This window comes from Diceros bicornis, unplaced genomic scaffold, assembly GCF_020826845.1.
Source record: "Diceros bicornis minor isolate mBicDic1 unplaced genomic scaffold, mDicBic1.mat.cur scaffold_55_ctg1, whole genome shotgun sequence".
NCBI lineage: Eukaryota > Metazoa > Chordata > Mammalia > Perissodactyla > Rhinocerotidae > Diceros > Diceros bicornis.
Window position 1 is genome coordinate 4,782,530 of NW_026691429.1, and position 144,179 is coordinate 4,926,708.

Consider the following 144,179-nt stretch of genomic DNA (forward strand, 5'->3'; position numbering starts at 1 on the left):
CATAAACCCTGCCATCAAGATTAGTAATTATATACAATAATTACACAAATGAGTAGGTAAGTTGGTTGATTTTTATTCTAAAGTCATATTATATTTTACATTATTTTTGCTCAATAGAAAATGCTATTACCATTGAAGAAATGAACTATAAATAAGTTATTCAGATAGCAGAAATTAGCCCTTTAAGTTTATAATAATTATTGATAAAAATTTCCACAAATTCATTCTATCTCAACTTAACCAAGATCAAGCATATAACAGTCTGCTTTTTAAATTTTATTGTATTTATTTTTTCCCCCAAAGCCCCAGTAGATAGTTGTATGTCATAGCTGCACATCCTTCTAGTTGCTGTATGTGGGACGCCGCCTCAGCATGGCCAGAGAAGTGGTGCGTCGGTGTGCACCCGGGATCCGAACCCGGGCCGCCAGCAGCAGAGCGCGCGCACTTAACCGCTAAGCCACGGGGCCAGCCCACAGTCTGCTTTTTAAACTCTGCAGGGCCACAACTATAACATAATTAAAACAACCTGTTATAATACAGTGACGCTGTGTGGGCCTCTGGGGTGTAGAGGTCTGTTTGCTCCTATATGGCAAACTATCCCTAGAAACTCCTACTTCCTACCTCCCACTTGCCTAATCCCAGAAGAACTGGAAGTTGTCAGGGGAAACCAGAAAGCTGAGAAACAAGCTTGTTAAATCAGTAACCTTAACAATACACATAATTTAAAGTCAAGAGGCTCTGCTCTGAGGTCTGCAATACAGGGACTCCCCAATCTCAAAGCACTGGTGCATTTCCTTGTGCTGCCATTTCCTTGTGAGTCAGAGGTCATCTTAAACTTATTTGCAAGCTCAGAGCTGTGTTTTGGGCGAATGTCACGTATTTTGGAAAAATGACCTGATTGCAGCATTCTGTGTCAGATCCCGTAACATGGGAACAGGAGAACACACTATTCTAAAGAGAAAGAAGAGAAGAATTATCTATTCGTAAATTGTAACCTTTTTGCTAAGTGGAAGTAAGATGTTGCTTTAGGAAAGAGAAATCATTAAAATGCACCAACAAAATATGATCATTTATATCTTTAAAAAAGGACCCCATCTTCCTTGTTTGTAAGCTCATTAACAGAGAACTATTATGGGCAAAGGGCTTATTACAAAATTTGTAAAGAATACCAACAAACCATGAGGAGGGGTTGGGGGAACAGACAAGTGAATAGAAAAAGAGAATAGGTACTTCATAAACGAGGAAAACCAAGCGGTTAATAAATATACCACATGGCATTCAATTTCATTAGGAATCAGAGAAACACAACTGTAAACCACAAGGTGCCAACAGGCATCCACTAGATTGACAAAAACTAAGGCAGTGACAATTTCAAGGGTTTGCAAGAATGTACAGCAACAAGATCTCTCACAAACAGTCACTGAAATTATAAAATAGTGTAATCACTTTGGAAAACCACCCGACATTATCCAGAAAAGATGAAGATACATCTTTCATTAGCAAAATTCTATTCCTCGATATATACCCTTGAGCAGCAGTTCTCAAACTCTGATCTCAGAACCCCCTTACACTCTTAAAAACTGAGGACCTCAAAGAGCTTTTGTTTATGTTGGTTATGTCAATCAGTATTTACCTATTAAAAATTAAGGTTAATTTTAATTGAAAATTAAGAAATTAATTAAGAAATCTGAAAATCTTTTAAAAATACTAATTTAAAGATAACAGTAATAGATTACACAACATACACAGATATTTAGTCAACATAACGTTTTTTTATGAAAAACTATTTTACAAAGTAAAACAAAAATAAATGAGAAGTGTCATTGTTTTACATTTTTTAAAATTTTTTTAATATCTGGCTTGATATCTATCTTAATAGATGGATTGTCTTATCTGCTTCTGATTCAGTCCCTTGAGATATCACATTACATTTAGCCTCTGGAAAACTCCACTGTACACTCAAGAAAGAAAGAGAGCAACAAAAGGAAATAAGATCATAACATCTTAGTATTATTATGGAAATAGTTTTGACCTTGTGGATCTCCCTAGGGACCTCCAGGGCTCCCCGCACTTGGCATCAAAGCCCAGCTCTTTAACATAGTAGCTCTGTCAGACATGTCACAGCTCAGACATGTCACAGCTCTGACAGAGCTACTATGCTGAAGAGCTGGGCTTTGACGCAAAGTCTTTTTTAGCCCAGCAGATTTCTGTTGTTGTTATTTTGTTTCCTCACTATTACCAGAAAATAAAACATTTAGGCAACAAGGAAAAAGATGCTAACTAAACTTCCTCCTAGTTGACCCAATTAGACACAAATGAATGCTTACTGATCTGGAAGAATGGCTTCTTCATCCAAAGAAAACTTTCCTTGAATCCCATGACATAGTTCAGGTGGTACACCCACTGGCTGTGGAAAAATGCATTCCTGATTCTATATCCAAAAGAATGGAAATCAGGGACTCAAACACATACTTGGACACCGATGTTTACAGTAGCATTATTCTTAATAGCCAGAAAGTGGAAGCAACCCAAGTTCTCATCAACAGATGAATGGATAAACAAAATGGCGTATGTACACAAAATGGAGTATTATTCAGCCATAAAAGGAATGAAATTCTGACACATGCTACAACATGGATGTACCCTGAATACATTATGCTAAGTGAAATAAGCCAGACACAAGAGGACAAATACTGCATGATTCTACTTATATGAGGTACCAAGAAGAGGCAAATTCATAGGGACAGCAAATAGAAGAGAGATTACTAGAGGCTGGGAGGAGCGGAGAAGGGAGAAGTATTGTTTAATATTGTTTAATGGGTATACAGTTTCTATCTGGGAAGATGAAAAAGTTCTGGAAATGGATAGCGGTGATGGTTGCACAACATGGTGAATGGACTTAATGCCACAGAATTTTATATACTTAAAAACAGTTAAAATGGTAAATTTTTTTTCTACTTTACCAAAAATTTTTAAATGCATTCTCAATTAATTAACCAAATAATTAACTAACTGAAAACACTTCATGATGGCAAAAAAGACCATATCTCTGTGGAACCTGTCTGATACAGCTCTAAAACGAAGTCGTGCAGTGGGTGATGTTTCCCCACAAATAAGACATCGCCTCCAAGACTATTTCTTCTAGCTGGGGGAAAGGAAGAAAAGAATAAAGATCTAACCATTATACCTACAAAAGCAACTTTTATGAGAGTAAAATAGGAAGCACCTAAATTTTAAAAACTTAATTATAAAGTTTACAAAAAATAATAGACCTAAATGTGTGATGCATCTCTGTAGAAGAAACAAAGCTTTGACAATAAAGTTTCGAAGATCAATGACTATCAGAAAAAATTATCCCTAAAAGATACCTGAATATAGTCTTGCAAGATAAGGGACAAAGTTTTCTTATTTATACAGAACTTAATTTCTTACTATAAGAAACATATAGACATTCTCTGAGGAAATACAAATAAATTGCATCATCTAATAACAAAGATTATTCTATGGATGGTTCATAATTATTTCTATAGGTTTATTATACTAGTATTAAATAAATTTTCCAACAAAGCCCAGCTTTACAATTTCCCAATACTTTTAACTGTCAGTCTTAACGACAAAATGCCACTTTTTGTGTAAAATAACATTTCAAGTTAGCAATATGAGGGCAAATGCTTTTGTTTCAACCTAACCTTTCAAGCAAAGTTATTGTTATTTGGTGGGGATGAAGGGAAGAAGGGAGATGGAGGAAATTAATAATACCCTCCCAACATGCAAAAATACTTTTGTGTATGCATATTATACAAGAATCAAAGTCTTGGGCCTGCCGGGTGCTGTAGTGGTTAAATTAGCACACTCCACTTTGGTGGCCCAGGGTTTCACAGTTTCGGATCCTGGGCGCAGACCACCACTTATCAAGCCATGCTGTGGCAGGTGTCCCACGTATAAAGTAGAGGAAGATGGGCACGAATGTTAGCTCAGGGCCAATCGTGCTCAGCAAAAAGAGGAGGACTGACGACAGATGTTAGCTCAGGGTTAATCTTCCTCACCAAAAAAAAAACAAAAGAATCAAAAAGTCAGAAGATATTCTTGAAGTATTGCTTTTTAATAAATTTAACAAACACTTGTAAGTTAAAAATTTTATTTAATTACTATGCAACTTATGGATAGTAAATTTTAAGAAGCAAAGTTAACTTTTGTCATAAAGAAGTAAAATCAATGATTTATGCTTCCTTTATGGGAAATTTGACAAATGAAAAAAAAGGTCTAATTTTACAAGGAAATGTAAAGTCTCTATTACACAGACTCAATGTCGACCAAGTGGAAGTATGATTCTTACTCTCTTCTGGAGTGAGGTCTGGGTATACCTCTTCTAGGGCAGCTCGCAGCCTTCGCTCATCCACGAACGGCAACAGAGCAACACCTTGGGGAGACAAATGCACACCAAGCAGCCCAGCTATTAGGATCACCTAAATTTCAACTACTGTTGGTCCATATAAACATTTCTAGTAGAATTTCCCTGCTGATATAAAAACATTTTGGAAATGAACTCTATTTAGCCAAATTTCAGATAGAAATACTTCCCCGTTGTGGTAGAAGAAAAAATTCTATTTGTTTTCCATCTTTAAAAGGGTTCATATGGAAAACCACGTTTGCTGAATCTTTACTCTGTGATGACAAAATTTTTAAATTAAATGAACAAGTGGCCACCTGGACACCGGTCTATGTTCTCACCTTACTTATTTACTAGGATGCCTTCGGGCAAGCCAGTAATCTCCTAAGGGCTTGAGCATATCCCTTTATCTTTCTAGGACTTGGTTTCTTCTTTTGTAAAAAGAGATCATTCAACCAAAATACTCAGAAGGTCTGTTCAACTGGAATATGTAGAATGTCTCTTTCAGCTCTAAAATTGCATAGTATTCTGTTTACATTTTAAAACCTAATAATTAGGGCCGGCCCCGTGGCTTACTGGTTAAGTGCACGCGCTCTACTGCTGGCGGCCCGGGTTCGGATCCCGGGCGCGCACCGACACACCGCTTCTCCGGCCATGCTGAGGCCGCATCCCACATACAGCAACTAAAAGGCTGTGCAACTATGACATACAACTATCTACTGGGGCTTTGGGGAAAAATAAATAAATAAATAAAATTATTTAAAAAAAAAAAACCTAGGGGCCGGCCCGGTGGCGCAAGCGGTTAAGTGCGCGCGCTCCGCTGCGGGGCCCGGGGTTCGCTGGTTCGGATCCTGGGCGCGCACCGACACACTGCTTGGCAAGCCATGCTGTGGCGGCGTCCCATATAAAGTGGAGGAAGATGGGTACAGATGTTAGCCCAGGGCCGTCTCCCTCAGCAAAAAAAGAGGAGGATTGGCGGATGTTAGCACAGGGCTGATCTCCTCACCAAAAAAAAAAAAAAAAAAGAGAGAGAAAAAAAAAAAACCTAATAATTTATATACAAAAAATTTTTAGACTTGTTTAAATAACTTTCTCCCCGGGAGGGCATGTAGAATAGTGGCTGTTCATTTTTAGGCTGAAAACTGTCCTCGGGAGTGTGCTGGAATTAAGGTCATTATTTGGACCTACACGCATAATTTTCAAAGAATCACACTGGAATACAATTATCTATTACTACAAAAACATGCAAAGTTATTGAAGCATATATATATTCTGCTGTATATTATTATATATATTATAAATAGTATTTTGGCTAAATAAAAATTTTAAGATAAATAACGAGGAATGCTGACTAGAGCTAAATAATTTTGAAACTACTGCCACTCAAAACTGCTGTATTTGTGACTGTTCCCCTTAAAATGATGAGAAATGAAAGGTTTCCAAAGTTGTCTTTAAATTATTTAGCTACCATATTTTCAAAATTAGGAAACATGTTCAATTTGACTACCTAGTAGGGGAATATATAGATTTTTTAAAGTTAAAAAGAAACTAGGTTCTAGTGTGAATTCTGAAGGTCCAAAAAGTGATTTCAAGGATTATTAACATCCATCATCTGAGTAAGGCTATTTATCCATTACCGGTAAACACTTATGTAGAAAAAACCTAGGCAGTGGTCAAGTTTTATTTAGTCATACACTTAACAAAATCTGTATCATGCAAAACTACATTATCTAGCTTTTGTTTTCTACCTACTAGATTTAGGATTTAAACAAATCATCAGAAAGACTTTCCTTCAATATCAACTCCAGAATCTTACTCCAAACAGTAAGCAACCTGCAGTGCTAATGACAGCAATAAGGTTATTAAGCTAAAATCAGTCTTCCTGGCCAGGGTAGGAAGGAGTGTCTTACACCCAGATGTGATGACGGTCGTGCCTGAGAGGGAGCTGACAGTAACAATGGCAACAGCAGCTACTCTTTCCTACTTTTTTCCCACTGATTTACCATGTTACACGCATTAGCTCATTCAATCCTCTCAACAACACAGAGGCAGCCCAAGCAGTGGTAATACTTAGGTAAACACAGTGGCCATGCTCTCCAGGTTCAGATCTCAGTGCTGCCACTGTGTGACTTTGATCAAATTACTTAAATTCTCTGTTTATGTAGAAAATACAGCATTTGAAATGACTATGCTATATTCCTTTAATACATACTAAGCAAATATTATGAAAACACAACATTGCAAAAACATATGTTCCATAAATGTTGAAAAAGTACCCAGATATATTTTATCTTCTATCATTTTAAGATGTACTCAACTTGGGCCGGCCCCGTGGCTTAGCGGTTAAGTGCGCGCGCTCCGCTACTGGCGGCCTGGGGTTCGGATCCCGGGCGCGCACCGACGCACTGCTTCTCCGGCCATGCTGAGGCCGCGTCCCACATACAGCCACTAGAAGGATGTGCAACTATGACATACAACTATCTACTGGGGCTTTGGGGGAAAAATAAAAAAATTAAAAAAAAAAATTAAAAAAAAAATAAGATGTACTCAACTTAGACAAGAACTCACTTAGACAAGAACTTACTTATTATCATGACTTCCGATAAGTTTTAAAGACATATGCAGAAATGACTATCTCCTAATAGTACTAAATTTTATCTCAAGAAAGATGTGTTCTTGCTACAGTCTAATAAATAAAAATATTTATATAACATATAAAAATATAGAAATATTAAAGGTCTGAGTTTAAACCCATCCTAAAATTCATCTGGAATCTCAAGAGACCCCAAATAGCCAAAACAATCTTAAAAAATAAAAATAAAGTTGGAGGACTCCCACCTCCTGATTTCAAAACTTACTACAAAGATACAGTAATTAAAACAGTTCGGTACTGACTGGCACAAGAACAGACATATTGACCAAGTGAATAGAGAGCCCAAAAATAAACCCTCACATACATGGTCAAATGACTTTCAACAAGGGTGCCAAGACCATTCAATGGGGTAAGGGCAGTCTTTTCAACAAATGGTGCTGGGAAAATGGACATCCACACACAAAAGAATGAAATTAGACCCTTACTTTATACCATATACAAAAATGAACTCAAGATGGATCAAAGACCTAAATGTAAGCTAAAACTAGAAAACTCTTAGAAGAAAACAGGGAGGAAGCTTCATGACATTGGATTTGGCAATGATTTCTTGGATATGACATCAAAAGCACAGGCAACCACCACCAAACAACACAACAAAAATTAGACTTCATCAAAATTAAAAACTTTTGTGCATCAAAGGACACTATCAACAAAGTGAAAAGACAACCCACACAATGGGAGAAAATACATGCAAATCATATATCTGATAAGAGATTAGTGTCCAGAATATATAAAGTATTCCTACAATACAACAAAAACCCAATTCAAAAATAGGCAAGGGACTTGAATAGATATTTCTCCAAAGAAGAGACAGAAATAGCCAATAAGCACATGAAAAAAAGGTTCAACATCACTAATCATTAGGAAAACAGAAAGCAAAAACACAGTGATCACCACTGCACACCCATTAGGATGGCTACTATCAAAAAACAGAAAATAACAAATCTTGGCAAGGATGTGGAGAAACTCTAACTGTCGTGCATTGCCTTCCTTTTCCTCTGGATGATTTATACTACATTGATATACTCAGCAAGTCATCTGCATGCTTATATATTTACTTATTTATTTAAAAAATCCAGGCAAGGATTTATTTAACAAACACTTACATAAATATATTTACTTATTTATGTATTTATATTATTACTTTACTGCCTCCCATTCTCCTATGTCTCTTCTCCTTCCAGTTTAATCAAAACATCCTCCACAAAACATGTTCAAAAACAACCTAAGGCCCCAATCCACTTACATATAACAAAATATGACCACAGACCACAACACTTACACAACCCCAATCAATAGGCTGCAATTCTCATTATCATTCCATTAAGGTAATATGAAATTTCTGTTACTACATAACCAAAACTCAACCCTAAAATCTCATAAAATAATGATTTTCAATTTATAAATTATTATTTATCCCCCTTTGTGCCACAATTCTCTTTGAGTCATTTTACTGGTCATCTGCATCACAGGGAATAATAAAGGAAAAAGAGTGAAAACATGATTTTACCAAACTGCTTATTATCCTACAAAAATATATGGTGGAAGAAAAGGTTAAAATAATTTGCTGAAAGGGGCTTAGGTGTGAAATAATCGTTGGCTCACTGTGTGAGAGACTTCTCCACTGTGTTTTACATTCAGTCATCATCACACATTTGGTGAGTGATAAACAGTACCTTAAATTTAGTACTAATTTTATATTGTCATTCTTACAAAATCTGTGAACAGAAGGAATGAGAAAATAGATATGTAAATAATAAATAAACTTTAAGTAATGATTCATGCCAAGTATTTAAACGAAATTTCTAATACTTTTTTCAAAAGTTTCCATGGAGTATAAGTGAATCTCCACGTGGACACTTCATGTTTCTACAACTCTCAGCAACCTCACAAGGTGTCAATGAGCTACTGATGGAAGGAGCATGTCCCACATCCCATTAATTAATCACAAAGGAGACAAAAGATATAATCATTAATCTATTTCAACTCAATTTACTGTTTATCAAAATGCTACTATTAAAATTACTGTTAATCATTGCTAATCCCAGGTTAGATGAAAAAATATCAAAATTTCACATATAATCTTTAAAATACTTATCTTTTACAGAAATTCTTTCATCCCATAAATCATGTCTGCTTACAGTTTACCAAAAGGAGAAAATTATTTTAACAAAAAGTAATAATGTCTAAATTTTACCTTGCCAGGCATATTTCTTCCCATTTAAATCAACAGCAAAATCTTCAGGGTAGAAGTCAATTATACTAGAATCCTGTATCAGGGAGAAAAGCAAAGATTCAAAACAAAAGTCACATATTTCTGTTATAAAGAATTTGATACAACTTTCATTCAAGTTATCAGGCCTGATAAGAAAATGAAGTTTCACTCCTTTTAAAAAATGTTATTAAGATATCAGGTCACTAATCCCGGGCCTAGTAAAAACAAAATTAACAATTTTATTTTAAAAGATGAAAATAAAAAGGCCTTATTATAAAAGAATTTTAGAACTGACGACTGTGGGCCCAAGACAGTGAAGAGTTTATTAACTCTAATAATTCCTACTTCTCAGCTGGGTGTCACTCTTTCTAGCTAGGACACAAAACACACGCAGCGGTGACTGCAGGTAAACCAGCCTTCATGCTCTGGTACCCACCACACATGGCTGGAACCAATAAAAATAATGACTCACAGGTATGCTGAGAACAAAATGACTGTTATAAGAATTTCTCCCAAACACACATCAATTTTATTTACTGGGTAGGGTACTGATGGCCAAGGAAAGCAGGGAAAAAAAAGTAGCAAAAAATATACAGAAGAATCCAAATACTTTTACTTTGTTTCTGGACTTCACTATTGTAACTATAAGATGCAAAAGCAATTGTGACTAGTGCTAGCAAAATGTACGACAAAAATCCAGTTATCAACACACTCAAAAACTAAGACACTCACAGGATCACTCATGAGCTTCCGCCACGATGGAGGCAGGAAGTTACCACTTGCAGCTGGAAAAACTCCCATAAGTTGTTCCAGTGGTTTAAACTGCAAGAAAGAAAAAACGTTTAAGATAAGACACAATTTTTATCTAAGCCAAAATTCTACAAATGTTATGGCTCTAAATACTCAAGCTTACCGGTTTAGTACCCTTCTCAAAATCAGAAGGCATGTCTGCAATACCTTCAAAGTCTGCAGCAAATGGTGCACAATGAAATGGATAATACCACTTCCAGGAAGCACAGCCCTAAAATCAGTAAAAACAAACAAAAAACAACAACAAAAACAAATCTATGTTAATGATGGACACGGTAAAAACAAAAAAATTAAACTATCAACATATAATATTTTACTGATAAAACATATGACTTCTGGTATACATTCCATATATTAATTTTTTTCCATGAGTCCTAAAAGATGTTTGGATTAAATCTAAACTTTTACTTCGTATCAACGGCTCCTTGATTTAAAAAATACTGCAAAGCCTCTTTAATAATCAGTAGTTAATACCAAACTTTATATTAACAAACACAATTTGGTGAAGGTTTTTATCCTTAAAATGTGTTTGGTGACATTTCTTTCCAACTCGAGAGCTGCTATCATCCCATAAAATGAAGAACAACTGCAGCTGACACTCACTGAGTGTACAGGTGGGTAAGGGACATCACTAGAAGAGTGACTGAGAGTAAAAGAGCCCAAAGTTTCATTTTACAATTCCCTATTATATTTTCATGTGACAACTTTCTCTTTACTTTAAAAATATTTAAGTAAACCAAGCAAAAAGAAAAAACAGTAAGTTATACTCAAAGAAAAGAGAAGCCTTCCTGAAATGAGTTTTGACTCTGCACCTAGTGAATTAAAATCCTGAGGGTCAGAGCCGGCCCAGTGGCACAGCAGTCAAGTTCACACGTTCCACTTCAGTGGCCCAGGGTTCGCCGGTTTGAATCCTGGGCTCGGACCTACTCATCGCTCATCAAGCCATGCTGAGGCGGTGTCCCACATACAAGAACCAGAAGGATTTACAACTAGGATATACAACTAGGTACTGGGAGCTTTGGGGAGAAAAATGTTGAGGGTCGGAGTAAAACACGAAATGAGAATATTTTACAATTGATACTTAGTGTATTAAATTACTTTCTACTTTCCAACAAACTTCACCTATTCCCAAGTCACATCAAATTTGCTTCACTCCCCAAGCACGAAACCAGGTATTATCAGTGCTACAATCCCCTATATGTCCGCCTAATCTCTCACCAATCTGACATCTCATTTTCAAAAGCTTTAAGTCAGATACAGATTACTCCAATGAGAATGCACTTCATGTAACATCACTACTCTATATGGAGGAAATGGTATCCTTCAAATTCCTTTCAAATTCTTACCAGTTATTTTCCAGGCTTTTGTCCTTTGTTCAGTCATTTAGCAACTGTGTATTAGTTACTCTGTTATTTTTTATTCCAATTAAACAAAACAATAAACTTTAATAATTTTAAAGACCAAGTACTGTCAACCACACTATTTAATGCTGAAATTCTTTAGCATAACAAAAATTAGCTTCGTTTATATATTAACACCTAAGGAGCTTCAAAGGCTTTACAAACAAATCTTATTTAAAGTAATGAATTTCTTTATAGGAAGCTTGAAAATATGAGTCTGGGTTCAATTTCAGAATATAGCTCAACAACACACACTATTATAGAAATAACTATTTTCTTAAAATGATTAACTAGAGATTTAGAGGAAAATATTCATTTTGTACCTGGTAATAATATCAAAGAACCCAGCAGAGCCCTTCAACGTAATACTGTACAACTTTACGACAGAATTTGTCATTAGCTGCATCAACGTCAAATTTGTTCTTGTAGTACCGCTGCTTCCAACCAGCTTCCCAAAGCCTAAAAATCAGGCAAAGCCAGTTCATGTTGAATTCATACACTTTCAGTAACTAGCTACCAATTTATCATCCAAATCAATTTATACTTAATATTCAGGTAAAATGTAAATAAGTTAAACAGTAATATTAACATAGCTTCATTTAATTATTTCTAAAAAGTCCACTTTCACAGGATTTATTATCAACTTAAAGATAGTTAAACGTTAAAAACTCAAACACTGATTCTAGAAAGATCATTACAAAACTACAGTAAAAAAAAAGAGAATAACCATTTATTAAAGTAGATACACAACACTTGTTTGCTCAGATTTTCATACTGTTTTACATGTTTTTTTGATTGTAGAACAATTCTACAACTACATTTGAAGATGCAAATACTGAAGATATTTTATATAGTTCAAGTTCCTCAGTTTGTTAAAGTATATCTAAATTACACAAAGAAAGTCAACTAAATTACTTTTTTGAAAAAGAATAATCTAGAAGCCAGGCAGAAATTATGTATATACCTACTCTCCCTATCCTTGGGCCTTCTCCCTCATTCAGCAAAGCGTTGTTGGCATAAGTGAAGGACACGGACACACACACACACACACACGTTCTGGTAAAACTTAGAAGGAGGTCATCAATTCACTAAATTTTCATTAATCACTGAAAATACAATGTGAAAAACCACATTTTCACTCAAAGTATATTTTTTTATTTTTTTAAGTACTCATTTCTCAATCTCTGAAAGATTTAAAGATGCCAAAGAATACTAAAAAAAAATCAAGAACGATCAAGAACGTCAGGATGATTCTCCATTAAGGGCTCTTTTCCACCATGTGCCAGATCTTACTAATTAATTGCAGTCATGTTTCAGAATACACTTTATCAATTTTTTTTATTTATTTTTTTTTTGAGGACGATCAGCCCTGAGCTAACATCCAATGCCAATCCTCCCCCTTTTTGCTGTGGAAGATTGGCCCTAGGCTAACATCCATGCCCATCTTCCTTTACTTTATAGGGGATGCCGCCACAGCATGGGTTGACAAGCGGTTGAACCTGTGAACCCCAGGCCGCCGAAGCGGAGTGTGCACACTTAACTGCTGTGCCACCGTGCCGGCCCCTACACCATACCAATTTTAACTTTGCCCTCACGCAAAAGATTTACAGAACATCAATTAGGAGAAATATCTCCTATCCATAATGTTGAATATCACTATTTTACAGAAACTATTAATGAAATAAATGCTAAGAACTCCAAGCATTTCTTGATAGAAGCAATTCTACTTTGATTATCTTCAGCACCAAAATTAAACAATAAAGTACTAAAAAAATCAAGTTAACTATTAAGCTGATATTGACCATGATGGCTACATGGTAAAACAAAAAATATACTCCAAGAGTTGCAGAAGCAGAGGATAAAAACTCAGATCAGGTAAATGCTCAATCACAAGTCACCACAGATCTCTGAATCTGACATCAAAAGATGTTGGGAAAATACAGAACCAGACATCACACTTCTGAAGTTTCTAATCATAAATACAAACACATCATCCACGTCCTATAAAAGAAGCATGAGCTGTGAACCACTACTGTTTAACTTTGAAATAAATCATTTTGCAAAATTCTAAATGAGTTACAATTATTGAGGTTGTTGGCCCTTTGCACTTGAGCCCAGGGTTCAAATCCAGATTTAATCACACAAGAAGCTGTTAAATCTTATTATATAATGATCTCAAACTTCTGTATAAATTAAAGAATCCAATTTTCCTATTATAAATTTTAAGTATATAGCTAATGGGAAACTTCTCTGTCATGAAATATAGTTGTGCATATGCAAGTTCGTGGTTTTTAAAAATACATTTATCTCTTAACCAAAAGCTTTTTGCATATTTCATTTTAAAGAAGAAACTTTTCAATTGAGATGATTAAAACAAACTATATCAAGTAACCAAATGTAACAACTTTCTGGGTTAAGCAGCTTGAAAATTTAATCTCATAACAGTAACATTCAGATCACATAGAGCTAAACACCTCATGTCTAGCCGATCTAGTGCCTGGTCTCAGAGGGAAAAGCGGCTTGGAGGACGAAAACCAGCATGCATACTAATCTAGATACTTAGGTTTAACAGCTATAGCTTACACATCTAACTGGAATTTACTGACTACCCTAACCCTCCACATTAATTACTGGTGGATAAAAAGATCACAGGCAAGCATCTGAAGGCACTGCTGCTCTAAGCTAAACAGCATTAATTAGACGGCGTCTATTTCAGCAATTTGCTAACAAAGTGCCACCAAAAAATGGCTTCACCTGACGTTATCCTCTGGTTCAGGTTCACTGTCACTGTCTTCTGCTTTTCGCTTAATTCCTCCTATCGGAGACGGGCCATCAGACGTGAAACTCGTATTACGAGATAGTGAAGGACTCTGTAGACAATTATGACATTATAGAGGAAAGATTTAATTATTCATTTCACATAAGAAGTTACATCCAACTACTGTTACCACCATGCTTCACAGTAATACATTTTTTTTAAAGCTATTAAATAGATATGGTAAATATATTTAGAAAGTATAAAGACTGATCTTGGCCTACTCCACCTCTCCAAAAAAGAATAATATAGTACCAAGCCTCCTATGCTTAAACTCAAAAGAATTTGAACATTAGGGTAAAAACTGCTTCAGAAGAAATAAGAAAAACTTAATTTCATAGATTTTTTTTTTTTAATTATAGGACTTGAACATTTTTTTTCTTTGGTGCTTCCCTCGTGTTATGAATTTGTGATCACTTTCCACCAATTAACTAACAAAGCTCTAAGGGGAAAAATATGTATATATGTATATAAATTAATACATAAAATAATGCTGGTGAGAATAAAGTTAGATGTAAGTGGTTCAACCTAGTACAACCATTCTAGAAAGCAACAGTTTAATGAGACTCCGCCAGATATCTGTTAAACTATTTTATACATGTTGTTTTAAAATTCATTGTACAAATAAAATCTATTAGTCATCTTAGAAAAATGCAGCTTTTATTATTATTTCAAAGACTTGGATACCACTTTAAATTTACCATTATCTTTCCTTTGTACCTAACTCAATGAACATAGTAGCACCCTAAAGTATTTTAATATTTAACTTAAAAATTAGGGGCATCTTGGTGGCACAGTGGTTAAGTTCACACACTCCGCTTCAGCGGCCCGGGGTTCACAGGTTCAGATCCCGCGCGCACACCTACACATCACTCAGCAAGTCATGCTGTGATGGCATCCTACATACAAAATAGAGGAGGATGGGCATGGATGTTAGCTTAGGGCCAAACTTCCTCAGCAAAAAGAGAAAGATTGACAACAGACGTTAGCTCAGAGCCAATCTTTCTCACACACACACACACACACACACACACACACACACACAGACAAAAATTAAAATGTTCTGCAACTTTAATGTTAAATGACCAAAAACCGAAGTGGCAGAAAATGTTTTCATGGTAAAGTTTTTCTTCTGTTATTCACAGTATATTAGATATTTCAAGTAAGTTATTTTTAAATCGAGAACTCAGGAGCCTATTTTAATGATACTGTAACTAAAACCTCAGCATGAAGGTAGTTCACACCAAAGGCCAAGAAAAGTTACAACAAAGCAAAACTATATTTCACATAGAGCTCACAACACTTTCCTTTAATAAATGTATAATATCAATTTTATTCATGATACTGTATGGCTAATACTATCAAAAAAAAAAAAAGAAAAGAAAAAAGAAAGCAGGGGCCAGCCCTGTGGCCTAGTGGTTAAGTTTGGGGCCCTCTGCTTCAGCGGCCCGGGTTCAGTTCCCAGACACAGACCTAAAACACTCGTTGGCAGCCACCTATATACAAAATAGAGGAAGATGGGCACAGATGTTAGCTTAGAGCAAATCTTCCTCAAGCAAAAAGAGGAAGATTAGCAACAGATGATAGCTTAGGGCCAATCTTCCTCACCAAAAAAACCCCCCCCAAAAAAAAAAAAACACAAACAATAAAAATAAATCCAGGAAGGCACTGTTGTACTTGGAGAATGAGATGGGTATTTTCAGGCAGACACATCTGAGTCTGAAATACCAAGTCCAACCTTTAATAGCTGTATGGCCTTGGGCAATTTATTTAACCTCTGTCAGCCTCAACTTCAAACAGGAATGATACTGTTCTATCTCTTTACAGGTTATAGCAAGGAGTAAATGCAACAATATATGTAAACCATCAAAGCTGCCTGCCTGGTGCATGGTGGTTAACCATTCAGGAAGTCATCCCTATTAGTTTTTAAACAACACTAATCCATTTGGATTAAATTAGGAGACTGATATTCCTATCAATCATCTAAGTACAGAGAAGTTGTAAACAAAGCAATCTTTCCCAAATTCACAAACAAGATATAAATTATCTTTAGACAACAAAAATAATATACCTTCAAGGGAAAAAAAAAAGAAAAGAAGTTGTTTGCTCTTTAATGCTAAATATCTGCTTCTCTTTTCTGCTCTATCTCTACTAACAAAAGTATTCAGAAATATTCTTTCCTAAACATACCAGAGTCATACCAATTCATTCAAATTTCTTTTTAAAAAGCTGTTTTTGCGATCAAAGTTTATTAAACTGAGAATGGTCGCAAATATAATGAAACTACACTTCAGAATGCAAAATTTAAAAACATATTTATGAGGAAACAGAAGCTATCTAATAAAACATTAACCATGTTGACCATCAGTAGATACCAGTCAAGCACTGGAGCCCAGCACACCCAAACAGCTCAGAAAAAATAACACAGCAAAAATGCATAACTGTAAAGGCTTCCTTTAAATAAACTGGTAATTTAGCTTCATGATTTCCTTAAATTCAACACATTCTAGATGAAAACTCCTCTATGCAAAGATTCCAGTAGAAATAACTGTGTCAAGGAGAATTAAGACAGGATCAAATAAGCAACCTAATCACCAATCTCCCCATTCCTATTCCCATGGCAGACATTATTAATCAATATAGTCTAATCCTGTGGAGCCTGAATATTGGAATCTTTCTCAAAGCAATCATAGCTGGCAAAGTTTAAACCTACCTGCCTCCCTGAGATTAAGAAAAAAGCATTTTATCATCAACGTGGTGTTAGCAATACTAGTCACTCTCAGTTCATTCTGTGAGGACGGTAGTCACTATAATCTTAAATGATGGACATCAGCTTTTTCCATTCTACACAAGCATCTCATTGCAAAACCTTTCACTGACTCTCCATATCCCACTCTGTTAATGGTGTAAGGAATAAGACAAGAAAGGAAAAACAGAACAAAAACACAACAGAAACCCCAGCCACTTCTCTCAGAAGACGCAAAATCTGTTTCCAAATTCCAAATCTAAGGTCCTAAAACGTCTAAGTGTGAATTTATGGGAATATAAATTCAACCAGTCTCATGATATGGCAAAAATTTCACATATAGGGTTGCCTTGTGATAAAGGATTTGAGCATCAATAGGATAACTATTAGAATAATGAAATTTAAATATCCCAACTTATGTAATCTCCTTGGATATATCATAGCAAAAGTTTACATAGGATACTGTACCTTATATAACATCTTTCCTCCCTCTACAACACTCTTTCTCTCGTGCCTACTAGCCTGAAATAAGCAATAGCTTTGATTACCTTTTGTCTGTGTACATTAGTTCACGGTCTGTTCCCTTACCCCTGCTGCTGCCCTGCCGGGTGCTCTGAGCTCATGGTCTGCTGCCATTACAGGAAGCTACTGAACAGAGCATAGCCTTGCTGGCTGAGATGATTTGCTTCTGCAGTCTGGATTACAACGTTCAAATAAGGAGGAATACCATGAGGCAAATCCATTCAGTTCCTGAGTTTATAAATAGGGAGCAACCAAGCCAGCCCTGATGGCCTAGTGGTTAAAGGTCGGCGTGCTCAGGGCTGGCCCTGTGGCTTAGCGGTTAAGTGCGTGCGCTCCGCTACTAGCGGCCCGGGTTCGGATCCCAGGCGTGCACTGACGCACTGCTTGTCCGGCCGTGCTGAGGCCGCGTCCCACATATAGCCACTAGAAGGATGTGCAACTATGACATACAACTATCTACCAGGGCTTTGGGGGAAAAAAAGAAAAGGAGGAGGATTGGCAATAGATGTTAGCTCAGAGCCGGTCTTCCTCAGCAAAAAGAGGAGGATTAGCACGGATGTTAGCTCAGGGCTGATCTCCCTCACAAAAAAGTTTGGCGCGCTCTGCTTTGGCAGCCCAGGTGTGGTTCCCGGACGCAGAACCACACCACTTGTCTGACAGTAGCCATGCTGAGGTGGCGGCTCACATAGAACTAGAAGGACTTATAACAAGAATATACAACTACGTACTAGGGCTTTGAGGAGGGGGAAAAAAAGAGGAAGACTGGCAACAGATGTTAGCTCAGGGCAAATCTTTCCCAGCAACAAAAAAAGAGCTCTAAAAAAAATGTGGATAATTAGAGCTACCTTAAAATATGTATTCAGATATATTCCACGTCTGAGTTGGAGAGTGAGAGTTTAGGCAGTGAGGAGTACCTGTATTTAACAAACTGAGGAATGCTATTCTGCAAAATGCCCATAACTGATCCCTGGGAGGAAAGGGGAAATACGGCAGCAAAACCACCCTCCTCTTGCTCTAGCTATGAGACATTTGGATGTCCTGTCATGCTTCTAGCACCATCACCACCCAGTATCTTTGGGGAAGCAGGAAGCACTGTGGCCCGACTGCATTAGAGAAACACTGCAGCCACTCAGCTATCCACATTTACATGTATGTTCTTTTCTTTCACATCATTTAGATATTTTCATATTAATAAGGATTTAACAGAGTTAAAAATATCTCAAGGCAAAAGAAATTGAGAAAAACTATAAAACAAAACAACTCCAGGCTAAGTGATAAAATTCACACACAACTGTAAGAGGCATCTGAAAGTCACCACTCTTCAATGCTACATAAAAATAAGTTACTTACAGAATTATTCTGCATCCTCATTTCATAGGCTGCTTGTCTCGGATTACTGGCTACTTGAGAACCTGGTGAATTTCTTGAACCCGAGGCATGAGGGGTTAATATTCCACCAGGAGTGAAAGCTGGTTGATCTCTCTAACATAAATGGAAATGAATGTAGAAATTAAAATTAAATCACAACACAGTTAGATGACAGGAAGAAATGAAGGCAATGGAAAAGAGTCCCTGCCGTAAGCTCTTTAAAGACGAAATGGATTTCCGTTAACATTACAGGGTTGTCTACAGTTTGATTTGATGGTAACTTACCCTGTAAACAATAGTCTGTAATATTTAATAACTCTGCTATAAAAGTACATATAATACACTTTTCTGATACATAGAAGCTATTCAAATCTCATTAGGTTATTCCCTTATGTTCACTTACAATTTCAAAACGCATTCAAGACACAATTTTAGGCAAATAAAGATAACTATTAAGGTAAAAAAATAAGCCAAGAGTTTGATTTATACTTAGGAAATACAACTTCTATTCATCCTTCACCTTGATGGAATTTAACTCTTTGTTTCCAATTAGTTAGAGCTATGATTATAGCTACAGTAGGTGACAGTCATGGCTGACTGATAAAAGATTTTTTAACAGACACTGACTGAAAGAAAATAATAATACATAAGGTAGAAATCAAACATGCCCTTCCCTATCTAAGTGGTTTTGAACCCACCTGCAACAATAAATAACTCTACTTTTCTCCCTTATAGGTTCCTGAAATTGCTCGATTCTAATAAAACATAATAATAAAAGGTAGTCCCCAAACTCTTGTTTAAAATCCAGTAAGGAAGACAAGAAAAACAAAAACTTAGGAAGTTAAGTGACTATAAAGTGTTATGCAATTAACTAAGCAAACAAATATCACAAGCGAGAAGCACTAGAGTTAAAAGGAAGGACTGCTCAACCTGGATTACAAGCGGAAGCAATAGGGAGGCCTCGTGGAAAATGTAAGATGGGAGGGAGCCGTGAACTCAGAAACCCATTGAGAGGGACCAAACAAAGGCAATGCTCTGAGTCAGGAGGGACCTGGTATATTTAGAAGACAACTGGGGAAAAGCAGGGTGAGAACTTGACCAGATCATAGTATGCTCTGCACGCCAGACTAAGATAGAACTGGATTCTGCGGGAACTAAGGAGTCACTGGTAATTTCTGAGCAGAGAAACAACCAAGTTTCGAGTGTTGTGTTCTAGGAAGAGTAACCTGACAAGGATATAGACAGAGTGTAGTAACTTTCAAGAAGATACAAAGACCTAACTATTTTTATTACAAAAACAATACCCAATTACCGGAAAAAATTCAAATAGCTAAGTGCTACCCGGCCCCTCTGGCCCATCAAGTGTATCCCCTCAGACTCTAGAGCTTAGAAAGGACTTCTTTAAAACTGACACCAGCATTCTTTCTCCAGGTAAGAGGCAGCTGGGTAGACATTATGTCCCTAACAAACTACTGGATAAGGAATAAAAAGCTATCTTCCTCCCAAATTGTAAATGTATGTTATTGCCAATCTGATGAAATTAATTAAAACTCACCTTCATTCTTTCTCTTTTCTTTCTGTCGTCTTCTAAAACTGTCCTAAAAGTATAAAATCCACATATTCTGTCAAATAATTACACAAAAATGTAAGAGTTAAACATTACCAGGAATGATTTGGGAGACAAAGTTTTAAAGGAAGACCCCAGAAACGTAACTAATTAAACTAGGCAATGGACTATATGTTCAAAGTGTTGCTTATCAGAACTTTAGATAGACAGAGATCATTCTAAATTGAGTTTAGATACAATTTAATTATGCCTCTTAATTTTTTTCAGATATTTTTTGATATCATTTCAGGAAAGAATGCAAGAGTCATAACAAAGACCCTCTGTTTTACCCTGGAGCAAGTAGCCCACCAATACAGAGAAGATACAAATAAGTAACTCCCCACTTACTTTGGGCCACTCAAAGGCCTCCTTTACCCCAGAAAGCATTCCTCCCACGCCCAAGTTTCTGTGAGCATCAAGGCACTGAGACGACAGCTACGGTGGCCAGGGCTGCTGCTGTGGACTGAAACAGGGGCCAGCAGGTCCTGTACTGACTGTCATTCTACCAGCAGCTGCACTTCCATCACTTCCAAGTCAGTACTGCCACCTGCAATATAACACCCTATTGAGATCTGAACTTTGTGCTTTCTGCCAGGAGAGGGGCTGAATGCTGGACACATGGTGACTGACGACCTTAAAACCTCCTAAGACAGCAAAACCACCAATTTCTTTAATCAAGCTTTTGCCCCATCTTTAAACTTATCTAGGTCACCAATGACCCACAGACTGTGAAATCCATTACTCAGTTTTCAGTCCGTATCTGACCGTGACTCTTTCTTCTTGATCCGTGCTCTTCACTTGGCTTCCAGGACACTACACTCACCTGGTTCTCCTCTTTCACTCTTGCTGAATGCCTTCACTCCTCAACTTCCCAACACCTTAATATTGGCGTTCCTCTTCACCCAGTACTTGGACTCTCACTCTCATGGGAGTGATCATCCAGTCTCACGGCTTTAAACACCATCTACGTGCTGATGACTCCCCAGTGAGGACCTCTCCCCACTCAACATCTCCACTTGGGTGTACAAACTTCACATGCCCCAAATGGCATCCCCACCCCTAGCTTTGTACCTCCCAGTCTTCTTTATCACAGTAGCTCAGACCATTTTTCAATTGCTCAGACAAAATGCTTTGGAGTCATTCTTAATAGCTTTCCTTCTCTCACCCCTAGCATTTAATTCACCAGCCAAATCCACTAGTTTTACCTTCAAAACATGTTCAGAATCCAATTACCTCTTATCAATCTCCACTGCCACCATGTTGGCTCCCTTGGATTATCGCAAAAGAGTCTAATTGGGCTCACTGTTTCTATCTTTGCCTCCATACAGTTAGTCTCAACAGGGCAGCTAGAGTGATCCTTTTATAATATGTGTCAGATCTTGTCACTTTTATACTCAAAGCCCTCCACTGATGCAGAGTGAAAGCTAAAGTTCTTATAATGACCTATAGGGTCCTACCAGATCTGGCCCTCCACCATCTTTCTGACCTCCTCTCCTACCCCTACTACTTTCCCTCTGCTTCCTCTGTGCCTGCCACACTGGCTCCTTGCTGTTCCCTGAACATCCTGGGTAAGCTCCTGCCCTAGAGCCTTTGCACTGGCTATTCCTTCTGTCTGAAATGCTCTTCCTGCAAACACCTGCATGATTACTCCCTCATATCCGTCAAAGTCATCTGTCAGTGAGGCCTTCTCTAGTCATCTTTTCTAGAACTGCAATGTCCTCATGTCCACCTTCCCAGATATTTCCTCATCTGCTTTTTTCTTCACAGCACTTATCACTCTCTAACACATTACACACTTTACTTAGTTTTTGTGTTTACTGTCCATCTCCCGCGGAAGAATATCAGCTCTATGAGGTCAGGAATTTTTGTCTGCTTTTTTCTTTTGTTTTTTGTTGTATCAGTAACACTCAGAATACTATTTGGCACACGGGAAACACTTAATAAATATATGCTGAATAAATGAAGAAGATTTGCAAGACTAAAGGCAAACATCAAAGCTCATAACATAAAAAGCATCATATTTCTGACCTAACTGCTCAACTTTAATAATAAATATTGATGTATTCTTCTTTTATCATGTATTCTGCTGGTCAGTTAAATACCTATTTCTAAGGGTGGTAGTTACACATAAGCAAAATAGGCACACCTGGTTGGACTTTACTGATCTTTAATTTTTGTGTGCTATGAACTTCTTTGGAAGTCTGTCAAAAGCCGGAGACACACTTCCTGGGAAAATACACACACCTAGATACTATTATATTGAATTTCTGAGGGTTCATAAATTTCCCCGACGTCCAACTATGCTGACAAACATCATATGATGTCAGGGATACCAAAAACGATCCAAAGCTTTAATGCCCTCTCTGCCAGGCCAGCTTGAAACTTTATTACTCAAATCTGAAGCACTCTGGTATCTATCAAATCCCATACATCCCAGTCTAATGGCAAATATCACCAATACTTAATAGTACAGAGTAACCTAAAACCACATAAAAGGACTGTTCTAACGTGAGGCTTTTACACCAAGTACTACACCGTCTGTGTAGCTTTTTCTTAAGCATAAATGGCAGCAGGTCAGGTGGAGCCACCATAATTGTTGAAGGCTTAGTTAAAAATGGCTGTCCTGATAGACATTTGATATCCTAGACAAAGTCAGTTACGCTATTTAAATTTTACATGTGAAAAATTCTTGCCATCTCAGAACATTACCAAGTACCAAAGGCTTTAAAAAGAACACTTACAGTCTACTCACACTGGTATATAAAATGGTACCCAAGGTTCTAAAAAAGAGATCACTAGCTATAGCATACAAAGCTGAAGAAAATATAAAATCTTGTCAGATGCAATGACATGTTTTAATCTGTTAGGAGATAATGAAGCAATGTAGCAATATTATTATGTTGCTATTTGCTCAAAATAGCCATATGACTTTTTATAAAATCAGTTTCTAAAAGGATTTCCTTCACTCTCTTTCTAAAAAGCTACTATCTGCTCATTTTACCCACTGCTTGCCTCCCTTGCCACTCTTGCACAATCACCCTGCAACCTACTCTGCCTCCAGGCTACTGCCCCTCCACCCCACTAACTCTTCAGGACCTCTGAACCCCTGGCCATGGACTAGGGGCCTATCTCACTCTGACGCCTCCGGCAGCACCAGTGGCTTCTCATCTCTTCAGGGATTTCCTCCCACCTCTCTAGAACTGACTCCCCTTTCTCCTTAACATCCATGCTTCTTAAGGTTTCTGTTGGAGGCACTTGAACTCCATAAAAAGCTCCAGGGATTTCAACTTCACACTCATGACGTGAAGTATTCTGCTAATGTTCTCAAATCTCCTTCCAAAAGACTTCTGCCCTGAGCTTTACACATATCCATCTAACTGCTTCACGGACTTTCCTCCTCTCAGGTGTCCTGTGACCCCTCCAACTCAGTATCTCCAAAATGAACCTCAATTTCTACCTTGTCCTCACCCCAACCTTCTCTACCCCCACTGCTTGCTGTCTCATGAACGGCCCAACCACACTCCCAACTGCCTAAGCCAGACCGGACTTCTCACCTAAGCACTCACTCCATCATATGTCATCAATTTCCAAGTGCTTTATTATTTTATTTCTTTCTTTTATGTTTAATTGCTTATTCAGAGCTGCAACCCTCTGCCTAGACTGATGCTATCTAACCCAGAGGCCCCTACACTCCACTACCAGAGTACAGAGTTCCTAGGTCTTCACCTGACTTCCACAGCATCAACATTTCCTCTAAAACATGGCATCCACTAGCTCATTCCAAGCATCCTTCCAGTCTTGGAACCCTCATTTCACATCCCGTTGATCAGACACGTGTTTGGATTTTTATCTTAATCAGGATTATGAAGAGAGAAAAAAATTACAGTGCAATTCACACAGTGTGCAATACACAGTTCCACACAGCAAGCATCACAGCCTTTATAAAATAATCAAAGCACTGGCCACTCATGATTACATTGGCGTTTGATACACTATAACAACGCACTCAAAGAGGTTAAAAGTACAATCACAGGATCATCACAGCATATTAGAGACAGGAGCAATTTAGCTACTGCAATAGAAACATTTTACCTCATCATCCTTTCTCTTTTTAAAAATGCTATCCTCAACTTCACCAACTGCTAACATGATCATCTGTACTCTTTGCAGACTGACATAACCACTTTCTGTAAGGTAACCCTGTAAGTGATGAAATACATGTAAAATGATCTTCTTATAAAAGCAAATACTTCTGTTTTGAAATTATTCAAGAATGAACTCACCCCAGTTTTGTGAACCACATTTTTGTATATGTTAACCAAACGGTCAATTGCACCTTCCCTGCCACCAGGAAACAAACATTATGTATTAGGACCAGTACGCACTGTAAGCAAGAAGGCTACAACAGTAGTTTAAAAACCCACACAAACACACATACCGAATCTCTAACGACGGCAGGTGAGGAAGGAAGTCATTTCCCACAAAGAAGCACATGAAGACCCAGTCATCAGTGCTCCTCTCGACATCAAATGTGAACGGTAGGCTGGCCATGGTGAGCTCTCTTTCCAAATACTACAACCAAAAAGGAATGCTGCCATTAAAGCTATGAAATGGCACTCTGCTTTAGAGGGCTGATTCAAGTGATTATTGCCACATACCTCACGAAGAACATTAAGACGAAGGAAGATAAACTCTCCTTCTGCACAAGGAAGACTATCTGCAAGTTCATCGTGCTGCAACAAAAGGAGTAAAGATTAAACAAGTCTACTCTAAACCCTGTAATTTTTTTCCAGCCAAACGAACATTATAGCTTTTTTTAAAGCAAGATCCATTTTAATATTACAAGTACTAAATAAAAAAAGAACACACCAAACCATTTTAAAAATAAAAATTACCCATAATCCCAATCATACCTAGACCAGGGATCGGCAAATGTTTTTTGCAAAGGGCCAGATAGTAAATATAGATATTTTAGCCTGTGCGGGACACACAGGGTCTCAGTTGCATATTCTTTCATGTTTTATTTTGTTTTTACAACCTTTTAAAAATATAAAAACCAGGGCCGGCCCCCTGCATAGTGCTTAAGTTTGGCATGCTCTGCTTTAGCGGCCAGGGTTCGCAGGTTCGGATCCTAGGCGTAGACCTACACCACTAGTCAGCCGTGCTGTGGCGGCAACCCACATATAACATAGAGGAAGACTGGCACAGATGTTAGCTCACGGCTAATCTTCCTTTAAAAATAAAAAATAAAAAATAAAGTAAAAACCATTCTTAGCTCATAGGCCAAATCTAGAGGGCTGGAGTTTGCCAATCTCTGATGGATAGCCAACCAGTATTTTGATGTGTATGCCTCTAGACCCTTCTCTGTGAGCGTACAGTATATTTCTTACCTGCTTTTTTCACTCACTATGTCTTTTAAAGAGGTACTATATTCTTAAAACAGATAGAAACCTCTTTAGAGACTGGATATAATCAAGTGAACCCAAAATATGCAGAAACTAGGAGTAACTTAAAAGTATCAACAAGTTTAAAGTATCAACAAGTTTAATATATTTGATTTGTAGTTCCTTTTAAGAATAACCATTTGAAACATTACTTGTACAAACAAATCATGTGCCATGGACATTATTACCTATGAGACTTAAGCCTCGTATACTTACAAGCTATGTTAGAAAAAGTGGAGAGTAGAAAGAATGAGTACACGCATGCTTTTGAATGTGTCTTTAAAGAGTTTTCAAAGACACATTTCTATGAGAGGGAACAGAGTAAGTAGGTAAAAAATCTAATCAAAAATAGTCTTCTCTTTATTTTAAAAATGAAGCAACCTGAATATATTTAATGCTGTTCAATTATACACTTAAAAATAGTTAAAATGGTATATTTTGTATTATATATATTTTATCACAAAAAAAATAAAATAAAATTTTTAAAAATGAGGCAACTACCATCTCAAATTTCTTACCTTTCCCTTCTTTTCTCTTGGCAAACCTTCACAGTCCTTAACTTCATGTCCAAACTGATTACAAAGAGCACATGGCTTGGGTTTGTTTGGTTTGAATTCTTCTCTAATAATGGTAAAGTTGGGTTCATATGTAGCAAGGCCGAGCATAATGAGATCAGCTATCAATCAACAATGACAAAACACTGAACAGTGAGCACTTTCAGAAGATCCTTACCATAACCAAAGACATAAGACATTACCATAACACAAGACACCAACACAAAGAAAAGCCCAAAGGAGCACACAAACAGAGGCAGCAAAGTCAAAATGCCTAAAACTTCCTAGTAGTTCTCAGCCAACAAGATGTCCCCCAGATACATGGGCCTAGAGTGTAGACTACCACTCAGGAGTCAACACTCGTCCATTTTAAAGGTATGTGCAGCCATATTAAAAGGTAGAAAAATGTAAGAAAAAAATTAAAGATAGGTAAACATTAATCACAGATTAAATAACTCAGTACTAATTTCCTCTCAAACATAAAATCAGCAAGGCACTTTAGAATTTCCAGGCAATCATGAATAATTCATTACTATACACCAACTCATCAACTTGCTACGGTTTAATCCAAGAGACTCAAATTCCAAAGAAGAAACTTACCATCTGCTCCACATAAGCAATGATGAGTGTTTGGGTCATGGTTAGGCTGAGCTAAAGGAGGAGAAAACATATATTTATTATATTTATACCAGAGGAATATCACATTTTACCATTTTCTATATAATGGCTTGTCAATCAGATATTCATAAGTGATTTTTTCCTCTTTGTCTTCTAATGTAATCTATAATTTTATGTTCTCCTTCACCAGGAGCACTAGCATCAGATAAAATAACCTATAAAAGACAGTTTTTAACACTTTCAGCTCATCTCCAATTTTCTAGGACAAAAATCAACAGAACTGAGTATCTTAAAATAAACTGGGATAATTCTATTAAGATGTTATTAATTGGAAATTTTTCTTAATAAGGTGTGTGTGTATTAAACACCAAAACTATTTACTTACCACATGGAATAGAAAATCAAATGTCTGGGTTAAACTTAGCCATTAGCAAAACCGACCAGTCACAAGTCTCCACCATTCTCACTGCCACCTAAGGACACAGCACTGAAGCACACAAACCCTGGGAGCAATCAATAAAAGACACCCAGTAAACACAATTTCCCACACCTAATAACAGGGAAATAGGCTTATGCCCTAAAATCACACAACAGTTTGTTTAAATTTTACGTAAATACTTAGGAGAACACAGTGATTCTTTAAAGGCAGACCCACGACTTTAATTTTGCTATATTTTGATTTCAAATAGAAATTTTCATTTAAAAATTACTTTCATACATAAATAGATATTTTTTAAACCATGAGTACCATTTTATGGCTTCATAGTGACGGTACGAGGACAAAAAATTGGCATTGAGAGAAAATTCGACTGTCTAAAACTGGATCATGCAAGACATCCCATTTCTAATAACCCTGGCAGCCTCTCCTTTCCTCTGACAGTCAACTAGGATTTCACAGGGGGGAAAAAAGAAAAAAATACTATCAGTCATATCAAAGTATAGACTCAAATATCACCTTCATCTTTTTGAAGTACCAAAATGTGAAACTTACTGTCAAAATTTTCCACCCAGGATCATTATTTAAACGATCAGCTATGTAATAGCGAAGGCATTTAGCAAGATGGTCCATGAACTCGGTTCCCTAAAATGATAGAAGGAAATAAATTAAGCTATCATTTAAGAGTTAGCAATAGCCAGCAAAGTCTGAGACTACTTACTGGTGTAATACAGTTGCTGTCAAATCTTTCTTTTATTTCTTCTGGAGGAAGAAAGCCACCTAGAGAAAAAGGCAATGTTTTGTTATCGCCATAAAAAGTGAGGTAAACTACACAATATTAAGCCCAAACAACAAAAACAGTAACTTCAAATACAAAAAAATGAGAAGTATTGTCACTTGAGGAACAATGTTCCCCTTTCTGGGAAGAAAATAAGATTCCTCTCCTCAAATTTAAATAAAGCTTTAACAGAAGTGTCAAACAATATATAGTACACAAAAGATACTATATTGTTATATAAAAATATAAAAATTATGATGTTCTTCCTAAGGCCCTCTGCAGCAGAATACACACACGGGTTAGGGGTTCTAATTTGATACCAGTTCTTAAAATAAAGGTGCCTTAGAAAAACAAAATTAGGGCCAGCCTCGTGGCTTAGCCGTTACGTGCGCGCGCTCCGCTACTGGCGGCCTGGGTTCGGATCCCGGGCGCGCACCGAGGCACCGCTTCTCCGGCCATGCTGAGGCTGCGTCCCATGTACAGCAACTAGAAGGATGTGCATCTATGACGTACAACTATACACTGGGGCTTTGGGGGGAAAAATAAATAAATAAAAATTATAAAAAAAAAAAGAAAAACAAATTAAAATGCTGAATTTATCACAGCTTATGATAAGAAATAAATGATAAGAAATAAAAATATCAGCTAGAGGGATACAAAAATCCTATTTTTCCCTCTGTATCACTGATTAGCTTTTTCTCAAGACACAAACATATTTCATAACATGTTCAAGAAAGAAGACATCTTTAAAATCAAAGACAATCTGTTATAGATACAAACAGGTTTTAGAGTATTAGTATAAGCTACAGCTAAAAGTAACTATATACTCGCATACTTCTAGCAAATTAAAATAACATAGAATGTATCATAATTGCAGGCTTGACCTGACTACACTATGGTATCCTTTTTCAACTTCCAAGTGTAATATCCTGAGCCAATAAACTGTGGCTTTCCTGGTCTATCATATTGCCCTATGTAACAAAACACCAAACAAACCACTCTGCTACAACCACACCCCATCTCACACACAGGTGTCTTGGGAAAGAACCAGTCAGAGTGGGCATGAAGACCTCTTGACCTTTCTCCTCTCTGAGCTTTAGCCAACTCCTACCTATGTACCCATCAGGAATTTCAAGGCTTTGAAGAATTGCAAAAATGGCCACATCCCACCCCTCCCCTCCTCAAAATTGAGAGAACCCTGGGTACCTCACTGCCTCGGTTCCTGCTACATCAATCTAGACTGACAGTGTGTGTGACTTGGTGAAAGCCTGGAATATGGATCACATCATCCCAGGCCTCCTCATGTAGACCTCTGAGTTCTAAGAGGAAGCAATAGGCACGCTACCAAGACTGATTTGAGGAAAATGTTTACAGAATGCTAGCTTTCTAATAGCCCCCATTAGAAAAAAAGAAGTAAGAAGCACTTAAAATATTTGTTTTACAGATATAGAAAAGTTAGCAGAAGAGCTGCACTTGTCCTGAGAGGGACTGACAATCTGCTCTCCCTACCAGAATTCCCTCCTTGTATTCCCAAGTTTCTCTTTTACTACAGAGTTTGGAAACAAATAGTGAAGAATTCCATTAACAACTTTTCCTCAACAGTGAACATAAATTTTCCTTGCATATTCTGGGATTCTAAGTAAATTAAAACCTTATCTATTTGAAAGAAAAAGTTGCCGCCCCTCCCCCTTCTGCATACATCTTATAAAAAGTCCACCTTCAAGACTCATTTTCTTTACCTTTTGCCAGTATTTCTTCCCTGACTCGCTGCTTCTCTACTGCTGCTTCCATTCCTTCCTTTGATGCTCTGAACCTCCTCGAACGCTGCTGGTTCATTTTAGCACGTGGTTCCTGAAAAACATGTATTTCACATTCACATAATATTATTCAAAATATTTGCAACTAAATCTGCACATTATTTTGAATCAGTTGTTTTTATAAAACTAGTACACTAAAATGGAAAAGGTAAGTAATATGTCTAATAATCCTTTCACGACAGACAGGAGATCCTGAGGACTTAAATTTGGACCAAGAACCTAAAAGCTGAGCTCAGTGAGTGACATATCAAATGGACAAACATCCTATGAAGCCACAGCACTTAACAGTGCAGGCCCCATGACCTAATGCCAATTTCACTGGGTTATGGTGCTTCAAAGCACCCAAGAAGAAAGCTCACTTGACTCAAAGACTCAGCCAGCAGACAATGACTACAGAACCAGAATCAGGAAGAGCTTCCTTCTGTCCTTGCCTAAGAGGAAGGACGGTCTCCAAATGAGATCCACAATGCCCTATAAAAGCAAAAGAAAACTACTTGATCTGTAGGACCCCAAGGCACTTCCATTTTGTACTTCCCACAATAAGCTTCATAATCACCACTCTGTCTCTACAAGCACAGCAGGAGACAGGGAACAAGGTTTTTACCAAAAGTACTTTTAAATCATTCTAACCAAGTGAAATTTAAATCACTGGATAAACCTAAATGAAGTGAACTGGACTGTAAGGTTCTGAAGTTACTGAACTGAGTTTTGGGGTTGGAAGGGACTCTAAAGTATCCTGTCTACAAAAAATAAGTTCTTTTATATTCTCTTTTAAACAGTTCCCTTTTCTGTAAAATGAGACCACCTAATCTAATTCTTTCAAGCACCAAGTTCTATGATCTACATTTATATTTTAAGAAAAAAACATGTTACAGACATGAGCACGTACACAACGCACACAAATATGTACATATTTTATACTTGATCTAGCAGTAAGGGCATACTGCAGTAAAGTTAAAAATTTTCTTCAAGAAACTTAGCTAATGTGAATTGGAATATGCTCCAAATAAGACATATTCCTGTTCCCTTTATTCTTTACTCCACTTTAACTACAACTTAACAAGTTATCAGGTAGCTAAGATTTTTCTTTGAGTAAAGAGAACCTCACAGAAAAGTTAATCTTCTTGGACCCAAAGTTTTCTGGATTTTCAAAATCATTCCATTAGCTACTACAATTGCTAAATCTAAAACATAAAGAGAATCTATTTGCATATGGATAAATAAATTTAGGCTTATGATTTACCTTAATTTTCCTTGAACCCTGGTATATAGTTTGCTAACCAATTATAACCTAAACTACTTGACATTATTATCATAGGTCAGTAAGTTATTCCCCTCTTAAGGTCCTGTGATGACTAATCACAGCCTATAGGATAAAATCCAAACTCCTGAGTGTGGCAGGTAAGGCCTTCTTCAAGTCATCACTCTACTTTCCTTTCCAATCTAAAACTCCTACAGTTGCCCAAATATGTTAGTGTGATCATAGGCATGGAGAGTGTGTTTACCTGCCACATTTGAGAAGTCCATAAGGTCCTCCCTCCCCATATCTGTCCCATCCATCCCCTTCCACTGCCCACCAATCTCCAATTATTCTTTATCCTTCAAGAAATGGGACAAAAGTCACCTCCTCTCTATCTTCCAACTCTCTTAGTAGCACTGATACCTTCTTCCCTCAACATCCTGCATGTGTTATCTAGTGCCTATAAAGCCCATAAATAACTAACTTCACTCATTTATCTAAGTCTCTGTCCCTTTACTGGTAAGCCCTTCAAAAGCAAGGGCAGTCACCAACATCCCCAGCATTTCACAGTACTTGGTACAAAACAGGCATAAAAAGTGTTTGAATGCATGACTGAAGGATGAGGTTTGCTTTCTCAAATTTACCACACTCAATATTTTTCTTTATTTAGCTGACTTTCATTCTAGACACTGGGAACACAGCAAAAACAAAAACGGAAGACTCTAAGTTAATTATTTTAGCACTTACCACTCCATCTATTGCCATGTAGAGAAGTCATCTTGGTCTTACTATATTGAAAAGTCTGTCAATGTATTCAAAAATTGCAACCATCATTTCATCTTCGTTTTTTGGTGCCGGTCTATAATGATAAGCAAACAATGTAATATAATATAGTACTCCTCTGTAACTGGTGATGTCAGTCACAAAAACAGGTTACGTACTTGTCTTCAGGATGAGTACAGGGATGGATGATTCCATTCATATCCAAATACAGATTACCAAACTCCACGTCATTTGGATTAGGTTTACTGGCATCAACAGGAATCTTTACACCATTGCATTATTTTGGCTATGAGGAAATGATAATTAATAGTAGTTTGATTGTTCAAGTCTGAAATTGATATAACCTAGGCTCAGTAAATACCTGTGTTTCATTTCTGAATTGGAAATAAAACACTTTAAGCAATCTTTAAATTATAAGTTATCTTATTCCTTAAAGCAAACTGAAGTAGATATTTCATTTGTAGAAAGGAGACAGCTTCCAACACAAGTTAATCTTCTCTATGTGGGGGATAGTTATCAAATTTCCAAATCATTCAGTTGTCCAAGCGAGAGACCAGGGGAGTCACCTTAGAATTCTTTTCCCTTACCACCCATTCCAATAAGTCCTGTCAATTTAACATGAAAAACGCTAACAGCATCAGGGCATCATCTCTCACCTACAAGACTGGAACAGTCTTCGTATGGACTGCCCGCCTCTAGACTCTCCTGTCTCCAGCCTGCCCTCTATGCTGCCAGAGTTTTTTTTTCTAAAATACAAATGTGGCTGCATCTTAATCTTGCCTGATTCTCCCAGTGATTCCCATAGCGGGTGTAAACCAATGAGCCTGGACCCACCCTAGTCTCCTGTCCCACCACGATATTGTTCAGGTCCAGCCCATCTCGTCTAAGTTCCTGGAAAACGCTCTCATCTCTCAATGTCTTTGCACACTGCTTCCTCTCTCTCAACACCCACTTCCTGAAATCTCAGTAATTTTCCAGGGTCAGACTCAGATCAAATGTCGTTCATTTTATAACGCTTTGTACACATCTCCTAAGAAATGAACTGCTCTTCCTTCTGCATTTCCACAGAATTTTGCTTATTCACTTGTAGCACTTCCATGGTTTTATAATTAATTTGTCATTCTAACCCAGCTACACTGTGCATTCTTCAAGAGGTAAGGACTGTGCCTTACTCACTTCTGGAGGCACTCAATTATACTTTTGTGATAAACATTACCTTTCTTTGTCTTTTTCTCCCAGAGCTTCAGCAGATAATAAGAATATGAGATAGGCTTTTACTGTTACTAATAGTAAAAGTCACTTAAAAAATAATAGTTCCCCAACACATGCAAAGCATCATTTGTAACAGCAAAAAACTGTGAACAATTTAAAAGCCCACTATGTACATGCTATATCATGGATGAACCTCAAAAACATTCTAAGTGAAAGCCAGTCATGAAAGACCACAAAAGATTCCATTTATATGATCCAGAATAGACAAACCTATAGAGACAGAAATAGATTAGCTTTAATCTGAGGGTAGAGGAAAGGGAAGGGAGATAGGAAGTAACCACAAGTGGGTACAACATTTCTCTTGGGAGTGATGTAAATGTCCTAAAATTAGATAATAGTGATTGTTGTACAACTCTGTATATATACTAAAAACCACTGAATTGTTCACTTTAAATGGGTGAACTTTACGGTATATAAATTATATCTCAATAAAGCTATTAAAAATAGATAAATAAACGGTCAACTTAATTAGGGAAAAAAAAGAGCCCAAAGAATGGATTAATAAACTGTGATATGTCCATATAGTAGAATATCAAATAGAAGTGAGATTCAAAAAATAGAGCTGGATGGTCACAAATATATTGCTAAGACAAAAAAGCAAGCTGCAGAAGAACACATACAGGACACCACTTATCCAAAGTCATCACACAGACAAAACAATATTAGGTATTGTTCAGGGATGAATACATACGCAATGAAAGCAAAATTAGAAAAGCAAAGGAATGATAAACACCAATTTCAGGACAGTGGTTATCTTTGAGAGAGAGGGAAAGGAATGAGATTGAGCTTCAGTTTGGATTTATAATTGGGAGAAAAGGATATCAAAGAGATTTAAGGGAAGAATAGGGAAGAAGCTATCAGACAGTGTTCCATACCTCCGTGCTATGAATCAGGAAAGAGGGGTTCAATCAGAAGCAGTGAATGGGATAACTGGTAAGGAAAGCAGGAGGTCAATTTTTGGGGGGTCTATTGAAAAAGATAACCTGATGACCCCCAAACATAACAAAACAAATTCTATGAAGGCAGGAGGCTCTCTGCCTATCCAACTAACCTCTACACTCCAAAGTCCACATTTTCCTCTCTCCTGCACCAAATAGACACCAGACTCAGGAGAATCCACACCCACTTTATTTATGCTCCCCAGGAAGCCAGATAGTTAGTATTTTAGACTTGTTGGCCATATGACCTTAGTTGCAACAACTCATATCTGCCTTTGTAGAGTGAAAGCAACCATAAAGAATACAGACATGAATGGGTATGGCTGTGTTTCAGTAAAACTTTATTTACAAAAACTGTACACTGGCTTGCTAACCTCGGCCCTAGCGCCTAGCACACCACTAGGCATATTGTAGCTCTTCACGGATGTTGCGTATAGCTACATGAGAATTTCTACTTCCACTACCTAGAAAGTATAGCACGGGGAAGGGTGCATGGGGAGGTCCTAACTTTGAGAAAAGAGCTCCAGGCATTCCCAATAAGAAAACTGAACATACTTTCCTCTCAGGAGTTACTGTAGATATAGTCAACACATTAATTACGTAAACTTAGAGTTTCTTTCTTCAAGAGAAGATTTTGATGCTCACCAAAGGAACTCACTCCTCAAGAGCCTTGCCAAACACAAGCCAACGTGTCTCCTGCTGCATTAAAGAGATCCTCAATCAAAGGGCAGCTAAAAGGAGAGCCACTCTGAACCCTAAAAACAATTCATTTCAAAGAACTTTTCACTATCTCTTGGATTTACCAGATGATAAACTGAGCACACACTGCAGCCTTCCCTTTTTACTCCAAGACCACATGAAAGACTAAAAACAAACAAATAATCACAACTGCATAACTGTACTGGAATACCAGAAGAACCCTCTGCGGCTGAGAAACCATGAGGGATGCCTGAAATGTGGAAAACTAGATCTGACAAGATGGAGCACACAGCCTAAAACAGGCAGAGAGGAGTTCGGCAGCCGAGAAGTGGGAGAACACAAGAAGGCTCCAGGCCCAGAGAGGGGGCTCAAGGGATAGTCTCTGGATGATCCATCACCACCAGCAGCAGGAAGAGCCAGGTGGGTCAACCCCTGCACTCTCCTCTCACCCCCTCAGGTCCCACGTGCAGCAGGCAACTGGAGACAGGATTCCCAGAAAACACGGGCGCTTGAGTAGGAAAAGCAGCGCAGTACGCTGGCTCTCTAGCAGTTCCCCAGAGCAACAGGGTGCACATCTACCCAGAGGGCTGGCCGTCCAGCAGTTCCGCCAAGCAGCAATCCCACTTCTCCTCCACTTCACGAAAAAGAAAGGGATCTATTTATCCCTAATAGGCAGTTGGGAAATTATCCTATTTGTACACAAAGATGCCAAGGAATCAAGATAAAGAAGATATTTAAGGGCTGGCCCCATGGCTCAGCGGTTAAGTGCGCGCGCTCCACTACCGGCGGCCGGGGTTCGGATCCCGGGCGAGCACCGACGCACCGCTTCTCCGGCCATGCTGAGGCCACGTCCCACATACAGCAACTAGAAGGATGTACAACTATGACATACAACCATCTACTGGGGCTTTGGGGGAGAAAAAAAAAAAAGGAGGATTGACAATAGATGTTAGCTCAGAGCCGGTCTTCCTCAGCAAAAAGAGGAGGATTAGCACGGATGTTAGCTCAGGGCTGATCTTCCTCACAAAAAAATAAGTAAATAAAACTGTTTAAAAAAAAAAAGAAGATATTTAAAGAATTAAAGATGGTACAAACATGCAAATAGTGAGTCTGTATAAAAACACACTCCACAGGTTTTGAAATAAACCCCCAAAATGAGTTTCCCACCACCTTCCTCTTCCAATCTTATAATAAGGCTTCCGGCTCCTCAAACGTAAAGCTGAAGCCACTCCTGTCAGTGACAGCTAAGCGTATGCATTTTTGTGTGAGCCTGCACAGTATTTAACAGCAGCATTAGAAAACCATGAATCACGCCTGAGGTTCCACTGTAACACTGAGTTCTCACTACTGGAAGTCAGATGCCAAACTACAGCATTTGGTTTTAGATTTCCCTTAAAGCAGCTTGGAACTCAAGAACTGCAAAACATGGGTGATATTTTGGGGAGAAATGGTCAAAAGGCTAAGGAAAATTTCAAATTGCAGCATTTTGGTTAAAAATTCAGGCCATAAATACCGATACAGTTGCCAAATAGAAAATTTTAACATCTTTAGTGATTAGTATTTTTTCAAGTAGTATGTATCTTAGGTCCTCATTTTTATACCGTGTTAGTCAACAAAGACTATTAATTATCACTAACATTTACAAAGCACTTAAAATGTGATAGGCACTGTTCTAAGGGATTCTACTCATGGATTATTCCCCTCTCGCCTCACAAGAACCCTGTGAGGTACAGAGTAGCCCACTTATAAATGAGAACACAAATGCTGAGAGGGATTAAGTGGCTTCTCCAAAGTCACACTACTGCCAAGAGACCCAGCAGTTTGAATCAGAGCTGGGATCTTAACCAGTATGTTAGACTGACTGATTATAATTTCACTAGATTCAACATGAATTTATTGAACATTTATAATGTGCATCAAAGACTACAGCCAGTGCTACAGAGGACACAAAACATGTAAAACGTGTGAAATTGATCCTCGCTCTCTAAGACACAAGATAACACTGGAGAGATCGACTTCCAGCATGACAGCGTGAGTAGCTCTGCTCACCTGCTTCTCGGGGAAACTAGTGAATTTTTTTTTAAAATAACACCATTTACAGCCCTTGGAAACGGTCCTAGGGCAAGACAGCAATCTAGTCACAAAAACCTAAGAAAATTCAGCATTGACAATACAACAGAGCATGGAAAAGTTTCAACCTAAAGACACTCTCAAGAACAGTGCAAGTTGTGGTGAAAAGCAAGTGGGAAGAGAATCCTGGATCTAATGAAGATACAGCCCAGACTATAGGCCAGCTAGTTTGTAGGAGAGAACCAGGGAATGAGACAGCTGGGAAGAGCCCTCTTGGGGTTCGTACAAGTACCAAACATTAACCTCAGAAACTAATCCCCGGCAGGAGCCACAATTTGACTGGATTAGTCTGTAGAGGAATTTATGCCCCAGGGCACTGCTGAAAACAACACAGCAATGGGCCACAATTGTGGAGGTTAACTGCTGGGTGTAATGAGGGCAAGAGTGGGAGAGAGTCCTACCTGTACCTGTCATCCTAGGGTGGCTCTGGGCATGCCCCAAACTGCACCACCCAGAGAGCAATATCAGAGGTCTAACACAGTGAGGAAGAAATACATCTCACTAAAATAATCCAGCTGGTATATAAACAAATAACAGTACCAAGCCCTGAAAGAGTCTGGGGGTGGGGGGCCAATACCCAGAGTTGCTACAATATGTTATCTAAAACGTCCTATTTATAGCAAAAAACTACCAGGCATGTAGAAAAACAGAAAAGTATGACCTATACACTGGGTAAAAGGCAGGCAACAGAAACTGCCTGTGAGAGCATCCAGATGTTAGATTTAACAGAACAGAGTTTAAAGTAGCTATTATAAGTATGTTCATAGAACTAAAGAGATGTACATAAAAGAAGTTATGATGACAATTTATATCAAATAGAGAATATCAACAAAGATAAAAATTACAAAAAAGAAACAAGTGGAAATTCTGGAGTTGAAAACTACAGTAACTGAAATAAAAAATTCAACTAGAGGGGCTTGACAGTACATTTGAATTGGCGAAAGAATTAGCAAACTTAGATACATTAATAGAATTTATGCAAGCTGAAGAGCAGAGAGAAATAAGAATGAAGAAAAATAAACAGAGCCTGATAGAAATACGGGACCAATTAAATGCACGAACATACACAGAACTGGAGTACTGAAAAGAGAGGAGAGAAAGGAGCAGAAAAAATATTCAAGGAAATAATAACCCCAAACTTCCCAAATTTATTAAAAAACAATAACTTATACATGCAGGAAGCTCTAAGAACTCCAAGTAAGATAAACACAAAGAGACCCACAAACAGACACATCAGAGTAAAAAATGCTGGAGGTAAAAGACAAGGAGAAAAATGTTTAAAAGAATCAAGAGGAAAAATGATGAGTCACTTACAAGGAAACCCAATAAGACTGACAGCTGGCTTCCAGCAGAAACAGGGGAGGCCAGAAGGCAGTGGGATAGCACATAGAAAGTGCTGAAGGAAAAAACTGTTAACTAAGAATTCTATATTCAGGAAAGGTACTGTTCAAAAATGAAGAAAAAATAAAGCCTTTGCTAGATAAAAATTGAGAGAATTCATTGCTAGTAGACCTGATTTACAAGAAATACTAAAGAAAGTTCTTCAGGCTGAAAACAAGTGACCCCAGGAAAGGTAATTATACATATTGTTTATCCTTTCTATTCTTAACTGATTTAAAAACCAATTGTATAAAATAATATCACACAATGTATCATGGCTTAAAACGCACAATTTAATGTAAGTGTAATGTATTTCCTATAACAGCCCAAAAGGAGGTGGATGGAAGCAAAGTTGCAATGAGCTAAGGAAATGACTGCAGATGGTAAAATGATAATTATAACAATGCAATGTTGAGTTTGTAACATTAACAGATATAATACATATAACAACAATACCAAAAAAAAAGGGAAAATGGGAATCAAGCTGCATAGCAGTAAAGGTTCTGCATATTACCCAAATTCAGCTAGTACAAATCTAAAGCTGATGAGACGTGTATAGTAAACCCCAGAGCAATGACTTAAAAAAATTCAAAAAAAAAAACTAAAAAAAAGATCACTAATGAAATTAAAATGCTACATTAGAAAATACATATAGAAAACAAAAACTAAAATGGCAGATGTAAATCCAACTCTATCAGTAACATTAAACGTGAATAGATTGAACAATCAAAAGGGAAAGATTGTTAGATGGGATTTAAAAAAACACGATCCAACTATATGTTGTCTACAGGAGACACACGAGAGTCACAGAGACAAAAACACTGAAAGTAAATGGATGGGGAAGAATATCATGCAAACAGCAACCACAAGAAATCTGGAGTGGCTGCACTAACATCAGACAACACAGACTTTAAAACAAGAATACTAGAGACAGTGACATTTTATAATGATGAAATAGTCAACATTTCAAGACAACAATTAAAAACATACATGCATCTATTAATGGAGCATTGAAATACATGAAACTTTTAACAGAAATGAAAACAGACAGTTCAACAATAGTTGGAGACTTCAATACCCTCATACACAGCTGGTGGGAATGCAAACTGGTGCAGCCTCTATGGAAAACGGTATGGAGATTCCTCAAAGAATTAAAAATAGAGATGCCCTATGATCCAGCTATCCCACTACTGGGAATCTATCCAACGAACCTGAACTCAACAATCCCAAGGGCCTTATGCACTCCTATGTTCATTGCAGCATTATTCACCATAGCCAAGAAGTGGAAGCAACCTAAGTGTCCCTCGACTGATGACTGGATCAAGAAAATGTGGTATATATATACAATGGAATACTACTCAGCCATAAAAAAAGACAAAATCGTCCCATTTGCAACAACATGGATGGGCCTGGAGGGTATTATGTTAAATGAAGGAAGCCAGAAAGAGAAAGACAAACACTGTATGATCTCACTCATATGTGGAATATAAACCAACACATGGACAGAGAAAACTGTATGTGGTTACCAGGGGCAATGGGGGTGGGGGGTGGGGGGTGGGCACAAGGGGTGAAGGGAGACATATATATGGTGATGGACAAACAAACATGTACAACCCAAAATTTCACAATGTTAAAAACTATTAAAACATCAATAAAAAAAAAAGACAAAACTGAAGGGAAAAAAAAAAAAGACAGGACAAGATTACCAACTTTACAGAATCAAAAAGGATTATAAACAAATACTATGAATAATAGTACACAAATTAGATAACTTAGATGAAATACACAAATTACTAGAAAAACACAAACTACAAAAATGACTCAAGATAATCTGAATAAACCTATAATAAGTGAAGAGATTGAATCAGTAATCCACAAACTATGCACAAAGAAAAGCCCAGGCCTAAATGGTTTCACCGCTGAAATCTACCAAACACTCAAGGAAGAATTAACAGCAATTCTTACAAAAAAAAAAAAAAAAAAAGAAGAGGAAGAAACACTTTCCACCACATTTTATGGGGGTAATATTACCCCTATACCAAAATCAGACAAAGATGTCACAAGAAAGCAAAACTACAGGGGCCAGCCTGGTGGCGTAGAGATTAAGTTTGCACGCTCCACTGTGGCGGCCCAGGGTTCACAGGTTTGGATCCCGGGTATGGACTGATGGACCGCTTGTCAAGCCATGCTATGGCGGTGTCCCATATAAAAAAAATAAATAGAGGAAGACGGGCACGGATGTTACCCCAGGGCCAATCTTCCTCCGCAAGAAGAGGAAGACTGGCAACGGATGTTAGCTCAGGGCTAATCTTCCTCACCAAAAAAAAAAAAAGAAAACAAAACTACAGACTAATATCTCTTACGAACATGGATGTAAAAGTCCTCAACAAAATACTAGCAAACTGAATCTAGCAATATATAAAAAGAATTATACACCATGACCAAGTGGGATTTATCCTAGGGATGCAAAGTTGGTTTAACATCCAAAAATAATTAATGTAATACATCATACAAATAGAATGAAAAACAAAAAATCACAAGACCATCTCAGCATATGTAGGAAAAAGCATTTGACAAAATTCAACACGCTTTCACGATTTAAAAAAAAACTCAAACTAGGAACAGAAGGGAAGTTCCTCAATATAAAGGGCATCTACAAAAAATCTCCAGTTAACATCATACTTAATGGTGACATACTGGATGGTTTCCCTTTAAGATTAGGAACAAGACAATGATTTCCACTCTTGCCATTTCTATTCTAAATTGTAGCGGAGGTTCTAACCAGGGCAATTAGGCAAGAAAAAGAAATAAAAGGCATCTATATCGGAAAGGAGGAGGTAAAACTATCTCTATTCGCATGAAGTGATCCTGTATATAGAAAACCCTAAAGAGTCTACCAAAAAACTATTAGAAGTAATAAATGAGTTCAGCAAGCTTGCAGGATACAAGATCAATATACAAAACCCAATTGAATTTCTATACATTTGCATTGAAAAGCCCAAAAGTAAAATTAAGAAAACAATTCCATTCACAATAGTATCCAAAACCAGGAATAAATTAACCAAAGAAATGCAAAACTCATACTCTGAAGTTGATTCTAAATTCATACGGAATTCTAAGGCAACAAGCTACAACTAACAAAACAATTCTGAAAAAGAAGAATAAATAGTGTAAGACTCATACTTCCCAATTGCAAAAGTTACTACAAAGCAACAGTTGTCAAGACAGTGTGGTACTGGTACAAGGACAAACATACAGATCAATGGAACAGAACTGAAAGACCAGAAATAAACCTATACACCTGTGGTCAACTGATTTTTCACAAGGGTGCCAATGGTGCTGTGACAATTGAATAGCTATATGCAAAAGAATGAAGTTAGACCCTAACCTTATCCCATAAGCAAAAGTTTACTCAAAATGGATCATACACTTCAATTGAAGAGCTAAAACTATAAAACACTTAGAAGAACACACAGGCATAAATCTTCATGACCTTGTATTTGGCAATGGACTCTTAGATCTGACACCAAAAGCAGAAACAACTAAATAAATGAATAAATAAGTTAAACGTCATCATCAAAATTAAGAACTTTTATGCTTCAAAAGACACTATCAAGAAAGTGGAAAGACAATCTAGAATGGGAAAAAATATCTGCAAATCATATATGTAATGAGGAACTTGTATTCGGAACATATATTAAAAAGCTCTTGGGGCCAGCCCGGTGGTGTAGCAGTTAGGTTCGCGCGCTCCACTTTGGCGGCCCAGGGTTCATGGGTTCTGATCCCAGGCACAGACCAACGTACTGCCTATCAAGTCATGCTGGGGCTGCGTCCATATAAAGTAGAGGAAGACGGGCACGGATGTGAGCCCAGGGCCAATCTTCCTCAGCAAGAAGAGAAGGATTGGCAACAGAAGTTAGCTCAGGGCTGATCTTCCCCACCTCCTCCCCCAAAAAAACTTCTTACAATTCAGTAATAAAAAGACAACCCAATATAAAATAGGCAAAGAATCTGAACAGATATTTCTCCAAAGAAGATATACAAATGGCCAATAAGCACATGAAAAGATGCTCAGTATCATTAGTCATAAGGGAAACGCAAATCAAAACCACAATAAGATACCACTTCATACCCACTAGAATGGCTAAAATTAAAAAAGTTAGATAACAAGTGTTAGTGAGAATGTGGAGAAACTGGAACCCTCAAACACTGCCACAGGAATGTAAAATGTTGCAGCCACTTTGGAAAATAGTCTGGCAGTTTCTCAAATAATTAAACATAGAGCTACCATGTAACCCAGCAATTCTACTCCTAGGTATATATCCAACAAATGGAAACATGTCCACACAGAAACTTGTACATGAATGTAACAGCATCACTCATAATAGTCAAAAGGTGGAAACAACCCAAATGTCCAAAGACACACAAACAGATAAACAAAATGTGGTATATCCACACAATGAAACATTATTTGGTCATAAAAAAGAATGAGATACTGACATATGCTACAACATAAATGTACCTTGAAAATATAATGCTAAGTGAAAGAAACCAGCCAAAAAAAAACCCATATACTATATGATTCTATTCCTAGGAAAGTCAGAATAGGGAAATCTATAGAGACAAAAAAGTAGCTTAGTGGTTGCTTAGGGATGGGGTAAACAGGGTCAGGGGATAAAGGGATGGTAGCTGAAGGGTTCAGGCTTCTTTTTGAGGTGATGAAAATATTCTAAAATTTACTGTGGTGATGGTTACACACATCTGTGAATATATTTTAAAAAACCACTGAATTATAAACTTTAAATGGGTGAATTGTATGGTATGTGAATCATATCTCAATAAAGCTGCCTAAAAAATGTAGTAGCCAGCTCCAAAAAAAAACATCATAGTGAAGAAAGCAGAATGTAGGGTCAGAGAGCAACATCGCTTTTGTTCATCATTAATCCTTCCTGCCCTTAAAGCCATGCCTGCATGTTTGCAAAAAAAAAAAAAAAAAAAAAAAAGGACTAAATGAAGTAGACGAGTGACAGGAAAAAAGCAGGGTAGGAAACCTGGATTTCACCACATGAAAAGAGCACAATTCTACATTATGCAATGTCACCAAAAATTAGACATAAAAATATCCTCACTTATACCTGGACATACAAACTACTAAAAACTCACTTACCAAATAAATTTCTGAAACATCAAATGAGTCTGTGTAAGGCTTTGTTTGAAGAACTTAACTTGTATTAATTGATTTAATCCACACAACCACCCTATGTGGTACATATATAGCTGATCTTCATTATTTACAAGTTCCATATTTGTGAATTCACCTACTCACTAAAAGTTTTTTGGAATCCCAAATCAGTATTTGCAGCATTCTCATGGTCATTCGCAAACATGAGCAGAGCAGTGAAAAATTTCAGTCTATCAACACACACGTTCCAGTTGAGGTCAAACAAGGTGACACTCTGCCTTACTTCAGCTCTCATACAGAAATGACCAGAGGATAGAGATGGTAGGGAGCAGTGTGGTGTAATGCAAGAAGCTCCAGTTCTTTCGAGTTTAGGAGAGTTTAAGTCATTTTCCCAAGATCAGAAAGCTAACGAATGGAGGACTGTATGAGCCAAGGACACAAAGTGAAGAAATTGATGGTTGAATGAATTAATAGTTAAAAGGCTAAAAAAAGAGATAAAACGAGATCATAAAAAATACTTACACCAAAAGAAGAAAAAATGGAGAAGGGAAACAAAAAACAGATGAGACAGAAAACAAACAGTAAGATGATAGATTTAAATCTAACCATATCAATAATCACATTCAACGTAAATGTTCTAAATGCCCCAATTACAAGGCAGAGATTGTGAAAACAGTGTGGCAGTTCCTCAAAAAGATAAACACGGAATTACCATATGATGTTGCAATTCCACTCATAGGTATATACCCAAAGAAATGAAAGCAGGAATCACTCACAGGTATACACCCAAAGCACTGATGTGGCATACAGATACTTGTCCACCAATGATCATAGCAGCATTATTCACAACAGTCAAAAGGTAAAAATAACCCAAGTGTCCAAACAAAATGTGATAAACACATACAATGGGATATTATTCAACCTTAAAGAGGAATGAAACTCTGATATATGCTAAACATGGATGAAACTAGAAAACATGCTAAGTGAAATAAGCCAGACACAAAATGCCAAATACTATATGACTCCACTCATCTTAGGTACCTAGAATAGGCAAATTCATAAGACAGAAGGTAGGGGAGAAGGGAGAACGGGGAATTATTGTGTAATGGGTATAGAGTTTCTGTTTAGGATGATGAAAAAGTTACAGAAATGAAGAGTCACAATGGTTTCACAATATTGTAAATGTACTTAATGTCACTGAATTCTAAACCTTATAATGGTTAAAATGGCAATTTTTATGTTACATATATTTTGCCACAATAAAAAAAAAAAGGGCAGAGATCATCAAACTATAAAAAAGCAAGACCCAAGTGTATGTTGTCTACAAAAACAAACACTTTAAATATAAAGACACAAACAGGCTAAAAGTAAAAGGATGGAAATAGACCATGCTAGCACTAGTCAAAAGATCTGGCTACATTAATATTGAACAAAGTAGACTTCAGAGCAAAGAATATTACCAGGGATAAAGAGGGCCACTTTATAACGATAAAGGAGTACATTCATCAAGAAGACATAACAATCCTAAGCATTTATGTACCTAATAAAAGAGCTTCAAAATGCAAGGAGCAAAAAACAATGGAACTAAAAGAAGAAACAAACAAATCCAAAAAATTATAATAGGAGATTTCCACACCCCTACCAATAATTGACAGAACAAGGAGACAGAAAATCAGTAAATGTTGTTCAAGTCTTTCATATCCTATCAACAAACGTGATAACATTTATAGAACACTCCACCCAATAACAGCAGCACATATATCTTTTTAAAGTCAAAATGAAACATTTACCAAGACCATATCCTGGGACATACAACAAATCAGATAAGCTTTTAAAAGATTCAAATTATGCAAAGCATGTTCTCTGACAGGGGAACTAAATTAGAAATCAATAACAGAAAAAAAGTCTGGAAAATCTCCCAAATATTTGAAAATTAAATAATACTCTTCTAAATAAGCAATGGGCCAAAGAAGAAGTCAAAGAGGATATCAGGAAATATTTGTTACTGAATGAAAATGAAAACACAACATGTCATTATTTGTGGCATAGAGTTGAAACAGTATCTAGAAGGCTGTTTATGGCACTCAACACCTTTATTAGAGAAAATGCAATGTACCAAAGCAATGACCTAAGTTCCCACCTTAAGAAATAAGGACAAGAAACGCAAGCTAAACACAAAGTGAGCATAAGAAACAAATAAGAGCAGAAGTTGATGAAAAAGAAAACAGAGAAACAACAGAGAAAAATCAATGAAACCAAAAGCTAGTTCTCTGAGATCAGTCTAACCAGACTATTAATGGAACAAAAGAGAAAAGACAAAATTAGTATCAGAAATAAGAGAGGTGACATCACCACATTTTCTATCAATAGTAAAAGGATAATAAGGAATACTATGAACAACTTTTGTCAACACATTTGACTACTCAGATGAAATGGACAAAACCTGTGAAAGTTAAAAATTACAACAGCTCATTCAAAAAGAAATAGATAATCTGAATAGCTCTATATCTACTAAAGAAATTGAATTTGTAGACAAAAACCTTCCCCCAAAACTTCAGGCCCAGAAAGCTTCACTGGTGAATTCTACCAAATATTTAAGCAAGAAATAACACCAATTCTAGACACACCCTTCCAGAAAACTGGGGAGGGTATATACCGCGCAGCTCAATCTGAGGCCAAGGTTACTCAAAAACTAAAACTAGACAAAGACATTTCAAGAACACTACAGACAAATATCCTTTTTGAACATAAATGTAAAAATATAAATGAAGAAATCTTTAGCAAATTGAATCCAACAGTATATAAAAATAATATACCATGACCAAGTGGGATTTACCCAAGGAATGCAAGGCGAGTTTAACATTTCAAAATCAATGTAATTCATCATATTAAAAAACTTAAAACAGAAACCATGGGATGAATTAAAACTATAAAACATCTCTAAGAAAACACAAGAGAGAATTGTAGTGACCTTGGCTTTGGCAAAGATCGTTAAATACAATACAAAGAGCGGAAATATAAAAAAATATATATAAAACAGACTTCATTAAAATTAAAAACTTCTGTTCTGTGCACTGGTAAGAAGTAAAAAGGTAAGCCAGAGTAGGAGAAAATACCTGCAAAAGATATATCAACACGTAAGAAACTCTACAATTCAATAAGACAAACTACCCAACTTAAAAATGAGCAAAAGATTTGAATAGACACCTTGCTCGAGAAGATATACAGCACGCAAATGAGCACCTGAAAAGATGGTCAACATCATCTGTCATCAGGCAAATGAAAATTAAAACGACAACGAGATAACACTAGACTAGAACGGCTAAAACTCAAAAAGACTAACCAGACTAAGTGCTGGAGAGGGAGTGGAGCAACTACAGCCTGCACACATGCTGGCGGCAATGTAAAATCGTACAACCACTTTGGAAAACAGCTTGGCAAGTTTTTAACTAATCACACACCTACCACACAATTCAACCATTTCACTCCTGAGTATTTTCTCTAAAGAAATGAAAGCACATGTCCACACAAAGACTTGTACACCAATGTTCACAGAAGTGTTTTGTTTAATAGCCCAAAACTGGAAACAATCCAAATGTTCCTCAATCAGGTGAAGGAACAAACAAAATGTGATACATGCACAACACAGACTACTACTCAAAAATAACAAGAAATGAACTATTGATATATGTAAGAACATGGGCGAATTTCAAAATAATTATTCTGAATGAAAGTAACTGAGCCAGGTAAAACAAAGAGTACATATTATATAATTTCATGTATATAAAATTGTAGAAAATGAAAACTTATCTACAGAGTCAGAAATCAGTGGTTGACTAACGACAGGCAGCACACAGTTGTAGGGAGGAATAACAAAGGGCCAGAAGGAATGTTTTAGAGGTGACGCTCATTATCTTGATTATGGTGACGGTTTCATGGATGTACACATATCTCAAAATGTATTAAACTGTACACTTTAAATATGTGCAGTTTGTTGTAGGTCAATAATACCTCAATAAAGCTGCGAGAGGAGGGGGAGAACAGAGAGACGAAAGAAAAATAAATCAGCCTAGGAGGACCAGGATCCAGAGTTCAGAGAGGGCAGTGAAAAAGGAGGTCAAGAAACAATCAAGGAGCATTCCCTAGAACTGAATAACACAAGTCCTCAGCCTCAGAGTCAGCCAAGCACCGATCAAAATAAACTGAAATTTTAAAAGAATCTATACCTAAGTACACAATCATGAACACTTACACTACCGAGGATAAAGATCTTGAAAACATTCAGAAAGAAAAATAGATCAACTACAAAAGAACGAAAGCAGAACATAGAAATTAAGCGCATGGCCTTCCTGATTTTGACAATGGCTCTGCCATGTATTAGCCAAGTGACCCTGAGTACGTTACTTAACCCCTCTGTGCTTCAGTTTTCTCATCTGTAATAGTAATAATAGTAAGGAGTAGTAGTCATGTGGTTGTTATGAGAATTTAATAAATTAATCTATAAAGTGCCTAGAACAGTGCCTGGTATGTGTTAAATACTACATAAGTATCAGTTAAATAAATAAATCACATTAACATTCAACTTCTCATCACAGGGCCGGCCCGGTGGTGCAACCAGTTAAGTGCTAGCACTCCGCTGCGGCGGCCCGGGGTTCGCCGGTTTGGACCCCGGGCGGGCACCGACGCACCGCTTGGCAAGCCATGCTGTGGCAGTGTCCCATATAAAGTGGAGGAAGATGGGCAACGATGTTAGCCCAGGGCCAGTCTTCCTTAGCAAAAAGGGGAGGATTGGCAGATGTTAGCTCAGGGCCGGTCTTCCTCACCAAAAAAAAAAAAAACTCATCAAAAATACTGGATGACATAAGTCAAAAGAACAGCACTTTCAAAGATTTGAGGGAAACTAACTTGCAAACTCGAACTTGATGCCTAGCTAATGACCACTCATGTGTACAAGGGTAGAACAGATTCAGAAAACTCACACCCTGCACGGCATTTCTTAAGAATTCAATTGAGAATAAAAACCAAGGAAGGATTTAGGCCAAGAAAGATGATCAGAAAATAGTACCCTCAACTGAAGAAAGGAATTTTTAAAAATCTCAGGAAGCAGCTTTCCAACAAGCCTAAAGAACCAGGTGTGACAGCAACAGAAATAAAGACCTCAAGAAGGAGTCTCCAAGAAGAAAGAGGACTTGATAGAATACCTAATAAAACAGCGAGTTTGGATGTGGAACCGTATAAAGAGGAAAACAGAAAAAGAACACCAAGAAAAAGACAAAAGTAGCACAAGAAAAGAAACAGTATCACAGCATAACTTGAATCTGGAAAGTGACAAGAATTTACAATACTATTTGATTTTTCAGCTTTTAAAACAATCCCATATATAGCCAAAGCCCTGACAATTTAATTTGGGATGCCAACAAGGCAAAAGGACAGCTGGCAAGCTTGGGGTGAAGAGTAAGAGCAGCAGAGGTAGAAAAGCTAATACCTAACCTTAGAAAGTGAGAAGTCAAGGGATACTTTAAATAGAAGACGTAATAAAAAAGACACATTACTCAAAGTTATAAAGCTTACCAAGAGAAGAAATAAAGACAGTGATTTACTATTAGGAATGGGGCAGGGGATGCCGCATAAGTGACGCAATCCTCTTCTATCATAGCTAGAATTCAATAGATAGATCCAAAACCAATAAATCAGGCATAATCATGATATCTAGAGACAGAACCAAAACAGTTAAAAATGGTTATCTCTACAGAGTAGAAATGGGATGAGATGCAAGTCAAGTTTGATGGAAGTTTTAAAAACAAAGGAAACCAGCATTCAGTTTAACACTTTCTCTTTGGGAAAAACACAAGGAATACTGAAACTGCCGTCAAAACCAGGCTTTCGGTTCCTCCTGGATAGGAGCTAAGTAAAAATCAAGATCTCACCAACCTCAGCAAAAGAATGCAGTTCACTGTGACTGATGGGCACTTCCTTCAAAAACGAAGGGGCGAGGGGCATGAAGCGCCGCTGAACCTTCCCAATCCAGAAATTCCAAGCACAAAATCGAACTCGGACGGGATCACGGAACGATAAAGAGAAAACTCAATAACGGCCAGAAGTCGACACATACATTAACAAACAACCAACCAAGTATTTAAGTGCATCCAGGAATTCTGAAAATTTCAACAAGCCTTCTGTCCAGCAGTCGGGGCACCTAGAGAAGGGGGCACTTATGAGACTTCTGTCTCGTCCTAGACGTTTCTAAGATGCTGCTTTCACCGTAGGATCTAAAACAGCAACAACAGTCCTTTCACACCAGGAGAAAACCTTTCGAGCACGGGCAGTAAACAACAGAAAGCTCGCCGCGGGGGGGTTACTTTACAAGGTTGTGAGAGGCTGGGATCAACACGTGCGCCTCGCTCCCCAGCTAACTCAGCGGGCCAGGCGTGTGCAGCCCAACACCTTCGAGCCTGTTCTGAAACCCGAAACGCGCTGCGCCGAGAGGAAACACAGCCGTGGGCGGGGCCTTCCGGGCCGGAAAAAGCGGGCAGGGAGGAGCAGCCCTCCAGCGAGCACAGACCCTGCTCGGCCCTCGCCCCGCCGAGGCTGCTCTCCCAGGGCCCCGAAAACGAGTGTCGGCGACCAACCGCGTGTCGGGCCGCGGCCGCCCGCGGGGCCCACAGAGCAGCGCGGGCCCCGGCGCGGCACCCCGGGGACAGGCGGCGGGTCCCGAGGGCCGCGGCCCAGACGCGCTGGGGCTCCGAGCTTGCCGCCACGCACCTCCTCACCTTCTCTTCCACGCAGTCGACAATGATGGACGGGGACTTGCGGCTGAGCCAGCGAGAGAAAGCCGGGCCTCCCATAGCAGCGGCGCGGCCCTCGACGAACGTAACCAGACAGACAGGCGGGAGCGGCAGCCGCGGCACCGGGACTTCCTCCCACGTGCGCGCCGTCGACGGGAAGTGATGTCATGGCGCCGCCGCCGCAGGGGAAGCCGGGAAGGAGGCTCGCGGCCGGGCTGGTTGTCGGATTCGGGGTTCTACGGCTGACCGGGTGGTGGGGGCTGCGGCTGGCCTCGCTTGCGGCGTTAGCTTTCAGTGGTGCCAGCCCTGAAGCCCGAGGTCGACCTCATGTGAGTCGCGGGGAATCCCGGGCTGCACCGGCGTCTTGCTTCCCCAGCCCTCGGGTTCCACTGGGGCGGGATCCCCGTGCTCCGCAGGCGCCCGGGGAGGTAGGTCTTCCTTGCCGGTTTGATCACCTCCTTTTTCTCACCCATCTCAATTCAGAGTAAAATCAAAGCATCTAAACACACTCATTATTTCTATGTCCTGGTTTCTCCCGGTTTTGTGCCACAGTACGTACTTGGACTATGAAAAGGAATATTTTTAGGTATTTTACACGAATGATGGCTGGTTTGCGTAACTCCCTTTAGTTATAAAATGGGATCTAGCCGGCATTTAGCATCTAATTGAACCTTCCAGCTACATTTATGAGTATAAAATAATTGCTGATATCACTCTCCAGCATTTATTTGAGCACTTACCACGTACTAAAGCTTTGGCTAAGTGATTATCTCATTTAATTGTCACGTGAACCTTCTGAGAGTGTTACATATTATCATCTTCATGGAACAGATGAGAAAGCCAAGCTGTAAAGGGGTTAAGTTACTTGCTTATTCATACTGCTGTGTTTCAGTCCAAGTAAAGATCATTTAATGCTCTGTCCTTACACTAACAGGATGCTTTTATCCTTTATTTTCTGATGGCTTCAAATCCTTTTTTTAAGCATATACAAAGAGATCTGGAAGAAGAGAGATTTATGTCCATTTGTTCAAGCCTGGAAGTGTTTCTCCATGGAATCCCCTCTTGGCTTGACAAATCACGCTCAGTCCTAAAGGCTCACCTCAAGAGGCCTTTATGAAAGTATTTCTCCTTGCTACCTGGTGTGCAAATATTTACTGCCCCTTCCTCTGTGGTCTGATGCCACTTTAAACTTCTTTAAACTGTTTAAACTGCTGGTGTGGAAATTAAGAGAAATGGTTAGCCCATGTTTCACTTAAGGACAGCCAGAACTATTCCGGAGTATTATGTCTATTGTGAAGTCCCTCATTTCTTCTGGAAACAGGCCCTCCTCGTCAAGTATTTGGTTCCCCTAGGAGGTGTTGTGTTCTTGTAAGACCACACACAAGGTAGGTGATTGAACAGCTGGGCAAATTGGGCCATTGAGAGTCCTTGCCCAGCATTTTTGAACTGAGAACCACAGGAAGGTGGTAAGGCAGTCCCTCCCAGATAGCTGAAAGCTGAAAGAGAATGGGACTTGCTGCCAGTCCGCAATGAGAGAAGCAGATTTAAGTCCCTGGTTCCAGTGGTTTTTGAGTACAGCTAAATCCCTCTTCCTGCAGTTTGGTTGGTAAACCTATTCTTTAATTCTATGAGCCAGTAAATTCTCCTTTTGTCCCACGCTAGTTTGGGACAAAACAATGGAGGCCAGAAGGCAGTGGGATAGCACATATAAAGTGCTGAAGGAAAAAACTGTTAACTAAGAATTCTATATTCAGGAAAGGTACTGTTCAAAAATGAAGAAAAAATAAAGACTTTGCCAGATAAACAAAAATTGAGAGAATTCATTGCTAGTAGACCTGATTTACAAGAAATACTAAAGAAAGTTCTTCAGGCTGAAAACAAGTGACCCCAGTAAAGGTAATTATACATATTTTTTATCCTTTCTATTCTTAACTGATTTAAAAACCAATTGTATAAAATAATATCACACAACGTATCATGGCTTAAAACGCACAATTTAATATAAGTGTAATATATTTCCTAGTAACAGCCCAAAAGGAGGTGGATGGAAGCAAAGTTGCAATGAGCTAAGGAAATGACTGCAGATGGTAAAATGATAATTATAACAATGCAATGTTGAGTTTGTAACATTAACAGATATAATACATATAACAACAATACCAAAAAAAAAAGGGAAAATGGGAATCAAGCTGCATAGCAGTAAAGGTTCTACATATTACCCAAATTCAGCTAGTACAAATCTAAAGCTGATGAGACGTGTATAGTAAACCCTAGAGCAATTACGTAAAAAAATTCCAAAAAGAAACTAAAAAAAAGATCACTAATGAAATTAAAATGCTACATTAGAAAATACATATAGAAAACAAAAACTAAAATGGCCGATGTAAATCCAACTATATCAGTAACATTAAATGTGAATAGATTGAACAATCAAAAGGGAAAGATTGTTAGATTGGATTTAAAAAAAACATGATCCAACTATATGTTGTCTACAGGAGACACACGAGAGTCACAGAGACAAAAACACTGAAAGTAAATAGATGGGGACAAATATCATGCAAACAGCAACCACAAGAAAGCTGGATTGGCTGGACTAACATCAGACAAAATAGACTTTAAAACAAGAATACTAGAGACAGTGACATTTTATAATGATGAAATGGTCAATAGTTCAAGACATAACAATTAAAAACATATATGCATCTATTAATGGAGCATTGAAATACATGAAACTTTTAATAGAAATGAAAACAGACAATTCAACAATAGTTGGAGACTTCAATACCCCACTTTCAATAATGTATAGAACAATTAGACAGAAGATCAACAAGGAAATAGACGACTTGAACAACACTACAAACCAACCAGATCTAACAGACTTCTACAGAGCACTCCATCCAACAACAGAATATACATTCTCAAGTACATAGGGAACATTCTCCAGAACAGATCAAATGTTGGGCTATAGAACAAACCCCAATAAATTTAAAAGCAGAAAAATAATACAAAGTATGTTCTCCAACCATAATAAAATAAAATTAGAAATCAATAGTAGGAATAAATCTGGCAAATTCATAAATATGTGGGAATTAAACAACACATTCATGAATAACCAATGAGTCGAAGAAGAAATCTAAAGGGAAATCAGAAAACGCTGGTTCTTTGAAGAGATCAACACAATTGACAAACCTCTGTCCAGTCTGACCAAGAAAAAGAGAGAAGATTCAAATTACTTGAATCAAAAACAAAAGAGAGAAAACAACACTAAGATATCACCTCACGCCCGTTAGAATGGCTATAATCACCAAGCCAAGAAACAACAAACACTGGAGAGGATGTGGAGAAACAGGAACCCTCGTACACAGCTGGTGGGAATGCAAACTGGTGCAGCCTCTATGGAGAACGGTATGGAGATTCCTCAAAGAATTAAAAATAGAGATGCCCTATGATCCAGCTATCCCACTACTGGGAATCTATCCAACGAATCTGAAATCAAAAATCCCAAGGGCCTTATGCACCCCTATGTTCATTGCAGCATTATTCACCATAGCAAGAAGTGGAAGCAACCTAAGTGTCCCTCGACTGATGACTGGATCAAGAAAATGTGGTGTATATATACAATGGAATACTACTCAGCCATAAAAAAAGACAAAATCGTCCCATTTGCAACAACATGGATGGGCCTGGAGGGTATTATGTTAAATGAAGGAAGCCAGAAAGAGAAAGACAAACACTGTATGATCTCATTCATATGTGGAATATAAACCAACACATGGACAGAGAAAACTGTATTGTGGTTACCAGGGGCAATGGGGGTGGGGGGTGGGCACAAGGGTTGAAGGGAGACATATATATGGTGATGGACAAACAAACATGTACAACCCAAAATTTCACAATGTTAAAAACTATTAAAACATCAATTAAAAAAAAGACAAAACTGAAGGAAAAAAAAAAAAAGACAGGACAAGATTACCAACCTTACAGAAACAAAAAGGATTATAAACAAATACTATGAATAATAGTACACAAATTAGATAACTTAGATGAAATACACAAATTACTAGAAAAACACAAACTACAAAAATGACTCAAGATAATCTGAATAAACCTATAATAAGTGAAGAGATTGAATCAGTAATCCACAAACTATGCACAAAGAAAAGCCCAGGCCTAAATGGTTTCACCGCTGAAATCTACCAAACACTCAAGGAAGAATTAACACCAATTCTTACAAAAAAAAAAAAAAAAGAAGAGGAAGAAACACTTTCCACTACATTTTATGGGGCTAATATTACCCCGATACCAAAGTCAGACAAAGATGTCACAAGAAAGCAAAACTACAGGGGCCAGCCTGGTGGCGTAGAGATTAAGTTTGCACGCTCCACTGTGGCGGCCCAGGGTTCACAGGTTTGGATCCCGGGTATGGACTGATGGACCGCTTGTCAAGCCATGCTATGGCGGTGTCCCATATTAAAAAAAAATAAATAGAGGAAGATGGGCACGGATGTTACCCCAGGGCCAATCGTCCTCTGCAAGAAGAGGAAGATTGGCAACGGATGTTAGCTCAGGGCTAATCTTCCTCACCAAAAAAAAAAAGAAAACAAAACTACAGACTAATATCTCTTACCAACATGGATGTAAAAGTCCTCAACAAAATACTAGCTAACTGAATCTAGCAATATATAAAGAGAATTATACACCATGACCAAGTGGGATTTATCCTAGGGATGCAAAGTTGGTTTAACGTCCAAAAACAATTAATGTAATACATCATACAAATAGAATGAAAAACAAAAAATCACAAGACCAACTCAGCAGATGTAGGAAAAAGCATTTGACAAAATTCAACACGCTTTCACGATTTAAAAAAAACTCAATAAACTAGGAACAGAAGGGAAGTTCCTCAATATAAAGGGCATCTACAAAAAATCTCCAGTTAACATCATACTTAATGGTGACATACTGGATGGTTTCCCTTTAAGATTAGGAACAAGACAAAGATTTCCACTCTTGCCATTTCTATTCTAAATTGTAGCGGAGGTTCTAACCAGGGCATTTAGGCAAGAAAAAGAAATAAAAGGCATCTATATCGGAAAGGAGGAGGTAAAACTATCTCTATTTGCATGAAGTGATCCTGTATATAGAAAATCCTAAGGAGTCTACCAAAAAACTATTAGAAGTAATAAATGAGTTCAGCAAGGTTGCAGGATACAAGATCAATATACAAAACCCAATTGAATTTCTATACATTTGCATTGAAAAACCCAAAAGTAAAATTAAGAAAACAATTCCATTCACAATAGTATCCAAAACCAGGAATAAATTAACCAAAGAAATGCAAAACTTATACTCTGAAGTTGATTCTAAATTCATACGGAATTCTAAGGCAACAAGCTACAACTAACAAAACAATTCTGAAAAAGAAGAATAAATAGTGTAAGACTCATACTTCCCAATTGCAAAAGTTACTACAAAGCAACAGTTGTCAAGACAGTGTGGTACTGGTACAAGGACAAACATACAGATCAATGGAACAGAACTGAAAGACCAGAAATAAACCTATACACCTATGGTCAACTGATTTTTCACAAGAGTGCCCATGGTGCTGTGACAATTGAATAGCTATATGCAAAAGAATGAAGTTAGACCCTAACCTTATCCCATAAGCAAAAGTTTACTCAAAATGGATCATACACTTAAATTGAAGAGCTAAAACTATAAAACACTTAGAAGAACACACAGGCATAAATCTTCATGACCTTGTATTTGGCAATGGACTCAGATCTGACACCAAAAGCAGAAGCAACTAAATAAATGAATAAATAAGTTAAACTTCATCATCAAAATTAAGGAACATGAGAAATGTAAAGTTCCTGCTTTAAAATTTCATCAGGGGCAAGCAACTAATTCAAATGGAATGCAGTCATCTAAAGGACATCTTTTTAATGAGAAATGCTATTACTAAAGGAGACTTGGGCTGTTTTAAATGATATTTAGCCCAAAGCAACAAGGGAGGTATTTCAGCAGGTGACTGCTTCCATTCCCATCTATAAATTCTTCCCCAGTGACTCAGTGCCCTTGCCTGATCAGTATTTTATGTTGATGACAAATCTCGCACACAACTCACTTATCATTGCTTGAAAAACTTACAAGAAGTGCTACTGTTTAACAAAACTGAAAAAATATATTTTGTCCTTTATGGAAAATAAGGAAGAAAGTATCAGGAAAGGAAAGAATAATTTAGCTCAAGTACTTGGTAAGAAATAGGAATACAAAAACAAATAACCAGAAATTGCTAGTATATGTATCAGCCATCTCAGAAAGAACAAACAGGCCACTTTATTTCCTTTAAGGCCTGACATTTTTCTCTCTGCCCTTTTCCGACACCCTCCATTGTGTGGTCTCTAAGCAGCCCTACTGTGAGCAGCTGTAGACGCTAATTCGTGGTTCACTGAGGTGTCAATTGAGTCTTAAACCAAGGAAACAACAGCTGCAAAACAATACTTGACTCTGGTGCAAATATTTTCAAAGGTAGACTAAAGTTTCAACTGTTATTTTAGATAAACAAAACCCCAAACCATAACCTTCCATCAAGTCACAAAACAAAAGAACACGCGGCCGGAGTTTAATTCATTGCGTAGCGACATTTCTCATCGTGTTGCCGCTATTTAGACAGGCTTTCACGACTTTACCTTGACAAACGACTTCCTTCACTAGATGAAAAACTAGCTTCCGAAGCGATTTTGTTAGTTGTCTTTGTCCTGAATGTACCGCTGCCAATATTCAAACCTGTGAGAAGCACAAACATGGAGAGGGAGTGTCAGCCACCACGCAGCAACGAGTGAAGAAGAGGGCTCACAATAACTTTGGTGAAACAAATGTCAACAGGGGAAGATGCTGCTCAAGCCACAGAAGGCAGGGAGCTTCTGAGGCAAGGAACATGTTGATAGAACTCTGAAAGGAAGTGGAGCGTTTTCCGGTGATACTTAGAAGCCACAAAAAATAAAAAATAAAATCATTCGAAGAGCTCTATTCCAAATGACCACGATGCACATGTGAGCACATGGGTCTCTACTACAGCACCATGCACTGGATAATTCACCTTGTTATAACACATGGGCAGCAAGGGATCATCAAAATAATGGGTGCTGGGAACCAGGTCTCAGAAATAACTGACACCGCTGGATGACAGTTACCCACCCCACCCACCCTTAAGCCCTCTGCCAAATCCTCTGTTTTTCCATCTCCCAGGAGAGACTGAATCTCCATTGAAAACCATCAAGGCCACTCTTTAACCAGCCTGAAAAAGTTGATGGGGAAGATGCACAATCCACCTCTTTCCTGGAGCCAGGGGAACCAGACTGTTCCCATGATGCTATCAGCGTGCAGGGCAATCCTTGACCTCTGCCCCCTGGGTGACTTCAGCCTTGGATGTTTCTGCTTCAAGTCTGATTCTTAACTGGCAGTCACCTGAGATCACGGATAGAGAGTGCATGGGTGTCTCTGCAAAAGGCATTTGCTGAGTTTCTATCCTGTAACCTGCTTGCCTGCATGTAACCTCTGCAGCCAAGCCATTCTCTTAAGAATGTGTCCGTGCTCAGCCCGAAGAGGGTTTCCATGTGCTTACCAGCATAAGGCCTTTTCAGACATGGAAAGGAAGGCGCAAGGTGGCAGTGGCTTTCCTTAGTGACAGGTCCAGAGGCAGAGACCTAACACATCTGATGCAGAAAGTAACTGAAACATGCACTGCTTCTTCAATAGTCAGATTTGGGGTGGCTCCTGAGTTCAGGGTGCCCATCCTCACCACTACCTGTAACAGCAGTAGCGGGGTACGCTAACCACGGGGTACATGGCTTCCGTTTCCCTCCACCCTGCCAGCCTGCCTCCTGCTTCTCTTTGGAGCTCAGAGAAGTCCCCAGGATCAGAGTGAGAGCGAGAGAGTGAGAGTGAGAGTGAAAAGTATTGTGTGACCACACGTAAACTAAACGCCAGAGGCCGTATCTGACCTCAGAGATGGCTGACACCACCAGAAGGACTTCTATGATCCCAACGCAGGAAAATGTGGAATCTTGCAAAGCACATAGTGTAAATTTGAGTGTGGAGTGAGGGAACTGAATCTAGGGGTGCTTGATTATACAACCTATAAAGTATCACTTAGGAATAAATTAATAAACAAATACATTAATCATTAGTATATTAATAGTACCAACATTTTTTTGTGTGTGTGAGGAAGATGAGCCCTGAGCTAACATCCATGCTAATCCTCCTCTTTTTGCTGAGGAAAACCGGCTCTGAGCTAACATCTATTGCCAATCCTCCTTCTTTTTTTCCCCCAAAGCCCCAGTAGATAGTTGTATGTCATAGTTGCGCATCCTTCTAGTTACTGTATGTGGGATGCGGCCTCAGCATGGCTGCAGAAGCGGTGCGTCGGTGTGTGCCCGGGATGCGAACCGGGCCGCCAGTAGCGGAGCACACGCACTTAACCACTAAGCCATGAGGCCGGCCCCCAACATTTTTGATATACATCCAAGGGACTACAACTTATGTCAAATTTACTCATCCTTTGAACTTGTCCAATTAACTATCCATATAAAATAAACTTACCAAACATAGATGTGTGGAGTCACCTTCCAACCACGTGTGTCTGCTAACTGGCTGTAAGGCTCTGAGGGAGGTGCTACTCTCTTGTCGCCTCCTTTTGTGAAATGAGGGGGTTGGATAAATACTTTCTAAATCTCTCTGGATTCTAATTCTGTGACTCAAATGTGAAGAAAGTGGTGAAAAGCAAAGGGTTAAGGGCTCACGAGTGCTACATCTTTCCAAAGTGATGAAGCCCTCCATCGGGACAGAGGCCCTGCTTCATACCTCAGCCAACTACAATGTCTCACATTCGCGGAGTTCACATAACACCCAGCACCACCGCGGCCAGCAGTCGCTGAGGGCTGCTCTCTAACAGGCCCTGTGCTGGGCATTTCGCCTGCAGTGGCTCACTGAATCCTCAAAACAACCAAAATAACAGAATTTTGCAGCAACCAATTCTAACACTAATATTATCTAGGAAATAGCTCTCTGAAGACAGACAGCTAAGTCTAATGCACCATATGTCCCTCGAAAAAATGCCTGTCTGATATAGACATCTTTGAGACAATTGGGAAATCTGGATATGGCCTGGGAATTATGTGATGTTAAGAGATCACTGTTCATTCTGATGGGTGAAATTATGGAATGGTGGTTTATGTAAGGATAAGGAAGTGACTAAGGTGTACTTCCTTCTGTATGAATCCATTTATTTTCACAAAGGGAGCTGAAGTGACATACTAAAAAAAGGTGTAATAAAATAAAAACCAATGAAAATAATAAAAATGCAATAAAGTATAGGAAAACAAAGAAAATTACAATTAAAACAAAAATCCTAGATTGAAGGAACTACACTTAAGCTTAAAATTTAGCTTTACTGGGATTTACAGTCTTTTCATTTAAAAAGCCCAAAGTTTTCCAACATTCTGGTGAGGGAAAATAGCCCAGGATGATGTTCCCCATTGATGATTAAGAAACTGGAAGATGTGGGAAAAGAAAGAATTTGGGGTGTCTCCTGTGGTACTTAGTGACAAGTTACTATCATGACATGCCAGGTATAATCCAAGGGCCTGTAAGGACCATCGCCATGCCAGGGCTGGCACATATCCAGGAGAGAAGACTCTTCCAAATTCTTGTTTGTTAAGGACTGAAAAAGTACTGGCTGATTCTGATCCAGTGATAGCTTATTACAAAGCAAACTCCAGAAACTTTCAAAGAATGACCACCCTTCCCTGAGCACAGCACTAGCTGCTGCCTTGGGTCACCTAGACACTGGCTGTGAGTGCTGAATCTGCTCACTTACCTGACAGTTGTGATGCAGAAGCATCTGCCTTTTGGAACCTGTCTTCAGTTTGATTTGTATTATCCTGAAGGGTAGACCACTTCAGCAACTGGTAGGCTTTTGTTTCTACAGATTTAAAAAAAGGCACAGATAACTGGATATCCACATGCAAAAGAATGAAGTTGGACCCTTACCTTATACCATACACAAAATCAACTCAAAAAGGGTTAAAGACTTAAACATAAGACTGAAAACTATTAAATTCCCAGAAGAAAACATAGGAGAAAAGCTTCAGGACATTGGTTTTGGCAACGATTTCTTGGATATGACACCAAAAGCACAGTCAACAAAATTAAAAATAGACACACAGGACTATCTCAAACTTAACTTTTGCATGTCAAAGGAAACAATCAACAGAGTGAAAAGGCAACCTACACAATGGGAGAAAATAACTGAAATCATATATTTGAAAACGGGTTAATATCCAGAATATATAAGGAACTTCTACCACTCGACAACAATAACAAAAATCAAATAACCCGATTAAAAATGGGCAAAGTGCTTGAATAGACATTTCTCCATATACAAATGGTCAATAAGCACATGAAAAGATGCTCAAAATCACTAATCACCAGGGAAACGTAAATCAAAACCACAATGAGATATCACCTCACACCCATCAGGATGGCCACTATCAAAAGAACAGAAAATCAGCGTTGTGGAGGATGTGGACAAATCGGAACTCTTGTGCACTGCTGGTGGGTGTAGCTATTAGGGAAAACAGTATGGAGCTTCCTCAACAAATTAAAAATAGAATTACTATATGATCCAGCAATCCACTCTGGGTATATATCCAAAAGAACTAAAAACAGGATCTCAAAGAGTTATTGGCACACCCTTGTTCATCACAGCATTTTCCACAATGGCCAAGAGGTGGAAGCAACCCAAATGTCCATCAATAGTTGAATGGATAAAGAAAATGTGGCATGTACATACAATGGAATATTATGCAGCCTTTAAAAAGAAGGAAATCCTGTCACATACTACAGTGTAGATGAACCCTGAGGACCTTATACTAAGCGAAATAAGCCAGTCACAAGAGGCCAAGTACTGTATGATTCCACTCATATGAAGTAACAAAAGTGGTCAAAATCATAGAAACAGAAAGTGGAAAGGTGGTTATTAAGGGCTGGGAAGAAGGGGGAGGGAGTATTAGTGTTTAGTGGGTATAGTGTTTCAGTATTGCAAGATGAAAAAGTTCTAGAGATCTGTTGCACAACAATGTGAATATACTTAACACTACTGAGCTGCACACTTAAGAACAGTTAAGATGGTAAATTTAAAGTTATGTATTTTTTACCACAATTAAAATAAAAAGTAGAATTTGTCCATGACAATTCAGGTTTCTGCCTGTTGTCCCAGCATAATAATTAATAGAGTTGTCTTTTGTTAATCAAAAGTTTCCTAATTTAGACAATAAATTATATGGTGACGCTACTTAAGAGACATATGAGCCAAATGCAGTGCAATGGCACAGTTTGGCTACTCATCAAAAAACATCAACTGAAAAGATATCTGCTTGGCTCCTGACTGAACACTGATTGGATATATGATATTGCTAAATTGTTATTAACTGCTTTAGGTGTGAAAAAAATACACAGAAATACTGAATTTTCTACTACCTAGAAACAAGTTTCTTGAATTCCTCCTACGATGTTAACACTTTTCAAATGCATGCAAATTAGTTTTTTGAACTGTCCCTTTTTAGAAACTCTGAAAACAAACAAACGAAAAACAATTTAGTTGAACCCAGGTTTCAAGACTCGAAGTCAAGTTGTATGAATGTATTTGAGGTGGCCAAATTCTAGTCATTATTTTGAGTGGGTCTGTGGATAGGTTCAACTCACAGTAAAATGGTTTCTCTCCAGTCCAGGCCTTGCAGAAGCGGCTACAGGAATGAATCAGAAGACACATAACTGACTGCCTTGGTTGGGCAGCTGGTCCTCTGCAGCACGCGCTGCCCTGGCCCTCAGGCTTGCACATTCGAGTGTGGGGTCTCTGGGCTGAGTGAGGGGCGGGAAGGTCAGGAAGGGGAGGCGGCAGCAGGATGAGCTGGGGGACCCACCGCTGAGAAAATCTAACCAGGCTCATCGTAGGGACAGAGAAGAGCATCTGCAGGGAGCAAAGCCAGGTGCCCCAGAGGGGTCAGCAGCAGCCTGGGCACCCACAGGACACCCTTACCCTGCAGGACTGTTAACAGTGTCTGCTGTAAGTTAAAGTGGGGAAGACTGTTGGGAAAAACAATAAATAATGATCACGTAAAGAACCTGAGAGACACAACTTTCCCATTACCTCAAGGCTCAAGGATGCCTGGATGAAAGAGAGGCTGGAGAAATAGAGTTTTAGCACAGACATAACAAAACAGCATCCACGTCCACATCTCCAACATGGCCACAAACAAAAGGACTCCTGCTGTCAGCACCGGAGGCTGGCAATCACTGCTTTCCTGCTTTTGCTGGTTCAATTTAAGAACTTAACCATGAGCCCCTTATTACTGGATTAAAACTACCATCACACTGACGAATACAAATGTAACTTATCTTGCCCTACTGAGAATCAATCAAGATAAAAATAAGTACTTAAAATGAGCATCATATTTTGAAATATTAAATGCTATATAGTTAAAATATGTACAGATCAGGGACTCAACTCTGAAAATAATAAATCCTAAGGCAACACTTTTTAACATTGCTGGATTGTGATATTAGTTGGGCAAACCTGAACTAGTATTTTGACAAATTTAATAAAGAAAACACCAGATGTCATGCATGCAGAAGGGGAAAGTACTGTTTTGCATAACTTGTGTATATGTGTTGGGTACTGGCCTAGGACAGAAAGTGTTTCTTGCTGTAGATTAGTCCCACTGTCCTAGGACAGCATCATAACACTCTCCTGTCAGTCCTACTACCTATATTACTTCAGATTTGTGGTAAGGTACTTTTGGGAGAGGAGAAGTATCAATAAAATCAAAGAATTCTAAAAAGGTAAGGAATCACTGTAAAAGAGGTAAAAATGTTCTGTTTTGTTTTTATTCTATAAAGATCAACCAAAAAGTTTTTCAGCTTTTAGGATACAAGTCCAGATCATAATGACCATATGCTATTTCTGCACTCAATTATACTGACTTGGTCAAGGAAAAGAGAGCAAAGATAAAAGTTAAAAAAAAAAAAGAATAGGAAAAGAAAAAAAGAGTAGCTTCTTGGTAAACAAAGGCTCCTGGCAGCTGGAAGCTGGAGTTAGGCTTTCCTCTCATCTATTGTTGTGAGGTAAATCATCTGACTCCAGTGAGCTGGCTCTCCTGCTCCTCAGAAAACACGTGCCTTTTATTTTTAGGAGAAGATTTTCGTGAAAAATATAAAGCTAGTAGTTGTGAGTTAATTTCACATTTGGGAGGATTAAGTATTCTGTCCAAATATAGGACAGTACGGATATTATCACTGGTCTGAGTCTAGCAAAGGAGGAATGTGAAGTGAATTCACATTAGCAGCAAGGGACCATTTTATTTTACCACTCTGGAAAAGAAAGGCCATTTCCATGTTCCACACACTTTCCATTCTGGTTTCCTTCTCTTCCTTCCTCTTATTCTTTTTTTTTAATTGAAGTATAATCAACATACAGCATTATATTAGTTTCAGGTATGCAACATAATGATCCAATATTTGTACATATTGTGAAATGATCACCACAGTTAGTTAACATCAGTCACCATACATAGTTACAAAGTTTCTTTTCTTGTGGGTGAGGAATTGTAGGATCTACCCTTCCCTTGCTTCTTGAAGGACTTGGACTCTGTAACTGGCCTTTCCCTTCAAGGCTGCCCTGAGTCTGCTTTCAACCGTACACAGTTTTGGAGGGATGTAGCTTGTCTCTCCAGTCTCGTTCTCCCAGAGCCCACCCCGCTTCCCAGCCATAGCTCCTTACTGGTATTTGATCTTTAAACCTTCTGTAGCCCTTCTCTAAGCGGAAAGTCAGTGAAGCTCACCCGGACAATTTTTATCTGGGACATAGCCGCCCTGACCTAAGTAATAGAGGGTTGGCAAAATCAAGCTGAGGACTGCTGGGCACATGGCCTGCTCCCATCCCCGATGCATGCTTCCTCGTGTGGTTTAAGGGCAAAGTGAAGTTTAAAAGGTGAAAGGATTAAGTGTATTCACTTGGAGGAAGAAACACTAACTGAGGCAGGACCAAGACACCAAACCAGCCAGAGGGGTTGGAGCAGGCGGCAGGTGCTGCTGTCTAACAGGAGGTCTGTGTCGGGCAGCAGATGCTCAGAGCTGTGGTCATTCTCCCATGGCATGTATCACACCCTCAGTCACCCCTGTTTTAGTCAGAAGAGCTGCACAAAACATTTGAAGGACTGGGAAACAACCCAAAAAGGAAAAACAAAATTAAGGTTTGGTTAAAAAATAACAATGAGGGGCCGGCCCGGTGGCGCAAGCGGTTAAGTGCGCGCGCTCCGCTGCGGCGGCCCGGGGTTCGCTGGTTCGGATCCCGGGCGCGCACCGACGCCTTGCTTGGTAAGCCATGCTGTGGCGGCGTCCCATATAAAGTGGAGGAAGATGGGCACAGATGTTAGCCCAGGGCCGTCTTCCTCAGCAAAAAAAAGAGGAGGATTGGCGGGTGTTAGCTCAGGGCTGATCTCCTCACAAAAAAAAAAAAAAAAAAAAAAAAAAAAAAAAAAATAACAATGAGAGGATAAAGGCTACATAGCCTGCGTAGAAACAAGGGAAGAGGGTTTAAGAACAGAAATTGCATAGATTGGACAGGGCAGGATTATAAATGCAGATGCTCTGGGGCCAAGCAGGTAGCACAGAGAAGTGAGTCTGGCCAGCTGGAGAGCACATGCCTGGCCAGGGGGGACAGCTGTTCTCCGGCTACAGCCAACTGCTGCCAGGTGGGAAAGTGGGCCTAGTCTTGCCAGACTCCTGCCTTTCTTAAAAAAAAAAAATGCAACACTGCACAGGCCAAACAGAACACATTGGAAACCTCGAAACTAGATGGTGGTGAGCAATTTTTTCTGTGTTCCCTAAAAGTGGCACAAGAACACTCGGAGAAAAACTTCAGCCAAGGGATATAAGCTAGATGTTAGCAAAAGCTTCCGTAGTTGACAGAGCTGAGAGACCCGGGAACACACTATCAAGGCAGGCTGCAAGAGCTGTGTGGAGGTTTTTAAGTAGCTGCTTGTATCAAATAGACCAGGCTTCAGACTCTTTGGAGGCAAGAGTCTACGTCTTGCTAGGGGCACTCGAACAATTCAGACCTCCTCCTGGAAAAGCCTAGAGGTCTTGGCCAGGACGCCAACTTCATAAGTCAAGTAGGCAAAGCTACGGGCATGAAGTTTCTGGTAACTCAGGCCCAGGCTCTCCTAGAAGGAAGAAGGATAGTGAAGAATCAAGCAGTTCAAAGCTGCACTGTATTGCCCTGCAGATTTATAGTTACGAAATGAATGAACGAACAAAAGAGCAAAAGTAACAAGTCTAGAGTTCAAATCAGCCTGCTATAGACAAGTGGGGGCCGAGTTCCTCCAGTTCCAAGGAGAAAAGACTTGAGTCTTCTCAACTGCAAGTAAACCCTAAGTCTGCAAATTCGAGGACTAGGTAGCCCCTTAAGGCTTTACTTTCCAGCCTGTGACTGAGAACTCCAGAGAAACGTTTCCGCTCATTAGTCATGTCAAACTCTCAGAAAATTATTGAGAAGTGCGTATAATTAGATAAAACAAATATTTCTAAAGAATACAATTATTGTCAATTAGAATGTTCTGGTACACACAGAAACAAATATATCTGCATGCTCAAGCTTTCAGTTCTGGATCTCTCAGTCAAGCATCTATTATACACTCAAATCTGTGTCAAGATTTAATTTAAAAAGTAGAAAATATTGCAATTTAAAACATAAAATAAAGGAGTCCGGGGGTTAAAATCCATCCTTGGCTATTAATTCCAGACTGATGACACAAAGAGATAAATATGTTTTTCCCTACTTTGTTACATAAGCCAGCCAAACCCAATCATCTATCTTCCTACAAAGTGGTGAAGAATCACTGAGATTGTTTTTTTTTTTTTTTTGGATATGCATTTCGTGTCTAGAAAATGGAAACAGCCAGAGAAGGAAAGCGAAAACATGCTGAATAAAGGGAGATAGGAGAGAGATGATGTTGAGGAGGGAAGAAAGAAAAAGCCTCAACTTCTTATCTTTTATTCTCTTTTATATGCAAATGTACACCTGCTAAAATATTTCTAAATCTAGAAAGAAAAAGAAAAAGAAAATATTTGATGAAAAAGTGCTTTTAACAACTCATTACAAGAACCAGAGAGAGGCAGGGTTCACCAGCCTCTAGGGGTGTCTCCAGGCAGAGAATCTGCCTCTGGCTTGCGCAGAAATCCCTAATGAAAGAAAGAAAAGTTGGGCCCGGAAAAGGAGTAACAAAGGGAGATGCAAACAATACCATCACTACAAATAGAAAAACAACCTTGAACCAACAAAGAACTGGGCATCTTTGAGTAAGGAAGGGGAATTACTATTCCTATAGGAAGTATGTAGAAATTTAAAAATTAAATTTGAAAAGTATTTTCTGTCCACTGAGTTTCCCAGTGCTGTTACTTTTCACATATTTCTACACCCATGCAAATTTTTTTCCACACTGTTACTAGATGTGTTGCTGATGCAGCAAACATAGTCATTTTTGTAAAATAAAATAAAAATTGTGACATATATTTCTAAAATTAATTCTAAAGATAAATATTATCACTGAAAATCCAGAAGTCATTTGTCTAGTAATCTGCTCAAATGAAAACAAGAAAATATTAGGATATGGGTGCCTTCACAATTCTGAAAATACAGAAAACTCATCTATATTTAGGATTTTTTTCAAAGGCCATAAGTCAATGTGAACCTGAAATACATAGGTTGGATCCATGACGAGAATCACTTTTCATGTCCAGACTTTCTGCAATAAACTCCACTCCCCCAGTGTTGTGGGCCTGTAAATCTATTGCCAAGGTTTCTCTGTGCTCTCAGAGACTGCTGATGTACAGAGAAGAGAAACTCCTACTTCACATGAGTTGCCTGAAGCTGCTTCAGAAAATAAATATTTAGGGGCCAGCCCTATGGCATAGTGGTTAAGTTCGGCATGCTCCGCTTCGGCAGCCTGGGTTCGCAGGCTCGGATCCTGGGTACCAACCTATACAACTTGTCAGCCATGCTGTGGCGGCGACCCACATACAAAATAGAGGAAGACTGGCACAGATGTTAGCCTAGGGCTAGCCTTCCTCAAGCAAAACAAGAGGAAGATTGGCAACAGATGTTAGCTCAGGGTGAATCTTCCTCAGTTAAAAAAAAAAATTTACATCACATTCTTAATTTCTACGGAGTAATTCAACAATTACACTTGAAAATAAATGTCAGGCTTGTAACTGAACTTTAACGAATGTTCCAAAACTGAACTGAACAGTTCCGCTGGTATTACTTCATATGTAAATTTATAACCATAGTGCCTGCCACTTAACATTGTTCAGCCATGGGAGGGGAATTTTTAACTCTCCAAGTCATGCAATCTTGAACTTTTCAAAGATTGAGTAATCTTGATCAGGAAGCTATATTTTATTGGCATAATTAAATATTTTTAAAAACAATATTTTTAGCAATTTGCATTCAATGATTTATATAATGAGAAGAATCAGAAATAAAGACAATAATATTATCATTAGCATTATAGTAGGGTCAGGAATAATCAATGTATAAGATGAACTAGATGTTAGAAATGTAAAATATGAAGAAATCTCTCTTCACCCCCTACAGTGGGTTGAATGATGTCTCCCCTAAAATTCATGTCCACCCAGAACCTCAGAATGTGACCTTATTTGGAAATAGGTTCTTTGCAGATGTAATTAGTTAAGGATCTCAAGATGAAATCATCCTAGATTTGTGGTGGGCCCTAAATCCAATGACAGGCATCCTGACAGGAAGAGTGGACACAGAGACAGAAAAGAAGGTGATGTGCTGATGGAGGCAGAGACTGAAGTCAAGCTGTCACAAACTGAGAGCCACCAGAAGCTGCAACAGGCAAGGAAGCCTTCTCCCCTAGAGCCTTCAGGAGCACGGCACTGCTGGCCTTTGGTTTAGACTTCTGGCATCCAGAACTGGGAGAGAATACATTTCTGTTGTTTTAAGTTTGTGGTACTTTGTTACAATAGCCCTAGGAAAATAATACACTTCGTGATCCTCGATTTTATTAAAGTATCTGAAGCCCAACCTCTTCTCTCCCCACTTGAGTCTCTTGCATAAAATGAAGGTGTTTCACAACATGACCTACAAAGGCTCTTTCAGCTTTGAGACCCCCTGCTCCATGGTTCTCAAACCTGGGGAGTCACCTGGGGGTGTTATAAAAGACTGATGCCTGAGCCCCACCCCTAGAGGTTCTGATGTAACTGGTCAAGGGTGTGGCTGGGGCATAGGTATCCACCCAGGATTCTACTGTCAACGACCAAGGAGAATTTCTCTAGGCATTTATGAATTAATTTCCTTGAATGCAGGAGCAACCAATCGAAAACACTCTTCAGAAAGGTGCCTTTCATTCTTTACTGACCATGTTAAACAAACACCACCGCCCTGTAATGTCATGAGTGAAGACGCTTTGCTGTAGCAGCAAAGGGGAAGCCCCAGCAGCCTGACATCTACCACAGAGACAGGGCCACAGGGACTGCAATGGACAATCCAGCAGCATGAGATGGTTCCCCTGGTTTTGCACGAGTTGGGGCTCCCAGGCTTGGCAGGTAACACGTCTTTCCTGATCCTCGTGCATTTCTGGGACAGGACAGGTGAGACACATTCTTAGTAAAGTCTCCTTAGTGGAGTGTTACGCCACTGTACTCTGGCGTCCAACGTTGTCACCACAGTCTTCTCTCCCAGGGTAAATCCAGTCACCAATGACAACCTGGCTATTGTATGTTCCCAGCCTTTTCCAATTTGATGTAAAACTCAAGCAATAACGTTTTGAGAAGCACTGCCCAGAACCCCAAGTGGCTGACCTCCCTCACAGCTTCTAAATGGACATACCTTAGTATGACATTGAATATTTCAGCTTGCCAAAGAATATCAGTGAGAAACGGCACTGTCAGGCAACCACTTTCAACACAGCTTGACCGAGAGAATAGGAGTCAAAAGAATGAGAGGCTGAATGGACATTCTTAGAGGCTTAATCCTCTTCAGATAAAAGCTGAGAGCCCTTTTCACACGGAGCTTAAGGAGATGAGTTTTGCCAGGATGGGCACGTGGGGTGGGGAAAGTATTGGTAGAGTGACTGAGTGAAAGAGACAGCGTTCTGGCCTGAATCAACAAGCATTTAAGGAAACTCCTTAATCTTTGGATTCCAACTCGTTTTTATTCATTCGTTTGACAAACTGAGTGCCCACTGTGTTGTGTGCCAGATACCGTGTCAGGTGACGGGTTTCTATGACATTTAGCATAACCTGTGTCACTTGCTAAAACTAAAACTCACTTCACTCTCAGAGGTAAATTCAGTATGAATACAAATAAAATTGCCAACGTGGGAAATTTCACTTGGGGGTATAAGTAGTTCAGATGAGATTTTCCCTCATAATCTAGATAAGCATGGCTTTAATCCTGGTCTAAGTGTTCCAGGGAAGCACTGACCTGAGTATTCTAGTCCTGCACGTGTACTCAGGCTCGCCCCACTGTATAAAGGGCACACACACCTCCTGGCAAAATCCATACTCGGAAATCCTTGCAAGTGCCCACCTCTCTAGGCCTAACACGAGAGAAAGGAAAGGTATAGCTTCGCTCATCATCACTCGCAAAGCATCCTTGTGGAGCTCATCTTTTGTGATGATATACACTGATGTTTAATTAATCCAGACACCTTGATGCAGTCGCCTCTCTTGTAAAACGAAAGCAGCAGGCTGGTGGAACAGAAGGAGTTCAGGGATTAAATCTTGAAGTTTGAGTTCGATTCAAGATCCAACACACTAGCTATATGGCCTTGAGCAGGACTCAACCTTCCTAAGTTTCTGTTGGACTGACTGTAGAATGGGTCCCTAATGTTTACCCCACAGGACTGTTGTGAGGATCAGAGATGATGAAGACTTAGGAGGGGCAAGGACCCAGTCTTATTCCCAGGACTTAGCCAAAGTAAAGGTGTAATATACATGCAAATGATATACTATCTATTATAGGGAGAAAACCACACATTCATAGATATCAAAATTATTCTTTGATTTCTACCTTAATTCTTCACTGTGAACAACCAGACTAATGAAAGGGGTAGATTGTGTTAACAACAACAGATCATACAGGCTGTGGGAATATTTATTCTGGTTGTGTGTGTGGGTCTGTGTACGGGAGGGTTTCTATGTAAATCTTAGCACAGATTGCAGGAGCTCAACTTATGAAACCAACACTCTGCAAATGATTAACAAAGCAGATGCCTTCAGAGTGACAGCAAACTCTTTAAGGATGAGCCCCTCTGCCAAGGAGACCTATGTTTGGAAGTGATAAGCAAATAAGAAAGGGAAATAAAGAAATGAGAATATTGGCACATTTGACTTCTTTCATATGGAATGAGAATCACAGTCTCTTAGCATTAGAAGGAACGTCAGTTCCAGAAACAAGAATTCCTTCCACAGTGTCCCTCTAGAGAGTAGGTTCCTGCCATGGTTCAAGCACCCAGCACAGAATCTTATACCTGGAAGACACTCAGCTTGGTTTTGCCTCAAAGAAGAGCTAGAAAGTTCTTCCATTACTGAGCTGTGAATTCCTTCCCTGCACCACTCACACACAGAGCCCCCTGAGAGACTCTAAAATTACGCTTGATCAACGTTCTGTCTTGTACGTGGAGGCCTCGCAAATATTTAAAGATAGCTTTTGTACCCTTCTCAGGTTAAACTTCCCCAGGGCCCTCATCATTCAGAGCTTCCCCTCCATTCTGCCCAAACTCCTGGTGCCTGCCTGGGTTCACTTCGGTGTCTTTCTCTACTACATCTCCTCTGAGACGGCTGTAAAGCAAATAGTCACGCAGAAGGACCCACACTAAAGAAGAGCACTTCTGGACTGTCCAAACTCACTACTGGAACATGCTGGTCGTCAATTCGTCAATTCAGGAAGCAGCTTTAACAAGTAACTTTCAATCATAACATCAACTGGGTTTAGTTACACTAAAGTAGCCAAAGCTTCATTATAAAGCAATCTCATCCACAAGGGAGATTCCCACAAAAAGGACTCATGGGAAAACGTTGACGATAATTTTAGGGTATTAAGAATACTGGTGCCCTCATTAGACTCAAGGTTTTAAAAAACATTCTGTGTATATCTGTGTATATTTCCCAAAACATGTTCCACAGAATATTAATTCTGTTGGCTGTTCATAGGAAGGATTCCATTTTCAAATAGAAGATAATTATTTGAAACTTTAAGTTCACACCTTTAAATGGGTCATTTACTGAAAGTCTAAAAGTTTTCAACGTGCTCCCTGCACTGTGCATGTTGCAGAGGGAGAGCGCGATTATGCGGGATTTGGTCAGAGAATGTGTATTCCCTGAAGCATTTTCGGGGTGGAGCCGGCACAGAACACGCTTGGGGAAATGCTGCATCCGCCCATCCACACGGTGAGGCGGCACAGCAGGGGAGGACTGTCGCCTGGGAACCGTGTGCCCTGCAACGCCCTCACCTGTGAGCCTGTAAGAGTTATGGCACACAGGCACTCACAGGCAGAGATGCTGGGCCTTGACCAGTGAGAGCCCCAGGAGCCACTGCACCACGTTGTTGTGATTCTTCTCTAAGGGTTTCTCCACGGGACTAATTAGAAGTTCCAAAAATATCATGCAACTCTCCTCAAGATTCCTTTTTGATGGGGTAAATATCCTTCTGGATTCAAATCATCAATTGAGTTCTTAAGTGGAAATTTCTTGCAGAAACTAATTTAGCGGTACCACTGGGAAGCACTGTCTAGGAGGAATTATGGCAGCACAGGGCTTGGGCGAGTCTTGGTCCCAAGTGGCTACCGCAATTCAGGAGGTGGTGTTCAGATGCCTTTCCAAGACTCGTCTCAGGATTATGCTTTCTGTGGCACTGTACTCCCAGCCCCCTGCTTCTTTTCCTCTTTGAGTTTGCTTTGTGAGATTCCTTTTAACTAGATGGCATTGGTTTGAAAAACTGGGGACTGTGGGGCCAGTGCAGAAGATCAATACTACTACTAACATTCACATGAATATTATTATTATAAATCGCAGCTTACATGTATTGAGTGTGTAGTACACGCCTGGCACTTGCACACACACGATCTCATGTAAACTTTAAGACCATCTTGCCAGGTGGTATGTCTGCTTTCCCAGTACAGAGGCTCAGGGAGGTGGAGAAATAGAGCAGGGAGTAAAATGCTGACACTGACGGCTGATGCCAAAGCCCAGGCTCAATTGCAACATCCCCTCAACCCTGAGAACAGCCTCTGGAATATTCCTTTTCTTTGGAATATTCTAGAAGGAATGCAGCCCATAAAACAGGAAAGTCTCAATAAAACTATTATAAAGGGGGAGGCAGAGTCTATCTTTTTTTTTTTCTTTGTGAGGAAGCTCAGCCCTGAGCTAACATCCCATGCCAATCCTCCTCTTTTTTTTGCTGAGGAAGATTGGCCCTGAGCTAACATCCATGCCCATCTTCCTCTACTTTATATGGGATGCTGCCACAGCATGGCTTGACAAGCAGTGCGTCGGTACACTCCCGGTATCTGAGCCTGAGAACCCTGGGCTGCCACAGTGGAGCGCGCGTACTTAACCACTTGCGCCACTGGGCTGGCCCCAGACTCTATCTTAAATCAAACTATATACCTGCTTTACTCTACCAAGGCCAAATCTCCAATAATTATGCCAAAGACACAAAAATTTAATAAAGAGATAATGGTCAAGAACTTAGAGATTAAACTATTACAATGTTATATGTTAATTATATCTCAATTTAAAAAACTGGGGAAAAAAGAACTTAGAGAGCAAAGTAGTTTCAATCACAGACATGACAACAGCATTAAAGAGTCAAGGCACATGAGGCCCTCAAACATTAATTTCATGGGAAGTCCAGCGGGTGGGGAGCAAAGAAGAAAGAGAGTATGGTGGCGAGGACAGAATGGAAATGCTCAAAGTAAATGGCTTTGAAAGTTTATTTTTATATCTCCCAAGTTATTTTATATGTCTAAAACTTTGGCATGCAACAGGCACAAAGGATTTTTTTCTTTATTTCTTTTTTTTTTTTTTTGGTGAGGAAGATTGGCCCTGAGCTAACATCTGTTGCCAATCTTCCTCTTTTTGTTTGAGGAAGATTGTCTCTGAGCTAACATCTTTCTCAATCTTCCTCTATTTTGTATGTAGGATGCCTCCATAGCATGGCTTGATGAGCAGGGTGTAGGTCCGCGCCCAGGATCTGAACCCATGAACCCCGGGCCGCCAAAGCAGAGCGTGCAAACTTAACCACTACGCCACCGGGCTGGCCCCACAAAGCATTTTTTTAAAACTGCCAACTATTAATTGACTGACGGTAGGTTGTTGGAATTAAAATTTCTTTAAAAATCTTAATGGTAAATAGCCCTTATTATTTCTAGGCACATCACACCTCTTTCTACAAGAAAAAAAGAAAGATTTGAAACTCCAGTACTTAACTATCTCTTCTCTTATAAAGAAAGTCTATGAGAAAATAACGTTTGCACTAATTTTGAGGACAGTCATCTGCTCACAGCAGGGAATGACTGGAAAGAATACTGAAAAGAGAAGCAAGAATGGGCAACGAGATCACTTCCTGGTTTCTCTCCAATAAGTCTTTATAATTTTAACTGAAATAAATTCAGAGGTCATTAGATACTTCTGCATTCAAAGATAAATGCAAGAGAAAAGTCTCCAAATGACTTCTTGATTATCTGCAATTTGGGATCATCTACACTTCTACTAACAAAAAAATAAAGAGGGAACGCTACCAGAGTTTTCTCAAAATGAAGAATAAAAATGCAATAAACATATCACTGGGAAAATGTTTAAAAGAAAAGAAAACCTCTGTATTTCGGAATGAAATATTATCTGATGCAGAATATATACAATAATTGCTCTATTATAAACTCTTTTTTCAAAACCAGAGTTCATCACAGAAACATGAGTTTAAAAAATTAATCATCAGGCTATGAATTGTATTGTCATAAAAGAAAACTATTCTTTTCCGCTTATAAACAACAAAACGACCACATATGCAGATGCATGCCTCAGTACCGCAGTGCAGTGGTGTGGTTACTTGTATAAATATTTAAAGTCAGACCTTTGAATTTATAATGAAGTAGTGTACCACTTTACAAAATAAGATCCTAGTAAATTTAGACGTATGACAAATAGAACTCTGTTCAGAATACTCATTGCTGCTGTTGATATTCTAAAACTAAAAATGTAATGATATTCAGATTCCAGCTAAACAAGCGTAATACATGTGCAGAAATCTTAATAGGTCTTGATGAAACGTTACTGCTAAAATTTTTAAATTATCACATGGGCTTTGTAACTGAGGCACAAGCAAGCTTCTTGTCTGGCATTTTTTTTTTTTCCTGCTCTTATTTTAATGAGACACATTCAATTATCACAGGAAAGAAAAGAGTAAAATCAGAAACAGCTGTAGTTGGCCACACAATGACTGGTGTTCCCCACGGAGACTGACGTTGTCACACAGACGCAGGTGCTGAAAGGCTATGTGATGGGGTGCTCACACGTGTAACTGTGTAACATGATCATGAAGAATTCAATAGGCATGCTTATTTTCCACCTCAGTTTCTGCTAATGTAAGCGCACACATCATGCTCTTACAATTAATCGTCCCCTCCAGCACGTAGTAGTTGAATATACTTGCTCTTAGCAGAGTCCACACACCACTAACCTAGAATGTTCTGATTATAAAACAAGGTTGAATCCTGTGTTTGAAACTCTTAGGCAACCATAACTTTACCTGTGATTGGAATCTTTGCTGCCATGCTCTCTTCCTTGCTCTCGTCTCCGCAGCCACTTGAAACGTCTAAAAATCAAACACAAGATAATAAAAGTGTATTTCAAGGTTATATTTACGGAATAGGCCTTTGCTTTTTTTTTTTTCTTAACTGCCATTCCTTTTATTTTCACTGCTTCCCCACCTCCTTTCTTTGCTTAGTTTATTTCTTGTCTGAAATAGTACTGTTCCTAAAAAGAAACCTCTTCTAAAACTAAGGTATCTCTATGTTGCTTTCATGCAAAATGATTTAGCCTGACATCTATCAAATTTGACTGGGGCTTAAAACAAGCGAGCCTCAAATCCTGTGCATGTGTATCAGCTTCTGAATATATCCTGAGCAACTCATAGCTCTCTTGGGAATACATTATAGCGGTTTATTGGCATGTCTTAACAATAACGTTAAAATAATCACAATTTTCGGGCCGGCCCCGTGGCTTAGCGGTTAAGTGCGCGCGCTCCGCTGCTGGCGGCCCGGGTTCGGATTCTGGGCGCGCACCGACGTACCGCTTCTCCAGCCATGCTGAGGCCGCGTCCCACATACAGCAACTAGAAGGATGTGCAGCTATGACAGACAACTATCTACTGGGGCTTTGGGGGGAAAAATAAATAAATAAAATCTTTAAAAAAAAATAATAATCACAATTTCTGGATACTAAAAATTGGTTATTAAGTTTTGGGGGGCATAAACTCTGATTCTTAATCATCTGTTTAAACTTATAAAAGGTTCTATTATAATTAAAAAGAATGTTTACCAATTATGAGTAAATTCTATTAAGTGATATCAAAAACTTCACAGTACTCTATGTGAAGTACTTGATGGACTCATTTTCATAGAATCATCTTCATCTTTGTGGGATGATAATAATTATCTACTGCCAAGTGCTTAGTCCTGTTAAGATTTCAATTTATAAAAACTTATTTTATTGGAAATTCAGCAGGACAGCAGATCTACAATTAGGTTTCCTATTCCTGTTAGACTGAATGAAAACATATATTTATTGGAAGGTGGTATAAAACAAATAACATATTATACATATTAAAATTAGAAGTGTTCTTGAGTCTGCTTTTTTATAGGTACACCTTGAGAAAGGGTGTTTGCGTTGACTCTGAATGCGTTTTTGCTGTGGACAGACCCTTTAACAACAGTTACCTTGTTCCCTTGTAAGAACACTGTTGAGCCATAGAGTGGGTTTCGCTTCCTTTATTCCACTACTGTCATTCAGAATAGATGGCAAGCTGCAAGATGATTCATTACTGTGAACGGCCGAACTATCGTCACACTCTTCTGTAGGGGCTTTTTTCAATAACGCTGCTGCCTACAGTGTTTAAAAGAAATAAAAATAAACTCTAGCCACATTCCCGTTGGTCTCAAAGACCCAGCCTTCAGACATAATTTTAGGTTAAGCTTTACTTTGGATTTAATTTGCTTCCTGACATTTAATTGAAATTAAAATGTCTTCAAGATAAAATAACATCTGATTATTTTGCAGCATAATTTAATTCTTTACAACAACTTACACTTGTAATAATACATTTTTTTGTGGCCTGAATCTTATGTCATGCTGAAGTGTTCTGCTTGTGAAGTACGTATGTGAAATGTGACCACTCTTGTGAACCTGGGCTGGTTTATCCAAGATCGACTCTCTCATTGCATGAATGCTGTTGGTTTGGATTGAGAAAGAGATGTGGAAAAATGTGACCTTGCAGTATCCCCATCCTTCCAGAAATGACCCCTGAACTTCCCTCAAATGAGAAGACTGTAGAAAACCTTGGTGGCTGAGAAGGAGACACTAAGCAAAAAGAGAATTGCCCTTATTTTAAAGCATAATTGTCAATCAAGGATAAACACACTCTGCACTTTGCTGCTAAGTCTGCTGGGGAGCTCAGGAAACTTACTAGCCACACTGCCTATCTGTTTTCAAAGGGCACCAAATTGTCTTACCCATATCGCCTCATGTGTCCTGGGCAGGGAGGTGGGCACAGATTTTATCACAGCCAACTTGAGAGGCAGAGAAAAAGTAAAAATTAACAGGACAGGTAAATACCCATGTCTCTTAATTTCTAGGTCAACACTCTTCCCCCAAGAAATAAAACTATACTGGTAACAAGAGTTAAACAACCAATGATGACATTGTCCCGCTGCCAGAGTGTGTTTCTCTCTCATTTCCTACTTGGAAGTGGTGATTTGCCCAGGCTGCTGGGAGAGGAAATCTCGGTGGTGGTGCTGACCTTTCCCTGGTCTCTGGCAACAGTAGTAAATACAAGGAAATGTCCAACTCAACCTGTAGAATGGACACGAGACTCTACAAGTTAATATGAAGAGCAAAACTGGACAAAGCCTCATAGGTCATCTTTAGTTTGAGAGCGAAGGGGTAACAACAGAATTCTCTAGTGAACAAGGGGGAAGATAATCATCTCTTCTCATGAAGATGCCCTGACAGGAAGAATCACAGAGGCAGAATATGGAAGATCTTGCCTTGTAAGTTTGGCTTTGAACATACAAGGCCACTGCCATCGGCCTTGATATCCCTGCAAGGCTCCTGCCCTCTGCCCTCCCCTGGACCAGCTGGCCACCTGGATCCACGGCCTATCCTAGGGGCCGGAGCAGCTGATTTTAGGGGATTTAAGGAATTCTAGTCTCCTCGGCCGAAGGACTTGGTGTCAAGTTAGCCTTGTAGCCAGCACCTGTCTGTGGTCCAGTTCTAGTAACCAGGAGCTCTTCCTCTATTTACATAAAGTAGTCCCTGAATTTTACTCGAGTTGTGACAATTCTCTGTTGGGATGACCTGCATTGTATCCCTGTTTCTGCATACTGGGGTTCAGGTGTAGAGTCCTGCCCTCGAAGCTCAGGCCAGGGCTGGTTCCCATCACTGGCTGCCATAATGCCTCAATCCCAGCTGCCTACATGGACCACTGTACTGCACCTGCTTCCAGAATCTGTCCAGGAAGACAGGTGTGAAGAATAGTGTCACCTCCTTGACCTGCCATCTCTCAACTGTCAGTGCGCAAGCTGGACCACTGTGGCCTGTCTCATTTCCAGACCTCCACCTCTCCTGCTCTAGTCTGTCTGCTTCCACAGAGAGATAAGCTCCTATTCTGTGTGCCCAATCATCCTGGATCTATGAAAAGCATTTTAGAATATGAACAAAAAGAACTGACCCAAATTCTGAAGTGAAAGTTATAATTTTCTTTTCCTAAAATAATTCAAACATTCTGAGAGAGCCTCAAATATGTATTTCTTCGTCGTATTACCTTATGCAATAGCTGTAACTAATAATTTCTTGGCATGACTTCGTAAGAGCCACTGTTTTAACACATATTTTAAGAATAAAATTGTTAAAGGACTTTCTACACTTTTTACTGTAGAATTTGCAGATAATGGAAACTGTTTTGGATTGTCAATGACTCAGATTACTTGTAACTGGGCCCTCAATGATGACACACAATTTATCTCACTGTTTTGTGCACCTCTTTCATATTAAGACCCTCTTTTGCTTTAGCTGGGTTCCAACTGGGTTTCAAAAGAACACAATAAAATGCTATAATAATCCTGCAAATGTCTTTCTAATAAGTCCTTGTATACTTGATAAGAATACCACCACTGCTACTAGTTCTACACTCTGCCCTCTTTTTTTTTTTTTTACCATGGTGAGGTAAATAAAGTAGTGGGCATACTGCAGGTTTTCACTTATTTCATATATTTTATCCCATTTATCTTCACTACTCAATACTCTTATCTCTAGGATTTCTCTTACTTTTTTGATAGAGATGTTTATAAAAGGACTCATCTTTTAAGATAATCCTAGAGATAATTTCTCAAAGATGAGTCTTTTATTTTATAAGGATTTTGATGGATGGTCAAATTACATGAGAATGGTTGGCTTCACTTTACTGGACCACAGAGCCAAGAAAGAGAGCAGCAGATCTGCCCAATGGGTCATTCATAAGGGAACCCACAATATAAATCCCTAATAAGCAGGTAATAATGATAAGCAGGGACAGAAACAAAAGTCAATCTCAGACAAGGAATGGTTAGAGGTTTCTAGTCAAAAACAACTTCTGCAGAGTCAGGAAAAACATCTGTAATACATTCTCAGGATGTACTGTTTGCAGATGTTTTAGCCAGGCATATTTCTAAGGAAGCCCCCAATTTGAAGGAGCTTGCAGTCTGAAACTGACAACACTAACCCATACCTACAAAGAAACAAAAGCCCAGAGAAGAGGGAACAAGCTGCTTTACACAGCTCATGCTGGGACTGAATGGGCTCTGCAAATTGGAGCTATCTGAAAAATGCCACCAGACAACACTTTTACCATGGGCCTCCTGATGGTGCTTATGAATAGACTATGCTTGGGTCTCAACTTATCTGTTAGCTAATAAAGGCTCTCTTTGATTTCATACATTTGGAGCCCAGGAGGGAGACTGGGGACTGTCTCACTGTTCTCAGCAGTCTGGAGCCTAAGTCAATAGAACAAACTAGTTCCTCACTTTTCTGCCTTCCCAGGAGCCAGGAGAAAAGGCTTAGAAATTCAATGCCAAGGCACACACTATTTGTAGAATGACTGATGGTCATATTTGACATCTTAGAAAGGCAAATCGTCCTATGATTTACACTTAGCAGGACACTTAGAATTACTGGCTCAATTCTACCAGAATTTTTCTCAAAGGTCAGTTACGGTTCCTGCTAGGTCTAGAACCCCAAGAGTCATCTAGGCTGCCTCTTAATTTATATCCAGAAACTTAACTGTGATATTCAAATGCATAAATAGACAGATGAAGATAATAACGGAAAAGACTTTGTGTCCAAAATATCATTAAGAAAAATGAAAGGCAAAAATCAAACTGCTCAAAATATTGCAACAAATTGTACGAATTTATATAAAAACAATTCTTACAAGTCAACAAGAAAAACATTACTAACCTAATAGAAAAATGAGCAAAGGACACGAACTGGCAAATTATAAAAGAAGAACCACAAAGGGCTCACAAATAGGTAGGGGAAAAGTTTGACCTCAATGGTAAATATAAAGGTCAAATGAACAAAAAAATTGGATGTCATTTGCACTTCTCAATTTGGTGCTCAAAAAAAAAAAAGGTTTATAGCACCCAGTTTCATAAAGAGCTCAGATTATATATATATATATTTTCCTCCATTCCTTGTGACTTTGATGACCCCTCCAGAGTGAGATCTGGCAGTGCAGAGCAAAAGGCTGAAAGACACGCATTCCCTTCGACCTAACAACTCTACATCTAGGAATTCATTCTAAGGAAATAGCATGGATATTTGTACAAACTGAATTGCTCAGATGTTCTTTGAAATTTTTTTACTACAGGAAAAATTAAAAACAACTTAAATGTTGAACAAGAGGCTGGTTAAAGGGACAGTGGAATAGCCACACAGGGGTCTCTGCACAGCTGTTGGAAATGATGTAGAAGAACATGTGATGGTATGAAAGGAAGTTCACTTGTGACAAGTGGGAAAAAAAGAGGCTATGGACACAAACAGTACAACCCATGTTTGCCAATATATTAAATATTAAAAACCATGCACCACAACGTCAACGGGCAATTTTATTTTCTCCTTTTTGTTTACCTTAATATTCCAAGTTTGGTTTTCTTTTTTTCCTGCTAGTTTTTTAAGAAAAACACATGCTAGCTCCAAAGGAATCTGATTTCTGCGATGGATGGTACAAATACAAACAGAAAGCGAATGTGAAAGCATTTAATAAAATTACATTTCCTTCTGTATGTAAATCAGTGCTGTTAATGCAGAGACAGAAAAGCAGGAGAATTAAAAACCACGGATGTAGACAGCAGATGACAATTTCCCCTAATACACAGATTTAACTGACTTTTTCCTCAAGAACCTTCCTCTTGCACACCAGAAGTAATTTTTCAATGTTTAAAGAGAAATGCAAGCATCATCACCTAAGGTATGTCTAAGTTATAGGAAGGGGATTTTATCTGTGCAGCAATTAAAAGAAAGGGGAAAGTATTCATATGAGCCAGCAAATGAGTATTCAAGAGAGAAGACCAAGAGAACAGTCGATCCTTAGGGAGAGATGAAGGTATTTCTGTGACTAGTCATGTGTCTTTCTGGTATGTGTGGTGGGGGCACTCTATGAGTGCCACCAGTAAGCCACTCTGCTTTCCCTGGAGAAGTTCTCCTCGGTGGAAACAGACATTACTTAGGAGAGAAGGAGTATTAAGGCACTTTGTGTTTTAATGAAGCACCCAACTCATTTTTTTTTCCACATAAAGTAATTATAAATTTTTCTGATTTAAAAGCCTGCAGCTCAATTATGTAATTGCCTAATAGGGTATGCGGATGCTGTGGATCTTATCTGGTCTCAAGGGGACATAATCTGAGTTTCAGCGGCTTTAATGATGTATTTACTCAAGAGACAGGACTGACTCTAGCTGACAGCAAGGGGACCCACAGGTAAACATCATTTACACGTGACTGTTTAATTAGCCATTTACCCAAGAGATCAAAGTAAATATTTCTGAGCTGCATTAGACTCTTAGCCAAGTAATTTTTAGTAGAACTTTCTTAAATTTTGAAAATCTCTTATTTTTAAGATTTTTATCTACAGAGAAATATGTAACTCATGCTATTTACTAAAGGTGTATATTGTTTCAATACAGGGAAACAACCAAAGATACTTGATTTTGCTAATAGTAAAAGCATGACATGTAAATCAAAGCAGTCCTAGAACTCACAAAAGCATTTTGTTCTAAAGTTCGCAAGGCTTGCCCTGCCCACGTCATTTTGGTAACATTGTTCTTTACGGCTGTGCATTTCTTCAGTCACAACCTAACCGTTTCAGAAACTGCCTGCTTACTTCGATTTTTAAGGACAGATTTTGTGATTAATTTATTGGTAATTTTTATGATTGTCACTAAGATGAGATCAGGATGATTTAAAAGGGAACAAAAAACCTACGAGGGGAGGCAGAATAGCACTTGATTCATAAGTTATTAATTGGGCAGCCCCTTCTCATTAATAATGGAGTTATTGGGCCGGCCCCGTGGCTTGGCGGTTGGGTGCGCACGCTCCGCTGCTGGCGGCCCGGGTTCAGATCCCGGGCGCGCACCGACGCACGGCTTCTCCGGCCATGCTGAGGCCGCGTCCCACATACAGCAACTAGAAGGATGTGCAACTATGACACAACTATCTACTGGGGCTTTGGGGGAAAAAATAAATAAATAAAATTAAAAAAAAAAACAAAAAACCAAGCAACACTGAGAGATCCTTTAAAAAAAAAATAATGGAGTTATTATTTGAAAAATTATGAGTGGATTGGTTGTCTGGAACTGGGAATATGTTTTCTAATATAAACAACACCTTTTTAAAAGAAGATGACTAGATAGGAAAGGGCAGTGGACCACTGCTTATTTCAGCCTTGACACGGCTGAGATGTGACCTACTCGAGTGAACAAGAATGGAATACAATGTTGTTACAAAATGGTACTAGAGAAAATGGACAACAAAACCGGAAAACAAATCCTTCTTAGGATCTACATTTATTGGGCCAGCCCAGTGGCAGAGTGGTTAAGTTCCCCTGCTCCGCTTCAGCGGCCCAGGGTTCACAAGTTGGGATCCCAGGCGTGGACATATGCATGGCAGGTGCATCAAGCCATCCTGTGGCAGGCATCCTACATATAAAGTAGAGGAAGATGGGCACGGATGTTAGCCCAGGGCCAATCTTCCTCAGTAAAAAGAGGAGGATTGGCAACAGATGTTAGCTCAGGGCTAATCTTCCTGACTTAAAAAAAAAAAGAAAGAAAAAAAAAAAAAGATCTACATTTATCAATAGGTGTGGAACAGATCTAAAAAACACAGGTTCTGTTTTTCCTCAAGAACATGGTTCTTTCTCAAAGAACATTCACACAACTGGTATCATACCTCAAACAAAACAAAACTATAGGTTATTTATTGAGTCACAGGAAGTGCAGTGAAATGAAAATGTGTGTGGGAAGGATAGCACAAGATTACCTCTGAAAAGGGGCAGGGGCTTGAGGAGAAGCGCACAGGGGCTGTATCTCCATAATAATTTATTTCAGGAGAAAGAAATTGGGGAGGAAGGAGGTTAGAGGAGGGAGAGGAGGAGAAGGAGAAAAGGAGGGGAGAAGAGGAGAGAAAGAGCAGAAGAAGGGAGGGAAGGTGCGTGAAAGGGGGAGAGAGAGAAGCCAAGAGGGAGGGGGAAAAGGAGGAGGGGTAGGAAGATGAGGAGAAGGAAGATGAGGAGCAGGTCTGAGATAAATAGGGTGCAATGGTAACGACACATGTGAGTCTGGGCTGGTAGGCATGGGATTCCTGGGTTCATTTTATCACTCTATGTTTGTACGTTTGAAATGCTTAAAAAAGCACTTCTACTCTCTTTTAATCAAAGGGGCAAAGAAAGGGGGGCTTGAGAAGGACTGAAGGTGCTCTGAGAGGCTTGAGGGGTGATGGCCGAGGCTCTGGACCGCACAGCCACACAGGTGTGTGACTTCAGTGCAGAGATGGCAAGCCGCGCCTCCGGGAGGGGCACATGCAGAATCCTCGAACTTTGCGCACGATAAAAATAAAAAGCATCAAAGCCAGAAAACCCTATATTACATATAAGGATGAGAAAACATACATGAAACTAGACACGTGCACAAGACATTAAATTCAGGAAAGGAAAGGCCACCTCTCTGAGTATATGGCTTCTCCAGGGAATGACGAGGACCACGACGGGAACGCTCTAAATCTGGCCCCTGGGCGGGAGCCCCTCCTGCCTTCCTTGGGAGTCTGCTCCATGGGTTCCCCGGTCTCTTCAGCAGCTCACGCTCCCCTCTGCGCCAGCTCCTGAGTCAGGCCCCTCCTGCCTTCCTTGGGAGTCTGCTCCATGGGTTCCCTGGTCTCTTCAGCAGCTCACGCTCCCCTCTGCGCCAGCTCCTGAGTCAGGCCCCTCCTGCCTTCCTTGGGAGTCTGCTCCATGGGTTCCCTGGTCTCTTCAGCAGCTCACGCTCCCCTCTGCGCCAGCTCCTGAGTCAGGCCCCTCCTGCCTTCCTTGGGAGTCTGCTCCATGGGTTCCCTGGTCTCTTCAGCAGCTCACGCTCCCCTCTGCGCCAGCTCCTGAGTCAGGCCCCTCCTGCCTTCCTTGGGAGTCTGCTCCATGGGTTCCCTGGTCTCTTCAGCAGCTCACGCTCCCCTCTGCGCCAGCTCCTGAGTCAGGCCCCTCCTGCCTTCCTTGGGAGTCTGCTCCATGGGTTCCCTGGTCTCTTCAGCAGCTCACGCTCCCCTCTGCGCCAGCTCCTGAGTCAGGCCCCTCCTGCCTTCCTTGGGAGTCTGCTCCATGGGTTCCCTGGTCTCTTCAGCAGCTCACGCTCCCCTCTGCGCCAGCTCCTGAGTCAGGCCCCTCCTGCCTTCCTTGGGAGTCTGCTCCATGGGTTCCCTGGTCTCTTCAGCAGCTCACGCTCCCCTCTGCGCCAGCTCCTGAGTCAGGCCCCTCCTGCCTTCCTTGGGAGTCTGCTCCATGGGTTCCCTGGTCTCTTCAGCAGCTCACGCTCCCCTCTGCGCCAGCTCCTGAGTCAGGCCCCTCCTGCCTTCCTTGGGAGTCTGCTCCATGGGTTCCCTGGTCTCTTCAGCAGCTCACGCTCCCCTCTGCGCCAGCTCCTGAGTCAGGCCCCTCCTGCCTTCCTTGGGAGTCTGCTCCATGGGTTCCCTGGTCTCTTCAGCAGCTCACGCTCCCCTCTGCGCCAGCTCCTGAGTCAGGCCCCTCCTGCCTTCCTTGGGAGTCTGCTCCATGGGTTCCCTGGTCTCTTCAGCAGCTCACGCTCCCCTCTGCGCCAGCTCCTGAGTCAGGCCCCTCCTGCCTTCCTTGGGAGTCTGCTCCATGGGTTCCCTGGTCTCTTCAGCAGCTCACGCTCCCCTCTGCGCCAGCTCCTGAGTCAGGCCCCTCCTGCCTTCCTTGGGAGTCTGCTCCATGGGTTCCCTGGTCTCTTCAGCAGCTCACACTCCCCTCTGCGCCAGCTCCTGAGTCAGGCCCCTCGCTGTCTTGTCTGGCCCACAGCAGGGCCCGCTCCTCCCCGTCTCAGTCCCACTCCAAGCAGACAGAACTCCCCAAGGCGCAGCAGAGACCTCATCACAGCCCCGCTCGCAAAGCTCTACCGGCTTTTCAGAATCTACTCAATAAACACAAACTCCTTAGCCTAGGCTGGACCCGGCACAGCAAGGCTCCACTCCCTCGGACCTTCTCGCCCCCAGCCCACACGTCAGCCACGGAAGACGGCTCTGTTTCCCGGGTCTCGATGGAGTGGAGAAAGAAAACCAGGATGCCACAAGAGGCTTCTAAGTTCCTTGGAAAATGCTGTGGTAGATATGCTTAATTAGGTTAGCTCCAAAACCTGAATCAACGTTATGTAAGGAGTTGAGATTCCTACATAAAACACTATGCAAAAGGCCTGAGAGCAGAAAGTTAAAACCAACCATAAAACCTCACTATTATTTAATCTTTTTTCAAATATGTTAACCATTGCTAAGAACATGACTATTTCCTTAAATGAATAATTTGTACATCTTGAAACTTATTAAAAAAAATAAAAATTACTAACCCCTGTCCTCTGGTCCACGTTTTTGACTGGAAAACTTCAGACTTCCTAGCTACCTCTTCTGTGATAGAATTATCACGTTCTTTCAAGGTGGCCATGTGCTGACCCAACTGTGCCCTCAACAAGCCTGAGGCTGACGCTTGTTCAGATCTATAACACAGAAATAGGAGACACATTAGAAATTTGTAGTATTGGGTTACTTATGAGATTCCCATATTTTCAAAGGCCCCTTAATCAAGTTGGTAGAAGATAGTTCATCCAGAAAAGTCTAGAACCTAATATATTCTGGACTAAGGGAATTTCCAGAGTCTTGGTATTTCTTTTTTAATTTTATTTTGGTTATGATTTCATTGCTAGATGAGCATTCTCAACTTTGGCTGCATACTGGAACTACCTGGGGAGGTTTGCAAAATCCAGGTGCCTAATGCCACCCCTACAGAGTCTAGTAAAATTGGCCTGAGGTGTGGTCCAGCCATTGGGATTTTTTAAGGCTCACAGAGCGATTCTAATGCGCGGCCATGGTTTCAAATCACTGCACAGATAGTCACCCTCCTCTTAAGTGTAGTTAAGAGAAACAGATCACATTTCCATCTCAACAACAGTTGATTCCTGTTATATACTTACTATGAAATTTTTTAAAAATTAAGATATTATTAGGAAAGAGTTAAAGGGAAGCCTATATTGCTGCCTAGACTACGGTATTTAGATACTAAAAGGAACCAGGTTCCCTTAGGGAAATGCCCTGTTCTAGTTCTGGGGCAGGAAATGTACAAGACGAGCCTGGAAAACCTTGTCATACCAGAAAGTACGGAAGCTATCAAAGACCACTGAGTCATGTCAAAAGGCCTCAGAGGCCATCTTGAAAGGGTTCCTGCTGGCCAAGGACGGGACAATTTGAGCACCAAAAAGAACAATGAGTGCAATGGACTTAAACACAGCAAATATATAAAAATCTACAAGTTCATTTAAAAAATAAATAATAAAAAGTTTTAAAAATAATAAAAAATCTTTGGATTCAGCCTCAAAAAGGAAGGAAATCCTGTCACATTCTACAACATGGATGAATCTTAAGGACACTATGCTAAGTACAATAAGCCAGTCACAAAAAGACAAAGACTGCATGATTCCACTTACATAAGACACCTAGAGCAGTCACATTCACAGAAACAGAAAGCAGAATGGTGATGCTAGGTGCTGGGAGAGGGAGAAATGGAGAGCTATTTAATGGATATGAGTTTCAGTTTTGTAAGACGAAAAAGTTCTAGACATCTGTTGCAGAACAATGTGAATGTACTTAACACTACTGAGCTGTACACTCAAAAATGGTTAAGATGGTAAATTTTATGTCATGTGTGTTTCACCAAAATTAAAAATATAAACAAATAAACAAACCTTTGGAGGCTGCTAGGGAAACAACTTGATATTCTGAAAATTGGTAAGTAAAGGGAGAGAATCAAGCATTTATCCTGCCTTTGTGGTCAAAAAATGCATTTCACAATTAACAAGTAGTTGATGGGAAAAGTTCTTCCAACTAATAAATGCAGAAGAAATTAACAAATTAGAAAAGTCACCATTTTGTAAGTCCAAATTAATGAATGCATCTAGGAAATGATCATAATTTTGTGGAAAATGCATAACAGTAAATTTTATACTGAAGCATCAGTCTATCAATGTTCAAACCCACAGACCAGTCTTCCTAACAACATGACAACCAGACATCACATGCGGCCTGAGGGGGGTGTAATAAGAAGTACAAGCACTGGGGCAGCCTGGTGGCGCAGTAGTTAAGTGCACGCACTCCGCTTTGGTGGCCTGGGGTTCGCAGGTTCGGATCCCGGGCGTGCACCAACGCACCGCTTGTCAAGCCATGCTGTGGCGGCATCCCGTATAAAGTAGAGGAAGATGGGCATGGATGTTAGCTCAAGGCCAATCTTCCTCAGCAAAGAAAAAAAAAAGAGGAGGACTGGCATCGGATGTTAGCTCAGCGCTGATCTTCCTCACACACACACAAAAAAAAACGAAGTACAAGCACCACCTATGACATTGTCTTGCCAAAATAACTGGGCTGGAGTATCATCATGTATCTGGATTGAACCAGCAGTTTACAGGTGATAGCATTTCGATCCTGATACAAACAAAGCAAATGTAAAATGACTTTTTTGAGATAATCAAGACAAACTCACAAGAAATAGGTATCAGATAAAGTAAAGAATCTTGGTAAATGGTAATGTATTACATCCTTATATGTTAGAGATATAAGTATTTGTGAGTATTTATAAGTAAAATATGTTGTCTCTTTTAAACTACTCAAAGAAAAAAGTGTGGATGAGGGAAAGATAAAACAAGACTAGCAAAATGTTGACAACTGGTGGATCTGGGTGAGGGGTACATGGGACTTCATTATGTTATTATAGCGGCTTTTGTGAATGTTTTAAAAATTTCAAAGTAAAAAGTTAAAAAACAGTATACTAATGTCTGCAACTTACTTGGAAATGCATAAAAATAAGAGATTGTGACTGATGGATGGATGGAAATATGAAGAGACACACATATGGGAGTGCAATCAAATGTCAATGGTAGAATCTGGGTGGTGGGTATATGGATGCTCATTACACAGTTCCTTTTACTTTTCTGTATGTTTGGAAATTTTCATAAGAAAATATTTGGAAAAAAAATAAGTCTAGGTACAATTCAGAACCTTCTTTAATAAATCTTAATTGTTATAATCTTTGCCTGACCTAACTCTAGTTTTTCCCAAGAGTTGAATAAAGTGGGATGGGTCATCGGAATCCTTGAACTTATTTAAAAACTTCCCAGAATGATTCTAAGGTTTCTGGCTGGTTTGGTAGAAAGCCCCTTCAGCAACTTGCCTTTCTTGGTTCTGTCTAGACCTCACCAATGTCATAATGCACCCAATTCCTTTGTTCTGTTTCTATGTAAATGAAGCAACCTTTTTCTACATTTGGTTTCACAAGAGATTTCCCTACCGGGAAAATGCAATCACAGGCTACCAGCAAATTCTAGTCCATTCAGCCGTTTCATTTCTCATAATGAGTAAATCAATTGTGCTTCTGGTCTGAAAAGATGTTTACTTAGGTTGAGTTAAACCTGGAAACAAGTTGAAGTAGGGTGAATTAAGTTAGTTCAAGTAGTTGGGATGGACTGAATTATCAGAGACCGTCTCGCTGGTGACTGATACACGTGACTTCTGCAGAGGCAAAGCCAAGGCAAGAGGCTACTAATGTCCCCACCAACTGTAACCATCCTTTGGGCTCTGGTATGAAAGAACTAGCTAAGGTTTCCTATAATTATTATACATACCTCACAAAAGGACAAAACCCATTAATTGACTTGCATGGGGTCAAATAGCAAATGAGCTATGGAAGGAGGTACAGCATCTAGACTCTGTGACTTCTGAACAGTTAAGCCAACACTTACAGCACAAAACCAGGCTTTCATGCAGATTGATTTCAGGACAAATTGGGTGAGGAGTACAACAGCCATGGCTCTCCTTGCATGGAGTCTTGCCCATGTTTCTACATAAACACACCAAATCAGAAAATTTGCAAAGTGGTACAAAGGATTTTGTGTGTGTGTGTGAGGAAGACCAGCCCTGAGCTAACATCCAATGCCAATCCTCCTCTTTTTTGCTGAGGAAGACTGGCCCTCAGCTAACATCTGTGCCCATCTTCCTCTACTTTATATGGGACACCGCCACAGCATGGCCTGACAAGCGGTGCGCTGGTGTGCACCTGGGATCCGGGCCAGCGAACCCCGGGCTGCCACAGAGGAGCGCGAGCACTTAACCGCTTGTGCCACTGGGCCGGCCCAAGGTACAAAGGATTTAAAGGAGTTTTTTTTTTTCTCTTTCGTCTACTTTACATTGGAAAATTTATAACATCAATGCCACAGAGAAAAAACAAAGTTCAATGTCAGCTAAATTATATACTCCTTTAATTAAAAAGATAATAAAAGAATAGATTTTAAACAGTCTATAATTAACTTCATACACTTGGAATGGCTTCCAATCAGAAAACTGCAATTTAAGTAAATGTACCAACATTTCCTAATTACAACTGATTTACAACAGATTGGTAACTTGACCAAAGTTTTAAATGCAGACAAAATAGTAAGTACCCTGAATTTTATTCTGAACATAATAGGCAGAATAAAATAAAGAGGTTTTTACATACTGTAATCCAAATAATATAAAGCTGACTCAATTTTTCAGCATGAGTTTGAGAGCACAATTGGGCAACTGTATCTGAAAGTAGCCACTAACAAGAGACAATTAATTAGTTGCACCTGGAAAAAAAATAAAATAATGAGTACTCTCAATATGGATTTCATATACGATAAAATTACTTAAGTAATCATTTTTATGTTAAAATATGTTTTCCAGAAGGCAATAATGAACAAATTTTTTATCAATTACCCCAAATGACATGAATTATATTTTAATAATTCACGATTGTCTAAAATAACAACTTGGTCTTCCACCTAATAACAGTAAACCTTTCATATGAAGGTCTTTGAACACTTAATCCCTGATATAACAAAAATCAATAATGATGATAGGAACGGTTTTGTTCTTTTTCCTTTTAAGATGCTTCACTTTGTGAGCAGGAATTCAGAAGTCTTCTCACTATCTTTTAGAGTACGCTGTGGGGCAGGTACCCCATTTTGCAGATGAGATTATAGTAAAGAGATAGACCTCGACAGCCATGGTTGGGTCAGGGGCACAAGCAGGGCTGCCGCCACACCAAACACAGTTCTCTTCAACAGGCTTTAAGGAGTTCATAACCCATTAGAGCCTTCCTACTCTGCCTGGCTTAGAATTCTAATGACATCAGTGTCATTAACAATTAAGGAACAAAAGTAGATCATTCTCTCCAAATCTGTGTTTCTGAAATAGTTTATCAAGTTGACCAGTTGACTGCTTTGGTCCAGGGGAGATCTCAAAGCAGATGGGAATATATCACTTAGGGGAGTGTCCAACAATAATTCCTGGGTGCTGAGGGGCACAGAGGGTGGCTAGAGCAAGAAGAGCAGCAAGGAGCCCGATGCCATGATTAAAACTTGTTAGAGGGGCTGGCCTGGTGACCTAGTGGTTGAGTTTGGCGTGCTCCACTTTGGCAGCCCTGCTTCACGGGTTCGGATCCCAGGTGTGAATCCACACCACTCACTCATCAGCCATGCTGTGGCAGTGACCCACATACAAGATAGAGGAGGATTAGCACAGATGTTAGCTCAGGGCTAAACTTCCTCAAGCAAAAAAAGAGGAAGACTGGCAACAGATGTTAGCTCACGGCTAATCTTCTTCAGCAAAAATAAATAAATAAATAAAACTCTTTAGAAAGAATCTGTATTTAAAGACCTGACTGCTTATCTCTCAAAGGTCATATAAACACTTGGCACTTTTTCCAAGGCTAGACAGTGAACCAGTGACAATCAGTGTGCATTAAACAGCACCCCCAGTCACAACACACAATGGGGCATAAAAGGGCAATCCTAATCGTAACAGAACATAACACTGACATTAGTAATCATTCCTGACTTCTTTATCTGGCTTAAAAAAATGATTGTGGTAAAGAAGCAGTCTTGCAGCCTCCAGATATTAATTTTAAAATTTGTGTTGGTCATAAAGAAGGATCATTTCTTAGGGAAAGCTGATTTATACATAACTGTAGACCAACAGTCATGCAAAATGCAACCTTTCATAATGGAAATCAATGCTCTATTATGCATGTTGAGAAACTATACAAATCTCTAGTCTAGTAGATGTAGATATTTTATCTCATCACCCACAATCACAGTTTGGCAGCGTAGGTTGAGAGAGTCACGCAATGAATCATTTAGTCTAACAAGTCAGTTTGCACAGAGAATTATAAATGCATATATGCTTTCTATGCCACATACCACAACTGTGGTTTATGCAAAATAGTATATCAACAGATACAAAAAGCAGTGAGAAAGAAACAGGGGCCTGGTTACAGAGCCTCACAACACATAATCACCAAATGACCTACAGAGTGCAGAAAGACTCCGCCCCAGACAGCTTCTTCCACCGCCTTGTAAAGGAGTATTTAAGACTGCTGTTTTTTATCTTGCATGATAAAACAACAGGAAAGAGGGGGAGCCGGCCCCGTGGGTTAGCAGTTAAGTGCGCGCGCTCCGCTACTGGCGGCCCAGGTTCGGATCCCGGCGCCCACTGACGTACCGCTTGAACGGCCATGCTGAGGCTGCGTACCACATACAGCAACTAGAAGGATGTGCAACTATGAAATACAACTATCTACTGGGGCTTTGGGGAAAAAAAGGAGGAGGATTGGCAATAGATGTTAGCTCAGAGCTGGTCTTCCTCAGCAAAAAGAGGAGGATTGGCATGAATGTTAGCTCAGGGCTGATCTTCCTCACAAAAAAAACAAAGAACAAAAAACAGGAAAAAGGATTTTCTTGCATTGCCCTTTACTGCTTCAGGTTGAAAAGTTACTGACCAGGAAGGTCATTTCCAGCATTTTCCACAGTTTGGAGATCACTAGTACAGATGCAGAAGGTAATGTATACACTTTCAGGACTTGTGAACCTCATCTTGTGCTCTGTTAAATGGAACATATGATTGGCCAAGTCTTCTTGTGCCAAGGTCCTTTTAGAAACCATCATCTTGACTTCTCACGCTTTCGTGGGATTTATGCTGAATTCTACTCTGAAGAAAATCATTAACATAAAACAGCCTATGTGGCACACTGAAGGTAGAGAAAATGATGTTAGATATAAGATAACCAGACCCAAAGCCCCTCTCACTCTCAGCGAAACAAGGTCCTTTCAGGTGGGCTTTCACAGACACTCATCTGCTGACCATGCTCGAGAAATAATTTGTTCTCTGCTAGTAAATAGTGGGGATATATTTTAATAAAAGGAAATATAGTCAGTCCCCAAAATAAAAATCAGAGTTAGGTCACTGGCAACAATTATGCAACATGAATTAGGCACCGACCAGGTACCAACACCGGACAAACCATTACACAAATTACACATATGTAATTCTATGACCTCAATAAGTCGCTCAGATGCCACAAAGCTTCTGGGGCCATGAAAAGAAACCCACACTACCTAAAAGGTGGGTAGAGGGTACAGAACAGATTTCTGATTGACTCAGGAAGGATGTACAAGAATCATGGTTCACATGGCCAACTACCCTGCAAATAATTAACCCCCTATCTCTCTCATCCTAGCTTTATGGCCTTTAAGGGATATCCTTGAAGTGGTGGCTCTCAAACCTGAGGGAGGGTAGTTCCCTTAAGGGCTCATTAAAACCCAGGTGGCTGGGTCTTACCCCCAGATTCCTGATTCAGTGAGGCCTGGGCGGGGAAAACGTGTTCCCAGGTCTTGTTGATGCTGCTGGTCCAGAGACCATACTTGCAGATTGGGGGCCTGTATCTTCTAGATTGGGGGCCTGTATCACCAGCATGACCTTGGAAATTGAGGAATCCATCTGGGGTTTGGACTTGCCAATGACATCCCTCTAGGGTGGTGGCTAGACTAGATTATATCCTGGGTTGTTCACGAAGGTATGCTAATATACCAGATGAAGGCTACCTGTGCTCCCTCCCCCAAAGTAAGCCCTTAAAACATTGTTATGAGTAGGGATTGAGTGGATATATCCAATTAACAATTAGAAACAAATACATTTACAAAGAAGTTAATGGTCAAGTCCATAAAACAGTTAAACTGACAACTACAAGTGTCTATCCCAGTGGTGACCGTGTGGACTAGTGTTTTGTTTTCATTTGGAAGCATCTGGGAACAAGAATGGCCATCCTTCCACAGCAGCAATTTCATCCCAATAATACCTGACTTGCTTTTCATGGCTGCCACCTCCAGGTAAGAGTCTCGGAGGCTGGTGAAGGACAGCTGTTCCACAGGCTTCAAGGTCTTCTTTCAGAATGTCACTGTGATTATAGAGCCTATAAAATAAAACAGGTGCTGCATGAGATGTTTATTTAAGCACAGATGGCCCAGCTTCTAGAATCTACGGAGGTTCTTCGTGGTTTATTGAAATATATCTGTAATATAATCTAGACACAAAAATGCAGCAACTAGACTATCTCTCGACAAAGATGTAAAATGGGGCATTTTGAAAACCTTGTTTGTGTGTATGTGGCAGTTTTAAATCCATCAGTGGAAGTAACTTTTAACCCTTTGAAGACTTTAATGACCTTCAAATCGACAGCTGTGCCATCTCATTCCACATTCCACCTGACTGATAGGAATGCTAGATAATCTTAACGGCAGAAAAGGCTAATTTTCTATTGTCAATCATAACAAAGTTAGATCTCCACAACTCATGTGAAATTTACTTAAATCGTCACTGCTAAGAAATCGAAAACTGCTGGCTGGATATTGGTTACGTCCTCTATTTCTGAACGCAGAAAAATGACTATTATTTCTCCATTCAGATCCCACTGCAATACAATTTTCTTTATTTTTAGTAAGAAGAGGAAGGGAGGGAAAGAGGGATTTAGCCTTCATTATCTATTTCCAGTCTACTGGGGGACTGGTCTAGTCTAACAATTTGGCCACTGTTTTAGGTTAGGTCTGTCACGGTATCATAGTAGCCTCCAAAGAGACTGGTTAGAAACTTCCTTTAAAAACATGTCCATTTGGGGGAAAGCATGATTCTAAAAAGCTATAGGAGAAGATATCAAAGACAAAACAGTATTTCTACTTTAAAGAAGCTGATGACATACGTAGTTGGGAATATTCAACATGTACTCCAAAAAGAAAATGAAGCAACTTGTAAAGCAATGTGTTAATTAGCAACGTCTTACTAACTTGTAGTTAGTACAACAGTGGGTTAAGTTACTGGATCCATTTGATGGCCATGTGCCTAATATCAAAAGGATGAAAGAGATGTGCTCTGTTTGTCTATTAGAGGGCGAGTGACAAGTGTAGGCTCAGGCACCCTGACTCTGAAGCAGGCTTTTATCCTGGGCAGGAAATATAAATGTCGTGTCATGTCCACCCCCCCCACCCCCCCACCTCTCATTCAAGCCCTATTCTGGACCCTAGGCCACCCTATGGGCACTCCAGTTCCTTGCCGTGTCTCAAGCTCTTGTCTAAACTCTAAGCCTAAGATTCTTAGTCCCTCTGGGCTACATCCTGTGTTGGATCCTTCACCTCTGAGCTCTGCTGCCAAAAACCTTCCATTTTTTGATGGGGTTGTTTTGTTTTTTGTTGTTGAGTTGTATGAGTTCTTTATATATTTCGGAAATTAACCCTCTGTTGGATATATGATTTGCAAATATTTTCTCCTAGTTGGTGGGTTGTTTTTTCATTTTGTTCATGAATGGCCAACAGGCATATGACAAGATGTTCAACATCACTAATTATCAGGGAAATGCAAATCAAAACTACAATGCGATTTCACCTTACATCCATCAGAATGGCTATAATTAACAAGACAAGAAATAACAAATATTGGAGAGGATGTGGAGAAAAGGGAACCCTCATACATAACTGGTGCAAATGCAAACTGGTGCAGCCACTATGGAAAACAGTATGGAGATTTCTTATAAAATTAAAAATAGAAATACCATATGATCCAGATATCCCACTACTGAGTGTTCATCCAAAAACATGAAAGCAACAATTCAAAGAGATTTATGCATCCCTACGTTCATCACAGCAATATTCACAACAGCCAAGACATGGAAGCAACCCAAGTGCCCATCAACGGATGAATGGATAAAGAAGACATGGTATATAGATACAGTGGAATACTACTCAGCCATAAAAAAGACAAAATCATGCCATTTGTGACAAAATAGATGGACCTTGAGGGTATTACACCAGGCAAAATAAGCCAGACAGAGAAAGATAAACACCGTATGATTTCACTCATATGTGGAAGATAAACACGTGGATAAGGAGAACAGATTAGTGGTTACCAGAGAGGAAGGGAGTAGGCGGAAAGTGAAAGGAGTAAAGGGGCACATATGTATGGTCACAGATAAAAACTAGACTATTGGTGGTGAACACAAAGCAATCTATACAGAAACTGATATATGATATTGTATACCTGAAATTTATACAATGTTATATGCCAATATGACCTCAATAAAATAATTTAAAAAATAAATTAAAAAACAAACAAACAAAAAACCTTCCAGACTCCTGGCCTATATGACTTATAGTACCTATAATACTTCTTTTTCCTTTGGCAAAATCTGGGTCCTAATTCTTCCTGGAAGGCTTTATCTCGTCACCACTCAATTCACAAAATAACACCTGCCCTTAAGAAAAGGAAGACAGGCCCATCGGAGGTAAGCCAATTTCAGAGCAGTAAAGGAGAGCACATAATCACTGGGAAGGCAATCAGGAGTTGTGAGGCAGTAGAGAGACAGAGAGCTCCTTGGCATCACAAGGGCTTGACTATGGAGGAGGAACTTCAGCTGGGCAAGATTTAGACAGAAGGGGAGATGACCCTTTAAGCTAAGGGGCGGCACAGGCAAAGATGTGAGGAAATGCCAGGGTAGGAGGGGTGTCGGGACCAGCAAGGACACAAGTCTGGCCAGGTGGGGGTTGCTGTTTGTGGTGATAAGATAGTAATGGGAAATAAAATTCAATATGAAACTCGGGTGAGAAAATAGTAATAAATCTTGCGGATTTCTGAGCTATGGCTGGTTTCTTGAAAGCAGTGTTTTTGAGAGGGTTAGCCTGGCAGCCGTGCACAGATGCAGTTGGTGAGGGGACAGACACGAGACCCAGACCACAGCCAGGAGACTGAACTTGTGCTCTAGATGGCAGGGGAAGAGTGTGTAAGTGGGAGAGCAGTGGTGGGGGTGGCAGAGAGGGAGAACAGTCATTCACGGCTCAGCTGGGGGGAAGTCAACGCCCACAGCTGGTGGGGTGGGCTCGCGAAAAACTGGGGTGTGTGCCTCACTCAAAGGGCCAGTCACTCTCAGCTCCCGCAGCGGAATGTGTCTCAGTGACGTCGATCTTCCTAGTTTTCAAGAGAAGCTGGAAATTCACAATTGCTAGTTTTATTTTTACGTGACATCTCTCAAATTTAAAAATCTGGCAGCTAATTCAAAAGGAGGTTAAATACTATGCTGGACAAACAGAGCTGGTCTGCAGGCTTGGGGTCTCCAGCTTAGACTGCCTCTAGTCTCACCTCCCACCCCAGGTGGTAGACCCTGAGCAAGGACCAGGGCTTGATGTTTCTGCACCTCCTCTGAAATGCTGGTACAATGGCGGAAGTTAGCAGATGCTCACCAATGCTGGGGTACCACAGTGGGGTATAGGCAGGGTGTTCGGGTGGGAGCAGCCTCCCTCCAGGGAGGAGTATTTTATCTCCCCCATTCTTAGGAATGGTGATAAGAGAAAACAGTTTTAGTGGTTTTATTACTGTTTATAAATGCTCTACAGACAATGCACCCTTTGTTGCCAGTATGCCCACCCCCCACCCCACCACGGTATGCCAGTGCTAAATAATACCTGATTGTCCAGTCAGGACAGATGCCAGATAACCTTTGTTCTTTTCCAATCTGATCAATCCAAATATCAGGCTTACTTAGACTAGCTCTTCTCATACTTGTCTAGGAGCTTCTCTGACTACCTCATTCACAGGGATCTTTCTTATCCCTGAATTCCTTTAGCACAATACAGACAACATCCTACATTGTACTGTTCTCTAGTTATGTCATGTCTGTCTAGTCTTCTCAACAAGACCAAAAGCTTGTTGAGAACAACAATTGGACTTCTGAATTTTTATCTTACTTGAAGTTTCATGTCGCACTCAGCACAATACTGAAGACATACTTAACACCACGAGTTGAATGACAGGCCAAGATTTAAACCTAGATTAGAGAAATCCATGACACCTATTTTTACAGTATGTTTTTATATGGTTGCTGTTAGACCAGTCCAGGGCTTCCATGGTGTCCATGGCTTGGCAACGAGCGATCAATAAGACGGCCACAAGTACTGTCTGCACAGAGCTTATGGTCTACTCTCGATTAACTCAGAACCTTCTCTGGCTAAAAGACAAGTTGGTCTGTGCTTAGGGTTTCTAGTAGTTATTTCTCCACGTGATACCTGACTTTAGCTTACAAAATATTCATCAGTCCTTTGCTGAAAAAATCTCTATTAAAGAATTCAAACACTATGGAGCTAAAGATTAAAGACTATGTGTTATAAAAAACACTATCCTAGAATTCAAGACCTCAATTTCTTTCATGTCTTCTATTTGCATTCCCATCAAAATAATTCCAACTGGAGGGGCATCAGTCTGACCAGCCCATGCCCAGTCCTTCCTGGGGAATATGTAGACGGACCTGGCACTAACACACTGGGCCTTACCATCAGTTTGTCTCTGTGAACTCCAGCAAGTGGACAAACATGATGGATGACAAGTAATCTCTAGAAGCACAAAAAGCACTTTAAAGAGGTATATTTTATTTTACCCAACAGTGCAGGCAGATAATAAATAAATATTTTTGGCCAAATTTAAAGTAATTGCTTTCTAGCTTCATTTTCATCTTTCAGTCACACAGAATTTAAGAGATAATTTAAAAGAAAACAACTCCACTCCAGGCTAATGGGAACACTCAAAGGAAGGTACAATTTTTTTTGGAAGCAAGGAAGAGAGAAAAAGTGCCATGCTTTTCCTTTCAGTACTGCAAACTGAGAATTACTTTTTGGCAAAAATGACCCTGTATGAGGGCTGTAGAAAATAAACTTTTCCTTAACCCCACCAGGTAACTTCCACACATTCCCGTGGGTGTTATATCAGAGTGGACATGTTTCAGTTGCAGCACTAAAGGCATGACTTTCAGGTTTTATTTTCTCTAGGGAACAACAGTCTCAAAATGGTGTGGTAATCACTGCCCATAACTAGTAATGAGTTTACTTCATAATTTACATAATATAATGTTACTTTTAAAAAGTTTTATAAAATACATTTACTGTATTTTTAATGAGACTGAAGAATAATAAAGCACCATAGTTGGTCACATCCAGAACAACGTTTTGGGGAAGGAAATTGTATTGCTAAATGAGCAACGACAAAAAGGCATCATCTGCAGAGGTGGTCTGTAGTTCTGAGTGTGGGGTTTAGGAACAGCCCATATACAGAACGGTGGGCAAAGGGCAACACGACCGGCCTTTGCTTCCCATTCCAGTGCCTGCAGAACACTGGCCTGCACACTCAACTTCTTCCTTCTCATGGGTTTGACCCTACCCTCCTTCCAAAACATAAGAAGGTTTTGATCTTTAAACTAAGAACACATGGCCTGGATAGAAAAGATTACTTTTAAAACCATCACTTTGGGGCTGGCCCGGTGGCATAGTAGTTAAGTTGGAGCGCTCTGCTTCGGCAGCCCAGGGTTCTCAGGTTCTGATCCCGGGTACGGACCTACACACCGCTCATCAAGCCATGCTGTGGTGGCATCCCACATACAACATAGAGGAAGACTGGCACAGATGTTAGCTCAGGAACAATCTTCCTCACCAATAAATAAATAAATAAATAAATAAATAAATAAATAAAGTCTTAGTTGCATATTTTATCTCTATTAAAAAAATAAATAAATAAAACCATCACTTGATCATGTTCTGGTTCTGTTTTTCACTTTAATTCCCAAGGAAATTTGTTGATTACAATCAACAACATTTAAAATCCTCCTAAGACCCATGAGAATTGTTAAGTCTAAACAGAAGTAACAGAATGCATTCATGCACCCAACACTCAAAGACCACAACTGCTACAAAATATAACTAACGAACCAAAGCGGGCTGTTGTCAGTCAAACCCTGATATGCTAATTCAATTTGTGTAGCTTACTGGTCATCCTGAAGCAATTTAGCACCTTCACCAATAAAAGAAAACCTCCAGTGACCTCCCACCCACAGGTACACAAATACATCAGAGAACCAGAGAGGTCTGTAGAAGCCCTACCTCCATAAAGATGCAAATTAAGATTTAAACAGTGTAACAATTGGCGAGAGCTAATCCTTTTACAGAGGTGTAAATGGCTATTGAGAACTGAATTCCGGCTGCTAGCTTTTGTTAAGTAGCATTACAGACAAGTTTCACCCAAGAGTAATGCCACCAATTCTGAAGACTATTGATAAAATAGTTTCATAAAGCCAGTGCAATTTGTTTACTCTGATATCAAGTTTCCTGACCATAAATCCAAACATGTAAATATAAACCACATCAAGAATTAGTGCCCTGGGAAAATAAACTGGGAGGAACTATCTCAAGCCTGACACCCAATGGCTGGAACAGCTGTATGTGCGGCCACAGAGAAGTCTGTATACGGGGTTTTGTTTGCCACACAAAACAGTTGTAGAAAGGACAAACACATACATAGTTAAAGAGTATTTTTCTTTTAACGGGCTGTCTTACAAAACCTATGTTTTGGTGGCTCCCTTGGTCCCCATTGTGCAGCCCCCTGGGTGGTCCCTTCCAGGGGGCCACTTGAAGGGAACACAATGCCAAAAATGAGGGAAGGAGGGGACAGCAACACAAAGGCCAACAGAGTGGGGCGGTCTGCAGCGGCAGGCTGCAGCTAGGGGTCAGCAAACAAGGCTCTCTCTCTGGACCCAGGAAACAAGGGCTCCTTCTCCATACCTGGAAACAGCGTGATTAAGCTGACAGCTTGAATTATGGGCTGCATTTTGTAGGGTACGGTCTGCCTGCGTTAAGGTCCTCTTTATTGTAGCAGAGGCCTCACAAGCAAAACCCTTGCCTTTTCCCCCTCTTTGGCTTCAAAACATCATTCTGTTCCATTTTAATTTTCAGAACTACTCCTTCTCCCATATCACCTTTCCTTTTTTTGTTTTTTAAGTTGCTTAATGAGGTGCTGGGAGGCCTGAGAGAATTTATAATAGGGTGTTTCCCTCTACCCTTAAACAGAGATAACCAGCCTGAACCCATAATGAGATTTTAGCAGCCGAGTCATTAGCGATGGCTGCATAAAGGATGGTTCCTTTATGAAACGGATGTGTTCTTTTTTTTTTTTTATTATTTATTTTTTACCCCAAAGCCCCAGTAGATAGTTGCATGTCATAGATGCACATCCCTCTAGTTGCTGTACGTGGGACACGGCCTCAGCATGGCCAGAGAAGCGGTGCGTCGGTGCGCGCCCGGGATCCGAACCCAGGCCACCAGCAGCGGAGCGTGAGCACTTAACCGCCAAGCCACGGGGCTGGCCCTGAAATGGATGTGTTCTTAATTTGCTCTTTGATAGGTCTGTGGATCCCAAACTTAACACCTGAGTTGATAAAAATCCTCTTTGCTGGGAAGGTGAACACTGGAAACATTTACTCTTGCTCCCTGGATTTCCTTTAAATCAGCACAGATGTGTCGCCAGAGGGGTGTTGTCATTAGGGTGCTGGCTGCACCCTCCAATCTGAGGTGCACACAACAGATTTATGGAGCCAGTCACCTAAAGTGACCTGGCTTTAAATATCTGCTGCAAAAAAGAACATGGAGGGTAAATGTCTTATCATACAACTTTATGCCTTTGATAGTGCTCAGGGCAAGCTACCCCAGGAAGCACCACTCTGGTATGCAGATTATTTCGAGCTGAAGATAATAAGGACTCAGAGAACTCAGGAAGAATATTTGAGTTGCCCCTCCCAAACTGCCTAAAGAATTTAAAACAAAAGATCTGTTTCAGGAAGGAGTTATTATCATGACTGCTATAAAGATAATGTAGGATAGAGGTTACAATAGAAAAGGCACCAACAAGCCCATCTTATCGGAAGTTCTGTCTCTCTGGCCACATGCTCTAGATGGCCCTGCGAGGGGTTACCAGACAATCATTTACAAGGGAAGTCTCCATTTGTAAAGGTATCTCCCTCTCTGTATTGGGAAGAGAGGGGATGACCTCATTTCTAGAGACTTATCAATGTAGAAGGTGAGGCCTTAAAACTGCATAATAAGCCTTACTCTTGTTTACAGTGCTTTAGTGATAATCTCCTGTAACTGACACCCCCCACCCCCAACATCCTCCTTGTCTTTGGTTGGACATGGTATTTAAGACGAGAATCTCTGCTATTGTGTTGAGAAACGCAGTGTCCCTGCTTTCTCCCATGTATACATGTTATTAAACTTGGTATTATTTTCTCCTGCTAACCTGTCTTGTTATTTGGTCAGCCATAAGAACCTTAAGGAAAAGGGCAGAGGGAGATTCCCCCTCTTCCCCCGACACCTTTCAGAAATGTAATACAATCAGGCCTTGTATTTTGACTAAATTTAAAGAATACTATGAACATAATAAATTTTTTTATTAGACATTATCATAATTGGTTCTATAATTAAACTCTAGAGGGCGCTTTTTGTAAAAGGGCATCTGATATTTTCAGGGTAGAATCATCTTTGCTGGAGCTTAAGGACTAACAGAGGATCATAAAACAAAACACCAGACTTTTGCTGTTACACGGCTCTCCATCTGTCTCCACATGTGTGTATGTGCATGTGCAGGTGTACGTGCGTCTGTAAGAGAAGAGACAAGGAGGACCAGACTGGGCTGGCAAAGATTATGCTACGTGAGGGGATCCAGGGAGAAGGCAAATCAGAAGGCATGATGGGATGGTGGATGGGCTTACTGAGGGCTCAGGCAACGTTCAGACTCTGAAATAAGTTAGTATGTCACTTCTCTGGGATAAGTGAGTCTCCTTAGAAGCCAATTAACTCTGATGAATGGGAATGGGGTCTAGGGCAGTCACCCTCCACTGAGGGAGAGCTCAGACCTGTAGGGCAGGTCCCTCCCTGGGTTCTGACTCATTGTTCATTGTTCGGGGCCCACCTCCATGATGACAATGAGATGGGAGTGGCAGCACCCTGGGAGGGCACCAGCAGGAAGGAGACTGAACACTTGGCTATTAACGATTGCCTCCTGCTATGTGAGTATGGTAGAAATCAAAGACAGAATTACTGACAAAATTGTGCTGGTTTTCTGCTGGCTCCTTCAGAGGGCCAATACTGTATTAAAATGAAGAAGCTGAATCAATTTATTATTCAAATGCTCATTCACCTAAGAAGCTGCTAAAAGGAAGCCAAAAGAAACAAGAAAGTGAATGATAACAAACCATCATTATGAATGAATAAAGGGGATTAACCGGGAGGAAAGGCAGGCGGGATGCAAGCTAGGAAATAATGCCCTCCTGGGTAGACCCTGGGAGCCAGGTGAAAAGGCTTCTCGTCAGTGTGGAAGTTCAGGGGATGTAAGACAAGCACATCCCCAATTCCAGGTAAGTACACCTTTCAAAACAGCAGAAACCAGTTTCAGCTGTGCCCATGATTACAGATGTAATAATGCTCCAAAACAACCATGTCCAGCATACATCCATGTAATATATAACATCTGATCAGCAAGCACCATCAATCCCAGACCCAGCACTGGAAATTCTTTTAGGGATTCAATTATCCTAGAAAGTAGTGCTTTTCAATGTTTAAGGTGGCAGAACACCTGGAATTCTTAGAACTTTCTGTAAAATATCATGAAGTACTGATATACGTCATTTCATCACACAAATTAGGACCATTTTTACTAGCGGACAATGAATATATGTATACAATATAAAAATCAAACCACTAACACAAATACCCATGATGAAAAACCAATCTATCAAACCTAACAGGATCAGCTGATTTCACATTTTTCATTATTATTCATTTGGTACTCTCATTCATTTTCTCTTCCAGTAGGCAAGCTATAGCAGGTAACCAAAGTTTTATTAAAATAATTTTGAGGAAGTTCTCAAAATTACAAAGATTTATTTTCCTAAAAATTGGAAAAGACCACTTGACTCAATAGCAGGAGAATTCTACTGGAATATATCTGAGAATCACTGCACTAAAGAAAACGAATCTAGCATTGTTTTAAGCAGCAGATTCAAACACACTTCCAGTCCACAAAAATGACAAGCAAATTAAAATGAATTTACACTGACAAAGGAAAATAGAAAAAAGTTAGACAACTAGTTGAAGGCCATTAAACACAAGGTGTTCAGAAGTGCTCCTCACATCTCTCTTGTAGGTTAAAGTAATACTGTAAGTCTCCTAACTGGGACTCAAAATAGTGAGATTCAGTACAAAAGCACAAGAAAACATATCAAGGTCTCACTTATTGCTTTTTGAGTTTTTCTTATCTGCTTGGCCTATCTGCACAGATTCCCTCACAAAAGCCCTCACTGAATGGAAGCTTTCCCACTCAGTTATCAAGCTCAAATGTTCCTTATCAAATCCCAGCTTAAAATAAGTTTCGTTTTTCTAGAAGCCTATCACCAATAGCTCAACAACTGCTCTTCAAAAGGTGAGAAATATAAGTTTAAGAGAATAAAAGGGAAGATGAGCCATAAGGAACTGATCAAGTCTAAGATCAAGGTGCTGGCTGGCTTGGTTCCTGGTGAGGGCCCACTTCCTAGCTTGCAGACGGCTGCCTTCTTGTTGTGTCCTCACAGGGCAGAGAGAGGAGGAGAGCTCTCTCAGGTCTCTTCTCATAAGGGCACTAATCCCATCACGAGGGCCTGACCCTCATAACCTCATCTAACCTTAATTACCCACTAAGGGCCCATCTCCAAATACCATCACATTGGGGGTTCAGGCTTCAACATATGAATTCTGCAGGGACACAACTCAGTCCATAAGAACACCGCTGCCACCATCTTGTTCCTGGCCTAAGGATGAGGTCAGCACTGAGGATGACAGAGCAGGGAAACGGAAAGGACCTGGGTCTTTGATGACAAAAGTGAAGGGCAGTATCAACCAATCCCAGGGCCTGCTTTACTCCCGGACTTCCAGAAATAAACAAAAATGTGTTTATTGTTTAAGGCAGTTCGAGACAGTGTTCCCGTTATTTGTAGCCTGGTATATCAAGATAATTAATAGGTAAATGTTCAACAAGGCCAGAAAGCCAAGTTTGAAAAAAGAACTCTGATGGATGGCTTTTCCATAATTCAAATTTACATTTCATTGAAAAGAATTTAAGGGAGGTATCTTAAAATGATGATCCTACCCCTGTCACTCTGCTCCCCTACCATGTCTCCTTTTTATAAATACCAGTAACAGCAGAATCTTTGCTCTTGGTGTGGCTGGGCCAGCACAAAGCAGGATCGAGGGGCTGTTCATGTGCTGGGTGTGGAGGGATAAGAACAAGACCCCTGTAGCCCCTGAATGTGTTCCCCTGGCCTGCAGTGGTGCTATACTCTGCCACATGAGCCACTCCTTCAGCTGGAGTGACCAACAGTTCCCTAGACATGGGCCATGCTGGTCTGTCTCCAGGCCTGTGCTCCAGCCATTCCTCTCTTAAAATCTGGAATGGCTAATCTCCTTTCATCAGCCAAACCAATCACCATGGCTATTCTGGTTTTCTATTGCTTGTAATAGCTAACCTGAATTTAGTGGTGTAAAACAACAATCGACAACTTTTTGTTATGCTCATGGCTTCTGCGGGTCAGGAATTTGGACAGGGCACAGGGCAGGTGGCTTGTCTCTGCTCTGCAATGTCAGGGACCTCAGTCTGAATATCACGGGGTGATGTGGAACACAGGTGACTGGAATTATCTGGAGGCTTCTACACTCACATCTGGAGCCTGGGCTGGACTAAATTCAGGCTCAGCTGGGCCTGCTGACTGCAACACTGACACACGGCCTCTCCCTGAGGCTTGTTTGTTGTTAGCCCCACTTTCTTGGAAACCTGGCCATATTCCAGTCTCTCCTACCTTATTTGAATCTTAAACAACCAAGACTTGACCCCTAGAGTCTCCTCTCCAACTTTTGAAACCATAGGTAAACTTGTTCCACTCAGAATAAACTACTTTTAGATCTCAAATTTATATTGAAAGAGGTCTAATTTTTCTGCAGCCCTCGTGGAATGTGGCCTGCTGGTTCCCTCCCTAGCAGAGATGCAGGCCTGCTATATTCTCTCATCAGCCTCCCTAGTCTCTCTTTCCCCCTGCCCTCCCTTTCTCCCTCTCCCCAATCGCCTCCTCCCTCCCCTCCCTCTACATCTCTTATTTGGCTCCCGGAGTGCTGGAATAGGGCCTCTTAACACTTCATTGAGACATCTCCCCAAAAATGTTGTAACTCACTTAAACATCAAATGATAAGAGGGATTCTAGGAAAACAGTGGCAGCACAGCCTTTATTTTTAAAAATCTCCCTGAATTCCCTTATATAAATATAAAAAAATGATAGAACAACTAGGAGAGCAAACCAAAAATTCATGCATAATATCTATGACAAAATTATGTGACAAAATATGAGTGAGTGGAACAAACTACTGATAGCAACTAAACCCCCATTATATCTGCAATTGTACAGAAGGAAGTGGAGGGACAGCAAAAGTATGAATGACGTTCCTGAGAATGCAAGCACCTCCACATCGTCAAGCGGTACTCACTGGCAGGCTGAGGTGAGAAGGGCAGCCCATCTGCAAGGGGGCTGCAGGTCCATTTCAAGGGTTAGAACAGAGGGACTGCGGTAGGTGCAGGAGCAATCCGGGCCCTACCACTCCAGAACCTTACCAGTCTAAGTGCCGTTTCAGCAGAGCTCTGCACTGAGGAGAAGCTGCTGGGAGTGAACTCTAAATTGAACTTAACTGGGACAATAACGGCAGAGGAAGAATCTTTCCATTTCAAGTGGAGGAGGGGAAAAGAGCCAAGGGATCTAAGAAAGTAAGAGGCCACATACAAACATTCTGGGAGAACAACAGAAGAGGGAGCTCTGGAGCCATAAAACTAGGAAAGCCAGCCTGGCCCACCTGCCCCGCCTGAGTGCAGGAGAACTCCTCTCACCAGACATAGGCCCAGAAAAGATTCCAGGTCTCTTTATCAGTAAAGCGCAGGTAACGACACCTCCACTGCATAGGGCTGCGGCAGCAGATGAGATAATGTATGTAAAGCAGCTGGCACAGCATCGGGTACACAGTAAGCACTCAAAGATGATCGAAATTATTACCATTATTATAAACATTAGCATATCAAGTTTATATAACAACCTTAAGCCTAACTCTAACAAAAGATTAAAGATTTCAGTTAGGCCACAGTGAAGTGTGGTAAAACACCACTGTCCCACTCCAGAGGACATTTCCCAAGTTGTCCACCCCGGACTCAGCACCCTTCTCCGCAGAACAGTACTACCCAGTACATAATTGCTCAATTCTGCCTCTCGCCTTCCCTTTCCCCAGCTGCAGGCTGACCCTTTTCCAGCTGCTCACACATCCTTGCTTCAGAGAGCCTCTTACAGCTCCCTGGTCTACGATTTTCCTTTATGATCAATTTTCCGCCCTGATTATCTTGTTTCTGGAAGGTATCTCAGGTTTTAGGAAAACTTCTGATCACACCCAATTGGATGATGATTTCCTGGTTGAACTCGCAGACTTCTGGAGCCTCGCTGGTGACCTCATGTACTGATGCTAAGCACAAGCTCTACTTACGGTGCATCATACCCAACACTTCTCAGTGAAAAGGGCTAAATAAAACAAACTGTCCATTTTGTCAGGATTCTGATTCTTTGATGCTAGAAATTAAATTTATCAAATTGCTAAGAGTCAGAGTAGGAGAGACAGAAGCCAAGTTCATTTCTGACTTAAAAAAAAAAAAAGAGGTTGGCCATTCCCTTTATATGTCATGTATGTCCCTGCATCTTGACTTCCAGAACCACACTATCAGATTACCATTAACTATCAAATGCCAACATGTGCCAGTCACTGTACCAGGTGCTTTAGCTGAAAAAATCAATCTGATGAAGATAGTAAACTAGAACTTTGAAGTCAAATTTAATTAGTCAAAAGATGATACTGGTCAAAAGGAGATCCAAGACTATAATCACAAAAGGTCATGGCTCTGCCAGTCTTCCTGTGGTCTAGAGCAGGGAAAGAGAAAGAGAACATTCCAAACAAATCACTAAGTTCCTGATTTGTTTCTTGTGATCATCTCTAGTTAAAGAAAGGGAATTAGGGACAGGGCTAGCCTGACAGGAGAAATAAAAGGGAACAGGTTCATATTCTGGATAATTTTTCATAAATGTGTACAAAACATAATATTCTGAAATCGCATATTCTCCATGTCAGCAGACGGTTATGAGTTTGGAAGGCTTTCTAGTAACCACACATAATAAAATAAGAAAGTACTGTGTATAATTTAAAAGGACAAATTGTTAAAAGACTTGGGAGGGCTCATCACAAGGAAAGAAAGATGAAATGGAAGGGGAGAAAACTGTTCCACCAATAGATTTAAAAGGTAAAAGAAAAACTAAATTAGAAATGACTTTGTCAAAGCTATGCATTTCATAACTAAAACTGAAAGTGGCCAAACGATATCTGGTTTCCCCGGCCTTCAGAAAGGAAGCAGCAGCCAAGTGGAAGCGACTATGAGGGAGAAGGGAAGAAGAGACACCAGGTAGGCTTCAGGGTGCTGATACTATTTCTTGACTGGGTGGGGGTTACCAGCTGTGTTCACTCTGTGATAATTAATGGAGCAGTACACTCATGATTTGTTCACTAGTATGTAGGCTATACTTCAATAATAAAATTCATTTTAAAAAGAGCACATGACAAGGACTTCTGCTTCTTGTAAAGGCATCCTAGGTAATGCAGGCCAATCCTTGCACTAAGAACAAAAAAAAGTATAAAAAATATCTCTTTGATAGCTTAGAGAGATAAGGCAGTGATGAATTACAGGATCAAAACCTAGAAAAAAAGGAAATTCAGAGAGATAAGCCTAACATCTGGGGCAATTTTTCTTTGAAGGGCATGTGCCAATTCCAGAAAAGGCAGCTGAGAGTCTGAGAAGCTGAGTGGAGCTCCAGGCAATCCCACAGAGTGGGAGAATAAAAACTGAAGTCCAGGTCTACCAACGAAGGGGAACCTTAATAAATCACCCACACTTTGAACTGGAACTTCAAAGGGCTGCTTCCTGTGGATAACGGTGAAACTGAGTCTGGCCCTCAAAGGGACCAAGGCCTGGCTTCACACTGTCTCAATTCTTCAACCTGGATGAAAGGGACCCAGGATCACTTCTGCCCCAGGCACCTGCCAGAAGCAAATGCAAATCCTCTTTAGAGGAGGAAAACTTCCTTGTCCTCAAATCACTCCCAAAATGCTCCTACACAATATCCATTCAAAAATTGCCAGAGATTTGAGAAAAACAAGACAAGAGTGATTAAAAAGCGAGAGAAAGAAAAGAAAACAGAAGCAGACCCATGGGGAAGAAATGGAGATCCAGTCTCTAAGGTACTTATACTGTCTGGAAAGAAAGTAAAAATATTAATTAACAACAGATTTTGAAAGGTCAGAAACTTATAGATGAAACAAAAATTAGTAAATATATAGGTGATTAGAATCATGTAATTATTAAGCTCGAGCTAACGGAAACATACAGAACCCTACCCAATGAAGAGTGAATATACATGTTTTTGCATTATGGGCATTTATAAAAATTGGCCATTACTATGGCCAATCAACAAAGACCAAAGGACAGATGTTGTTCAGAACACATTCTCTGCCAACAATGTGATAAAATTGGAAATCTATAATGAAAAGAGAATCCTCTTTTCCCCTAATATGTTTAGAAACAACCAAAAATCATTTTACATAATACCTATGTCAAAGAAAAAGATATAATAATTATAAACATTTAGATACTTAAATTAAAATACTTAAAACTGAATGGGAGTGATAGCATTATTTGTCAAAACCAGTGGGGTGCAAGTCAAGCAGTACTTACATGGAAATTTAAAGCCTCAGAAGTATATGTTCTAAAATGGGAAAGATTGAAAATTAGGCATTCAACTCAGTTAGAAAAAAACCACATGGTAAAACCAAGCAAAGTAAAAAGGGAATAATAAAGATAATAACAGAAACAAACGAGATTTTTAAAAAGCAACAGATGGGATGAAATCTGATTATTTGGAGAAATTAATAAAATAGACAAATCTCACGCAGGATTGATTGATGAAAAAAGTTGGGCAGACATAAAATTATGAATGAAAAAGAAACATAATTATTGACACGGTAAAAATTCTAAAATATAGGGTCCAGCCCCGTGCCCTAGTGGTTAAGTTTGGCATGCTCTGCTTTGGCGGCCCAGGTTCAGTTCCCGGGCGTGGACCTACACCACTTGTCGGCAGCCATGCTGTGGTGGTGACCCACACCCAAAATACAGGAAGACTGGCAACAGATGTTAGCTCAGGGATGATCTTCCTCAGAAAAAAAAAAAAAGAAAAAAAGAAAAAAATTGTAAAATATAAAAGCTGCCCACAAATTTGAAAACTTAAAAAAGTATTAAGAAACTAGAAAATTTTTCTAGTACACTCTACATTTTCAAAATTGACTCAAGATGAATGAAAACATCAATATACGTATAAGCATTTAAGAAATGCAAAAAGCAGACAAAAATTGAGAGAATTTTCATCAGTGCACCTGTCTTGCAAGAAATGTTACAAGTCCCTCTGGTTTTAACCTCTGCGAGTGTTCTCGGTATCCCCGACTCCTGCCTTTGCTCTAGGGCACCCACCTCTTCTGACTGAGGCCAGAAGCCTATGGTGAGAAGGGTGGGAAAGGCTGGGGAACCAGGTTCAGGTCGGTCAATGGAGACTTCTTTTAACATCTCCCGTACAGACACTGAGTGACAGTTAATGCCTACTTCGCTGACCATCTGGTCTGAGGACTGCTGCCCTCTTGGAAGCCTGGTTCTGGACTTGTAAAAATTTAAACCAAAATAAAGATAAGGAAAGTCTTAGATTTTTCAGATCAAAGTAGGTGAGCTAACAGGAGAGGCACAGGCAAGACTGGGGCATGAAGTGCCAGGCAGAACAGGAAGGGGATACACTGACAGCCCCACCTGCTGGCACCAGGTTATCTTTTCAAAAGTGTAATGCACAACCTTACTTTGGGAACAAAAGCAATCATCTGTGGGGCAGCAAGAAAAAGCTCAGGGGGCCACTTGCTGAGGGGCAGAGGTCAGGTCCAGGAAAAACAAGAGACAGTGGTGAAGAAAAAAAGCAAGTGAAGCAGACACCTGAAGGCATCATCACATCTGAAGGAACACTGAATCCATAAACATGCTTCCAGCTCCGCTTAGAGTGACTTGCGGGTAAATTCTACAAGAAACACAGTTTTATGCAAGAATTTCAGATGCAAGAACCTCCTTCCCATATTTAACTTTGAAGAGGGGCTAAATTAAAATCACTAGAGGAGATTCACTTCATGTGATCACATTTTTATGACCCTGAGAAACCAAGGCTTTCATTTATTTAGTGTAAAAGGCAGCATTACGTTTTGCTGTCAGCCATACTCCAGGGGGGAAGGAACAAAGCAACTCTGCGAGTACTTTGCTCAGGCTTGAAGAAAGGCACACAGCACTTCCTCAGCTTGTTTGAGGCTGGAAGGCACAAAAATCAATACGGACAGAGCAAAAGGTCAAATTGCCACCACTTAGTTTTCTTTTCTTTTCCTAATTAAATAATCTCATTTGCTTCTGGAGCTTCCTTATTCAACCTAATGAAATATTATCTCTGATATTCCAGTTTTTTAGGCAGTAGAGAGTTACTGGGAACCAGCCCAGGGTATCAGTTAAGAATACAGACTCTGGACCCAGACGGCCGAGCTCAAAGTACACTGAGCCACTTTGTGACTTTGAACATAACTTCTCTGTGTCTCAGTTTTCTCCTTTGTAAAAGGGTAATGATGATAGGAATAAATGGATTATTATAAACAAAGCTCTTCAGAACAGTGCCTGGCACAGAGTGGGTGCTATTGAAGGGTATATCACCATTATGATTGTGATTTGCATGGTAGAGCACAGAAATTAAGAGCATGAATTCTGGCATCCGGCGGTCAGTTCGAACGCTAGCTGCACCTCTAAGGTTATTTAATCCTTCTAAACCTCACTTGAAATACTCCACTTGGCATCTGCAGCACAACTTCTTCTTGGTTCTCTTGATTCTTCCCTGCAGCTTCGCCTCAAACTCCTTTGCTGTTTCCTTCTCATTTTCCTGACCTTGAATGTGGAGCCAGGCCTTGGGCTGCTTTCCTATTCACACTCATTGCCTAATGTTCTTCTCAGGGTCCACGGCTTTAAAGTGCATTTATACTCTGATGATTCAGTAAAGTTGCAGGATACAAAATCAACATACAAAAATCAGTTGCATTTCTATATAACAATCCAAAGAAAACAATCCCATTTACAATAGTATCAAAAAGAATAAAATACTTAGGAATAAATTTAACCAAGGAGGCAAAAGACTTGTACATTAAAAACTACAAAACATAGCTGAAAGAAATTAAAGGAGAGACAGACAAATGGAAAGATATCTCATATTCATGGATTGGAAGATTTAATATTGTTAAAATGTTCACACTATCCAAAGTGAGCTACACATTCAATGCAATCCCTATCAAAATCCCAATGGCATTTTTCACAGAAATAGAAAAACCAATCCTAAAATTCATATGGAACCACAAAGGACTCTGAATAGCCAAAATAACATGGAGAAAATGAACAAAGCTGGAGGAGTCACATCTACTGATTGCAAAACATATTACAAAGCTACAATAATCAAAACAGTATGGTACTGGCATAAACACAGACACACAGACAAATGGAACAGAATAGAAACCCAGAAATAAATCCACATATATATAGTCAACTGATCTTTGACAAAGGCATCAAGGAGGCACAATGGGGAAAAGATAGTCTCTTCAACAAATGGTGCTGTTATTCACGTGCAAAAGAATAAAACTGGACCCTTATCTTACACTATACACAAAAATCAACTCAAAATAGACTTAAAAATCAACTTAAACGTAAGACCTGAAACTGTAAAACTCCTAGAAGAAAACATAGGGGAAAAGCTGCCTGACATTGGTCTTAGCAATGATTTCTTAAATATGACATCAAAAGCACAGGCAACAAAAGCAAAAATAGATAAGTGGGCCTACATCAAACTAGAAAATTTCTACACAGCAAAGGAAACAATCAACAGAGTGAAAAGGCAACCTACAGAATGGGAAAAATATCTGCAAACCATATATCTGATAAGAGGTTAACATCCAAAATACAAAAGGAACTCTAACAACTCAACTGCAAAAAACCAAATAACCTGATTAAAAAATGGAGAAAGGATTTGAATAGATATTTCTCAAAAGACGATATATAAATGGCCAACAGGTATATGAAAAGATGCTTAACATTACTTATCATCGGGGAAATGCAAATCAAAACCACAATGAGATATCACTTCATACTTGTTAGGATGGCCATTATTAAAAAAAAAAGGAAAGAAAAGAAAAGAACAAGTATTGTTGAGGATGTGGAAAAACTGGAACCCTGTGCACTATTAGTGGGAGTGTAAAATGTTGCAGCCGCTATGGAAAACAGCATGGAAGTTCCTCAAAAAATTAAAAATAGAACTACCATATGATCCAGCAATCTCACTCTGGGTATTTATCCAAAAGAACTGAAATCAGGATCTCAGAGACATAGCCGCACTCCCATGTTCACTGCAGCATTATTCACTGCAGCATTATAGCCAAGAGGGGGAAACAAACTAAATGTCATCGACAGATGAATGGATAAAGAAAATGTAGTATATACATGCAATGGAATATTATTTAGCCATAAAAAGAAGGAAATCCTGTCAGATGCTACAACATGGATGAACCTTGAGGACATCATGCTACACGAAATAAGTCAGTCACAGAAGGACAAACACTGGTTGGTTCCACTTATATGAGATATCTGAAGTAGTCAAATTCATAGAAGTAGAAAGTAGAATGGCGGTTGCCAGGGGCTGGGGGAAGAGGGAAATGAGGATTTACTGTTCAATGAGTATGACGTTTCAGTCGTTCAAGATGAAAAAGTTCTAGGGATATGGTATACAACAGTGTGCTTACAGTTAACAATATTGTACTGTACATGTAAAAATGTTAACTTTTCAATAAATGGTGCTGGAACGGGATATCCACATGAACAAAAATGAATCTAGACACAGATCTTATACCCTTCACAAAAATTAACTCAAAATGGATCACAGACCTAAATGTAAAATATAAAACTATAAAACTCCTAGAAGATAACATAGGAGAAAGTCTAGATGACTTTGGGTATGGTGATAACTTTTTATTTGTTTATTTATTTTTTATTTTTTTCTGAGGAAGATCAACCCTGAGCTAACATCCACGCTAATCCTCCTCTTTTTGCTGAGGACGACCGGCTCTGCGCTAACGTCTATTGCCAATCCTCCTCCTTTTTTTTTTTTCCCCAAAGCCCCAGTAGATAGTTGTATGTTATAGTTGCACATCCTTCTAGTTGCTGTATGTGGGACGCAGCCTCAGCATGGCCAGAGAAGCAGTGCGTCAGTGCACGCCCGGGATCTGAACCCGGGCCGCCAGTAGCGGAGTGCGCGCACTTAACCGCTAAGCCACGGGCCCGGCCCTGGTGATGACTTTTTAGACACAACACTAAAGACATGATCCACGAACAAAATAACTAATAAGCTAGACTTCGTTAAAATTAAAAAACTTATGCTCTGCAAAAGATAACATCAAGAGAATGAGAAGACAAGCCACAGACTGGGAGAAAATATTTGCAAAAGACACATCTGATAAAGGACTTATATCCAAAATATACAAAGAGCTCTTTAAAACTCAACAATAAGAAAACGAATAACCCAATTAAAAAACGGGAAAAGATCTGAACAGACACCTCACCAAAGAAGATATACAGATGGTAAATAAGCATATGAAAAGATACTCAACATCATATGTCATTAGGGAACAGCAAATTAAAACAAGAAGATATCATTACATACCTATTAGAATGGCTAAAATCCAAAAAAACTGACAATAACAAATGCTAACAAGGATTATAGAAACAAGAACTCTCATTCATTGCTGATGGGAATGCAAAATGGTACAGCCACTTTGGGAGACAGTTTGGGAGCCTCTTATAAAACTAAACATAGTCTTACCAAACAATCCAGCAATTGCACTCTTCGGTATTTACCCAAATGAACTGAAAACTTACATCCACACAAAAACCTGCACATGGATGTCTACAGCAGCTTTATTCATAATTGCCAACAATGTGGAAGTCACAAAGATGTCCTCCAGTAGGTGAATGGATAAACTGCAGTACATCAAGACAACATAATATTATTCAGCACTAAAAAGAAATGATCTATCAAGCCGCAAAAAGACATGGAGGAACCTCAAAGGCATATTACTAAGTGAAAGAACCCAATCTGAAAAGGCTACATACTATACGATTTCAAGAATATGACATTCTGGAAAAGCCAAAACTATAAACTGTAAAAGGATCAGTAGTTAGCAGGGGGTGGGGGTGGGGGTATGAATAGGTAGAGCACACAGGATTTTTAGGGCAGTGAAAATACTCTTTATGATACTATAATGATGGATACATGTCATTATACATTGTTCAAACTCATAGAATGTACAATACCAAGGGTGAATTGTAATATAAATTGTGGACTTTGGGTGATTATGATGTGTCAATGCAGGTTCATCAGTTGTAACAAATGTACCACTCTGGTGTAGGATATTGATGATGGGGGAGGCTATGTATGTGTAGGGGCAGGCGGTATATAGGAAATCTCTGTACCTAATTCTTAATTTTATTGTGAACCTAAAACTGTTCCAAAAAATAAAGTCTTAAAAAATGTTAAGAGGATAGATCTCATGTTATGTATTATTTTATTTTATTTTATTTATTTATTTTTCCCCCCCTAAGCCCCAGTAGATAGTTGTATGTCATAGTTGCACATCCTTCTAGTTGCTGTACGTGGGACGCGGCCTCAGCATGGCCGGAGAAGCGGTGCGTCGGTGCGCGCCCGGGATCTGAACCTGGGCCGCCAGCAGCGGAGTGCGCGCACTTAACCGCTAAGCCACAGGGCCGGCCCCTGGGTAGTACTTTTACCACAGAAAAATCAATGGGCTCAAATTTGGTAACAGACAGAAAACAACCATTGCTGACTGACCTTTCATCCTGGGACCATTCCATTAGGACAAACTATTCAAAAATTCCCCAAATGCCCATATTTTCTAACAAATTTTGGAAAACTATATCCCAAAATTCTGAGGAACTTGGCTTTAAGATCATAGGAAAAAGTCAGTCATATAGGAGAAGGAGAGAGAGAACATTCTTAATTCTATACACATACCCAACTTTTTTCATCTCAGAAAAAGCCTGAGTCCTGGGTAAGTACGCTAGTCCCCCAGTTAATCCACCAAACTACTTACTTGTCCAATGAATTGCTATAAAAAGAAGCCTACAAATACGAAACCCAAAACAGATACATTCTATCTCTAGTAATAAAGTTTCTGATGATGTAGTATATAATACCTGTACCTCTTTGACGAGAGAAGTATTCTTACTAGAAAAATCCAATGGGGGGCCAGCCCGGTGGCGCTAGCGGTTAAGTGCGTGGGCTCTGCTGCGGCGGCCCGGGGTTCGCTGGTTTGGATCCCGGGCGCGCACTGACGCACCACTTGTCAAGCCATGCTGTGGCGGCGTCCCATATAAAGTGGAGGAAGATGGCCATGGATGTTAGCCCAGGGCCAGTCTTCCTCAGCAAAAAGAGGAGGATTGGCAGATGTTAGCTCAGGGCCGATCTTCCTCACACACACACAAAAAAATCCATTTGGCTTGCCACTCTAATAAATCAAATTTCCCAATGACAGGAACCATGTTGGTTCTTCCATCCACAGTACAAGTACTTTGTACTTGGATGTGCTATTAATAAATATTTCTTGAACATCACTTTAAAGTCAATCAGACTATAAATTAAAATTTTCACCATAAGTAGATAATGAATGGTAAGAGGCAATACATTAAAGGTGCAACGCTGCTCTAAAAGAGAACATATCCCCTCATATACAAGGATGCCCACTTGGCTTTTCACTGTTGCTGGGACTGTTGGAAAGAAAGAGTGATGGCATCACAGTGTAACAGAAAATTCTAGTGGTGGCATGTGGGTTGGGGAGGCAGGCTGTATGGAAGGTCTGCCCCAACGGCCTCCGTGTCATTCCTATGCCCCTAGCCTTGATTTCCTCATTTTTAAAAGGTGAGATCTACCTTAGTTTGTTACGTAGGTTCCTTCCACTCCTAAAAGAGATTTGATGCTATTAGAGTTATTTTTCATTGCAGAATTGGTTTTCAACAGTTTCCATGTTTTCTACACAATTCCACCTAGTACCTCCAATCAATAATAAAAAATTATACATGAGCTTTCATGAGTTGGATATTATAATAAGTGCTCAAAATGTATAACACTGATGTTGTTCCTATTTAACATTAAAGATTCCAGTGTCCTCATATTTACATTCAGAAAAGGAAAGCTGGCTTAGATATACACTTAGAAGAACTTATTAACTCATATTTAATCGTATGACAAAAATGACACCATGACAAGGGATATTAGGATTAAGCAAATTAATTAGATACAAAGTTCCTAGCCTCTAAAGCTGAATTCCTAGTAAGTTTAACCGTTTGTCACCTTCTGTGTTACCACAACTTCAAAATGATTTGTTTTCTTAAAAGGCTGGAGGGTAGGGGTGGGGGGAATGACTTATGAATTAACCAGGGATTGTTTGGATATAATTATAAACTGCAAATCACCATGATTTCAATGATATTCAGACTTTTAAAGCTATTTTATAAAAAAAGAAAAGAAAGCAAATTAGACCTTTGCTAAGAGATTATTTATGAGTAAGGAACTTATACATTCATGACTGAGTGTTCGACAATACATTCCCAGTGGAATGATCTCTAAAAACGTCTATAATTAAAAACAGAATAGTAAAAAAAAATTCAATGGCTTACTCTCTTGTTGGTGAGTTAGTGGAGGATTCCTTTTTTGAATCAGGAGAGCTTAGAGTTTGCAAAATACAATTATGTTTTTCGGTGGATAGGGCACCTCTTTCTTGCTCAGAGTGGATTAATTTTAAGGCCTCTATTCCATCTTCTCCCTCCATCTTGTCACTCGGATCTGGCTGTGGTTCTGGACTCTCTAAAATCAGACCATCTTCACTTACGGCAACTGTGAGGTCACTGCTGCTGCTCAGACTTTCCTCTTCCTGCTGTTGCTGCATTTTCCTGAAGGGCTTCTGTGCCTCGGGGTCCCCGTGAGGAGGATGATCTGGAAGAGGGGATATGAAGAGACTACTGATCACTAAGTGCAGGGAGAAGCGAGGTAAGACGTTCCACCTCACAGAATGGGATTATTCATCAGTTAAAACATGTAGAAACAATCCATGATTAATTACAGTATTTAAAAACTCATTAAAAATATTTTATTAAATATATTAAAAATATAACAATGAGTTTAAAAATCAGAGAATTCGCTTGTAAGAATATTTCCACATACATATTTAAGAATTCATTAGAATGGAATTTGTTGGCAAAGTCACCACTGTACTTTGTTTTTTGACAAAAGATAAAATTAGAGAGTACACTTTGTTCTTACATAAGACCACTACCACCCAGAAAAACTAAATACCAACAAAAATCAGCAAACAATCTCAGCCTCTCACCCCACCTGAGAAACCTTCCTGAGCAGAATGCTTCTCTTGAGAACACTTACTTTCAGATGCACAGTATTCTGAGACTGATATCGGAGCGACTGGTAGTCTGGCACTGTCTTCCTTGACTTCAATATGTTCCCGTGTCAGTATTTCTCCCTCTGATGCCCCTGATCTGCTGGAACTGTCACACTTTAAATCAGTGGTTCTGCTTCCTGGACGTAATCTTCCCCGTAACAGGGAATGGAGTTCAGCAGACTTTTTGCTTTCAGATAAATTACTCTTGCCGTGACGTGAGTTGCTTCCTATCTCCAAGCAATGAGTCTGTTCCTCCTCAGACAATGGGCTGGCTGTGACTGGCGTTTTCTCACCAATCTGAAGAGATGTCCTTCCATCTATTTTGTCAGACTTATTTAAGCACTGTGTGCCACTATTAGTGCAGACTACATAGCTGTCTGTCACATCACTGCTCTGGGCTGTCTGTTGCTGTGAACGTGGGTCAAGAATTGTTCTGAAGTTCTTCGTGGGTTGGGGAGATTTCTGCTCTGTACTAACATCTCCAGCGCTTGAGATGGCTGACATCTGGCGGCCCATAAAGATTGTTGCTGGTTGATACAATCCTCTTGACACAGCTGTCCCCAAGTTAATCCCTGCCTGCATTGCAACCTGCAGCACCAAAAGAGACGTGAGTTAAATGTATTGTGTATGAACAATTAGGTTGTTTAGGTTGTTTTCAGAAATGAAATGAGGAAAAGGAAGCATCACCATTGAAATCAACAGCTACCATGTTTATAAAACTCATGGCTTCCTACAAAATGAATGAGCAAAAAACTGGTATAGTCCATACTCTTTAATTTTAAAAACAGTGTTGGTTCACAAAGCAAATATTGTCAAGGAACTATGGAATCTATATTTTTCAAAAAGAAATGCATACATTGCACAACTATGTGAATGTACTTAATGCCACTGAATTGTACACTTAAATGTGGTTAAGATGGTAAATTTTATGTTATGTATATTTTAGCACAAGCAAAAAAAAAAAAAGCTGTGAGTTCTAGCCACTTTCCTCAGAGATGCTCAGATTTGATGGAGCTAGGAAGGTACCTGATGGAAAAAAAAAAAAAAGGGAGAGGGAGAGAAAGAGATGCATACAAAGGACTACCAGAGGTTTCAAAACTCTATTTCTGGTAATATGTGTAATATAAAAAACCCTCCAATAATAACATTCAAGATTGCATTATAATATTCTGCATATGTGCAAACAGCCATAATTTCTAGTCAACCTCAAATAACAACAACAGTTTTTCCTGAACATTTTCAAATAATTTTAAATACATTTAAAGCAATTTAAATTTACTGGCACGTCTATCAGGAGAATGAACATTGTCTCTTCCTTGAAAAGAGAGAGGGGAGGGGAGAGGTGGAAAAAGAAACAGAAGCAATTGGTTCAGTGGCTTGATCAAGGACGCACAGTGGGAAGCAGAACTGGAAGTAACAACCCTGAAGCCTTGAGGAATTTAAGTGCTTTTCTTCCAAAGAGACCAAAGCATCTCCACATATACAGTAGCATTTAGTTCACAGAGCCCTACAGAATAGATGGGGAGACATATTTGCACCCCTTTTCTGCATATGGAAAAACTGAGGCCCAAATGTTCAGACAGAAAATGCCATAAACACAGCTGAAACAGAATCAGGTGTTGCTTCTCTTCAAATATACCATCTCTTCTATTCCAAAAAATAAAAGAAACAACTTTGATGTTAAAAACAAATGAACAGAGATGTCAGAGAAAATGGTAGAATAAGAACCTCTCAAAATTCTATGTTTCATAAAAGAAACAGTGACACTGGAAAACATCTTCGACACTGGAAAATAACTTAGAATTCTGGAGATTAACCACAGGCTTGCAGCAATCAGGGGAGCATTTACTCAAGAAAAACAACTGAATCTTGGTAGGAACAGTACACTTTATGGTGCTTTATCTTGTCCTATTCTCATTTCCCCCTCTTCAGGTCTGCGGTAACTTTGAAAATCCACAGCCTGTAACCCAGCAGTCTAACAGCTACTGGAAAGAGTGGAAAAGAGATGGAATTCCTTCAACACCCCATTCTCAGAGAACTGTCATTACGTGACTTATCTGGTGGTTTCCTGGAAGGCTACACTCACAAGACTGTCTTTTTTTGACTTGACTTGAAGCTCACACAGTGCAAAAAGCCTTCTCCTTGGGGGTATTTGTCAAAAATAATCAGAGACAGGGGCCGGCCCAGTGGCGCAGGCGGTTAAGTGCACGCACTCTGCTGCGGCAGCCCGGGGTTCACCGGTTCGGATCCCCAGCATGCACCGACACACTGCTTGTCGAGCCATGCTGTGGCGGCGTCCCATATAAAGTGGAGGAAGATGAGCACGGATGTTAGCTCAGCGCCAGTCTTCCTCAGAAAAAAGAGGAGGATTGGCATCAGATGTTAGCTCAGGGCTGATCTCCCTCACAAAAAAAAAAAAAAAAAAAAAAAAATCAGAGACAATTGTTTAACATCAAAGCTGTATATAAAAGTTGGGCAGTAGATAACAGTTGGGCAAACAACAGGCTAACTAAAAACCTTAAAAGGAAAAGCTGGTTAACAAGATGTCCACAGGGGGCTTTGAAAAGCTCCAACACACTCCTGGAAATCCAGATGGCCACCTGCACGCTCAGGCCTTGGGCATGCTCAGGAAAAGTCCTGAAAAGGGCCTAAGCTCTCACCTCAGGCTTGCCCGGAGGCTCTGTGCAAGCACTTAGTAAAGGTCAAGGTGGAATTGTAAACTGCCTGGATGAGGGCTGAAGGTGTGCCCGAAGACACACTCAAAGCCCCTTGGCAAAGACTGTGAAACTTACTGGTTTTAGGCATTTCAAAAAACTCTGTCTAATCACCAAGACAAAAAACAACAAATGTTGGAGAGGATGTGGAGAAACAGGAACCCTCATACACAGCTGGTGGGAATGCAAATTGGTGCAACCTCTATGGAAAACGGTATGGAGATTCCTCAAAGAATTAAAAATAGAGATGCCCTATGATCCAGCCATCCCACTACTGGGAATCTATCCAACGAACCTGAAATCAACAATCCAAAGAGGCTTATGCACCCCTATGTTCATTGCAGCATTATTCACCATAGCCAAGAAGTGGAAGCAACCTAAGTGTCCCTCGACTGACAATTGGATTAAGAAAATGTGGTATATATATACAATGGAATACTACTCAGCCATAAAAAAAGACAAAATCGTCCCATTTGCAACAACATGGATGGGCCTGGAGCGTAATATGTTAAGTGAAATAAGCCAGAAAGAGAAAGACAAACACTGTATGATCTCACTCATATGTGGAATATAAACCAACACATGGACAGAGAAAACTGGACTGTGGTTACCAGGGGCAGTGGGGGTGGGGGGTGGGCACAAGGGGTGAAGGGAGTCATATATATGGTGATCGACAAACAAAAATGTACAACCCAATATTTCACAATTTTAGAAACCATTAAAACATCAATTAAAAAAAAAAAGAGAGAGAAACCTCCACAGAAAACCCCCAAAATGAAATGGTAGTCAGAAACACAAAGGAAGAGAAACAATGGAAATATAGATTAGGTGGGATTAAGCCCTCATGTATCAATAATCACTCTAAATGTAAATTGATTGCATTCTCCAATCAACAGACACAGAGTGCTGGGGTGGATTAGAAAACAAGACCCAACAATATGCTGCCTCCAGGAAACACATCTCAGCTCTAAAAACAAACAGGCTCAGAATGAAGGGATGGGAGACAATACTCCAGGCAAATGGCAAATAAAAGAAACTAGGTGTTGCCATACTTATACCAGACAAAGCAGACTTCAAGATAAAAAAGACTATGAGAGACAAAGAGGGGCAGTATATAATGATAAAGGGGACTTTCCACCCAGAGGACATAACACTTATAAAGATATATGCACCTAACACAGCAGCACAAAAGAATATAAAGCAACTATTAATAGACCTAAAGGGAGAAATTAACAGCAACACAATAATAACAGGGGACCTGAACAACCCACTTACATCCATGGATAGATCATGCAGAGAAAGGCAACAAGTAAATAGTGGAATTAAATGAAACATATGATCAGATGAACTTAATTGATATATATAGGGCATACCCTCCTAAAACAGCAGAATACATGTTCTTCTTAAGTGCACATGGAACATTCTCAAAGATAGACCATATGTTGTGAAACAAGGCAAGCCTGAATAAATTTAAGATTGAAATCATATCAAGCCTCTTTTCTGACCACAATGCTATGACACTAGAAATCAACTACAAGAAAAAAGATGGGGAAGTCACAAATACGTGGAGACTAAAGAACACGTGACTGAAGAACCATTGGATCAATGAACAAATCAAAGGAGAAATCAAAAAATACCTGAAGACAAATGAAAATGAAAAGACAACAAAAGAACTCTTACAGGATGCAGCAAAAGCAGTTCTAAGAAGGAAATTCATAGCAATACAAGCGCACCTCAACAAACAAGAAAAATACCAAATAAGTAACCTTAAACTACACCTAATAGAACCAGAAAATGAAGAACAAATGAAGTCCAAAGTCAGCAGAATGAGGGAAATAATAAAAATTAGAGCAGAAATAAATGAAATAAAGACTAAAAAAACAGTAGAAAGGATCAATGAAACAAAGAGCTGGTTCTTTGAGAAGATTGAAACAAAATTGACAGACCCTTAGCCAGACTCACTAAGAAAAAAAGAGAAAAGGCTCAAAGACATAAAATTAGAAATGAAAGAGGAGAAATTACAACAGATACCACAGAAATCCAAAGACAGTTAGAGAATACACTGAACAACTTACATGCCACCAAACAGGATAACCTAAAAGAAATAGATAAATTCTTAGATTCCTACAACCTCCCAAAACTGAATCAAGAAGAAATAGAGTAAATGAACAGACCAATCACAAGTAAAGAGATCAAAATGCTCATCAAAAACCTCCCAAAAAACAAAAGTCCAGGACCAGATGGCTTCTCTGGAGAATTGTACCAAATATTCAAACAAGATTTAATACCCATGCTTCTCAAACTATTCCAAACAGTTGAAGAAGATGGAACACTTCCTAATTCATTCTATGAGGCCAACATCACCCTGACAGCAAAAGCAGATAAGGATAGCACAAAGAAGGAATATTACAGGCCAATATCACTGATGAACACAGATGCAAAAATCCTCAACTAAATATCAGCAAATCGAACACAGCAATGTATTAAAAGGATCATATACCATGATCAAGTGGAAATTATACCAAGGATGCAGGGATGGTTCAACATCCGCAAATCAATCAATGTGATACACCACATTAACAAAATGAGGAATAAAAGTCACATGATCCTCTCCACAGATGCAGAGAAAGGATTTGACAAGATCCAACATACATTTATGATAATAACTCTCAATAAAATGGGTATAGAAGGAAAGTACCTCAACACAATAAAGGCCATATATCACAAACCCACAGCCAACATCATACTTAATGGTGAAAAACTTAAAGCCATTCCTCTGAGAACAGGAAGAAGACAAAGGTGCCCATTATCGCCACTCCCATTCAACATAGTACTGGAGGTTTTGGCCAGAGCAATTAGGCCGGAAAAAGAAATAAAAGGAATCCAAATTGGAAAGGAAGAAATGAAACTCTTGCTGTTTGCAGATGACATGATTGTAATTACAGAAAACCCTAAAGAATCCATCAGAAAACTATTAGAAATAATCAACAACTACAGCAAAGTTGCAGCATACAAAATCAACTTACCAAATCAGTTGCAATTCTATACTTTAATAATGAACTAACAGATAGAGAACTCAAGAATACAATCCCATTTACAATTGCAACAAAAAGAAAAAAGTGTCTAGGGATAAATTTAACCAAAGAGGTTAAAGACCTATACAATGAAAACTATAAGACATGATTGAAAGAAATCAATGATGACTTGAAGTAATTGGAAGATATTCCATGCACATGGATTGGAAGAATAAACACAGTTAAAATGTCCATATTACCTAAAGTAATCTACAGATTCAATGCAATCCCAATCAGAATCTCAATGACCTTCTTCATAGAAATGGAACACAGAATCCTAAAATATACATGGAATAACAAAAGACTCGAACAACCAAAGCAATTCTGAGAAGAAAGAACAAAGCTGGAGGCATCACAATCCTAACTTGAAAATATATTACATAGCTACAGTAATCAAAATGGCATAGTACTGGCACAAAAGCAGACTCATAGATCAATGGAACAGAACTGAAAGCCCAGAAAGAAAACCACACATCTGTGGTCAGTTAATCTCTGACAAAGGAGCCAAGATCATACAATGGAGAAAGGAAAGTCTCTTCAATAAATGCTATTGGGAAAACTGGACAGCCACATGCAAAAGAATGAAAGTAGATCATTATCTTCCACCATACACAAAAATTAACTCGAAATGGATAAAAGACTTGAATCTAACACTTGAAACCATAAAACTCCTAGAAGAAAATATACGCAGTACAGTCTTTGACATCGGTCTTAGCAGCACCCTTCCCAATACCATGTCTACTCAGGCAAGGGAAAGAAAATAAAAAATATACAAATGGGACTACATGAGACTAAAAGGCTTCTGCAAGGCAAAAGAAACAATGAACAAAATGAAAAGACAGGGCCAGCCCTATGGCTTAGTGGTTAATTGCGTGCACTCCGCTACTGGCGGCCCAGGTTCGGATCCTGGACGCGCACAGACGCACCCCTTGTCCGGCCATGCTGAGGCTGCGTCCCACATACAGCAACTAGAAGGATCTGCAATTATGACATACAACCATCAACTAGGACTTTGGGGGAAAAAAAAAGGAGGAGGATTGGCAATAGATGTTAGCTCAGAGCCGGTCTTCCTCAGAAAAAAAAGAGGAGGATTAGCACGGATGTTAGCACAGGGCTGATCTTCCTCACAAAAAAAAAAAATGAAAAGAAAACCCACCAACTGGGAGAAAATATTTGCAAATCACATATCTGACAAGGGATTGATTTCCAAAATATATAAACAACTCATACAACCCAACAAGAAACAAACAGACAATCCAATCTAAAAATGGGCAGAGGATATGAACAGACATTTTTCCAAAGAAGATATAGAGAAGGCCAACAGACACATGAAAAGATGTATAACATCACTAATTATTAGGGATATTCAAATCAAAACTATAATGAGAGATCACCTTACACCTATCAGAATGGCTATAATTCCCAAGACAAAAAATAACAAACGTTGGAGAGGATAAGGAGAAAAGGGCACCCTCACACACTGCTGGTGGGAATGCAAACTGGTGCAGCCACCAGGGAAAACAGTATGGAGATTTCTCAAAAAATTAAAAATAGAAATACCATACTTTTGAGCTATCCCACTACTGGGTATTCACCAAAAGAAATTGAAATCAACAATTCAAAGAGATTTATGCACCCCTGTGTTCACTGAGGCATTATTCACAATAGCCAAGACATGGAAGCAACCCAAGTGCCCTGCTACAGATGAATGGATAAAGAAGATGTGGTATGTATTATATACAATGGAATACAACTCAGCCAGAAACAAAAGACAAGATCGTCCTGTTTGCAACAACCTGGATGGACATGGAGGGTAAGATGTTAAATGAAATAAGCCAGACAAAGACAAATATGCATTATTTCACTCATATGTAGAAGATAAACATACACAGGGATAAAGAGAACAGATTAGTGGTTACCAGAGGGGATGGTGGCTGGGGGTTGAGTGAAAGAGTTAAAGGGGCACATATGCATGGTGATGGATAAAAGTTAGACTACTGTTGGTGAGCACCATGCAGTCTATACAGAAATTCACAAATAATAATGAACACCTGAAATTACACAATGTTAAAACCCTTTATAATTTCAATAAAATAATTAAAAAAGAAAAAAATAATAATTCATCCGTTTTTATGGTTATATAGTATTCCACTGTGGGGAAATACCACACTTTGTGTATCCGTTCACCAGTAGATGGACATTTGGGTTGTTTTCTGTTTTTGTATACTATAAATAGGTTGTTATCTACATGTGTGTACAAGTCTGTGTATAGACCTACGGGTTTATTTCCCTTGGATAGATTCCTAGGGCAGGAATGGCTGGGTAGACTTATGTAATTATTAAAGACGCATCCAAGCTATTTTTCACCAGCACTCGATGAGAGTTTCAGTGACTTGAAATCTTCAACAACACTTGCTATAGTCAGTCTTTTTACTTTTAGCCATCCTCAAGTGTGGTGGAATCTCATGATGACTGTCACTTTCATTTCCCCAATGACTCATGTTGTGAAGGAGAAGGCGAGCCACGCACAGACTGGGAGAAAACATCTGCAAAACATATCCCTAGAAAAGGACGTGTATTTATAATATATAAAGAGCTCTTATAACCCAATAGTAAGAAGACAAGCAGCACGTCATGGCTTACCAGGAGACAGCAGATCAGGCCTGTGATGAGCACCAGGATTCCCGGGAGGCAGATGAGGATGAGGGCCCAGAAGGGGAGGTCTGGGGAGACAAATGGTGGGGTGAGCCACCTCCTGTCATCGCCCCAGGGCTCCTGCTGACCCCACTGTGCCTCAACTGTCCTTGACAAGGGTTGGCCAACTTTCCTCATCATCCAAGACCCTGTGCGCATGGTTCTCTTCAATGAGGCACAGCATCAAGATACTCGCCCCCTACCGTGGGCTGGGGCTTCCTGCAGGTTTACCAGGCTTCTCAGTCAAGGTGTCATCTCTGTTGGGAGAATATTCTGGAAGTGAATCAAATGGAGAATGCATGTGAGTGTGGTTCACTCTTTTTAACAGAACTTTTTAGACACAGAAAAATAAAGGGAACAGTCTCATAAACATTCATCATCTAGATTTAACCATGTATATTCCATCCAATTAAAACAATATTTTATCAATGTATAAATTATTAACACTTGCCAACCTTGATTCATCCCATGTTTTCAATGAAATATTAAAGTCAAGTAGACATCATCATGTTTCACCCCATTTTAGTTTCCATCTCTAAAACGTGACCACACATTCCTACAAAATCCAAGACCATTATCACAGAACAAAAGTTTAGTAAATTAAACCAAATTCATAACTCTGGGCACAGAGGATTGAATTTGAGCTGGACTTTCTTATGATGGCCGGGGGGAGAATGGGTCATCACAGTTGGCAAGCCTATGGGATCTCTCTAAATTTGTAAATTCCCACTCAAAAGTGTTCTTCCCTGCCTAGAAACACATTCATCCCCTTCTCCTTTATCTATTTGCTTAATATTCATTTTCTAGGATTAACCTACAATGTAATATCCTGCGGGAAGACTTCTCTGATTTCCGCCTGCAAGTATGAGTTTTTTCACATCAATTAATTGATAATTTTCAATTCTCTATTCTTGTTATTGCCAGCTACAACATAAACTCCAGGAGGGTAGGACACACAGCACCCAGTGGGCTTGGGGGGAGGATGCATGTCCCCCTTCTTGTACCTCTAGCCAGACAACCTCTTAGAGGTGTGCTGTCTGATATGGAGCAGCAACAAGTCTCTTTTTGAATTAAAATTAATTTTAGTTAAATAAAATAAAAATTCTGGTACCTCAGTAATATTAAAACTCAGTAACAATAAAGACCAGTCCCAATACCGTCCTTCGAGCACTCAACAGCAATATGTGGCTATGCACTGGACAGCACAGATATAGAACATTCCACCACTGCAGAAAGTTCTAGCACATTGGTGCTCATCTAGAGCGGGACTTGGCAAACTATAGCCTGTGGATCAGTAACCACATGACCCCCAAACCTGTAAGTCTGTTTCACACACAGCTGGAGGCCCTCACTGACCATCTGGCCCAGTGGTTTTCAGTGCAGAGATGAGGAAACAAAAGTCCAGAGAAGGGAGGTGACTACTATGAGGTCACAGAGCTGTCTAGGAGAAAGTGAGGGCCTCCTATATTACACTGGTGTCCTTTTCTCTCTCTCAACGGTGGGTAAAGACTGGGGGACTATGCCACCTCCTGCCAGCCTGAGAAGGTTCAATGCTCTCTCAGCCCCAGGCATCCAGAGTCCCCAGAAAGGCCTCACTTCCTTTCCCAATGACCAGGGAGCCTTACCATCCCCAAGGACACTCTTCCTGTCCAGGGTCAAGTTCTGCAGCTGGGTACCATTCTGGCTCAGCTGCAGGAATTCCTCATAGATGGCAACTCTGTCCAGTCTCTGTGCCAAGGCGACAAGGTACACAGGGAGTCCACTCCAGTGTGGTTACTGTGGGGGACAGACCTGGAAGGACACAAGGGATGAACAAGGGTGTCTGGAATTCTACCCTGAATCTAGATTCCCTGCTTCTGGGTCCTGTTCAAGAGAACTTTCTGCAATAATGTAAACATTTGCCTGCACTACCAAATACACTCATTATTAGCCCCATGTTGTTATTGAGCACTTAAAATGTGGCTAGTGTGTGTGAGTGAGGAACTGAATTTCCCATGTAATTTCATTTCAAGTAATTAATTTATAAATAAATAACCACAGGGAGAACATTTTTGAAACTTTGGAGTAAGGACTTCTGCAAATGCATAAAAACAATGAGAACACTGGTAAAAATGGTCGAAATCAACTTTTCAGAAGTCTAGAAATTAATCAAAGGCTTGTAAGACTCTGAGGAGGGTTTAGTGAAGACACACGGTGGAATCTTGATAAAGGGAGCAAACTTCGTGGCACTATAACTTGCACTATTCCCATCCTGCTCTCACAATATCCTCCATAACTTTGAAAACCGTCAGTCTCAGAACCATGGTGGCTGAGACAACCCGCAGCACAGCAGCCATAATGGGTGTGGAGCTCTGAAAAGACCTCTCCCCACCCAACTGCAACTAGCTGACCTGCCTGGCAGCTCCCCGAAAACGCCCCATGTTCAGGGCTTGTTGTTACTAGACTCAGAGCTTGCCCAGGGAGGAAAGTCTGTCCCCAGGGCACTTGCTAAAAACAATCAGGGCTAATTGTTTTCTATTGTAGTTGCCTGAGGGAGTGACACCAGGAGAGGCAGGCAAGAGGTGAGCCAACAACTTAGAAGAAAAATTGGGGGAATGAGATGTCCACAGGGGGCTTTGAAAATCTCCAGGGTATTTGCGGGCATCTAGAAGGCCACAAGGGCTCAGGGATGTGGCATGCCCAGGACAGACTTGAGAACGTCTGAATCTCTCACCTCTAGTTGGAGCGGTGGCTTAATATCTGAAAACTTGATTATGTAATACACCATATTAATAGAATAACGGCCAATACCACGTAATCTCGACCATATACATAGAAAAGAATTTCACAAAATACAACACCCTTCATGTCTAAAAAAGAAAACACTCAACAAATTAGGAATAGAAAAAAACTTTCTCAACCTATAAATAGCGTCAATGAAAAACCCACAGCTAACACCATATGCAATGCGGAAAGACTGAAAATTTCCCCCTAAGACCAGGGACAAGACCATGATGTCTTCCCTCATCTGATATGTTAATCACAGGTACTAGAGTTTCTAATGAGGGCAATTAGGCAAGAAAAAGGAATAAAAGAAACCCAGATTGGAAGGGAAATGGTAAAACTATTTGTTTTGCAGAGGTGAAGATATTGTATATAGAAAAACCTAAAAAATACAGCCCCCCCCCAACACACAATATGTGAATCGTATCCCAAGAGGTGTATAAAAAATTTAAATTGCCCCATGTGGTTAGTGGCTCCACTATTGGAGAGCACAGTTAGACTGCTGATATTTGTTGAAAGTCTCCAAAAGAGGAGGAGGAGGAGGATGCTGGAGGTTGGTGGCCCCAAATGTTAATGCTTTTCTCAACCCCCGAAAACCTATGGAAGGAGATGGTAGGATTAGCTGACAGGGATGTGGGGGAGAATGGGCACCATGTCAGTGACTTCCAGATCAAGGATGTGTCACGGGAGCTCAGAGCCATCAGCCACCAGCTCAGCCAATGCTTCCAATATCCTCAACCTACATCAAGTCGGTGACCAGGCAGGAGTGGAATATGTCTCACAGCTGGCTGCCTCTGTAGAGCTTGGTGACCTAGAACAAACGCGAGGGAGAATGGGAGAGATGGAGGTCTCCTGGAGACGCAGGGGGCCACTGGAGCCGGTGAAAGATCACAGACCTTGGGGCAAGGGAGACCTGACTTCAAATCCTGGCTCTGCCCCTAACTCATTGTGTGACCTTAGGCAAAATACTCCCTTTTCTGAGTTTCAGTTTACCCATGTGAGAAATGGGGAAGGCAGCTAGGACATCACCTCTGGAAACTGAGAGAACCCAGACACGCAGGGAAAGTGAAGGACTGAAACAACCATGTAACAGATGTAAGTCAGATGGAGGAATGAGGGTGCCTTCAGGGCAAGGAGAGATGGGACAGGGGAGAACCCACCTGGTCCTGGGTGTCCCTCAGCAGGGCGGTGTACTCCGAGGATGTGGGCTCCGGGTTGCTGAGGTTCCAGCTGATGCTGGGGAAATGCAGCTGGTGTTCTCTCTGCATGCATAAACTCCAGGGTGCAGAGCCTGGAGCCACCGAGAGGAAGAGCAGACACGTGGAGACTGTCAGCTCCCAGCAGAGAGGCATGGTGGCCCACGGGGTCACGGCGGTGGGTGCAGACAGCGTCCACACCGGTGGCTTCCCCATCCTTCTCAGGCCTGGGGAGAGAGGTACGTGGGGAATCTAGAGAGAGGTCCTGAAACCTCCGGAGTGGGGGCCAGAACAGGAAGGAGGAAATGGGAGGACAGTGGGGAGACTGAGAGAGGGGTGGTCACAAAAGTGGTCATTAGGGGCAAATGCTCAGGGGAGGGTCTTACCTGAGGGAGACCGGTCTGAAACGTGTAGAAGGGGCCCCGGCTGCTCTCCTTGAACAAGGATCCAGCTGGGGAGGAAGGAGGAGGAGGATGAGCAGGAGGGACAGGGATTGGGGGAGGGGCTGGGTGGGATTTAACCCACCAGGAGCTGCTGGAACCAGGGTCTCACCAGGCTCTGCAGGACCCTCTCAGTGGAGTGGAACGTGGCTGAGCCGTTGCTCCTGTCTGATGAATACTGGAGGGTGGAGATGGGGAAGGTGACTGTGAGGGTCTTCAGGTTGTGTCCCAAAGCTGCAAGACGAGAGGGAGAGCGATGGCCATCACTGAGAGCTGGCCTGAGACCACACCAGAGTCCTGCACTTATTATCATCTGGCGTCTTCTCTCCCAGGGGCACCACCACCCACCCGTGTGGTCACCCAAGTCAGAACCAGCATATCTGCTCAGCTCCTCCTCCCTCCCAGTAACACCCATTCACCTTGAACACTGGTCCTCACATACACTCCCTCTCCATCCCTGTCCCAGCTCAGGGGACTTAACTTCCTTCACCCGGACCAACACCCCAGCAGGCGCACTGGATGCTCTGTCTAAAGGATGTTCTACATGGACCACTAGAAGAATCTTTCTGAAATTAATACCTCACTAGGGCCACCACTGCTCTAGTACCACCCATGGCTCCCTATGGCCTTCAGTGTTTAGTTCAACCTTCTTGACCTGGCACTCAAGGCTCTACTCAATCTGGCTCCTGCTGACCTTTCAGTCTCATTTTATCCATCTACTGCGGGTTAAACTTTATGCTTCACGCAACCCAAATTCGTGTCAATTCTCCGCATATGGCATATTGTTTCTGGTGCAAGCCTTTGCTCATGGAATCCTCTCTGCCAGAAAAACTCTTCATCCTCTACCTGCCTGGGTCTCTCCTGCTCATTCTTAAAGACTCTGTTCAGGTGAAACTTTCTCTAGCAAGCTCTTCCTCTGCAAACTATGCCAGGTGCCTCTCCCCGAAACCTCCCACACAGTGTTATATTGGTGTGTTAATTTCACAAGGCTAGGGGCTCTCTGAGGGCTGGCCTCAGACTGAATCATTGGTATAATCTTTGTGATCAGCACCATTTCCTCAAAACCAGAATCTCACACTGTGGCTGCCCAGCTCCTGGATCACAACTGGCTGGTGGAGGAGTGGGGCTGGAGAGCTTCTCTTGGGAAGGAAAAGGGGCCCCCAGACACCTGTGGTGGCTTCTGGTGGCACAGGTGATGATGAAGTATGCAGGGACGTGGTGGCTGGCTCGGGAGCTGTGGCGAGGGCTGTCATCAGGGAGGGACAGAGTGGGAGGAGCCCCCAGGCTCACCCGGGCTCCAGCAGTGGCTGTCCCAGGACCACCATTCACAGGTGAAGCATAAATGAGAGTGAGGGGAGGGGTGACTGTGTGAGTAGAGGGATGAGCAAGCCTGTGGATGAGAGGAGCCCAAGAGAGAGAGATAGGTGAACAAGAGAGACTGAACACAGAGGAGAGACACATGGACGGGCAGAACAATGGACAGACATACGGGATACCTGGAAAAGGAGGACCAAGCGCGAGGCTTTAGGAGAATTAAAGTGAAAACCACTTTAATTGGTTTAAATGTGGTGGAGAACACGTCTGTCACTAAGGCTTTCTCACCCTGGGCTGGAACTCTCCACCAGAACACGGGAGAGAGAGAAGGGATGAGTTAGGGCCCTTCCAGGTCCTTCTCTCACCAAGGACAGTGGGTGCAGGAGAACCACTGCTCCCCAACCCCAAATGGGGATGGAACCCAGGAGATGAGGGCCAGGAATACTCACTGGTAGTAGTCAGGGCCACAGCTCCATAGGTGTCAGCTGTGGAGAGAAGGTGAGAGGAGCTGAGCAAGAGCTGGGGTGAACATAAAGGATTAAGGGAGAGGGAGGATGTAGGGAGCTTTGTGGGAAAAGCTTAGGGAAAAGCAGAGGGGAAGAGGGGAGGGGTGTTCAGGGGGGATGAAACGAGATGGAAGGTGGCTGGCCCCAGTCATCACCCCAGAAGACTGCACCCCGACCAGAAGGAGACAGAGATGGATCACAGCTCACTTTAGAGCAATGGAGGCAACACAGAACTATGATAGGGACAGAAAGCACGGCTGTAGCCAAGCCCCTCAACACTGACATAGAGGCTGTCCCCATCCAGGATGAAGGAGCCCAGGTGGGGGACGCCCTGGCTCTCATGGCTCAGCTCCCAGTAGAGTCGCTCTCTGTTCAGCCCGGGACCTGCGGGGGTCAGAGTGGAAGGTACAGACAATGTCCACCCCACTGGCTGCCCAACCTTCTCAAGCCTAAGGGAGGTAGAACATGGGGACGTGGAATATTGAGCAGGGGTCCTTCTGAGGGTGGAAAGCGAGAGAGTGGAGGGGGAGGAGGCTGAGGGAGAGGCTGAAGGGGCTGCCCTGATGCCTGGAGGGGCTCTCCTCGGTGTCTCCCGTCTGAGACAACCCCCTCACAAGTAAGGCCTGACTTCCTTTAAGATGTGGAGGGAGGCCTGTGAGTGGCTAAGTGGGGTGAACACACAGACCTGGGTGAGGGGGCGCCTGCAGGTCTGCACGGACAGCAGCGAGGAGCACAGTCAGTGCCCTGTGCCATCTGACAGATCCAAGCAAGAAAGTACCGTTACCTTCTCGCAGTTCTACACTCCAAGGTCTTCTCTTTCTACTTCTTTCCTACTCCACAGCCATCACCCAGGCCTAGGGAACAATCACCTTATTCGTAACCTTCTTCCCAACACCTCCTATCTGCCTCTTAAGTCTTCATTCTTAAGCCTCAAGTCCATTTTAACCCACGTGCTTAGACCAAATGCCAATCACATCACCCATCTGCTCGCACCTCTCCAGTGTCTTCCCACTGGTCTTAGAACAGAGTCCAAAGTCACGCCTGACCTGGTCCAGCCTGTTCCCCTCGCTGGTCTGGCTCACACCCCTCCCCCTGTGTTGACTCGGCTCAGCCATCCCTCTTTCAGGTCATGGACACACCAGGCTCTCTGCTTCAGGGGTGTCCTCCTGCGGGTCCCTCTGCCTGAAACGCTCTCTTGAACACACTCCCACACCCTCACTCCAGTCTAACCCTCCAACCACCTAAATCCAGTCCCAACTCCAGCTCTCAAGCTAAATATCAGTCCTTCTCAAGAGCGCTTCCCTGCCCCCTCAGGTTTAGTCCCCTTGTGCCAAACTCCCAAATCACTCTCATCATGAACTGTCTACAATCCAAATTCCCTAACAGAATATAAATCCCATGGAGGTGGGACAAGGTCTGTTTGGTTCTCCAGGTCCCCACGCATCTGGCCCAGGGCCTGGCTCATCAGATGAGGAACCATCCTGGTCTGAACGCTAAATGTCCTGTGTCCTGGAAAACCCCTCTGTTCTGAATAAATGAGGATGGTGGGTCACCATAAATTGTGCACTCAAAGAATATCTACTGCATGACAAGCACACATTCCCTCAAGAACGTCCCAGGAATGCTAGAATGAAAAAGGCACACAGACATACACACACAATTAGGAGAGGCCAACAATTATATATAAAATTACTTAACAAGATTGTCTTCAACGTGAATCACCAGACTGTTATTTCAGAAAGGATTCAAGAAGCAAAGTTAATTCCCTTTAGAATGTGAGGTGGAGAGGACAATCTTTTTGGAGACTAGTGCCCTACCCTTCTATCTAAAAGGTGTTGCTTAATATTCCTCCAAATGATTTGAAATCTCATAAACAACAACAATATGCTGAAAATAAATCCAGCTGCTAGTCAATTTAACTTTACATTTCTGTTACTAACATAAAGAAGTTCAAATCATATTTTTCTCCAGGTGTCTGTAAGATTTTGAATCTTTGTGGAGCATTTACAGGTCTTTAGAAGTCAAATTGAATAGGCCTGAGGAATGTTGCTGAGCATCCCTGCTAATATTTAATGAGATGTCTTGTAATACTACATATACACGTAAAACATTTATATATTTATATTTATATATGAAATCCTGACTTTTGAGAATTCGGAATGCAGGTAAGTCTATATTTCTTTACTGTTACACATATTTACACTTATTTACATATATTTGTTTAATGTGTTCTTCTTTGCAAATAACTGTATTTTCTGAATTATTTACACACACAGAGCCTCACAAACCTTACCATCTTTCCCTTGAATATAATCCATCAAACATAAATAATTTTCCTCATGATACCCTCACTCTCAGTGAGTCCTTGTGCTGACAACCTGAGCCCAGGAAAGCCCACTGGCAGGTCTTCTGCACAGCGGAGGCTGCTGGAACCTGTTGGTACGAGGTCCACAGGGTACTCACCTGGTCACACAGAAATCCACGGATCAGCGAGGACAGGTGGACCCTGAGCCTGGTTTCAACTCAAACTTGAGCCCCACAGACACTTTTCTTTTCTAACGGAAAAAAAAAACAAAGACTGCTTTTGAGGCCTTTTACAGGGAGTAATACAGGTGATGGAAGGAAAGCCCACCACACTTACTTTTCTTTTTCGTATTTACTGATTTAACTGTAACTGTTGGCTGAGACTGGATTTTCCCGATTCCTATCCAGTCACCTGCTCCCCAAGATGGGAGAAGCAGCTCCGTGCTGTGTGCACTTGAGTCGCTCAACTCACTTGGCTGGACAGAGACTTTTTGGTGACTCCGGACCCTTTAAACAAGCTTGTCATTTATGGCCCCTGTAAGTGGCTCGCTGACTGGTAAACAATTCCCACACTTCATTCAGGGCTCAGGAGATTTTCAGGCCCTGGAGCAGGTTTCCCAACCTCCGCACCATTGACATCTGGGGCCGGATGATTCTCTGTCGGGCCGTCCTGGGCCCTGGAGGACGCTGAGCAGCATCCCTGCCTCCCCCTCTAGATGCCAGGAGCGCCCCATTAGTAACAACCCAAACACCGCCTCCAGACGCGGATAAGCGCCCTGGGGACAAAATCACACGGTGACGGTGACGGCGACTCTGAGGAGGGGCCGGCGGCGCCCGGAGCCGGGAGGAACAGCAGCCTCGGGCGCCCTGAGCGAACAGCCCGGGGGAAACGGGGCTCCGGGGGGACGGAGGGACGCCGGGCCGTGACGGGGCTGCCCGCGGCCCAGGCCCCTCCCTGGACCGCGACCGGAGCCGGGACCGCCCGCCGCTTACCGCGCGTCGCCCCTTCGGCCGAAGGTCCACGGGAATGCGGTCCGCGCCGAGAAGACTGGACACACCGCGCAGACCTCCCGCTCCATCCACGGCGCCGCCCGCGCTTCCGCTTCCGGTCTCGGGCGGGCGTTCTGGGAGGACGGACGTTTGGGGGCTCCGGGTTGAGGCGGCGGGCGGGGCGGGGCCGCGCACCCCAGCCTCGGGGGAGGTCTCCCGTGTCTAGAGTGAGTGCGAAGCTGGGCCGCGGGCTGGGTCAGCACCAGGGACAGGGACGAAATCTAGGGGCGGGAACCAGTTCTAGGGGCGGGCTGTGGGCGGGCACAAGGGTGTGAGTGACACCAGGCCCGGGGGTGGGGGGGACAAGGGTGCGGGCGGGGCAATGAGCCGGGACCAGGCTGCGGGCGGAACCAGGCCAGGAGGTTGTCCGCGGAGACCAGTTCCAGGGGCGGGAAGAGGCGGGGGTGGGGCTGGAATAAGTCAGGCCGACTTCACAGTGGGAGGAAATCAGCTCCAGGGGCGGGGCTGGAGGCGATGCTTTCCGTGCACCCTTAGACTGTACAGGTAGCTGGATGTTGAATAGCTTTTCTTCATTCCTTTCCCTAAACCTGGAGTCATTCTATCATGGCCTTTTTTTTAATTCTTTCACTATTTTTTTGTAAAAAGTGATATCTATGACATCATTCATCAAGTAAATAACAAATGGAATGAAACCTATTTCCTTCTCCATCTTTATAATGCAACAATTGTGCTTTTATTTTTTCTGGCACAAAGAATCATCGTAGTAAATTACTCTGGTCTTTTTTATGGGATATAATAAATATTTTTTAAAAGACACTTTTAGATTTTTTTCTTTTTAATTTATAGCCAGATGCATTCTAACAACAAACATAATTTGTAAACATGCTCTCTCCTCCAGCCCATTATTATTTCTGTAATATGTTATTTCATGAATTATCTTACTGGACAGAACATTTAGCAATGTAGAGACAACTTTGGTAATAAGTATATATGAATTGTTTGCTGTTTTGTTTGGTAAGACTGGAATATTGTACTTTAAATATGATGGGATTTTTTTTCATTATTTACCTATTCCATCATCATCCATGATCAGTCTTTTATCATCTCATTCCAGTCATATTAGTCATATTCTGAATGTCTGAATATGCCACATGAAAACATTTAAAAAAAACTTTATTGAGGTATGACTGACATACAAAAAGCTGTACATATTTAATGTATACAACTTAATGTGTTCAGAGATAATATACACCCGTGAAACCATCACTACTCAAGTCCTTAACCTATTCATCACCCCCAAATGTTTCCTCCTGTCCTCTTTAATTTTTTTATTTAACTTCCTTTTTTAAAATACTTTTTTTCTTTTGAGGTAGGAATACTTAACATAAATCTACCCTCCTAGTAAATTTTTAAGTCTACAGTACAGTATTGTGAACTATCGGCCCATGTTGGATGGTAGGTCTCCAGAACTTATTAATCTTGCATAACTTTTGTTGCTCAAACATCTATTGCCAAGAGGCCCTCTTCATCTTTAACTGAAAAATCCCCCCATATTTTTAAAAGCTCAACTCAAACATAAGCTTTCCATGAAGAATTATCTGATTTATCCAAGTAACACTATCTACTCTTGTTGACTCTGCTAACCTCTAACTACCTTTATTTTGGCACTTTTCAAATCGCCCTGCTATTCTTTTTCACATGTACCTCACTATGATTTCTTGGAAAGCAGAGCCTTTATCTTATCAAGTTTGCATGCTCAGTTCATTGTTTATGTCTTCTACTAGAGTAATAATAATATAATATGTCCATTCATTTACTGAATCTTTAGTTCTGGTTTTTGCACACCTACTATGTGTAAGGCATAGTGCTCGTCACCTTGGGTGTAAAGATATGAATAGGAGGCATGTGCTAAAGACACCCACACTTACTTCCATCATAATTCCATGTGTGTTATTCTGTGATCAAGATGAGTATACGGTGCTACGGAACCTCTAAGTGTTTGCCTAACACATCATGTGGTTTAAGGGTTGTATTCCCTTGAGAAGAGCTGCTTCAGCAGAACCTAACAATGTGAGTATAAGGAAGCCAGATCAAGGTAACTCCCAACATGGAAACGATGTATTGATTTCCTAAATGAATGTATTGAATGAGTGAATGAAATAATAGAAAATAATGAAGAAATGTGATGCTATTGGTTACTCTCAGATCCTTTACATTTTATTTGGAGACAAAGAAGAGGTGAGAGAAAGTGATTGTGTAATTTTGCCAGTTCATACCTGTCTGATTACATATTTCTCTCTCTGGGCACAATACACAGACAAAGCAGCAGGTAGCTCTCTCTTCCTGAGGGATGTTCCTGAATCCTGGCTGACAGAACGTCCTACACCCAGAGTGGGGAGTTTGAAAGAAGAGAATTATTGATGATACTGAACAATACTATATAATTGGATAATATTTTTTTATTTAATAATATTGAATAATTGATAATATTGTTTAAATTATCTCAAAACTTATCTTAGAGATCACCTATAAGATTTGACATGATTGATGCACCCAGGGAAAGCAAAATAAAATCAAGGTCAATCTGCAGAAAAGAGTTCCCAACACGAAAATACGTACTGATTTAAAAAATTTTCCATCTCAATGACTAGGACACTTGTTTGTTTTATGGAATGGGGCATCTGGCAATAACAAATGTGATTCTGAATATGGTATTCCAGGATTACTTTTTTGAACTATAAGCAGATTTTACCTTAATAAAAAATAATATTTTAATTCATACAATGCATTTATATGAGAATTGTTTGATTAGTACAAATTGTAATTATTGAATTTATTTAGTAATGTATTTAATGTCAGGTAGATTATACACCAAAGACACAGGGACAGGCTTGAATGATATAATATAGCATCTTGAGGGATGGCTTACAAGACTGAGTTCTAAAGGGAAATCTGAAGAAGAGGAAGAATGCAGTTCCTTGGGAGCCAAAAGAATCTTTTTTTCTGATGGTGAATTTTTCTACAAGAATGTATAAAGTTGGGATGAAGAGATGGAAATATAAGGAAAATTAATAAAATATTGAAATATTAAAAAAAACCCTCAATGTCAATTCTTTTGATTTTCGTTAAAGAGAATAAAATTTGTTTTCTGGAAGAAAAGCGTATGGCAAAAGACAATTTGAATTGTATCTTTAAATCATCAAAAGTCTAGGTCGTCAGCATCTGTTATATCTTCAGGGTACAATGCATGCAGAGCAATAAATTTGCAAGCACGTGAGATTGACACTTTTTCAGCTTAAATGGGAATTCAATCAATTTTTTATCAGCTCATCCTATTAAATTGGTAGCCTCACTGTCCTGCTGTAATGTATAAAGCATTTCAAAATTCCGGAATATCTCTTTAATTACAAGTGTCCTTTCAATATCTCTTGGACAGTAAGAAAAATTATATCAACAAATGAGAATTTTGTTATGAGTTAAATGATTTCACCATTATTTTCATATATGCTCTCTATCTTGTGATGTAGATGATTAATCCAAGATTGACTTGTCTGCACCCTTTTTGAATCGCATGGCCCAGTCTATCAGCTCCTCATGTATGATGAAACCTTGACCACGTGGTTCCTGGGGAACAAACTCCCTTACTTTCACCTGAAGTCCAAGACCTTTAGGAAAATCATATAGTTCAGAATTATATGCTGTGACACAGAGTTTCTTTTCTCATCCAGTGACACGTGAGCTCCAGTGCTTTTTTTAAATTGGGTGTTTCTTAGGAATGGGTGGAGCTAAAAGGGAGACATAATTGGGAAATGAAATGAGCATGGAAATTGAAGGCAGAAAACCCAGATTCGAACTGGTGGGGATACTGAGTTGCCCAGCAATTAGATTTTTTCCCCTCTATATTAGTCATCCTCTGAATAAGTTCAATTTGGGGAGTGTTTACTATTCTGCACGCTTAAGGAAGCAGGCATTCTTGTCTGCCCTCAGAGAGCACATGGTGAGGTTTAAACCATTCCTGAAGATTCCACGTCCAGGGAGTGCTGTGGGGCTAAACCTGAGCTGCACCTTGAGCAATGAGGTTTGCTTTAGGGGTGCTAGGGAGTTTCCTTGAGCTCAAGAAGAGACAAAGAAAGACAGCCTGCTTCTTCCTACCTTTGAACAAAATATTTTATTAAATGAGAGAGAAGAGATGAAAGCTCCTAGTACAGAATCTTCACGCATTAATTGATATAATTTCTATATAAATGTACAACTGATATTTGTATAATACATAACTATATATATGGTTGTATATATACATGAACAAATATATATTCACAACAAATGTGTGTATTTAGATCTGACATGACATTCACTTCCTCATACCTGAAAGCAAGAGTTTCATGACACATTATTCATAGGTTTTGGATTTATATAAGTCTAGGTTCATGTACAAATTCATCTAAGTAGAATTGATAAGGACTTGGGGAATTAAAATATATTTCATAGTATTGGGGTTCTGATCTGTAAAAAGGGGATCAAACTCCTTGCTTCCAAAAGTCATTTTAAATTTCAATGGGGAAATATTTATTTAGCTATCAGTAGCCTTTCTAGAAAAATGCAGGAAGTTCAAATAAATTGTCCTTTCCCCAGAAGCATTTAAGATATCAAGGGATAGGGCCAGAACTAGATTTTGGAAATCCCTGAATTTTTTAATTCCCTGGGATGAATTGTCATTGTTTTCTCTTGAACACTTACCTCTCACAGTGAAAGTTTTTAATCAATTATTTCTAGTTAAAAGAGTTGACACTGTTGCTAATTAGACCCTACAATCATTAGAGGTTTACTTGCAACCTGTAAGAAAGAACAGTAATTCATTATGCACAAGTCACTGCTGATCTGTGACAATGTGACAATCACAATTCGATACCCAAATAAAATAACTCTCGGATCCTAAAAGAACAATAATGAGAATCCTATTTAAGGGAGAATTTTACCTGCTAAGGGAGAAACATGAGCTGGCCTGCATCCATTATGGACCCCTGTTCTGCTTTTATAAAAAGTATTTCATGGAGGGCTCAGGCCACCACATCCACAGCATCATAGATGTAGTAGCTGGATCCAGACAGAGTCGTGTCTAATGTTTCCTTTGGCAGAGACTCCAGGGAGGCATTGAATGGACACTCCAAAAATTTCCACATTCAGTTCCTGCAAATGAGCAGTTGAAATGTTCAAGGCATCATTTGGTAAAGAAAAAGTCTTCTTGGTATTTAGAGGGGCTAACTGTCCATAGAGAGTGTTTAAATCCAGATATGTCAAAGTTCTGGTGTGCAAAGGAAAGACTCCCATGGTAGGTATCGAAAAAGTGGTGACATGGAATAAAAGAAGCATCCCACTGTGGTGTAGTGATCCACACCTTCTGAGTGGTTAAATAATGGTTTCCTGCAATGCTCACATTTATTAATCTACTTGTGTCACCATAAATGATAAACACGTTGGCTGATGAGTCTGTGCTTCTGGCTATGCATGTCCAATCTTTTGAAGTGTACGTCCTCTTGCTCACAGGTATCTTAGTCACAGGCAGGCACCGTTCATAGTCATCTCTCTTCTAAGTTCCCAGAGGAACTGCTCACCTTTTTTATCAACTGATACTAAGATTCCTACCCAGGTCCAGCCAAAATGTGTCAACAATGAGACCATTCTGAAGACTAGAGATGTGTCCTTGTGAGCTATCTGATAGAGAGAGGAAAACTAGTCCTTACCTTTCAGTACAGGATCAAAATCTCCATAGGTTGTCTGAATCAAAAGAGAAAAAGTGTTCCATATTGAGTTCTCTGGAAGAAAAATAAACAGAATTTCAACAAAATTCATATGATCAGTTAGCTAAACTTACATTCTTGGTGCTAACACTGTGAGTATGAAGCAATATTATCTGATGGTAGAAGTGATTGAGGGGAAGCTTGGCGTTGAAGCCAGACTGCCTGGGTTCAAATCCTGACTCTAATGTGACTAGTTTAACGCACTTGAGAAGGTTAAATAACCTCTATCCATCTTAGTTTCTATATCTCTAAAAAGTCCCATAATAACGTTACCTATTCATTGTCTTATATTAGGATTAAATTTGTGACTATTTGTAAAGCATTTGAAGAGTGTAAAGTGGTTTTAAGTACATGTTTACATATAAAGTTTTATTAACTATTTGATAAATAACTAGGGTATGATTATTTCAGAATATCTAGTTTCCACTCCTTTGAGAGAATTTGGGCAACCACACTTCCAGAAGCTCCTGTGGTCTGCTTTAGACAGTGATGCTAGCCTCAGGCTACTTCATCCCTCTCTCAGATTCACACACCAAAATAATGAATCCACCATTTCAAGAACTATCTGTGGTAGGTTTTTTCCTTAGGGAGACATGCAAAACCACTTTCTTCTTTTCCACATGAGTGGCCACAGAATTTCACCAAGGAGGAAAACTTCAGTCCCTCCAGATCCATCCCTCCACCACGCTCATATCTGTGGTATTTTGTAGAGCTCCAACAGTGTCCCAATGTGGGCAGAGAATGCTGGTGTGGTTCCTGCAGTGACAGCCACATTCTTGTTCTGTGCCTGGCAGGTGTAATTAGGGATCATCTGACCCCATCCCGATAACCACCTCAGGGTGCTCACCAAGGTGCTGACATCACTGTGGAAGGAATTGTAGACATGGAAACCCAGAGACAGGGTGGGGAGCAGCTGGGGGCTCCTGTTGATCTCCTCGATGGCAAAAACAAAGACCAGGACATAATGATAGTTTTTGAAGTTCAACCTGTACCAAGCCATAGTATTAAAAATAAAGATCAAGTCATGCACTTCAGGCATAACTCATGTGGGGAAAAAAAAGAGTAAAGGGTGGCATTTTGACTTAAGCAACTTGTTCATTCCAGAGCAATGGCTGTCTCTTCATGACTTTGGAACCTGGAGCACACGCACAAGATGTTCCCAAAGCCTTGGAAGATCAAGCCCTACAACTCTGGACTCAAAAGAGATAGATCAATATCCTAAAATGAATTAGTGGAAAGAAGAGGCACAAAGGATGCTTAAGGGGAAAGAACCCATTTGCATATTTGTTTACAAGTCAAACACGATTTCATACAGTGGCACCAACATGAGGTTGGTCATGGGCATGTGCAGGTATAGTGAGATGAAGCAAAAGTTTATAATCCATTAAAGAAACTAGGTAGGACAGGGAAGTGCATAAGAAAAACTTGAAGGAAGGGCAAGTCGAGTACAGAATGGTATCATCAAAACTTCTGCAATATACCTTTCTAAAACTGCCTGCCTCACAGACTTAGGAAACACATACTACCAGAAGCAGGGAAATTGTACCATAATAAATAAGGAGATAGTCTTAGGGAGAAAATAAAGAGGAAGAAGCAATTTATGACTCTATGTTTTTCTAAAAGAGTAAAAACAATTC

General features: G+C 40.3%; 3 protein-coding genes and 1 long non-coding RNA gene across 11 annotated transcripts; all 4 read right to left on the reverse strand.

The window, feature by feature from the left end:
• Positions 1-3,023: 3,023 nt before the first annotated feature.
• Positions 3,024-27,208, reverse strand: LOC131403128 (5'-3' exoribonuclease 2-like). The gene is given in 15 exon segments (XM_058537467.1): positions 3,024-3,145; positions 4,337-4,420; positions 9,241-9,313; positions 9,991-10,080; positions 10,172-10,279; positions 11,792-11,927; positions 14,223-14,338; positions 18,902-19,031; positions 20,471-20,517; positions 24,618-24,725; positions 24,809-24,866; positions 24,964-25,097; positions 25,184-25,258; positions 26,488-26,645; positions 27,124-27,208. Coding segments are annotated over 15 exon segments (1,509 nt in total). The 5' UTR covers positions 27,194-27,208.
• A 79-nt stretch (positions 27,209-27,287) lies between these two features.
• LOC131403129 (5'-3' exoribonuclease 2-like) lies at positions 27,288-32,252 on the reverse strand (the record flags this gene model as incomplete). The annotated part of the gene is made up of 5 exons (XM_058537468.1): positions 32,160-32,252; positions 30,095-30,206; positions 28,299-28,357; positions 28,133-28,222; positions 27,288-27,356 (listed from the first exon to the last, which is right to left on the reverse strand). Coding segments are annotated over exons 1-5 (348 nt in total), but the record flags the coding sequence as incomplete, so codon positions are not given.
• Positions 32,253-57,926: 25,674 nt separating this feature from the next.
• Positions 57,927-120,034, reverse strand: LOC131403130 (centrosomal protein kizuna-like). The gene is given in 11 exon segments (XM_058537469.1): positions 57,927-58,051; positions 60,462-60,566; positions 75,477-75,542; positions 76,666-76,831; positions 77,458-77,514; positions 86,101-86,129; positions 86,132-86,247; positions 93,951-94,064; positions 117,953-118,268; positions 118,713-119,316; positions 120,008-120,034. Coding segments are annotated over 11 exon segments (1,692 nt in total). The 3' UTR covers positions 57,927-57,959.
• Positions 120,035-131,332: 11,298 nt separating this feature from the next.
• LOC131403095 (uncharacterized) lies at positions 131,333-142,742 on the reverse strand. 8 transcript variants are annotated; one of them, XR_009219214.1, is made up of 11 exons: positions 142,486-142,742; positions 141,721-141,931; positions 141,482-141,577; positions 140,810-140,896; positions 140,390-140,529; positions 139,021-139,124; positions 135,893-135,984; positions 133,373-133,408; positions 132,778-132,999; positions 131,695-131,843; positions 131,333-131,396 (listed from the first exon to the last, which is right to left on the reverse strand). It is a non-coding gene; the product is annotated as an uncharacterized LOC131403095 (long non-coding RNA). The 8 variants fall into 8 exon arrangements; XR_009219216.1 differs by lacking the exon at positions 140,810-140,896 and having other exon boundaries at positions 140,396-140,529; positions 142,486-142,741; XR_009219215.1 differs by lacking the exon at positions 140,810-140,896 and having other exon boundaries at positions 132,778-132,916; positions 142,486-142,741.
• Between the last annotated feature and the right edge of the window lie 1,437 nt (positions 142,743-144,179).